Genomic DNA, 132988 nt, shown 5'->3' on the forward strand with positions numbered 1-132988 from the left:
GGTGGCGCTGGGGGGAAGGGGTGCTGCGGAGGGAAGCATCAAGGATGAGGCCCAGGGCTCTTTCTGGAGGGGCCGCCCTTGGAGGAGCAGCAGGTCTAGAATTTGGGACTCGGAGAGTGTTAGGGGCCCAGGGGTCACTCAGGGCTGAAGGTGGGGCTTCATGAACCCTCAGGATGCCCAGGTGTGGGTCTCACGGCAGAGGTTAGGGAGTGGGTGTCACCAGCACAGACAGGAAACAGACCATAAGAGCAGGAAAGATGGCCCAGGGGGTGGGAGGAGAGAAGAGCTCCCAACACGTAAGGGACTGGTGAAATCAGAGGAACTTCTTGCAAAGCAACAAGACAGAGGAGAAAAATCAGGGGACAGCAGCGCCACAGAAAGTGAGGGGAGAGTGTCCTTCGAGAAGGACATCTTATTGTGCCAAGACGGCCAATAAGATGAGCACTAGAAGGTGCCCACTGAGCCAGGTTCTCGTTGTCAGATAAAGGAGTTCTAAAGAAAGCAAGGTGGGGAGGCAGGAGCGAACCCTCCAGGGCTAGACCGGAGTCAGAGATGGCAGGGTGGACTCGTCAGCGTGGCCACAGACACCTATCTACACACACACACACACACACACACACACACACACACACACTCAGAAATGTCCACACCGGTGTGTCCACAGACATATTTCCGAGCTCTGTGAGCTGAGAGGGACTAGAAGCAGGGACACCCCAGCGATGAGCACGCACAGGGTGCAGACTTGGTTTCCGCTACCATTCTCCAGTAAAACGAACCAGGGCTCCCCGGGGGGAACAGCCGACTCTAGGGCTGGGGCTTCTTACGGTGCCAGGGAGTAAGGAGGTGCTTGAGGGGGAAAAAAAAGGAGTCAAGAACACAGGAGCCAACCTGACAGGGCCTCTATGGCCAAACCTGTAACAACGTGAGTGAAAACATTAATTATGATAATATTGGGTTATACGGAAAGAATACGATATATACCCACGAGTCCGTACTGATACAAATTAATGACTGTACAAATAAAATATATTTTAGTATATGTGCTGCCGAAGCGAGCACTGTACAAATAAAATAAATGGGGTAGGTAGAAGAATTCCAAATAAAAATACGCGGAAGAACTGAGGGAAAGAGAAAAGCATCACTAGAACAGCACAGGAGGGGCGCCTGGCTCGCTCAGCCGGTAGAGCAAGTGACTCTTGATCTCAGGGTCAGGAGTTCAAGCCCCGTGTTGGGGGTAGAGCCAATTAAAACAAACAAACAAACAAACAAACAAACAAAAAACCCAGCACCATAATAACCGTCCCAGGCAAGACCCACTGATGGATGCCAAAATCGGGGGGAGGAACTCTGAGGAGAGACAGGACATTTGCACAGCCTCGAAGTACCTTCCCATATTCATCAATTACTGTGGTGGTTTTCATATGTGAAGACAAAGTCTTTGACATTTTTCCCTCCAGGAACCGAAATTGAATTCTCCTCCCTTTGAGTGTGGGCTGGATCCCGTGACTTGCTCCTGGCACACACAGTTAAGGAAAGGGCAGAACCCTGGTGGACGCCACCTTCAAGAAACGAACTCCCCCGCGTCTGAGTGGGATTCTTCCCCGAGCCTATGATCCCAGTCTAACTGGGAGAACCAACGGTAGACAAATCCAGACTGAGGGACATGCTACAAAATACCTGACCAGTACTCCTCAAAACTGCCAAGGTCATGAAAGACCAGGAAAGACTGAGAAACCGTCACAGACTGGAGGCATGACGGACAAATGCAACGGGGTATCCTGGATTGGATCCTGGAACAGAAAAAGAACGTTAGTGGCAAAGTGGGTGGGATATGAACAAAGTCCGGAGTTTTGTCAGTACAACGCTAACCAACGTTCACCTCTTGGTTTTGATGGATGTACGGCTGCTGTTCTATAAGATGTTAACATGAAGGGGAGCTGGGTGTAGGGTATATGGGAAGTCTCTGTACTATCTTGGCAATTTTTCTGTAAATCCAAAATTATCAAATAAAACAATTTTAAAGTATCTTTTTCTGCTGACTTGGTGCTAAGTCCCCACAGCGGAGTCCCTAGCTCCCTTCATCTGGCTCGTCAGATCTCACCTCATGCCTTCTCTGCTCCGGGAAGTCCTTCCCGTTACCTTAGACTGGGTCACGTGCTTCCTCTGGCCTCCCGCCACCCCGTGTCTCTCTCCAGGAGGGGCGATGAGTGTCTCCCTGACTGCTCTGGGAACGCTGACGGTGGCAGAAGCTGCACTGGATCCCCATCACTTCTCCCAGCCCGACCCTGGCCCTTCTGAGACCCGTGCCGGCCAGACCCCCCCTTCCTGGTCTCCCCTGCCGCATTCACCCAAGGCAGGGAGCATCTGACAAATGGCCTGTGCCCCCTACCTACCAAAAAAGGCCAAATCATTCCCTCTGCTCACACACCTGCCCTCCACACACCAGCTGTCAGAAACGCTTTGTAACTGTGAAAACTGCAAGGGACCGCCCAGTCCCCAGCTCCTCCCGGCACACAGACCTCACTGTGGGAACGCTCCAGCTACAGCAGGCTGAGCAGGGATGGACGCTGGACCCCAATCCACTTCTCATCTGCGGAATATGGAACGGGGACTGAGGGGCTGCAGGGGCCACAGGGCCCGGGAGAAGGACGACAGCAGAGTCCCTGCCCCATGTTCTGACTCTATCCCGCTCTCACGAGGCCCCAGTCCGCTCCTTTCCATCATCACCTGCGACCAATCTACTGTGGGCTCTGTCTTCAAAATGTCTCCGGCGCACTGCTCAGTCCCACCTCTGCCCTGGTTCAGGCCACTGTGGTCTCTCACCCAGATTCCTGCAGCAACGCCCCGTGGACACCCCCCTCTGCTCCCAGATCCCATCTCCACCTCCACTCTCCCTTAGTAACCTCGTTCTGGGGCTCAATGCCATGAAGATGGCAGTGACTCCCCCACGTCTTTATCTCTAGCCCAGATCTGGCCCCTGAATGCTAGACTCGTATATACCACGTGCTCAGCGAATCCACGGGGACGCTGAACAGACCCACAGCCTCTCTGGGTCTTCCCCACACCGTTCCTGGCACTCTCTCCTCCCTCTGCACAGGCTAAAAACCTTAGAGTTGTTGACTCCTCTTCCTCACCCCACACCTGTACCCCAATCCTGCCCACTCTTTCTTCAAATTATATCTTAAATTTGACCCCACCTCTGGCCAAGCCACCACAATCTCTCAGCAGGACTAGTGCAGTAGCCTCCACGGCGGAGCCCTGCTTCCATCCTGGTGCCCACATGGCAGCCAGACGAATCCTCTGAAGATGTTAGATCACATTGCTCTTGAGCCCCAAATCCTCTGACTGCCTGCCCCCCTCACTGTGAATCGAATTCAAGTCTGCCCATCACGCCCGCATGCCCTGGGCCCCCATCCCCTTCCCACCCACTGGTTCAGCCCACTGGTTCACTCTGGTCTAGTTCACTCCTTCCTGCTCCTCCAACACACCCCACATGCCTCGGAGCCTCTGAACTTGCTCTTTTGTTTTACTTGGAATGTCCTTAGCAAAACATACGCACAGCTGGCTTCCTCCCTTTTGGGGAGGTCTCTCCTCCATTAACGTTTTGTCAGATAGCTGGTCACTCTCTATCCCTCCGGCTACCAACCTCCCTAGCTCTGATCATCAACACTGATTTCCTTAACCATCCACCTGCCCCATGAGAACGGAAGTTCCAAGGACCGGGCTTTCAAGGCTCTTGTTTACTATTCTGATACCAGCACCTGAAACAGTGCTTGGAATGCAGTAAGTGTTCAGTGTCTGATGAATCAACAAATAAATGAATAAAACCCAAGAATCAGTTAGGATGTTGGTTCCAAGCAATAGAAAGCCCAATGCAACTTAGTGTAAATGACAGAGAGACTTACTGGTTTCCTTAATGAAAAAGTCCAGAAGTAACTCACTCAGCTCTCTCCGGGTGAGGCCTGACCCAGCACTTCAACCGTATCCCCAAGGACCTGTCTGTCTCTCCACTAGAACTTCCAAGAAATCGGCTTCACCCCTGTGGTCCTCAGGTCACTGACTACGAGAACCCTGGCTGTGTGCTTCACAGTAATTATCCCTGCATATGTTAGGCACCTGCTCTGGCAGAGCCTGAGACAAATGTTGTTAGAATCTCCATTCTACAACGATGACACAGAGCCTTGGAGAGATGAAGTCATTCATCTAAAATCACAGCACGAGGGAGTGGGTTAATGACGCTCACGTTCATCTCACCGCCCCTTCCTTACCGATTACGGGCATTTTCACGCTGAGGAATAATAGCTGTTACATGCTCGGTACTTAACTCCGTGCCGGGCAGCTTGCTAGGACTCTGTTAACTTCTCTGTGACCTCGTTTCCTCCTCTGTGTGACGGGAATAACTGTATGCCCACATGGGGCGACTGTGGGGCTTAAATGAGCCCATATGTAAAACGGTGAGGATCTCAGAGAGCTTGTTTCAGGGAGCTGCTGCTGAGTAACACATCATCCCAAATCACAGTGGCTTAAAATCGCAACAACCATTTATTCGCTCGTGATTCTGTACTTTGAGCAAAGTGGAGAGGGCAAGGTGAATCTCCATTCTACGGGGTGGCAGCTGGGAGCTGGGCGAGACTATCCAAGATGGCATCACTCATGTCTGGCTCGTCAGCTAACACAGTGGAGCCGCTGGGGGCTGGCTGGGCCTCTCTCTGTCCACATCTGTCTCCACATCTCTTTCCAGCAAAGTAGCTGGACTTCTTTGTACAGCAGCCCAGGGTCCCAAGAGAGGGAAAGCAGAAGCTGCTGGCCTCTTAAGGCCCCCAACCAGCACAGCATCACTTCCACGGCACTCTACAGGTCAAAACAAATTACAAGCCACTCTTAAAGACGGGGAAGTCTTTTCTACCGACGGGAGAAAGAGCAAAGAATGTGTGGCCTTCTGTAGAAGCAGCTTTTTAAATCGCAGGAGAACAGCCTTGTCACTGGTCTCGCTACTTCAATACTTAACCCCCTATCGTCAGTTCCCCCACACGACAGCCAGAGGGATCGTCTGACATACAAAACTGACCGAGCCTCCTTTCACGGCTTAAAGTCCTTCTGTGACTTCCCACTACACATGGGGTAAGAATCCGAACTCCTTACAGGGGCTACATGACCCGGCCTCTTCCTCCCTCCCCCCCCCGCCCCAGCCTCTAGGTTCCATCCAACACACACACACCTCTCTCCCTCACCTCTTTATCTTTTAAAAGATTTATTTATGAGAGAGAGTGTGGCGGGGGGGGGAGGGTGGGCACAGGGAGAGGGACAAGCAGACTCTGTGCTGAGCGCAGAGCCCCATGTGGGGCTCGATCTCAGGACCCTGAGACCATGACCTGAGCTGAAATCAAGAGTCGGACACTTAACTGACTGAGCCACCCAGGCGGCCCCACACTCTTACCTCTTAATGGAGCGCCTTAATGCCTATACCTTCATCACTTCAACCCCACTTCCTAGGGTCCAGATTAAATTTCTGGCCAAGTGCTCTTATGGCCCTCTCTACCTTTCTTTGTAATTTCATATCTGTGTGATTAGCTGAGGATTTGAGCTCCCACCCCTGAGACTGTGAACCCTCTCAGGACAGGGAAACTGTTCTGTTCTCTACTGTGTTCCCGATGCTGAGCATGGGGCAGAGGCAAGATGAAATACTTGCTGAATGCCTGAGACCTCAGAAAACTTTAAGGCAGTCCTCCAAAGTTCTGTGGAAAAGGCATCGGCAGAATCCCTAGGATGTTGGATCAGGATCTATGTCCTGAAAGCACCCACTGACCCATCCATTCAGTAAATAGTTATTGAGCCCTATGTGCCAGGAGTGCTTCTAGATGCTAAAGATAAAACATGAAGTAGACAAAAGCCCCTGTCCTCATGAAGCTTATGGTCTGCTGTGGGTGCAGAGGAGAGACAGACAATGAACACGATAAATAACCTATACAGTGAGTTAAAGAGTGATGTGATTAATGCTAAGGAACAGTTAAGAGAAGTTAATAAACAAATGTTAGTGATATAATTCTAGAATGGTGGCCAGGGAAGTTCTCAAGGAGAAGATGGTATCTGAGTAAAGACCTAAAGGAGACGAAGGTGAGCCTTTACTATCTGGAGAAGCGTGTTCCAGGTAAAGAGAGTAAGTGCAAAGGCCCTGGGGTGAGTGTGGCTGCAGTAGGGTGAAAGGAGCAGGCAGAGGTGTAACATGGACAGATCATGCAGGGCCTTGCAAAGGCCACGGAAAGAACACTGGTGATTACTGTGAGACAGAGCTACAAGACAGTACTGGGCATAAGAGAAATGTGACCTGATACAGGTATTCAGTGTCTCCCTGGCTGTGTATGAGAACAGACTGTGGGGAGCACAAAGACCACTGAGGAGACTGCCGTGATAGTGTAGGCAGGCCATGAGTGGACAGGAAGAGGGTGACAGGAGTGGAGGTGGGAAGAAATGGTCAGGTTCTGAACATACTTTGCCGATGGACTAGACATGAATCTAAGACAATGAAGGAGGCAGCACTCACTGAGAATGTGGGAAGAACAGGTTTTGGGGGAAAGACTGGAGTTCAGTTTGGTCAAGATAGGTCTCTGGATGATTACAGGTATTTTGAGAGAAGATATATCATGTGGGTTGTCAGTCAGCAGGTCAGGGAGAGGTTCTGGGCTGGAAACAGAAATGTGGGACATACATTTCCATGCTTATCCTAAATTCCTTAAGGGACCTACATGATTTGGACCCTGCTGATTTCTCGAAGCTTATCTTGCACCTTTCCAGGTTAATGGTTCTCTCTCTCTCTCTCTCTCTCTCTCTCTCTCTCACACACACACACACACACACACACACACAATCCTGGGCCTTCCACTTGCTAGCTATGTGATCCTGGGTAAGTTATTGAACTTATCTGCCCTCAGTATCCTCCTTTACAAAAGGGAGATCATAATAATAGCATCTGCCTCCTAGGACTGTTCATTCAAAAAAAATTTTTTTTAATTAAGTATCTACAATATGCCACGTGCTGTTCTACCTGCTGGAGATACCTTTTTCCCTGCCCCTCTCTGCCTTCCCTTTCCCCGCAGCTTGTAAGCCATACACCCTGTCAACGCAGCCTTCTGAACGTCTCTCCTACCCACACCCTTTCTTCTGTCCCAACCGAGACTCCTGCCCTGGTTCATTCCCAACACCTCTTGCCCAGGATCGTGCCACAAACACCACCCTGGGCTCCCAGGCCCTAGAATCTTTCCCATCAGTCTATTCCTGGATGGCAGCAAATTGGGACATGCCCCTTGCCTTCCTGAAATCCTCTCGTGGCTCCTCGATGCCCTTAGGACAAAGTCCAAGCTCCCTGAATGTCCGACAAAATCTTCCACGACCGAATTCATACAGAAGTTTCAATTAGATCTCCAACACCACATCTCCCGCAATTCACATTCACACATCAGGCTGTTTCTCATCGCCGCCTGTACGCAAACCACCGCACCACGGCCACCGCGAACATCCTGTCTCCAGGTCTCAACTCCGACAGCTCCCGCTCCTCCCGGAATGTTTCCCGACCCGTGCCTCGCCTGGGTTCCCTCCACGTTCCACCCTGCCCCCCTTCCCGAACATCCGCAGGTCCGTAAAACGGCGTCTTCGCCAGTCTCTCCTACCGACCGGGGCTTCCTGCGAGCTAAGCCAGACACCGCGGCTCGCGATGCTCCGCGCGATGGGGCCAATTCGGGCCTCAGAGCTTACCTCTTGCTCTGTGACCACAGACACCTAACTGCACGGTCTCGGGGAGCAGCACAAGTGGCCCACCGGCCACACGCCTGAAAGAATCAACACCCGCGCACATCCTTGCCGACGCCACCCAATCACGGCCTTCTCCTCCTCCACAGCCCGCCTCCAGCATCCGGGCCCCCGTCCATCTCTGACTGCCTACTGGCTGCCCGGGAGCCCGTCCCCAACTCGCGAGCGAAAAGAATCCTGGTCTTTGTAGTCCCCTGACGAAAAACGGGAAAAAGGACTGACAACATAGAACTCCACTTCCCAGGAAGCGCCGCGCCCCAGTGGCGGGAGAGGGTAGGTACTTTTGAATCAGGAGGTTCTTTTTGGCCAGTTGGGAGACAAAGGTTTCCAAATTGCTATGGAAACAGACCCACTTACCTGGAACCCCGCGAATATATTTCTGCCCGGGAATCCCAAAATGCTTTGCTCCGTCATGGCTCCACAGGGTGAGACCAGACGTGGGGGGTAAATTCTGTACACGCTGCCTGCCTGCCATCTCCCAGATGGCACCAATAAGGCCTGCTACATGCATTCAGCACCTACTAGATGCCTGCCTGGCATAAGGAGCCACTCCTGTGCAGACTCTGTGGAAGCCCTGGCTTATTAGGGCAGATCCTGATGTTTTCCAGAGACAGGCCAGAGCTGGGCCTTTCTTCTTTCAGGGTCTCTGTTTACCATGGAAAAGACAAATGTGGGCTACGATCCTATCCAGATCTCTGTCTAGGATTCTGTAGCCCCAGACCTCCTGCAGCCCCATGTCTGCACCAATAGCCGTAACTTCCCCAGGGACGCATCCCACGACAAAGCTCTTCTGGTACCCCCTCCCCAAACACTGTGCCCCACCACGCCTCTGAGGGCCAGGTGAGGTGAGCCGAGGTCCTGCAAACGCTCAGGCAGGCATGTGAGAAAGCTCTTTACTGGGGGGTACAGCAAGGAGGAGCAAGGCCATCTCCCCCTACCTGCCCCCACCCCCTCCTAGGGCCCGACGGTGAAGGGGGTCTCCCCCGCAGACACCGGACCACCACTGTCTTTGGTACAATAAATAGAAAACAAGGGGGGGAGAGGGGCCAAGGGTCCAGTCCTTGGGGGGGGGGTGCGCCTAGACCCCTCTCCTTGACCCCCTGCCCCAGGCCCCAGTCAGTGCAGGCCTCACCCACCCCAGCTGGGTAGCAGCAATTCCAGTCAAGGGGAGAGATGAGGATGGGAGCCCAGGGCCCCCAGATGGGGGGGGTATGGCTTCAGGAGGGGCCCCAGGGAGGGGGCTGGGTCATGAGCTGGCTGCCGTGCTCTGGGGTACACCACGGAGGCCCAAGCGAGGCCCCAGAGTGGCAGGGTTATCAGGGGGTGGGAGGGGTGGACGACCTCCTGTCATCCGAGTCCGGAGGGCTGAGGCAGCCGGGTGCTGGGGGGCAGGCGCTGGGTGAGGTGGGGAGCAGTCTGGAGGGCCGCCCGCCAGGCTCACATCCATCAGCTCTGGGGGTGGTGGTGAGGTTGGTGATGGGGGACGGCCAAGGCATCGGGGTTGAGGGGGTAACTGGGCCCCGGCCCCCGGCAGTGACGAGGCGGAGGCAGGGGCCTGATGTGTCTTGTGGGGCACATCACCCCCTGCCCAGGGGCGCAGCGGCTGGGAGGGTGGGACCTAAAGGAGCAAAGGAACAGTGGGTGATGGAGACCCAGGTCCTGAAGTCTCAGATACCCCACTACCCACCGCCCAAGGCCCCAAGGCCCCAGTACCTGGGGGCTGTTCATCTCACAGTCAGTGACGGGGGGCCCAGGGCCCCCACAATATCGGTTGCTGTATCGGTAGGTCCGGTTGTCACTGGAGGAGCCGCTGGAGCCTCCTGGAAGTGCCAGGGGAGAAAATAAGGAGAAGCCTTAAGTGAGGAGAGGTGATGGCTGGGCTTCTGGGTGGCTGAGTCTGGTTCGTGACCCAGGCCCAGGCCTGGGCCTTGGGACTAGAGCCTATTTGAAGGATGGGGCCCAATTTTGAGATTACAGGTCAGAGTTCAGTTTTGGGTACCAGAGTCAGAAGCAGTTTTAGAAGCGTGAGCCCAAGCTGTTTCAGAGATCAGGTCACGACCGGTCAAAACTCTCTTTGCCCCACCCATTCTGGAGTTCAGGATGGCACAGCTTCATAGCTCTAGGTGAAGGCCCAGTGGGGCAAGGTCCCCCAGGTCAGGCCGAAGCAGAGCTGCCCGCTCCCACCCCGTTCGACCCCACCTGGCACTGGGCACCCACCAGAGCTGGAGATGGAGCTGGCGGTGCTGGAGGAGGGACAGGTGTCAAGGGGTGCGGGCGAGGTGGAGGCACTGCTGCCTGCCGGGCCCGTGTTGGTGGCCTCATCAGCCGTGCGGCGGAAGAAGCTGTGCTGCAGAGCCCCCAGTGGGCTGATGCGGGCGGCGGGCTCATACTCCAGCATGCGCAGCACCAGGTCCTGGAAGCGGAGGTAGTCGGCGGGGCTGTGGCCCGGCTCCCCCGCCCGCCGGCCCCCGGGCCCGCCCGTCTGCACGCCCAGCACCTCCTGCAGCCGCCGTGTCCCGGGGCCCTGGTAATCCTGGCAGGGAGGGGGTGGGAGGGGGGGCAAGAGAGTGGCCGTCAGTGGGCAGGAGGGGCAGGGAGACACACACGGGGAAACAGAGGCACGAGAGAAAAAGTGGAAGGAGAGAAGCTAAGAAGAGTTGTGGGGTGGGTAGGAGAGATGGGGTGGGCCAGGACAAAGGAAAGGACAGACAAGGGGGAGAGGAAGTAAGGGAAAGACACAAGGGAGAGGAGGCAGGGAGAAAGGAAGCCCCAAGTGTGAGAGAGTGAGGGGCCACCAGGGTGGGAGGAGCGGCATGGGGCAGGGGCCGCACCTTCCTGAGTTCCTTTGTCCTTCGTAGGGTCCAGCCACCCCCAGGCAGCCGTTCAAAGTACTTGCGAGCCTTGGGCGCCTGGTCCAGCATGGGGGCTGGTGGGATACCCAGCACCTCCACAATCCGGTTCATCTGGTCCACCTGTGAGCAGGTGGGCAGTCAGGGTCAGCAGGCCCGCCAGGCCTCCGCCCCCTCCAGCACACCCCCTCCCTGGGAGCACACCTCATTGGAGCCACTGAAGAGGGGCTCTCCGGTGTGCATCTCCACCAGGATGCAGCCCAGGGACCACATGTCAATGGCCAAGTCGTAGGGTGTGCCCAGGAGCACCTCAGGTGACCGGTAGAAGCGGCTCTGGATGTACTGATAGATCTGGGGATGGAGCGGGGGAGAGAGCAACAGTCAGAGGTCGCAGGCTCCCCGAGCGGTGCCGCTGACATACCCAAAACCAAGACAAGCTTCCTGCCACGAAAATGGAGCATGGGGGTTCCAAACCTTGAGGTTATCAGCACCCACTTTCCAGGAGCCACTACCATCATTTTATTCATCAGCCTCAGAAGTCTCTGCTGGCCTAGTCTGACCCTCATCTCCAACCCGAAGCCTGACTCTGGACCTCTCTTGGTCATCAGAGGTTGGCAGGCTGTGAGCCCAGGCCCTTCCCACCCACCCGATCCAGACCCTTCTCAAGCCATCTCAAATGCCTGCTCACACGAAGCTGCAAAACTAAAGCACCCGGCCCCCCACTCCCTCCTCAGTTTAAAGAGCACAGGGCAACCAAAACTTAGCCAAGTGCCACTCCTGGCTCAAAGCCAACCCAACTCCACCCTGCCCACCTCTGACAGTCTCAAAACTGGCCCTGCCTCCCCAGCTTCACTCTTCCTTTCCTACTGGGTACTATACCCTGCGGCCCTCTCCTTTACCTCCCCCATCCACCGGCCTTACAACTCTGTGCCACCAATGCCCCATCCCAACACTACCCTTCGGGCACCGGCCACCTCGGGCGGCACCCTACAACCCCAACCCCAGCCCCGCCCCGCCCCTCCGGCGCCAGCCAGCAGCTGGCCCCGCCCCCGCCACACCCACACCGCGAGCCCCGCCCCCGGGCCGGGCCGCGCCGCACCCGCTGGCCAAGCTGGCAGGAGCTGCCGAAGTCCACGATCTTGATGGCGCTGCGCTTGGGGTTGCAGAGCAGGATGTTCTCGGGCTTGAGGTCGCAGTGAATGATGCTGAGCTCGGGCGTGGCCAGGAAGAGCAGCGCCGTGCAGAGCTGCTGCGCCAGCTTCCGCGTCAGGTTCAGTGAGACGCCGCGGAAGTGTGTGTTGCGCAAGAGGTCGTACAGGTTGTAGGAAAGCAGCTCGAACACCAGGCACAGGTGGTTCCGGAACATGAAGTGCCGCTTCAGGTGCACTGCGGGTAAAGGGATGGAAAGGGGCCGACAGAGAAGGTGAGGCTCAGAGAGGGCCAGTGGCGGCCTTATTACTGTGTACTAAGAAGAGCGGTCGCAAGCCGATCGGGGACTCTGCTTCTGCAGCGCTGGCCAAATTGTGGGGTGCCCACGGGAAGCGGCTGCTAGTCAGGGTGTTTTCTTTGTTTGTTTTTAAAGATTTTATTTATTTATTTGACAGAGACACAGCGAGAGAGGGAACACAAGCAGGGGGAGTGGGAGAGTGAGAAGCAGGCTTCCCGCTGAGCAGGGAGCCCGATGTGGGGCTCGATCCCAGGACTCTAGGATCACAACCCGAGCCGAAGGCAGACGCCCAACGACTGAGCCACCCAGGCGCCCTAGTCAGGGTGTTTTTATATGGTCTAGAACTTGATTCACATCAAGAGAATGATTTCCTTGATTAAGAGAAGTTCATTCTCTTCAAGGCTCTGTCAAACTTTCTGATAAAGAGAACGTTTCCCTTTGGTGCTGATGGGTCTTTAATGCCCTTCTACATTTCCTCATTTAATTTTGTAACTTTTAGTCTCAGTTCTGCTTATTTTTGTGGCAGCGGACACTCGTTTTCCATTTAGGGTAAGGATGTGTATTTAAAGAAACACACTCTTTCTGTCCACTTGCTTTTTGTAAGAGGAATCGGTATAAGAGGAAAAAGACTGACATAGCCGTTGAGAGTACAAGCATTGGAGCCCCGTGCCTGGTGAGATCATAGCCCCCCCACCCCCACCCCCGAGTGCAAAGCTGTGCCCTTATGCAAGTGATAGCACCTGAATGCTTCTGTCTTCTCCAAGCTGTGGGCCAAGATACCCCTTCCCCCCAGGGCTGTGGTCAGACTGAAACCAGTTGATTCATGTCAAGTGCTTACATTGGGGCCTGACCCTTAGCAAGCACCCAATAAACTCCGACCAGCACCATCATGGGAATAGCGCAAAAGTTATGAACATAGGCAGCAGAAGAATCACTGATGTCAGGGAATTCCAGACTGGCCCCTGCCCGGAAGCTGCCAGCCCCACCCTGTCCTGGGTGTACCGCGGCCCCTGGCCTCACCTATGTAGTACTTCATCTCTGTGTCGTGCTGGTTCATCAGCTCCAGCAGCCGCAGCTCAATCTGGGCCTGGTTCAGGAAGGCCTTTTTGTTCTTGATGATCTTGATGGCCACCAGCTCCTGGGTCTGATGGTCATAAGCTTTCACCACCTGCCGGGGCGGGGCGTGTCACAAAGTGAGGAAATGGGGGGGAGCGGGGCGCCACTTTCTTGTGGGCCAACGTCAGCGGGTCCCCGTGCCCTCTGAGTCCGGGGTCAGGGTGGAGGGGGCCGCCCACACCTGGCCAAAGGAGCCCTTGCCGATGAGCGAGTCAATCTCGTAGCGCTCCAGCCAGCGCTCGCCGCTGCGCACAATGTAGTCGTGGTTGTCATCGTCATAACCATGGTTCAGGACCTTCTTCTCCTTCTTGGTGCTCGGGTCCTGGGGCGGCGCTTGCTGGGCCCGCCGCTTCTTCTTCGCATAGTACACCTGCCCGGCGGGTCAGCCAGAAAGTGAGGACGGCTGCATGACCTGTGCCAGCAGGCAGGGCGCCCCCCCCACCAGGCCCCCAGCCGGGCCCCCGGCCCCGCCCCCCGCCCCCGCCCACCTCATTGATGTGCTTGTAGGTCTTGATGAGGTCCACGGAGAGCTTGCGCAGCGGGGCTGAGGTCGCATCCCGGAAGGCCAGGGGCAGCCTCCGTGGCAACAGCCGCACATCAGGCAATACCTGCGGGGTCGGGACGGGGGGTGGGCACTGAGGAGAGGCCTTCACCTCCGACCACAGAACCCTCTGGGCGGCTGGGTCATTGTTACCACACACAGATCTACTTGGTTACTGGGTGACAACCCCACTGGGATAGAAATTCCCCAAGGGCAGGGACTGTCTGGTTCTTGCTCTATCTGCAGTGCCTGGAGCAGGGCCTGGCACATAGTGGGTGGTCATCAGAGATTTGCTGAGTGAATGAATGGTCAACTGTTTACCCCTGACCTTTCATCCCACACCTTTACTCCTTTCTGAACCTCTGTGGGAGAGATCAGATAGAAAACGTGGGGTCTGTCCTTCCCAATCCTTTGCCTGAGACCATCCATTCTGGGTGTCCCATCTTGAGGGCTGCCATCATGCTTTACCCTCATCCCGTGGGGTCTTCCCATCCCTCACCCCCAACTCTGCACATTTTTGCCCAGTCTTTCGGGATCCAGCACCCTGGACCTCCTACTCCATCCTGCGTCAAGCCCTACAGTTCAGAGCCTTGACAGTCTCCACCCCTGAATATCTTTACTCTGTACCCTAAGATGCTGCTGGCTCCAAGATCCTTTGGGCTCAAACTTCACCCCCTTTCACCCCACCCGCCCATCTCTCACTATGGACCTTTCTTCCTTTGTGAACATTTATTGAGTGTTTCCTAGGCGCCAGGCACTGTTCTCAGCATTTTACATGCATTTCATTAACTTGTTTAACCTCACAGCAACCCTGCAAGGTAGGTATCATTCTTGGTTCCATTTTACAGAACAGAAAACTGAAGCAGGGAGAACCTGAGTCATTTAACCACCATGTCAGGATTTGAACCCAGGCTCTCCAAACAGCAACTCCTCTATTATCTTCTACTCCAGATGGGCCCTTCTGCCCCCAGGAGACTGCTCTGGGCAGCCTATCTTTCACTCCCAAGACCCTTCTATCCCCAGCCTCCCCCTGCCCCAGGCATGTGAGGAGCCAGCTGAATGCATACCTGCGTGTGCTCCTGGGGCCCCGGGAAGCCAGAGAAGGGACCATGGCCTGGTGGGACGGCCATGGTGGGCTCAGAGGGCCGCAGGGGAGCGAGGCCTGGAGCGGGAGCCCGGCCGGGGGGCGCCTTCTCGCATCCTGCACCTCGGCTGCCACCGCCGCTGAGACCTGAGAGCAGGCGGGAGGCAGGGGAACAACATGGCACAAGCGGATGTGGGGGGACGGGGCCAGGCGGAAAGAGGTGGACATCAGAGAGAGAAGGCAAGGCACAGGGGCAGGAGAAAAAGGACAACAGGTGGCAATGAAGAAAGGGGACAGAGAGAAGTGGTAGGGCAGGGGGGCGGTGGTGGCACAGCGAAGTCCCTCAACAAATGATTACCAAATAAATGAAGTAGGTGGCCCAAAGAGGGGAACATGTGAAAGGGGATGATTGGAAGCCAGGCAGGGGGTAGGCCATGACAGGAAAGGACAGAAAGACACCAATAATGGGGGGAGGAAGAGAAGAAAAAGAAACCACAGACAGTAGAGGGAGGAGGCTTCAACTCTTTGCTTCCCATTTCTGCTTGTGGCCCTCCCCAGCACCCCCTCACACAAGATCCTGCCCTCCTGCAGTCTCCCCTGATTGTCAGGATCTCCTGTCTTATCACAGCAAGGTCCCTGCACTTCAAGATCTACCCTTCCCAGTAAATCCCTCAATCCAGAGAACTCTAGGATCCCCCCAAACCACATGAGAGAACTCTGGGCCCCCTCCAAACCCAAAGCAGAGTCCTCTGCAGGCCCCTAAAACCACATCAGGGTCCTGGGACCACACCAAGGCTATCTGGTTATATAGGGTTGTCCCTATATGAAAGAGTCCTACCCTATGACATTCTCATCCATCAGGGCACTCTCTTCCCAGGGGACCCTCCCCCTATCGTGCCAAGCCCTCATCCCTATTCCCTTTCCTCCCATATTAGGGACTCCCCCCGCCCCCCGCAGGTACTTTCTCTTGCCACATCAGGGATCTTCCCCATATTCGCCCCGGTCCCCCTCCCAATCAAGGCTCACTTTTCCTGATGGGAGCAAAGAGGAGGCGTCGTCTCTTCGCTCGCCCTTCTCTCTCCTACGCTGTATCTTCCCCTCCTCCCCCCATCCAATATTCCTACCAGGGCCCTTTCTCCAGTTACTCCTTTCTACATCAGGGTCAATCCACAACTGTGCCCATTCCTAGAAGGCCCCCAGAACCAAATACCCCAAATATCACAGAGAGTTCTCCCCTCCCAGAGTACCTGCCACACCAAAATCCTCTCCCCACAGGCCTTCTCCCATGTCAGTCCCTTTCTCCTATGCCAAGCCTTGCCACTCCACGATCCCTCCTCTCTCTTGGAACTCCCCCGCCCCTCACCCGAAACAACCTCTTCCCTGGGGCCCTCCCACAGCAGGACCGACTCTCCCAGCACCCACCCCCTACCCGGGTCAGGGCTGGCGCGGGGCCCACGGGGGGCTGGGGCGCGGTGGAGCCCCCAGTGGGGTGGGCGAGCGGCCAGCATGGCGGCGGTGGCGGCAGAGAGGAGACGACCGCCTGTCCCGGCCCGGCCGGCCCGGCAAGCCCCGCGGCGGGGAGGGCAAGCGGGACAGGCGGCCCGGTGGGTGACAACAGCAGCCGCCGCCGCCGCCGCCGGGGGCGGAGAGAGGAGGGAACGAGGGTCAGCCCGGGGCACGCGGGGGAAGGGGAAAGCAGGTGGACGGGGGAGGGGCGGGTTAACCCTCGCCCCGCCGGCCCCGCCCCGCACAGCCACCCGCCCCTGGGGACCTAGGCGTCCCGCCCCCCACCCTGGAGACCCGCCCCGGTCGGCGGAGCCCCGGCGGGCGGGGCCGGACAGAGCTTGGCAGTCCGCACCTGCCATGGCAACAACCGTGCCATTGGCCGATGCTTCCAAGAGCTCAGCCAATCGCAGTTCAGAACAGCTGTTGCTAGGCGACGACGATGCAGCCAGAGGAGCCGAGCCCAAACAAAGGGCGGGAGCGGGGCCCCGCTACCCCCTCCCAGCCTCCCTCCCAAGACTGCTCCCTCGGGCTCGGCCCCGTCCAAGAATCCGACTATGAATAGCTAGGCACGGCCTGCACCTGCCCGCCGCCCCCCTGCTCTCCTCCCTCGGCCTCGTGCTAAGTCTGGCGGCGACGCGGGCAGGGCGGGTCCGTACTGCCCCCTCCCCGCGAGCTCGTGCAGCCCCACCTGTAGCCGCGTTGTTACCTGAGGGCGCGGGCAAGGGGACTCAAGCTGCTCGGGAAGCCCGAGCTCAGACCTGCCCACTGGCTGAAGGTATCCGGCGGACGCGGCGAGCCAGGGCCCCGATTACCCAGTAATGCAACCAGCAAAATGGCGACCACAACAAACCGGCCCCCCCACCCCAGGCTCCGCCCCCACCCCCCCCAATTCGCTTCCCCCACGTGACCCAGGGTAACACTTCGCGCCTGCGCCCAGCCGAGCTTACCGGCAGACATACACAGTAAGCTACCAACCCCGCCCAGGCGCCGGAACCCGGGTTACGGCTGCGCAAAAGGCAGCCAAGAAAGGAGCATGCGCACGACTGACCGGATGAGCTTGCCCATCCCCACCACCGGGCCAGTTGACGAATGGCGCATGCGCTCTGTGGAACGGTGGTCGCTGAGCGATCAGGCCCCAGGAGTGGTGGATGAAATTTTTGTTTTTAGGTAGGCCGGGCTTGAACTCACAACCCTGAGATCAAGACCTGCTCTGAGATCAAGAGGTCCACGCTTAAGGGACTGTGCCACCCAGGTGCCCCTGGATGAGTCTTTTAATAGAAAAACACACGTGAAACAGTAGCAACACAATCTCCTGGCAATCCAGATGGTGCGGGGCTTCAGTTCTTCACCTTGGGAGGTGGCCTGTGAGAGGAAGGAGAGAGGGGATTCAGAGCTTATCGCCATCTGGGGCACTCCTACCAAGTGCTGACCCGCAGGGCTTTGTCTGGGTGGGCTGCCCGCCCCTGCTCACCTGTACACACCCACCACCACTGCGTGGTCTCTTTCATACGGCTCTAAGGTCAACTGCTCCTGGGGCTTCATGTTCTCCTGCTGCATCTTCTTCACTTCAGAGGCAAACACAGCCTCAGCAGAGGCCGTGGAGTCAATGCAGTTGGCCTGCAGAAGAGAGAATTTGAAGCTTGCAGCAAGGCTTTGGGCTGTTTTCCCTTTTTTCTGCTCTTTAAACCACAAGTTGTTTTCATTGGAAACTCAGTGAAACTCAGGTTTTGGAAATGTAGGGAAAGACTTCATTAGAGAAGTTTTCAATTTGGTTTGGATTTGGAACAGGAAGACTTCAACAGAGACCTATTTATCTTAAAGCCAGTGTTTCAATTTTACACCCGGTTCCCGCCCACTTCCTCTTCTTTAACAATGTAATAACGCTGAGAATACTAAAACAAATGCAGCAAAAGGCTAACAAATGGTGAATCTGGCTGAAAATCTTTATTTCAAAATAAAACGTTTTTCGAAATGCATCTAGCACTCATCTAAAATTTATTTTGTACCAGACTTTACTCTATAAACACTACTTATTGATAAATTTAATGCTTACATCAACACTAAAAGAGATATGACTAATATTTCTACTTGACAAGTGAAACAAGCACACAGGTTAGGTAACTTGCTGAGTCACAGAGCAAGCTGGAATTCAAACTCAAATGGTCAACTCAGCAATCATGCACTCGACCACTACTGATCATTCTATCGCCTATTTAAACCCGAAGTCTTTTTAGTTTTGTAGACATTTTTCATCATGTGCTATTTGACTAGGGGTTGGGGGGCAGGGATAGAGGCTGGGAATAGACTACCTGGATTAGGGAGGATGGAGGCCCCCTTGTTTTTGACTAGCTGCTTGGCAGTTACAAAGAAGGTACTACCATCCCATCTTAGACTCCTCTAAGCCCCGCACCTTAATAGAAATCACAAAGTGTCCTCCGTTACGAAGGAAAGTGTGGGCATTCAGGGCTACGATCCGGGTCTGGTCTGGCTGGGCCACATCGGCAAAGATCACATCCACCATTGCTAGGGAGAAAGAAGTGGCAGTTACAAGCTGGATCCACCCCATCTTCCCAGCTCCTCCCATGAGGCCTGTGCCCCATCACCATGTTTCTGGCAGTCTTCCCTGCTTCCAGTCTCCCTTCCCCCATTGATTCCCTCCCTCCACAGTGCCCCCAGGATGGGTCCAAAACCCAATCACACCATCCATTCATTCCTCTTGTAAACCATGATTGCCACCTCCTCTGTGGCCAGCCCTGGGCCGGGTGTGGGGGACAGAGACAAGTCAGACCCGGACCCTGCCCCCGAAACGCTCCCAGGTCTGGGAGGAGACAGACACGTCATCAATAAAGCAAGTAAAGATGAGCACTTACAGGCAAGAGTGTCTGCGGGATTGTCAAAGGAAAATAAGTTGGAGGACAAAAGGGTATGGTATGAATGCATGGGAAAAAAAAAAAACCCTCAAAATCAGCGGAATGTGAGGTATTATTTTTAAGCCAGTGTGACTGAATAAAACAAACAAAAACATGACATAATGAAAATTGACTTTTTTAAGCTGGGAGAAGCAGACATGAAATTGCTCATACTGGTTACCTCTGAGGGTGGTTTATAATGGTTTTACATTATACATCCAAAAAAAATTTTTTTTAAAAAACAGTAATATTCATAATGGGCCCCTCTGGGCCAGACCACACTCAGTTTGTGCTTTCTGGGTTATGATCACCCCAGATGATGAGGAGGAGGACCTCTGAAGGGGGCTGTCATACGTAAGCCAGCGGCAGCATAAAAAGTACCATGTTTTAGAGGGAGGCAGGACGTATGGGAGTACCCAGGGAGAGGGGCAGGAGAGGTCGAAGGAAAGGAGGTCAGCCTCTCAAGGGGTGCCAGACACCCAAGCTCCACAGCCTCACCTGGCTCCCCTCACCCTCTTCATTCCTACAGACTCAGGAGGCCTGCTCATCTACTGTGATTCCATTCCAGTCAGGGCTCTGGCTACCTCTTCCAGAAAACCTGGAGTGGCCTGGCCTACACCACCTGAGCCAACCCCTAGACCCCTCACCGATGAGCATGCGGTATTTGTGTGGGTGCCGAGCATCTTCAATAACAGGAATAATGTTGGTCCTCTTCTTGGCTAAGTTAATGAGGTCACGGCCAGAGCGGTGGGAGAACTCAACTGCATAGACTAGACCGTCCTAAAAGAAATCAAATAATAAAAACACCGATACCAGTTCTTAGATGGAACACCACTTTGGGCCCAAACACTACATGTAGCATCTATTCAAATCCCCGAATCAAAACCCTTTTGTTTGACAACTATTGTTGCCAAGGGTTATTCAGTCCCTCTGCACTTGATCTGAGAGCCCAGTCCCCCAATACAGTCTTCAAACCAGGAAGCCAGGGCACAGCGATGAAGTCCTAACAGCTAAGAATATTTACAATCGGCCAGGCACTGCTCTGAGTACTTTACAGGAATTCACTCGTTTCTCTTCACAGCAACCTGATTTTCCAGGGTGGTAAACTGAGGCTCAGAGAGTTTAAGTAACTTGCCAAAAGCCACCTCACTGTTAAATGCCCGCACCAGAGCCTGGGATTTGTAACCACTAAATGACACAGCCTACAGTCATGCGGAGGAGCTGGGGGTCCTGAAGTGAGATGTGGGGGGGCCCGCTAACCAGGGAGCCTGCACAGCGACACAGAAATGCAGGCCCAGAAACTGACATCTGTTTTTTTCAGAGAAACCAGAAGACCAGATTTGGAGGCATACATTTTAAAAAATTCTTTTTTTAAATATTTTATTTATTTATTCATGAGGGACAGAGGGAGAGAGAGAGGGAGAGAAGCAGAGGGAGAAGTAGGCTCCCAAGGAGCAGGGAGCCCGATGCAGGACTCGATCCCAGGACCCTGGGATCATGACCTGAGCCGAAGGCAGACGCTTAACGACTGAGCCACCCAGGCACCCTGGAGGCATACATTTTTAAAGAGGGCAACCAAATCCAACAGTCTCCACCCTAGGCCCCTCTAACTGCACTTACCCCAACACACGTCTCTTCCCTCCAGACCAAGAACTCAGGAGTGAGACTAAATGAGGCTTTGGAGACCAGATGCTTGAAGCTGCTCCTTCTACCACAAGCACTCTGAAGGAAGGGCCTAGCCCCAAGCCACACAGTGCAGGGAAGCAGCCAGGGCCAATGACTCCAGGCTGGCTGAGAGGCAGCCTCTCCCCTCCCTTCCACCGCACCACCTGCCCTTACTCGCCCCTCCTTACCCCTCCATCCACTCACCGCGCCTACGATGTCAGAGACGTGGGAGACAGTGGTGCCTGATGCAGCCCCAAGGTAGAGCACCTTGGCCCCTGGCTTGATATGGATCTGGTCCACGCCGCCCAGGATTGCTGCTGCCAGCTTGGAGCGGAAGGGGTTCCAGGCACGGTACTCGATTTTGTCGTCTCCCTCCTGGGCCGGGAGGGATTGGGGGGGGGGAGTCAGTGCCAGGCTTTTCTGCTTGACCCTACTGCCCTTAGCCCTAGGGCCCTGGGCGCTCGTTCATTGTTCAAGAAATGAACATAGGTGGACGTCGGTGACCATGACAGATGCAGTACCCGCCCTCTCATGGAAGTTACTGACTCAGGTAGAAGGGGCAGGGACAGACAATAAACACAGAGATAAAAGATCATACCCGTTACCAGCAAGACCTGTGCGTTCATTCACCAAACATTCGCTGTGCAGCATATACTGTGGGTCAGACCCTATGCCAGGCACTAGGGACGCACAGTGTATGAGACCAAGACCCTTGTCCTCAGGGATAAGTATACACTGAACTAACACATACAGTACCGTAGCCAGTGACAGCTGCTAAGGCAAAGATCAAGGAAGGAGGACATGAAGTAGGAGGAATGGGCTGAGGAACATGGGAAAATGAGACAGGGTAGCCAGGGAAGAGCCCAGAAGGAGACATTTGCAGTAGAAGGAGGTGGGGGCCAAGCAAGTTACCTGGGGAAGCACATTTGAGGCAGTAGGAAAGGCAGCAGAAAGCCCCAAGCAAGAGTGTGCTTGGCCGTAAAGAAAATGACACGGGATAGTAGGGCAGAGTGTGGGCAGGAGGGCTGCTTTTGACAGACTGGGTGGCGCAGGCGGCCTTGTGAGGAAGGGAACGAGCCACACACAGCCGGGAAAGCAGTGTTCACGGCAGAGGGAAGAGCAGGAGGTCTGTAGAGCTGGAAGACACTAGGCCAGGGGGTGGGCAGCGGGAACTGGAGTGTGCAGGGTCTCCTGGGCCACATTGAGGACCTGAAGGCAATGGGGATCTGACTTATGTATTAAGATGACCCCCCAGCCCCGCGGCTGGCATGTGCAGGACACGTGGTGGGGGCGGGGAGACCAGACCGCGGGCTACCCTGTTAGCTGGGGCCCTGGGCTCACCGCAATTGAGACTCTCTTCTCTCCATAAACCGATTCTCCAGGGACCAGATTTTTGGTGACAAGTGCATCTTCCTTCCCTCGACAAATGAAGACACCTAAGCGAGGAGACCAGCACAGGGTGAAGACTCCGGGGTGCACCCCACCCCACCCCACCCTCAGCAGCTCCCGGCCCTCCTCACTCACCTTCATGCCGATGAGGTTCCACCATCACATTCTTCCCCGACTGGTTTCCTCTTTTCCCTCCCCGACCACGACCCCGGTTGCCACCAGACTGGAAACCTCCACCTACAAGGCAGAGAGGCAGTGAGAGAGGGAGATCCCATGATCTCTTCCCTCCCCGAGCCCCAAGCCCAGGCAAAGCCTCCTGATCATTTCCCCTCCACGCCCCAACGTCACTCACCACCTCGTCCTCCGCCTCCTCGGCCTCGGCCCCTAAAGCCGCCACCACGACCTCTGCCCCCGCCAAAGCCTCCTCGGCCTCCACCACGACCACCACGGTCACCAAAGCCCCCTCGGCCACCGAAGCCGCCCCCACGGGGGCTGAAACCTGTAGTGGCCACAGAAAGGGGAATCAGAGAAATGAGGTTGGAGAAGTTATGTCTCATAATCGCACCGGGCGGCGTCCACGATATCCACAACAGCAGAAAAAGCAGGACTAACCCAGACGTCCATCGGCAGAATGGGCAGAATAAGCAACAATGACAAGGATCTACAGTTACACACAATAGAAAAATAGATCTTAGGGTCATAATGTTAAGTGAAAAAGTAAGTTGAAGAAAACCACATCCAACACAGTATCTTTTATAAAGCTCAGCAACAACTAAAATTAAACAATGTCATGCTATAACCCACCTGCTATGCCGCTCCCCCCAGAGGCCAAGGGGATGATAAGGCAAAACTCACAGTACTGGGGATTTGGGTGGGGGGGAATACCTAGGTAGATGTAGGTTACTGGCAATGTTCTGCTTTTGTTGGTCAGACAGTAGATTTGCAGAATCCACTCTATTTTCAGTGTTAGTGTGAAGAGGCGAAAATACCACGCGTGTGCGCACATCATGGCAGTAGGGTCCCCCAGACCCTGGACACATTTCCATGCCCTCCCACTCCTGAACTTGGGTCTGGAAGCAAAGGGCCAATCCCCAAACAGAGGAGAGGTGGGCATGATGTCTTTCCTGCTACCCGATCTCCCTGCTCGCAAACTTGCATAAGTCTCTCCTAGCTCAGGGAGGAAAAAAACAAGAATAAAAAACCAAATTGTCCTTTATGGATGAATGACAGTGCATAAGCAATTTAGGGCTTGTCAATGGGACTGAAAGTTGAAGGAGAAAAAAAAGATCCAAGGAGACGATTTTCATCACCTTAAGTCAGAGCAAACCTGTTCACTGAGCACATAACAATGGCGGAAGTAGATGGAATTCTGGTGCCAACAGATTCAGTATCTGACTTTTCTGTACCAGTGTCCTAAGCTCCGCAGTACTTTCAGCAAAACACGAGTTATAAAACAACAGTGTGAAAATTAGTGATGCTTTAAAATGATCTCACATGATGTCAACTATTTAATAGTAAACTTGCCACAGTTTGTTTGTTTTTTAAAAGATTTTATTTATTTATTTGACAGAGAGAGAGAGACAGCGAGAGGGAACACAAGCAGGGGGAGTGGGAGAGGGAGAAGCAGGTTTCCCGCTGAGCAGGGACCAGGATGCGGGGCTCAATCCCAGGACCCCAGGATCATGACCTGAGCCGAAGGGCAGATGCTTAACGACTGAGCCACCCAGGCACCCCCAGAGTTACTGTAAAGGTGCGTTATTATATTCATGTGCTATGAAAGCTTCATGCATTGCAATGGCGTTAAAAGATGAAAATGTAGCGGCGCCTGGGTGGCTCAGTGGGTTAAGTGGCTGTCTTCAGCTTGGGTCATGATCTTGGGGTCCTGGGATCAAGCCCCGTATCAGACTCCCTGCTTGGAGGGGAGTCTGCTTCTCCCTCTGCCTCTGTTCCCGACCCCACCCCAGCTCTTGTGCACTCTCTCTCAAATAAATAAAATCTTTAAAAAAATTTTTTTTAAACGATAAAAATGTAGAACTTTTCACCATTATTACTAATTTAAGTGTTATAAATTAAGTTTCAGAACTCCTGAGAGTTGTCTACCTTAACTCCCTTACTCCCTCTACAGTCTCCTGTCCACACGGCAGCTAGTGATTGACCTTTTCCAAACCACAAAACTGGATCTCTTCATCCCCCTGCTAAATCCTTTCAGTGGTTTTCCATCACATTGAAAATGCAACCAAAACTCCTTTCTCTGGCTTCCAAAGCTCGAAATCAGTGGCTCTCACCTTTGACTAATCCCTGGAGCCTAGAGATCCTGATTTAGGTGTCAGGTCTAGTAGGGGCCTGAGCATAGGGCTTTTTAAAGTTGCCCAGGCGATTCTAAATGTGCAGCCTGAAGTAAGAACCACCATCACACGGCTCTGGTTTCCACTGACTTTTATGACCTCACTCTCTCTATGCCAGGCCTCATGCTCTTCCTCCTCAAACTCCCTCTCCAGCTTCTAAACCTTTTTATACCTGCTGTTCCCACTGTGTGGCTTGAGACATTTACTGGGCTCACCCACTTCCTCACTGCACTCAGGTCTCGGATGAAACATTTCTTCTTCAGAAGGGCCTTTGGGCTCCCTACCCTTCACCTGGCTTTCTTGTTTTTCCTATCAGTCAACACACGTGGCACATTTTATTTTATTACTGCCTGATTCCAGCACCAGATTCAAGGCCCCAAGGGACCTGGATGTGTTTCAGTTTTTCAAGATTTTATTTATTTATTTGACAGAGGGAGAGAGAGGGAACACAGCAGGAGAGTAGGAGAGGGAGAAGCAGGCTTCCCGCCGAGCAGGGAGCCTGATGCGGGGCTCGATCCCAGGACCCTGGGATCATGACCTGAGCCGAAGGCAGACGCTTAAGGACTGAGCCACCCAGGCGCCCCAGGGACCGGGATGTTTTAATTGTTTTGGTCACACTGCATCCCAGCACCATGCACAACACTTGGCACAAGTGTGGGCTCAATAAATATTAAGTGAGCTGAGCTGTCTGCTGATGACTCTTAAACCTCTGGGTTCTGCCTCAGGGGGAAAAAAGCACCCTCTCTGTTCATTCAGGAAGCAGGCGATGACATGGTGACCAGAGCCGTAGTCCCCTCCCCTCAAGCAGTTCATGTGTCCCATACAGGATGATGGAGATGCCACTCCTGACCCTAGAGAGTAGGGAAGGTTCATGGGAATCTTGCAAAACTTTATCTGTAAGACAGAGATATGGTGATAACACAGTGCCCACCAAACAGAGCTGGAAAGAATAAATGACTTAATACACACAAAGCACTTCCCTCAACACACTTCCTGGCACACAGTTTGAATATGAGTATTCAAATGAGGGGACGGAGAGTCCCCCTGCCCTCCCTCTTAGGGAAGACACCACTAGGCCTAAGAGACTCTCAACCCAGGCCTGATGGAACAGAGATCCGAGAAGTGTGGCCATGGCAGGGGGCACCGGGGGCATGAGTGTAAACTTTCAGGCCCAGGTACTCAAAACGTATCTTAATTCATTTCAGGTCCTGGGGAGCTTCCAACAATGTACTAAAAGTACCCACTCCTCAGGGAAACTACATGTTCACACACAGTTTTCCAGAAGTTTTGGGAGGAGGTTCCATGGACCCCCTGGTTTAAACCTTGCTCTCCTCCCACAATCTTCCCCATCTCAAAAACTGGACACTATCCTTCCAGTTACACAAGCCCAAACCCTGAGGGATCCTTGACCCCTCTCTTATACCCACATACAAGCTGCTGGCTCTATCTTCAAAATACATTTCCAAACCATGACAATGTGTCAGGCGGGTCCACTGCTACCACCCCGGTCCAAGCCACATCACCTCCTCCCAGATCACAGCAACAAGCTTCCCACTGATGCACCTGCTTCCACTTCTACTCCCCTGAAGTCCTTTACACACACAAGCCAGAAGGATCCTTTTAAATGCATCCATCAAGGGCGCCTGCATGGCTCAGTCATTGGGCGTCTGCCTTCTGCTCAGGTTGTGACCCCGGGGTCCTGGGATGGAGCCCCGTATTGGGCTCCCTGCTCGGCGGGAAGCCTGCTTCTCCCTCTCCCACTCCCCCTGCTTGTGTTCCTGCTCTCGCTATCTCTGTCAAATAAATAAATAAAACCTTTGAAAAAAATATTAAAAAATAAAAAGTAAAAAAAATAAATGTGTCCATCAGACTCCATCATGTACCTGCTCACAATCTCCCCAAGTCTTCTTCTCTCAGACTCAAATCCTTAGGGGAGAGCTGACTCTTTTAACAACTTCTGCAACTTTATATCCTAACACAATGAGGGAAGGGTTGGGAGGAAGGTGTATCCTCCATTTCTGGGGGAATCAGATTATAGGGTGCCTGCCGGCATGCCAGGGTCTGATGGAGATACACAGTCCAGCACCACGCCCCCCCATTTCAACAGATCTCCAAATGCTGAAGAAAAAGGGAGTTTGGGAGCGGATACGTGGATCCACAAACCCAGCCGCCCCCCCACCCCCACCAGATGACCCCATCTCTCCACACATGGAGGGAAAAGAAAAGGGAAGAAAAACGAAGACCTGCACTAAGAAACAGACTTTATGGGTCATAGTGGGAAGATTTCCCCAAACGCTAGCGGAGCAAGTTGTGGGGAGGGGCACGACCTGATGGCCTGATTTAGAAAGACCTGAGACACCAGGGAGAAAGACCCTAATTTTGTTCCTCTTGAGAACCATAAAGCTAACAATTAGAGACAATACTATTATGTTGTATTTCCCTGTGCTTTTCCCCCCAGTTTTCTTGAGATATAACTGACACATAACATCGTGTAAGGCTACTGTGTACAACCTGTTGATTTGTACATTTAAATACCACAAAAAGATTACCACAATATACTATTTTTTCTTAACACGATCTTACTAAATCAGGAGCCATTTTACTGATAAGAAAACAGACTCAGAGGGTAAAGCCACTTGCCCAGGTCACACAGTAGCTTAAGAAGCAAAGCTAGTACTGAAACTTTGAACTAAGACCTTTCTGCTGTCAAAGCCAGGACTCTCATCAATCTGCCACGAGGGAGGTGGGGGTGGGCTCATCAGAATCTCGGGGAAAATCAAATGAATAAAATCACTCATGTCCTGTGACTATCTCCCTCCCCCACCCCATGCTAAGCCTATCTTGGGCTTGTGAAGGTTCATTTCAGCGCGACTTGAGAATCACGATCACTCAAATCTCAGAGACCCGCCTCTCCGGAGAGTAGAGAGCGGGAAAGTGGGACAGAGAAGGCCACACACTATCAAACCGGGAGTCCTAATTCACTTGGGCCCTCTCTGAGAAGCCTGGTCTGGGAGCTGAGGGAACGGTCATTGTGGCGGTGATACGGGAGGCAAACGGGGGTCCTCTCCGACCCCAAATCGGGACTCTTCACCTGTGAACCAGGACATTATCCCCAAATCCCACGGCCTGAGATCCAAGCCCCCAGATGCCTGGATCCAGACTCTGGGTCAATGCTCCCGAATGCCACCCCCAGCCCAATAACCAAGATCCCTAATCACGGTCTCAATGAGATGAATCCTAGTTCAGGAACCCCCCATTCCAGGCCCAAGACCCTCGACTCACGACCGCAACCTCCGAAGCCGGCCACAGACCTCCAGACCAGGAACCCGAACCCCCGGCTCAGCATCCATCACAGGGCGGAACCAAGCCCGCCTTTCCACAGGAGACAGGAACCAGGACCCCGACCCCACAAGGGACCGGATCTCCTGCCCCTAGGCCCCGCCCCCCCGACTCCGGTCTGGCACCCCGATTCCCGCCAGCCCCAGTCCCTGACCCCGGACCCCAACCCCGGCCTGCACCTGGCTTCATGGCGAGAGCTCAGCTCCCCGGCTCCGGACTCTGCGGCGTCCCAGACTACACGAGTTCTGTGCTTTCGCACGTGGAAAGGAGCGCACGCGCGGCGACGTACGGCGCGTGACGCAACTTCGCAACCCCGCCCCTCGGAGCCCCGGCTGCGCCCGCGGCCCAGCGCGCGCGCTGTAGGCGGGGTTTCGCAAGCCTCTCGGGGCCCCACCCCCCTCGGCCGCTTTGGCGCTGTCTTTACGCGCTGCTCGCGCAGAGATCGCTAAGGTGATCGCGCTTCCCGCTGCCACTTCGCGCGTGCAAGCCTCCCGGTAATCAGGGTTCGTCAGCAGGCCTTCGCACGCCCTGTGCCCTCTTCCCGTCTTCTCTATTTCTTTCTTTCTTTTTTTTTTTAAGATTTTATTTATTTACTTGACAGAGAAAGCACAAGCGGGGGGAGCGGCAGAGGGAGAAGGAGAAGCAGGCTCCCGGCTGAGCAGGGAGCCCGATGTGGGGCTTGGTCCCAGGACCCTGGGAACATGAGCTGAACCACCCAGGCACCGCATCTCTTCACTATTTCTAATTAACTTCCTAAGGTCCCCTCTACACCCAAAAGCTTTCCCTGATCCATTTCCTCCCTAAGAACAGGGAAGACTCTGGGCTCGCATTCATGCACTTGATAAGCATTTATGCACCGAGCACTGTTCTATGCGCTGAGAATATAGCAATGAACAACACATGCAAATCCCCACCCTTCCGGAGTTCATCTTCTAGTGGGAGAAACAGATACCAACCAAGATATTAGAAGGCAATAAAAGTGCTTTGGAGGAAATAGCAGGGAAGGAAGATAGGACTGTTGGAGGAGGGGTGACATTTCTTAATCCGTGGTCAAAGAATGTATCAGGTAACTTGAGCAGAACTAAAAGAGGTAAGGAGTGAGGTATGCACCTATCTGGGGAAAGAAAGTTCTAGGTAGTGAGGATTGTATGTGCAAAGGGCCTGGGGCAGGGAAAGTATGGAGGGTCGAGAAGCAGTGAGGGGTGTGGTTGGGGCAGAGTTAGCAGGCAGAATGGAAGGAGATGAGAGCAGGGAAAATTGTGTGGGGCCTTGTGTGCCACGGGGAGGACTTTGGCTTTTACTTCTGAATGAGCTGGAGCTATGGAAGGTTCTTGAAGAGAGAAGAGCTGTGATCTGGCATGGGAGCACTCTGTCTGTAGGTGGGAAACAGAGTGTGGGAGTGGCGGTGAGAGCAGGAAGACCAAGAAGGAGGCTGGTGCAGTGAATCAGGTAGCAGACAAGGATGGACAAGATCAGGGTGCAGGCAGAGCAAGGAGGGAGCAGTGAGCAGATTCTGCATAAGTATTGGGAATTTTGTGCCTTGTAGTTTTATAATATTAATATTTAGCTTCATATTCATTCCACAAAGCAAAACAAGTGCTACTCTGAGAAATTACTAAAAACCTCCAGGAGAATGCACTGGTCTGTTCCATTCATTGCTGTATCACCCAGTACCTAGAACAAGGCCTGGCCCAGAGTGAGTGCTTCATTTGGTTGTTCTCTCTCTCTCTCTGTCTTTCTCTCTCTCATACACACACACTGGCCAAGAATTTTCAGAGATTATGATTTTATTCATTTTAAAACTTTTTTTTAAAGTACGACATGCTTACAGAAAAGTGCATGCAACTGTACAGCTTTACGAGTTATCACAAAGGAAAGGACCCATACTACCACCACCCAACCCACAAACAGAACATTACCAGTACTCTAAAAGCCCCCCTGTGACCCTTACGTCTCTTTCATTATGTACCCTGTTCCCACTTTGCTTTCTTCACTAAACATATCCTGGAGATCAGCACAGTACAGTGTATACAAATACGCCTTATTTTACCTTCATCTGCAGAGTTGTCCATCATGTAGATCAACTAGTCCCCTACTGATGGACATCTGAATTGTCTTTTTTTTTTTTTAATTGCAGGGTTGTTGTGAAGCTCAGAAATACTATAGATGAATACCCTGACATATTGAATTATTCAACAATGTACATTTCTTTTTCTGTCAATTGCCTGTGTATATCCTCCACTCATTTTTTTTTCCTAATCAGACTTATTGATTTGAAGGAGCTCTCTACATATTGTGGATATAACTCTTTACTAGGTATGTTGCAAATCTTTCCTCCAGGTTAATCATTGGCCATTTATTCATTCAACAAATATGTACTGAGCATCTACTATGTGCTACGTGCTGGGAATAAAGTGGTGAATGAGGCAGATGTAGTCTCTGCCTTTGAGTTACTTCTAATTGGGCAGAAATTCAAATAAAAGTTATCTTAAAGTGTAATAAATGCTAGGAAGGAAAGAAGCAAGCAGGCAAGCGTCTGGGACAGAGGGTAACAGAGGGAATCCACTTTAAGTGAGGTGGCTGTGGAAGGCCTCTCTAAGGTAATAACATGTAAGCTGACATTTGAAGGATGAGAAGCAGCTAGTCATGTGGCAAGTGGAAAGAACAGCATATCGCAAAGGAGAGAAGTGGGAAAATTTGTCATGTTCAGTACATTGAAAGATCAGGTTCCCGAATCATAATTGGCAAGGACAGCGATTGGAAATGAGTCAGAAGAGGTGGACAGGGGACTTATAGGATGAGGTGAAGAATTTGATTTTATTGCAAGAGAAATTTATAGCCAATGGTCCCCCTTATACATAAGAAGAGTCGAGTAACGGTGAGAATGTATTACAAAAGGGGAAGAGCAGATAGGAGGCTGTTGGCATTGTTAGCATGAATGAGGGTGATGGTTGCACCAGGTGGGTATAAGAAAGGCAGAATTCAGGTATGCTTTGATACAACCCAACAGGATTTGTTGATGAACTGCGTGGGGGGCAACGGGAGGGAAGAATCAAGAACGATCCCTATTTTCTGACTGCTACAGTGAGTATTGGCAGTGCTATTCACGGAGGTGGGGAAGGCCATCATGGGAAGGGTGGGGGACAGGGTTGGAAAGTTCAAATTTTGACTTGTGGATTGGATGGACACATTAAATCCTCACTCCAACTCTCTGAGGTATGTACTTTCATGAACTCTGCTTTAAATATGATGCTGTTGGGGCACCTGGGTGGCTCAGTCGGTTAAGCGTCTGAATACTTAAGCATCTGAATGCAAACCCTTGGTTTGGCTCAGGTCATGATCTCAAGATCTTGAGATGGGAGCCCCAAATCATGCTCTGTGCTCAACAGGGAGTCTGCTTGAGATTCTCTCCTCCCTTTCCCTCTCCCACTGCCCCTTCCCCTGATCACATGCTTTCTCTTAAATAGATACATACATACATACATACATACATACATACATACATACATACATACATGAGATGGTTTTGAGCGAATGTTTGAGTTCCTTCAAAATTCTTATGTTGGAACCTAATCCCCAATGTGACAGTATTTGGAGGTGGGGCCTTAGAGAGGTGATTGGGTCATGAGGGTGGAGCCCTCATGAATGAAATTAGTGCCTTTATAAAAAGGTCCCAAAGGAGCCCCCTTGCCCCTCTGCAATGTGAGGACACAAGAGAAGACAGCCAACTATGAACCAGGGAGAGGGCTCTCGCCAGGCACCGAGTCCACTGGTGCCTTGATCTTGGACTTTTCAGCCTCCAGAACTGAGAAATAAATTTCTGCTGTTTATGTCATCCATTCTATGGTATTTTGTTATAACAGCTGCACAGACTAAGACATAGGAGGAAACTGAGTGACAGCGAAATTAACTTGTTGGATTATAAATGATAAAGCTAGAATGTATTCATCCCTCTTTCCATTTTTGACTCCTTCCCTCCATCCAATTGTTTTCCTTCTCTTCATCTACTCTTTTAATTACCCCGTCCTTATCTTCCCATTTCTCCACCCCATCCACCCATCCATGTCTCCTTCCTCCCTCCCTCCCTTTACTCTCCCTTCTACCCACCCATAATCCATCCACCCATCCATCCATCCATCCATCCACACACCCACCCATCCATCCGTCCATCCACCCACCATAATCCATCCACCCATCCATCCATCCATCCACCCACCCACCCATCCATCCATCCACACACCCACCCATCCGTCCATCCATCCATCCACCCACCCATCATCCATCCATCCATCCATCCACCCACCATAATCCATCCATCCACCCATCCATCCATCCATCATCCATCCATCCATCCATCCATCCATTCATCCACCCACCCACCCATCCATCCATCCATCCATCCACCCACCCACCCATCCATCCATCCATCCACCCACCATAATCCATCCATCCATCCATCCACCCACCCACCCATCCATCCATCCATCCATCCACCCACCATAATCCATCCATCCATCCACCATAATCCATCCATCCATCCATCCATCCACCCACCCATAATCCATCCACCCATCCATCCATCCATCCACCCACCCATAATCCATCCATCCATCCATCCATCCACCCACCCATAATCCATCCATCCATCCATCCATCCATCTTTTCACCCCCCAATAAATATTTCTTGTGTGCCAGACGCCCCAGGCATATCTGGTAGCTGCTGTGCAAGAAAGAAAATCAGGGAGGAGTAGGCATAAGACAGACACACTGGCATGCAGCTTAGCCTAAGATATTTATTCAGTGCTCTCACAGTTGGCCTCAGTGGCTCCTCAAAGGGGTAGAACAGTGTAGGGGCACACAGGGACACTGTGCAACCTCCAATTATTGCAATCTCCAGGAGGGTCAGGTCGTGAAGTCCTCATTCCTGGTAGATGACTGATCAGCTGTCACTGTAAGAGACAGACTCTTAGCACTTCCTCTTACAGACTGAGTACTTACCCCGACTGCCCCCTTCCCATGAGGACCCAGGTGCCCCTGCCCCAAGTGGCCTGGCTTCCATGCTATATCCCTCACCATGGGGAGAAGTCCTGCGCTCTCCAGCTCTGTCATCATCTTCCAGAGTCATCCCCATCATTGGTCTGGTCCCCGTCAAAGTTTCCGCAGACCCCACACAGCTTCCCGGCATGGTCTTCGCTGACCATCACAGCCAGCTGCCCTTTGCCGCCAAGCCACACCTGGACCCCTGCCTTCTGATTAACGCTCACGGAGCCATCGGGATTCTTATATATGGACACAGACGCTGATAACTCAACTGGGAGAGACACATGGAGACCATTCACCTGGTGGTGGTAGGGGAAAACAGAGGTGAGGCTAGAGCCACAAAAATACTGGAGGGTTACCGGGATGGAGACTCCAAGGAAGACGACAAGTTCAAGGAGCAAAAGCAGAGACGCAGGTGCCAAAAGAGACAAAGATATGGATGGAGGCACTGTATGGAGAGAGACATACATAAGCTAGCTGGTGATCTGGACAGATGATTGAAAGGACAGATGGGTTGACAGAGAGATGGGTCAATGGATAAGTAAGGATGCACAAAACATTCCAAGGGCAGCTGGGGTGGGGAGGAGCACTTTGTACCAGACAGATAAACACACAATCCAACCCCAGCATCATCCTTTCTGGTTCTGCTTTTCAAAATAAAAAAACATTTGTTTGTGTTCTGTAAGTTACTGGTTCCCTAACAAAAGCAACTTCATGCCTTATTTTTTCAGTGCTGATGTCTAAAGACAATTAATGACCTAGAAAGTATCATAATCATGTGAGAAAATTAATGTTTCTCTGTCATAAGCTGTGGACTCAGTAACCTTGGGAATCATATGAGCTTTTTCCTTTAAATAACTGTTGTTTATTTTCATTGATGAGTTAATCCTTCTTGAGCTAGACTTCCTAGAGAACCTTCTTTGAAATAAAAGTTCTTTTTTTCTAAATGATTTCTGTCTGAGTCTTCCTCTGCCAGTTGATTGGAAAGATAGATAGATATTATCTGGATGGATGGATGGATGGATGGATGGATGGACTGGTGGGTGGATGGATGGATGGATGGATTTGTGGGTGAATGGATGGATGGATGATGGGTAGGTGGATGCATGGATGGATGGATGGATGGACTGGTGGGTGGATGGATGGATTGGTGGTGGATGGGTGGATGTGTGGTCGGATTGTTGGGTGGATGGACAGCAGGAAAGAAGGAATAGTGGAAGGGAAAATGGAGGGAAGGAGAGGGGGAAAGGGGAAACAGAGGTAGAAGAATAGATGGCTGGAAGGAAGGAAAGAGAGATAGATGTAGCGAAGGATAGTTGGAGGGGTGGATGCAAAGTTTCACCAGGCCTCAAGCTTTGGAAGTAAAAGACCTGGGTCGGAATCATCTGTGTCACTCAGCGCATGGTCTGCTGTTGTAGTGGGAACAGAGCTGAATGTATTCACAAAAACAACCTTTTCCTGGGAATCCTCTTTGGGTGGCCAGGCCCCATTCTGGGTACTGGGGACAAAGTGACAATTAAGATGGACAGGACCACTGCCCACTTGAGTATTATATTCTAGGGATGGTGAAAGGCAACAAACACAAACAAATAATGGATGACTTCAGAGAGTGAGAAGTGTCTTGAAGGAAATCAAAGAGAGCGATAGCATGGAGACTGGGATGGAGAGGAGGAACTTCTGTAGGTGGTCAGGAAAGGCCTTTCTGAAGAAGCAGTGCTGGAACCGAGACCTGGAGGACAAGAAGGTGTCAACTCAGACCACCTGGGAGAAGAGCCTTGCAGCAGTGGGAACAGCACACGTGAAGGCCCGAGGTGGGGACAAGCTTGGTTTGCTGAAAGGTCAGCCTGGCCTATCATTAGTATAGCTAACAGAGGATGGAGTTACTGGAAATGGGGTTGGAGGCCAGCAGGAGTCAGATCACACAAAGCCTCGTCCTTAGGCCAAGGAAGGGAGGTGGCTTGAGTTTGGAACGCTGCTCTAGGAAGCCACCATAGAGTTTTCCATCTGATCTGATTCCCAGTTCTAGAGCATCTGTCAGCTCTGTAGAGAACTGTTTCTCTCGATAGAGGGGCAAGGGGAGGTCAAGAGAAAGTGTGTTAACCTGAATTATGGATCAAGGAGATGGCTTGAGAAAAGGAATGAGTGGTCCAGATTACCCGAAAGAGAGAATGCAAGCCTCCCTGTTTCCAGCAGGGCTGTGTCTCGGCCCATCTCCATGCGCTGGTGGGGGGATGCAGACCATCCACTGAGGGGGGTGTGTGTGGAGCACCAGCTGTCTCTCTCCACTGAACCCAGAAGACCCCAGTGGATGTCTCTGCAATCAATAAACAGGTCATAAAAATAGGGATATGCTCCTCTAGGAACTTCAGTGTGGACTGACGTCCGTGTTTGGGTCTGGGACTCTCCCATGCGGGCCATGAATGACTGGACCGTAAGTCAGCCATCGGTCCTCAGTTTGGCCAAACAGATTCTGTGTCAGAAATCTGGAATGGGGGTGGTGAGAACCATGGGGTTTGGCAAATGCAAATGTACATGAGAGGAAGTCAAGGGACAAAGAGAGGGGGCACCAGGGCTGGAACAGACTCTTGGAGGCAGACAATGATAGGCCGAGGGGGTCCCAAAGAGAAAGCTGAGGGACAGGAAGAGGGAAGGATCAGTGGCCCAGCATTATCAGAGTCCAGGAGAAGTTCCTACTGAACACTGCACTTGGACACGATCGTGGCCCCTTGTATCCACAGTTATCCCCAGCACTGTGTTCCCACCAACATGGTTGGGAACTGAGTCTGGTGCTGGTGGGTTCAAAGCCTGGATCTCTCCCAGGCACTGTCTGAATGCCTTGAATGAATGATTTCACCTTCTTGGGCCCTTGTTTATCCTCTGTGTAAAATGGAGATAATAGTCCCTGTCTTTGTGGGGAACCACAAAGAATGAAACTGATTTGATGAATATGAAGTCCAAAAGATAGAGGTACAAATCTAGATAATACCGCCAGGGCACCTGGATCCAGCTACGCCTGAGGCTCTACCCCTGGATTTTCTAGTTCTGGGGGGCCAAGAAGTTCCTTTTTGCTCAAGGCAATCTGAATTCGGGTTTCTGTTGCTTACAACCAAAAGAGTTTAGATTGACACTATGACCAAAACGACTAATTGACTTGAGCGTGTTTTCGCTCCTCAAGAACTCAGCCGGAACAGAGAGACTAAGTTTGAAATACTGAGACAAATACCAATCCAGAGACTAAACTACAGAGATCTGGATAAAGAAAGCACAAGGCAGATGGGCAGCCAGTATTGTAGGGGCACGGCAGCAGGAAGGACAAAAGCCCAGGGGAGACGTGCCCCCATGCCCAGGCTTACCCACACTCCGTTCTCTGAGCTCAGAATCACCAGCCCATCCTTGAAGAAGATGTGAACCTGGTTCACAGGTCCAATTTTGCCTTGGCAGGCCTGGACAACAGCCACCACGCGGAACCAGGGAATGGTGTCTGGTAGCCCCGCGCAGCGGGAAGACAGTTCGTAGATGCCCTGGGAGTGGAAAACTCCATGGGACCCATCGAAGGTGGTGAGGTTGGCATCCACAGAGAGGGAACAGAGACCCTGGGGGGCCCAGCAGTTCTGGGCCCCAGCCCGGACCTCACAGACCCGGTCTGGCCCACAGCTGGCTGCCTTGCACGTCAGGCTGGTGCTTGGGGAGCAGGAACAGTGCTGGCGGCAGTCTGAGCTCAGCAGTGAGGAGTTCACCTGTGCACAGAGAGAGGGGCCAGGTGGCCGGGGTGTGGCAGATGGCATCCATGGCCACAATCTCCCAAACCCTCTGCATCTACATAGAGTGACTTGGCACCAACTTCCACTGAACCATGGTGTTTACTTCCCCTTTCCCCAGGAATCTGGGTTCACCTTAACGCCATGCTTGGCTTGTTATAAGGCAGAAGCAGCAACATCGCCCCAGGTTCAAGGTTGGACCTCATGGGACCACACAGCTTTTTCTCCTTCTCTTTCTCCCTCCCTCCCTCCCTTCTTCTCTCTCTCTTTCTTGGAACCCTGCCCATAAGAACAAGCGTGGGCTAGCCTGCTGGAGGATGAGACTCCACGGAACAGAGACAATGATCCCAGCTGTCACATTGTATGCCAGGCAGCACTCAGCGGACCCGCCGCAGGGCTAGAGATGTATGAGTGAGCCCCCGAACAGCGGAGGAACCACCCAGCTGAGTCTAGCCCAAAGAGCAGACTCCCAGAATCATGACCTCAACAAATAGTTGTTTTAAGCCACTATGTTTTGGGGTAGTTTGTAACCCAGTAAAAGCCAACTGATACCAGGTAGGACAGAGAGCCCAGAGTCTTGACACCCACAGCCCAGACCATGGGGCCCCGGGAACCCAACTCTGGGAAATAATTTTTTTTCTCTGACTGGCTACTCTCTCTTCACTGCATTCTCAAGTTCGTCCTCATCTCCCAGATCCTTAACTGCTACTTTGCTCAGGGCGCAGTCCTTAGACCTTTTCCTTCTCCCTCTGTGTTCACTACCTGGTGATCTCATCAAATCTAATCAAAAAGCAGCGTCTGATCCTCATTTGGACTCTGGCTCGGGGGGGTGGGTGATTGTCCTAGAGGACATTATTGGGACCACCGATGAAATTCAAATGGAATCTTTATAATATTGATTCAGTGTTCATTTCCCAATTTTGAAATTAATCACATCATAATCATGTAAATGAATTTCTTTATTCTTAGGAAATGCTAAAGCACTGAGGGGTAAAGGGGCACTATGTCAGCATCACTCTCAAATAGTACATAAAAAATGTGCATATATACTTATATAGAGAGGATGATAAAGCAAACGTGTCGGGGCACCTGGGTGGCTCAGTCAGTTAAACATCTGCCTTTGGCTCAGGTCATGATTTCAGTGTCCTGGAATCGAGTCCCATATTGGGCTCCCTGCTTAGCAGGGAGTCTACTTCTCCCTCTCCTTCTGCCCCTCTGCCCCCTTGCTCGTTCTCTCTCTCTCTCTCAGATAAATAAATAAAATCTTAAAAAAAAAAGCAAACTTGTTGAAAGGTCAACAAGAACCTAAAGGAAAGGTATACAGGAGTTCTTTGTATGATTCCTGCACGTTTCCTTAAGTTTGAATTCTTTAAAAATAAAAGTCTGAATAGAGAACCCAGAAATTAACCCTCAACTCTGTGGTCAACTAATCTTTGACAAAGCAGGAAAGAATGTCCAATGGAAAAAAAGACAGTCTCTTCAACAAATGGTGTTAGGAAAACTGGACAGCTACATGCAGAAGAATGAAACTGGATCATTTCCTTATACCATACACAAAAATAGACTCAAAGTGGACAAAAGACCTAAATATGAGACAGGAATCCATCAAAATCCTAGAGGAGAACACAGGCAGCAACCTCTTCAACCTTGGCCACAACAACTTCTTGCTAGACATGTCTCCAAAGGCAAGGGACACAAAGGCAAAAATGAACTATTGGGACTTCATCAAGATAAAAAGCTTTTGCACAACAAAGGAAACAGTCGACAAAACCAAAAGACAACCGAGAGAATGGGAGAAGATATTTGCAAATGATGTATTAGATGAAGGGCTAGTATCCAAAATCTATAAAGAACTTATCAAACAACACCCAAAGAACAAATAATCCAATTAAGAAATGGGTAGAAGACATGAACAGACATTTCTCCAAAGAAGACATCCAAATGGCCAGCAGACACATGAAAAAATGCTCAACATCACTCGGCATCAGGGAAATACAAATCAAAACCTTAATGAGATACCACCCCACACCAGTCAGAATGGCTAAAATTAACAAGTCAGGAAACGACAGATGTTGGTGAGGATGCGGAGAAAGGGGAACCCTCCTACACTGTTGGTGGGAATGCAAGATGGTGCAGCTACTCTGGAAAACAGTATGGAGGTTCCTCAAAAAGTTGAAAATTGAGCTACCCTATGACCCAGCAATTGCACTACTAGGTATTTATCCCAAAGATACAAATGTAGTAATCCAAAGGGGTGCTTGCACCCCAATGTTTATAGCAGCAATGTCCACAATAGCCAAATGATGGAAAGAGCCCAGATGTCCATCAACAGATGAATGGATAAAGAAGATGTGTGTACACACACACACACACACACACACACACACACACACACACACACAATGGAATATTACACAGCCATCAAAAAATGAAATCTTGCCATTTGCTACAACGTGGCTGGAACTAGAGGGTTTTATGCTAAGCGAAATAAGTTAATCAGAGAAAGACACAATTATCATATGATCTCACTCGTATGTGGAATTTAAGAAACAAAACAGAGGATCATCGGGGAAGAGAGGAAAGAATGAAACAAGATGAAACCAGAGAGGGAGATACTTAATCATAGGAGACTCTTAACCATAGGAAACACACTGAGGGTTGCTGGAGGGGAGGGGGGTGGAGGGATGGGGTAACTGGGTGAGGGACCTGAGGGAGGGCATGTGCTGTAATGAGCACTGGGTATTATGACCTGTACTCCCGAAACAAATAATACATTATATGTTAATTTAAAAAATAAAATTGAAGTCTGAAAACATTAAAGGAAATGAATGAATGGAACAAAAGAGCTAAATACCATCTCTATACAGATGGCTTGCTCATCTGTATCTCTAGCCCAGACTTCTCTGGTGAATGCCAGACTCATAAATCCAAGAAACCTTCTAGCACAGGCAGAGTGGTCAGGGCTGGGATGGAGGAAGCACTGGGGTAATACCTAACCCAGCCTAGGGGATCAGGGAGAGCTTCTTGTAGGCAGTGACCCCCCAGAGGAAGGAGAAGTTTGGCATTTCCTTCCCCGGAAGTCTTGCACTTCCAGGTCTTCTAGCCTAGCTTTCTGACATTAATAAAATGATGTGGATAAATGAGGATAGAATGTGGTCATTCATCTTTCCTTTACTTGATAAATATGCTTCTGAGCAGGTAGGATGCCTAGTCATTCAGGGGTGGGTCCGGGCTGCTGGGGTGTGAATCCCAGCATCACCACTTGCTGGGTCAGTTCTGGGCTGACTTCTCCTTGTCACAACGGTGCCCGTCTCACAGGGTTGTTATGATCACTAAATGAATTAACACCTGTAACAAACTTGGGGCATCGCAAGAGCACAGAAAACATCAAGCACAAAAATAAATCCAATTCACTTTCAATCTCCATCGGGAGACAATTGCCAAGTTCACCACCTACTGTGCTATTGTAAATTGCTGGTATTTTTACTGTATGATGGAGACAGAGGGTGAGGCCCAGTGCCCAGTGGGTGCCCTTCAGGCACAATGGCACCCAATCCTCAGACACCTATAGTGCCAGGATGATGATTAACCCCATAAAGAAAATGGGGCTCAGAGAGGGGACTGTAGGAGGCCAAATAATGGTCCCCCAAATATATCCACCCCCAATTCCTGGAACTAGTCAATGTTACCTTATACAGAAAAAGGGTGTTTGCAGATGTGATGAATTAGGGATCTTGAGATGGAGAGCCTGTCCTGGATTATCTGGGTACAACTTAAATGCAGTCACGTGTATCCTTACAAGAGGGAGGCATAGGGAGGTTTTATGACACACACACGGGAGGAGGGGAAATGTGACACAGGAAGAGGGGAAACGTGACCCAGAAGCAGAAATCGGAGGTGGCCACAAGCCAAGGAATGCCTGCAGCCACCAAAAACTGGGGCAGAGAGCAGGGCAAGGAATGGATTCTCCCCTGGAGCCTCTGAAGAGTGTGCCATCCTGCCTACACCTCGATTTTGCCCCAGGAACCCTGATTTCCGACACCGGCCTTCAGAACTCTGGAAAAATAGATTTCTCTGGTGTGAAGCCACCAAGTTTGAGGTCGTTTGTCTCAGCAGCCTCAGGAAACTCATACCAGGACTTTACGGGCAGAGTCCCCGAGCTGGGAAATGGAGGTGGCCCCTCTGTCCCCATCCTTGAAGAGGTCGGTAAAGAAGCCCCAAGTCTCCCTCGAACTCCTCCACCCTCCCTGCCCGCCGCCAGCCCGCCCTCACCGGCAAGTATTGGCCGTTATGGGCGCAGCCACAGTTCTGTACGGGGACGCAGGTGCCATGCGAGAGCAGGAAGCGGTCGTCACACTCACAGCCCTCGAAGCAGCGGCTGGTGCAGCCCGTGAGGCCCGAGAGGGCGGCGCAGGAGCCCTGGCAGGAGCGCATGCAGGTGGAGTAGTGGCTGTGGGCGGGGCACTGGAGGGCTGCAGAGGGAGGAGGCGGGGCGGGTCAGGCCTGCGCCCCGACACTGACCCTGGCCTCCCAGCACACCAGGATCTCGATTGGCAGTGCTGGGGATGCCAGCTAGGAAGACAGCCTCCCTGTGGAGCTCATGTCAGTGGGACCGATAGTGACGGCTCAGCGTGGTCAGGGCTGCATTGGGGAAGCAGAGGCAGAGGGGTCCAGGGCCAGGAGGGGGGCACAAACAGGGAGTTGTAAGGACCCAGGGGAAGCCTCCAGGGTGAGGCCCTGGGCTCTGGCTGAGCAATTGGCAGGTGGCGTGCCTGCCCCAAGATGAGGACTGGGATCAGGGGATGGGGTAAATGCTGATGTCATATGGGAACACAGCAGGTGTGAGGGACCCTAAGGACACCCAAGGGCAAGTGTCCAGGAAGCCGCTGGACCCTCGAGACTGGCAGTCAGGAGAGAGATTGGGGCTGAAGACAGATAGTGTCCACTGTCAGCACTGAGGACAAATCAAGAGCCATAAGGGGGTGGATAATGGCTCTGGACATAGGTGCTGTCCTGAGGAGAATGAACAAGACATGGCCCTACCCTGGGAGCGTGAAAGAAACATACCCCTAACTGGGAGTATCTGAGAGGTACAGTCCCGGCCTGGGGATCTGAGGGGATATGGTCCCATCCCGGGCGGTCCAGATGAGCCAGACTCAGGTTTTCTCATGTGAGCTGCGGGCCTGCCTGACCAGCCCTCCCAGATCCCCACAGAAAGGGCTCAGGATGAGCCTTGAGGAAGAACTGTGTCTGCGATTTCAGGACAGTGGGCCCCTGAAAGGAGTCTGAGAAGGACCAATCAGGGGGAAGGAGGGAGGCCAGCAGGGTGTGCTGCGGGAGAAGCTGGGTTGCCTGGGCGGGGGGGGGCCTGCCAGAGGGAGGGACTGCTCCTGAGATGCAGACGGGACAGGAGCAGGTCAGGGGTTGTCCCTGAGCCAGGTCTGGAGTCTTCCAAGGGCCCTCCCGGACACTCACGGCAGAAGCTGTCTGTCCTCCAGGACTTCACAGTCCCACCGACCGCCTGGCAGCCCGCTGTGTAGGCTGCCAGGCTGCGGCAGAGGAAGGCGGTGTTGCCTTTGTGGAAACACAGGTCGTACACGCATTGGCGGAAGTACTCAGAGGGGTTCAGCACCGCGTGGCAGGCTGCAAAAGGGCCCTGGGGGTCCCGGATCTGACCGCAGGCCTGGTTGCTCTCATACGGTGCCGTCTCCTGGGCCAAGCACACGGGGCAGCCGCTGGCCCCACAGCCCTCGCCACAGCCCTGGGAGGAGCTGGGGGCCCGCCACGTGGCCCCAAAGGCATCCACGCTGGGGGCCTCGGCGCCGCTGGGCAGGACAAGGTCGTCGGTCCAGTTGCCGTTGAAGTTCCCACAGAGGCCACAGACCCGGCCACGGAAGGGGCTGGGGATGGATATGAGGACATGGGCATCGCCATCAAAGAGAAGCCGCAGTGCTTTGGTGGTCTGCAGAATCACATTCCGGCCCTCGGCAGTCACTCGCACGCGACCCACAGCCACAGGCAGGGCCACAGCCTTGTCGTCCATGGTGACCTGGGTGGAAAGGCCAGGGCGGTCAGGGACTCACAGAACCACAGGTGAGGCAGTCCCCTCAGACTCCTGGGGTGGAGCTATGTCCCTCGCAGCCCTTTGGGGTCAGACCATGTCCCTCAGACTGCCCGAGGGTGGGACTGTGTCCCATTCAGACCCTCAGATCTCTGTCCCCCTCACTCGCCTTGGGGCGGGGTCACAGCTCCCTCAGAACCCTCAGGGTGGGCCCTATCCCACTCAGCCCCCCAGGGTAAGGCCACGTCCACTCACCTTTGGCCCCCGAGCCAGTCTCACAACCTGGCTAGCCACAGTCACCACCAGCTGTTGGAGATTGCCGGTGGCATCCTTCTCAAGCACGATACTGAAGTCCTCGTCCTCAGGCTGTGGGTGGCAGACTTTGGCCAGGACATAGGAGCAGGAACCGTGCAGGTCATAGACACGCCCATCGAGGGTAATGTAGTGGAGGCCCCCACTGGCCACGCAGCGGCCACAGCCTGTAGGGTGGCAGGCCTGGACTCCATCCTCTACTCGGCACTCCTCGTAGGGCCTGCAGGCCGGGCCCTCCTGGCAAGTGACTTGGCCGCCCGGCCCACACTCACAGCGCTGCTCACACTCAGGGCCTGGGTAGAAGGACTCGCCCAGCGGGTAGTAGCGGCCCTCGTGCAGGCAACCGCACTGGCCCACGGGCACACAGGTGTCGCCGCTGAGCACGAAGCCGGCATCACAGACGCAGCCCTCCCGGCAGCTCTGCACGCAGCCCTCGGGCGCAGAGAGGCTCGGGCAGCTTACAGGGCAGGAGTCCCCGCAGAGCTTGTAGTGGCTGTTGGCAGGGCACAGGAGAGCTGTGGGGACCGAGAGGGAATGAGCCAGGCGGGTGCAAGGGAGCAGCACAGGGGAGGCACAGAGCGGGAGAACCTGCCCAGGTGAGTGTGAATGGGGTGTGGGGACAAAAGTATCTGTGTCTCCAAGAGGAAGCCACCTGAGTCTACCCGGCCGGCGGATGTCTGACCTGGAGCCTCTGACAAGGTTGGTGTCAGCCTGATTCTGACCATGTGTATCTGATTGGATGAAGCTGACAGGATAAATTTGACCAAGGCAATGTGTCTGAGGGGAACTGCCCTGGATGATCCCACCATGAGCCGGTATATATCTACCTGGGGCTACGTCAGGGTCATGATTCTACCTGGGGGTCTCTGCCCAAGTGCTAACCAGGAGAGTCCCTGTCTGAGGTTATCAGACTAATTCTATCTGACCTTGTGTATTTCAGTGTTTGAAACAGTATAGGTGCATGGGACTAACTCTCTAGGTCTCTTTCACCAGGGGTATCTGAGAGAATCTACCTGACCAGGTGTACCTTGCTGTGTAGCTTTCGCAGGCTCAACCACCCCAGTCTATCTAAGTGGGATATCAACACATGAATCCCTGAGAGGATACTGGACCTGGGGTTTCTGACCAGGTGTATCTGAGTCTCTCCCATTGGAGTAGGTGACCTGGTGCATTTCAGTGTGTGAATGCCAACGTGGTTTTCTGGACAGGAGCTATCTGGCTCAGGGGAGGCAAGGTGGTGCCTAACCCCATGATGGAGGAGAAACTCTTGTCTTAGAGCCGCGAAAAGGGGGAGGAGGGGAGAGCCCCATTATGTGGACCAGGCATGCATCAGTACTCACGACAGAAGTCCGGCCGCCTCCACTCGCCGAGCTGGGCCCCCGCGGCCTGGCAGACTGTCACGTAGGCCGCCACGGCAGGGCAGAGGCCTCCCGGATGGCCCTGGGCCTGGCAGGCGTCCAGCAAGCAGGCCTGGAAGTACTGCTCTGGTGGCACAAGGCCGTGGCAGGGCGCCAGCGGGCCGTCGGCGGCGGAGATCACGCCACAGGCGTCCCGGCCGGCGAAGGCCCCCTGCTGCTCGGTTGTGCACTGCGGCGGGCACGGCCCGGGCACGCACTCCCCGCAGCCCGCCTCGCCGCCCACCTGCCAGCCGGCGGGGTTCCCGCCCACAGCCTTCAGGTCGTCGGCGGGGTCCTGGTTGTAGTTCCCGCACAGGCCACAGAGGGCGCCCGCGTACGGCGCCGGCACGCGCAGGCGCACGAAGCTGTTCCCGTCGAAAGCCAGAGAGAGCCCGGCGGCCGCGGTCACGACCACGTCGGCGCCGCTCACGTACGCGCGCAGGCGCGAGTCCAGCTGGTAGGGCAGTGCTACGAGCTTACCGTCCACCTGCGGGCACGGGGTAGGGGTGGGGGCAATGAACGGTGCGGGTACAGGTTCGAATTTTGACTCCGCTACCCACGCGGGTGGGGAGGAGGGGAGGGGAGGGGAGGGGAGGGTGGATCCATGAGCCTGTGATCTACCCTTTGTAATAATAATAATGATAGCAGCAGTAGTAGTAATAACGAGCATCTATAGACACGATGCCGCTGCTTCCTCACACTACCCTCTGAAGCAGGTACTTTCCTTAGACCCATTTTATAGTGGAATAAACTAAGGCCAAACTAGAGGAATTATCTAAGAAACGGGGAAGCCTCTGCTCCAAGCCCTCCTGCTCCAAGGCCTATACTCCGAACCCCTGCATCATGCCCCGCTAACCTGTGAAAGGTAATCAGGGGAATGGCAAACTCCTAACTGTCCCAGACAACCCCAGGGCTGGCATGTGCTCCCGTCTGGCTCCGGGCTCCTCACCTGCAGCTGACGGGGCCATTGGGCACTGAGGGTCAGGCTGTGTTTGTAGATGTGCAGGGTAACACTGCGAGTGTAGCTGACCGCCTGGCTGCCCCGGTGCTCGTTGACTACAGTGACGGTGAAGTTCTCAGCCCCCGTGGGCAGTGCATTGCAGGGCGTGCTCAGCAGGTACTCGCAATTGCCTTGGAAGTCGAATCGGTGCCCATCCAGGGTGATGTAATGGGGGTCACTCCAGGCCTGACACTCCGCTGTGCTGACAGGCTCGCAGCCATGCTGGCCCGAGGGCAGCAGGGCACATTGTTCACCTAGCCCGCACTTGGCAGGCTTGCAGACCAGCGAGCCACCCCCAGGCCCGCAGCGGCACCTCTGGGAGCAGGTGGCATCAGCCCAGAACTCGCTGCCAGCTTCGTGGTACGTGCCGTTGGCCCAGCAGCCACAGCCACCATCCAGGGGAACACAGCGGTCGGCACTCCACACGAAGCCCGAGTCACACTGGCAGCCCTCGGCACAGGGGCCGTCACATGGCTTTGGCGTCGTGGGGGGCGCAGGGGACGGGCAGCTGTCCGGGCAGGCTGGGCCACAGAGCTCGTAGTGGCTGTTCTCGGGGCAGGAGATCTCTGTGGGTGTACCGAGGAGTGGTAGGGAGAGAAAGAGAGGGAATGGTGTCAGGGGGGTAGGGTCAGAGGATTGGGAGGAGACAGAGACAGAGGGACAGACAGAGGGACTGAGGGAAACAGCAAGAGACACTGATAGCGAAGGGGACACAGAGGAAGACCCAAACAGAGAGAGAATGAGAAATGGAGAGGCAGAGAGACAAAGGGAGACACAGAGATAAGTGCCAAGAGACGGAGAGACAAAAACAGAGACCGAGAGAGCAAGAAACAAACAGAACAACTCAGAAAGACCCAAGAAAGACCCATCCAATCTGGCAGAGACAGGACCCCTCCCCTTACCCCGAGCTCCTGCTCTGCTCCCCAACACTCACCACAGCCAGCCTGCTCCCTCCAGTCCTTAATGACAATCCCTGCGGCCTGGCAGGCGGCAGCATAGGCAGCCAGAGCCTGGCAAAGGATGTCGTGGGCCCCACCGCCTAGGCAGACATCCAGAACGCAGCCCTTGAAGAAGCTGTCGGGGTCCACGTGGGCATGGCAGGCAGCAAAGGGGCCTCCTGCGCCAGGGGCCAGGGGTCCACAGAAGCCAGGGCCCTTGTACTCCTCCACCCGGTCCTCAGGGCATGTTGGACAGTTCCCCTGACATTCATCCCAGCACAGCGGGTCCCAGCCTGGAGCGCGCCAGCTGCCGCCCCAGACAGGTATGGAGGGAGCCAGCGTGCCGTTGGGGAAGGCTCGGTCGTTGCTGCTGTCACGGTCCATGTTCCCGCAGAGCCCAAATACCTCGCCATGATAGCTACTAGGCAGCGTCACCTCCACTCGCCAATCCCAGTCATAGCTGACCTGAAGCCCAAAGTCCGTTACCAGCAGCGCTTTTGACGCGCCCTGGGTCACCGAAATCCGGCCCCCGGCCACAGAGACAGGCAGCGCTGTCAGCACACCGTTCACCTGGGGGGAGAGGAAGGAGGCAAACAGAGCTCACTCGAGGTGCGGAGGCTCCAGCTCTGGCCCCCTGCCTCCCTCCCTCATCCTGCCATGGCTGGCAGGTGCCAAGGCCTCCCTTACGACTGACTGATGGTTGTAGGTCATTTGACAAGCATTGCGGACATTGCTGAAGTCCAGGCCCTGGAGAATGAAGCCTCAGTCTACTGCTTTTTCTGGGTCTCTTGCTCTCCAACTCCCTCCCTTCCTCTCCTCTCTCTCTCTCTCTGTTATCTCTCCCTCTGTCTACATCTGGACTTATTTCTCTATATCTAGGCTTATCTCTCTCTCTTTCTCTCTCTCTCTCTGGGTCTTTCTCTGTGACTCTCTCACTCAGTGATTCCCTCCCTCCCTCCTCCTCTCCTATGCATCTCTGTGTGTCTGGACATCTCTTCAAGTCACTCAACATTTATCTAGTGCCTACCCTGTTGCATACTTCTCTCTCCCCCTGTGGACTACCATTCATCTGCAACCATGGACAGGAAGGGTGGCCCATCTCCCCCCAGCCCTCGCCCCTCTCCCCATCTCCCTGAATTTCACTCCAGTTGGAGGCTTTGGGCCTCTAATTTATTCCCTCACAAACATTCACGGGCTCTCAGCCGGATCCCCGTTTCACAGATAAGGAAATCGAGGCCCACCAGAAGTCACTCGCCCAACATCACGCAGCTCACAAGGAGTCTGGATTCGAACCCAGGTCTCTAAAAAGGCAAGTGCTGAAGTCCTACATCAAGCCCTTAGCAAAGGGCCGGGCTCGTTTAATTTGCAACAGAGAGGTGACGATTGCTGTAACTATTGTTTTGCTGTCCTTTTGTTTCAGACCTCTGCCAAGACAGAGCCTTCAGCTCCTAACCGAGGCTGGCAGGACCCCTCGCCCCCACCAGGGGGCTCCAGGGGTCATGCTGCCGGACTCCAGGGGTCATGCTGCCGGACTTACCCGGACTTTGCCGATCTCGCCTTTGTGGATGGAGATATTGAAGCCGAGGGCAGACACGGTGACGAGCCTCACATAGGACACAGCAGGGTTGCCCCGGTTCTCATTCTTGGTGGTGACGGTGAAGGGGGTCAGGCCCTGGGAGCTGCCTGCTCCCTGGGAGCCAGCTGCTGCCAGCACGTAGTTGCACGTGCCTTGGAAGTCGAAGTCCCAGCCATCGAAGGAGTGGTAGTGTGGGTCGCCCCATAGCCAGCATGTGGCCTCATAGTTGGGCACGCACACAGCCTGGCCAGCTTTCTCCTGGCAGGTCTCCTGTGGCCGACACGTCACACCGTGGCATGGGTCTGGAGACAGGGAGAAAGGACATTCTGGGGCTGCCCAGCCAAAGGACAGCTGCTCCCCAACATCTGCCCCAGTCTGTCCCCCAGGCTACTGTACTGGTGGCTGAGGATGGATATCAGGGGCCTCCCAGCTGAGACCCACGCCGGGCTGTTTGCTGCCTGAGACCTTGCAGCCAAGACCCAGACTGTAAGGTCCTTACATTGGAACCCAGCCCCAAGGGCTCCCGTTATCTGCGATGCCAGCCCTGAGGGCATCCATGAGAGGGCATCCACAGCCCCAGGGTTTTCTGTGTTCCAGACCTGGGCCCCCATTTCCCCATGTGCCTGAGCTGTCAGCCTTCTGGGGGCCACCCCCTCTGAGACTCCGTCCTGGAGGTTTCTGTGCTAAACCAAGGTGCTAGAGGAACTTTCTGGTGAGAACGTAACCCCAGAGGCCCCAGCGTTTGAGATCCCGACCTGGGATTCCCTGTATCTCGTCATGGCCTGGGGACCCCTCTGTGTAAGACTGTGCCTCCCTTGGGTGGCTGCCTCTGAGACCCTGGCCTTGGGGGATCTCATTTCTAAAGCCCCGTCTCTGAGGGTCTCTTTGTCTAAAACTCCGTCCCTAGGGCCACTGTATCTGTGACCTATTTTTGAACCCCTGTGCCTAAGACTCCAGCCTTAAAACTTCCTCCGCACCACCACCCCCGCCCATTTTCAGTGTATCGCCTCTCAGTTCCAGATCCACCAATAGAGGGCTTTGTCAGGAGAAAGCGCTGGAGGGTCGAGGGAGGGGGAGCAGCTTCCGGCTGGGATTCACGGTGCTCTGCTCTCCTTGCCTGCAGGGGACGCACTCAGCCAGTCCATGGCCCCAGCTGGCCTGGAGAGTCACTTAGGCTCTGGCCCACAGCTTCCCACTGAGTTTTGGGAATTTTGAGAGCACCCCACCAGGATCTTCCTGCCTGCCCGCTCCAGCCTGCACAACCTCTAAGCCAGTAGGCTCCGGCTGCATCTTCCAGTGACATCTGTCTCTCGGCCTCCCTCCCTTCCCTGGGTGCCCTGCTTTAGCTTTAGGGGCGGGGGCTGCTCCTGACATCTGCTTTTCTTTTGTTCATTCATGTTCTTCTTACCCCCTCAGTACTTGATTACAAGTAAATTCTGTAGATTAAACTCTGCATTGAAGCTACTCTGTGGTTTCTGTCTCCTGATCCAACTCTGACTGCTATGCCCCCGACCCCTGGGAGTCCCCGTGAGTCTGCCCAGCAGCACTGAGGGCCTCCGTCAGTTTTGGAGGTCCCATTCCCTTGTCTTGGGGAATAAGGAATTATGCTCTGCCCTTCACCCTAAGAAACCAGTCCTGGGGGGTGGCTCTGTCACTTAGACTTAATCGGGGAGGGGGGGTCCCATGTCTGAGACTGTTTCCCTATAAATCCTGATCCTCCTCTTGAAGAGGGCCCTGTATTGAAGACCCCAGCCTTGGTGGGGTCTCTGCCCAAGACCCCTACCTTGAAGGGGAGATGGTGTTAGAAGCCCCGAGCCTAATCCTGCATACCAGTGGTCAGCGAACATTGGCACAGCCAGCTGCCTGTTTTTTACAAATATCAGAGTTTCGTTGGAGCCTCAGCTCCTCACTTACATAGCCTACGGCTGATTTCATGCCACGATGGCAGAGTTGGGTAGTTATGTCTGAGACTCTAAGGCCTTGCAAGTTTAAGTATTTACCATCTGGCCCTGTAGGAGAAAAGGTTGCCTGTCCTTGCTTTATGCCGAGGGTCTCTGACACTTGCCCCAGGAAACCTAGCCCTGGGGGTCCTCACAGCCTGGATTCTACCATAAGCGTCCCTGCCTCCCAGCCTGGAGGCCCTCTGCCCCTGGCCCTGGAAATCCCAGCCCAGGGGGCCCCAGGTGGAGACCTCAGTCCTTCGTCCTCTGTGCCTCCCACTGTGAAAATCAGGGTTTCCACCACCCTCCGCTCCGGGGTCCTCGTCCTCCGTTCCCAGGGCCCTGCGCCCGGCCCCAGCCCAGCACCTTTGGTGATGCAGCTCAGGACGCCTCCCGAGGGCTTGCACCCCTGTCCTGGCTTGCAGCTGTGGGCCTGGCACACCACACCTTGCCCGGCGTGGCACACACACTGCTGCTGGCAGTTGTCGACGAGCATCGTCTGGTTCGGCTGTGGGGACAGAGGGCGACGGCCATCAGGGCGGGAGCTGACACCAGCACCTCCAGTGTTCCGGGGCCAGAGGGTCCAGAGAACACGAAAAGGGCATCTTTCAGCAAGGCGGCCCCTTGTCTGTGAACCTAAGGCACCGCATGGCCTTGGGATCCAATTCATTCATTCTTTCATTCATTCACTCGTTCATTTTTCCAAAATGCCCACTCAATGTCTGCTGTATATGAGAAGCGTTGTGACATACCAATTAAGAGCAAAAGCTCTGTAATGAGCACTGGGTATTATATAAGACTGATGAATCCCTGACCTCTACCTCTGAAACCAATAATACATTATATGTTAATTAATTAAATTTAAATTAAAAAAAAAAAGAGCAAAGGCTCTGGAGCAAACTGCCTGGGTCTGAAGCCTGTTTCTGCTATTTCCAAACTGTATCACTCTGTGCGAATTACTTAACCTCAGGGAGCCTGGGTGGCTCAGTTGGTTAAGTGTCTGCCTTTGGCTCATGTCATGACCCCAGGGTCCTGGGATTGAGTCCTTCCTCGAGCTCCCTGCTCAGCAGGGAGTCTGCTTCTCCCTCTCCTGCTCCCCTTGCTTGTGCGCTCGGGCTCTCTCTCTCTCTCAAATAAATAAATAAAATCTTTAAAAAAAATTACTTAACCTCTTGATGACTCAATTTCCTCATCTATAAGCTGCTGATAATAATAGCACCTACCTGTGGTAGTATAACTTACTTAGTAATACATATGAAGTATAGGGGAAAGGAAAAGGGAGTTTCTAAAAAAATAATCCAGGCTGGAGAGGAGACAAGGTGGGAGAAAATGTGGTTATCACCAAAGTTGTGTGATGGGTCCATGGGGATTTATTTCACTGTTCTCTTGACTTTTGCATGTTTTAAAATTTTTGTAATAAAAAGTTCATCTCTATGTATAACGCACCTAAACTGTGCATGTGGCATTGAAAGCTGTAACTGGTACGAGGTAAGCACCGTCTACCTATTTGCTTTTGTTATCACTTTTTTTTTAAAGATTTTATTTATTTGACACAGAGAGAGAGATAGAGAGAGAGCATGAGCAGGGGGAGCGGCAGGCAGGCAGAGGGAGAGGGAGAAGCAGGCGTCCCGCCGAGCAGGGAGCCCGATGCGGGGCTCGATCCCAGGGCCCTGAGACCATGACCTGAGCTGAAGGCAGACGCCTAACTGACTGGGACACCCAGGCGCCCCTTGTTACCCCTTTCCTTTGTATGAGGAGAAGAGCAGAGAGGGCGCCTGCCCTCACAGAGCTCGTGGTCCTCTGAGGGAGACAGGCTTTAGACAAACACACAGGCAAATCAAAGAAAGAGGAGTAAGTGGGTTTGGGTGGGAGAGGCAAGCAGAGGGAGTTACCTGCTGTGTCAGAGAGACAGTCTAGACTTGGGGAGTCAGGGGAAGGTTTATAGTGGCAGGGCCCACGGCCATATGGAGAAGGGTCTTCCCGCTGCCGTGGCGGAAGGTGGCCCAAGGGAGCAAGAGTGAGGGCAGGGAGGCAGCAGGTGGGAGATGACAAACGGAACCACAGTGAGGCCTTGGGGAGGGCAAGGGCTGGGTGGGAGAGACGTTCAGGGGGCCAAGTGGGCCGGCTGTGGGGAGATGGGCAGTGGAACGGGGTCCCGCACCAGGCCCCGAGCTCTGCCCGCCGTGACCGGGTTCCTACCTCATAGTAGACACCGTTGTGGTAGCAGCCACATTGCTGGATGGGCACACAGGCCTGGCCGTCACTGAGGAAGCCAGGGTCGCACTGGCAGCCCTCGGCACAGCTCTCTGGGCAGTGAGGGGGGCCACTGAGTGCCGAGCAGCCCAGGGAGCAGGTGTCTGCGCAGAGCTCGTAGTGGCTGTTGGCGGGGCACTCCATCGCTGCAAAGAGGGAGGGTTGGTCAGAGCCCCCTCCCAGGGGCTCTGCGGAAGGGGCTGCAGTGTCTGCCCCTTCTGTGCCTCAGTCTCCCCTCCCTCTGCCCCTCAGTCCCCCCCGCCCTCCTCTGCCCCTTACTCACGACAGAATGACTCAGTCCTCCAGGGACCAATGTTGCCTCCGGCTGCCTGGCAAGCACTCACATAGGCTTGGATGTTGCTGCAGAGGATGCTCTCGTTCCCGCCACCCAGGCAAAGATCAGAGACACAATTTTCTAAGGGACCCTGGGGATCAACCAGCTTGTGGCAGGCGGCCAGAGACCCGGTGGGGCTGGTGAGGAGCCCACAGAACTTCCCCTGCTTGTACTTCTCCTCCAGCTCAGGGGGGCACTCGAGGTTCGGGCTGCAATCCTCCCCGGGCTTGCAGGTGGGCGGTGGCAGACACGGGGAGCCGGGCACCGCCTCCTCCCAGGAGTTACCAAACTCGTTTGAGCTGCCTGCCTGTGAGCCGTCTGGCTTCTGGAAGTCATCCTTGGCGTCGCCGTTGTAGTTCCCGCAAAGGCCACGCAGCTGCTGGTAGTAGTTGCCTGGGACGGTGACCCGCACGTTGTACGTGAGGTCGTAGGCCACACGCAGGCCGAAGTCAGTGTTGATTATGATGTCCGAGCCGTGCCGGGAGGCGCGGACCTGGCCCTGGGCCAGCACCACGGGCAGCCTCATGTCCACGCCATTCACCTGGGAGGTAGGAGATGCCACGCATCAGACGGCGCACTTTGGGAGGGCAGACCCTCGTTCGAGCCCCTGCCTGACGTTGGAGATCCACGTGACCTCCTAGTCTCTGGGCCTTAGTTCCCGCCTTTGTAAAATGGGCATAATCATTGGGTCTTGCAAGTGGGTTGAATGGTGGTCCCCAAAGGATATGTCTGCCCAAAACCCCTGAATGTGACCTTATTTGGAATAAGAGTCCTTACAGACCTACTTAGGGTCGTGATCTCAAGATCATCCTGGATTCGGGTGGGCCCTCTGCCCCGTGATGGGTTTCCTCGTATAATGATGAGAGCCAGAAAAGGAGACAGAGAGAAGAAAAGAGGCCATGTGAAGACAAAGACAGGGGGGAAGCCTGGGTGGCACAGTCGGTTGAGCGACTGACTCTTGTTTCAGCTCCGGTCGTGAGATCGAGCCCTGCGTCAGGCTCTGGGCTCAGCGTGTAGTCTGCTTGAGATTCTCTCTCCCTCTCCCTCTGCCCCTCCTGCTCGTGCACTCTCTCTGTCTCTCTAAAATAAATAAAATCTTAAAAAAAAAAAAAAAGACAAGACTGGGATGGGAGTGTTGTGGCCGTGAGCCAAGGAACACCTGGAAAACACCAGAATTCTCTGGAAGAGGCGAGGAAGGAGCCTCCGCGGGAGCTTTCGGAAGGAGGGTGGCTCTTGCCAACACCTTGAGTTTGGACTTCTGGCCTCCACGTGGTGAGAAAACAAATTCCTGTTGTTTTAGGCCACCATGTGTGTGGTCACTTGTGCCGGCCCGGCGGCCACAGAAAGCTGATACAGGGCCTCGATGGAGTAACAAGCTTGCCAGCCACCCTTCCTTCACCCCTTGCAGATCGATAATGCAGAGACGGACTCCGGAGCCACTTGCTTGGGTTCCAACACAGCTCTGCCCCTTCCCCTTCCTGCGACTCTGCCCGTGAGGCACCTCTCTGTGTCTGTTTCCTCGCCTACCGAGTGGGATCCACATGGTTACTGTCAGGATTATTTAAATTGACATCTGGGAAGTGCTGAGAAATGTGTCTGGCACGGAATGGGTGTTCCGGGAGCATTTGCTAGCATCCTGAGCTCTGATTGGGAGTTTTTCTTTTGACAAGTAAGTGGGTGCTAAGGTTTTTCGCTTTAAGCATCGTGGGTGGAGCGTTAGGCTAATGGGAAATGAACTTCAAACCCCTGAGCCAAGAACCAGTGGTTTCAAGTGGAAGGCTACTGGGCGTCCAACGAAGCCTTAGAAGCCCGCCCCTGATTAACACGCTCACTCATCATTCCTGAATGCAGAGGCGCTGAGCATCAGAGGAGAAGGCAGGAGGAAGACATGCTCCTCAGAACATAGTCACCTGCCATACTTCCCAAGCAGGGATCTCTGTGCCTCAGTTTCCTCATCTGTAAAGTGTGGGATATAATAGTTTCCACCTCATGGAGAAGCTGGTGGCTTCAGTGAGATGCAAATGACAAGAACACCAACCACACCTGTATTCAGAGCCAACTATATGTGAGGCGCTCTCCTAGGAGCGTAAGCAAGCATCTAACGCATGGCCGGTGCATAGTGACCCCTGAAGAAGTCAGCTCTTTATCAGTAACCTCATCATCAATCCTGCCTGAGTGCAATGGTCATGTGCCTGCATTTTAGTGGGATCCGTGGGGAGATCCTTCCACTTTCCATAGGAGACCAAATCCTTCTCAGAAAAGCACCATGGTGACCCAGGGTCCAGTGCGCTGTCTCCTGGCATGTCATCCTGGGTTCAAGTCGTGCCTTTGCTGGGGCACTTTGGGCCAGTGATGGGACCTCCCCCTCTAAAGAATAAAGCAAATCATGGTACTTCCAGCTGCAAGGATGAAATGATACTGTGAATGTGAAGTGTTTAGCGCCCAAAAAAATCAGAGGTCAGCCGTGTAAAAACCGGAGCTGCTGTTACTGTGGTTGTTATGGTTGGTGAGGGGTGATGGGGTCACCCCCAGATCGTCCTCTGTCCTTGAACCTTTCCCATCCCTGAACTTGCCCAGCCTCTGACTGCTTCATGTTGCTGGCCAGGGGACCAGGGAGGTGGCTGGGGCAGGGACCAAGTGCAGGGAAGGTGCAGGGAAAGGGAGGAGGGGGTGAGCAGAGATGTTCAGAGGGGATAGGCAGGAGCAGGGAGAGGGGAGCCTGAGGAGCAGACAGAGGGGGAAACTGAGTCACGTGGGAGCAGGTCCCAGGTCCCCAAGGCCTCCTGACTCCTCGGCTCCCCACTCGGGGCTCTGACCGGCACCTCCCCCCACCTTGGGGACCCCGTGCCTCCCACATCCACTCAGAGCTCTGAGCCCCCTGCCTCTGGGCTGAGTGCTTTGTGTGTCCCACCCACAGAGCACCCTCTATCCCAGGCCCCCTCCCCTTCCTGTTCCGCTGCTGCTTCTCACCGTGACCTTCCACTGTTTCTGCTCCAGCCGCAGGGTGAAGTTAGCCACCTGGACGGTGATCACACTGACTTTCCCATTGCCCCAGGCCACGTTCTCCTGCAGGACACTAAACTGCTGCAGCCCAGGCCGGGTCTTGTAGGTCCGAGACAGCACGTACACACAGGTACCCATGAAGTCGAAGCGGCGGCCGTCAAAGGTGGTGTAATGGGGGTCTCCCAAGGCTTGGCAGGTGGCAGAGCCCATGACCACGCAGCCCAGGAGGCCACCGGATGGCTTGCAGGCCTCCTGCGGGCCACAGGCGGAGGGCTCGCAGGACACCAGGCCCCCCTCCTGGCACTGGCAAAGGGAATCACACCCAGGTCCAGGGTAGAAGGTCTGGCCTGGCGGGTGGTAGATGCCTTGGTATGCGCAGCCGCAGGAGGGCAGGGGCACGCAGGACTCACCACTGAGCGCGAAGCCCTCGTCACACACACAGCCCTCGTAGCAGTCAGAGCCACAGCCCCCGGGCACTGGGAGGTCCCCACAGGACAGCGGACAGCCACGGGAACACGCCTCGTAGTGGCTGTGGGGCGGGCAGCTCAGAGCTGTAGGGAAAGCAGCAGTGAGCGCGTGAGCATCAAGAATCTCCACTCCCAGGTGACGCACGCGCAGGCACACCCTCACTCACACACTCACATGTAAGCCATCCGGCGGCAAGGAGCCCCTCCGTTCAGTGGGGCCTGGGGCACAGATTACATCACAATTAATCTGGGCCTAATTAAGATTCTATTCCAATTTAACTGAAGTTTGTGGTTATCTGTAACGTCTTTAATGACATGTCTTTTTTTTTTTTTAAGATTTTATTGATTTATTTGACAGAAAGAGACACAGCCAGAGAGGGAACACAAGCAGGGGGAGTGGGAGAGGGAGAAGCAGGCTTCCCGCCGAGCAGGAAGCCCGATGCGGGGCTCGATCCCAGGACCCCGGGATCATGACCTGAGCCGAAGGCAGACGCTTAACAACTGAGCCACCCAGGCACCCCTTTAATGACATGTCTTAAACATATAAGTGCATATACAGTGTGTGTGTGATCTGTGCAATGCATTTGTGAACACAGTGGTTTTAGCTTCTTCATTCTATAGTGATATAGTAGTAGGAGGAGTAATTCTGTAGTAAATTGAAATCTTTGGCCATGTGAAGAAGAGGAAAAAATAATTCCTGTTCCTCTCTCTGAACTCCAGTCACTCCAGATTATAAGACAGGCGGTTTCCTTGAAACAAAACGAAACAAAAACCCTAAGACTGAGCCTAGTAAAGCCTCTGTCTGTGCCGAGATAATAACCACATGTGGCCATTTAAATCTAAGTTAATTGAAGTTCAATAAAATAGAAGATTTACTTCCTTGGTCACACTAGCCCATTTCAAGTGCTCAGTATGTGACTGGTGGTGACCACACAGGACAGCTCAGGGACAGAACATTGCCAACATCACCAAAGTTCCATTGGACGGTGCTGTTCTAGATCTTATAGCCAGCTTACGAGAGAATCCAGGGACAGAGGAACAAGTTAAATAACACTATGCAGAAGCAACTAGCCAAATCCAGAAAGTAGGAAATTCTGCAGGACAAATGACTTGATTTTTTTCCCCAATAAGCAATGGCCCAAACAAAATGGATAGAGGGGCAGAAATGAGATAAAACAAGTACAGCCAAATGTAGACTGTAGAATGTAGATGGTAAGTGTATGGGTATTCACTGTAAAATACTTTCAATTTTTCTATACATTTGAAAAATTTCATAATAATCTGTAGGGCAAAAAGGAAAGGGGCTATTGCAGGATGAAAATAATTGGAGCAAAATCAACCCAATGCTATGTGTGGATCTGGTCTGGATTCAGATTCAAACAAACTGGAAAAAAAAAAAAACAACCACTATTTTTAGACAATTGGGGAAATTTGAACCTAGGTTGAGTTTAGATGATGTCAGTGTTATTTTTGTTCCTAGTAACAACAGCATTGTGGTCATGTTTCTTAAAAGTTCTATCTGCTGGGGATGTTTACTGAAGTATTTATGGGAAAATTCATAGTTCTAGAATTTGCTTTAAAATATTTCAGCAAAATTGGGGCACCCAGGTGGCTCAGTCAGTTAAGCATCTGCCTTTGGCTCAGGTCATGATCCCAGGGTCCTGGGATCGAGCCCCGTGTCTAGCTCCCTGCTCACTGGGGAGTCTGCCTCTCCCTCTGCCCCTCCCCCCAACTCGTGTGCTCTCTCTCTCTCTCAAATAAATAAAATCTTTAAAAAATAAAATATTTCAGCAAAATTAAAAAACAAACAAACAATAAAACCAAAGGGGTGTTGGAGGAACCAAGAATGGCACAATACCCACAGTCATCAAAGCTGGGGCTGGGGTAAGGCCCCACCCTAGGCCCCCCTCTGCCTGATGTCTGCATCCTCACAACCCAATCTTCTAGAACTGCCCCAAGGGGTACAAAGGCAAGAGTAGTCTTAAGGAAATAAGAGATCCTCAGTTTCCACAAAGGCCACAGAATGAAGCAATTAATGGTACAAGTTCAGGAGCCAACCTGCCTGGATGCAGGTCATGGTGCCTTGCTATGTGACCTCAGGCAGATGATTTGATATCTCTGTGGCTCCAATTGCTCACTTTATAAAGTAGGAATAGGAACGATCCCACCTCACAGGGTGGTGGGGAGGAGGAAATGAGAAGAACCCTTAGAAACCCTCAGGATGGGAACTGCGCCATGGGAAGTGTGCCTCACGAGCACCGCCCATAGTGATAGGGACCCTTCCTAAGATGACTGGCCTGAGAACATCTTCTTTCCCACTGCCCCTTCGGTGAGTGTGCTTCTCCCACTTTACAGAAGACAACTGTACACTCCCCACCCATCCCAAATCAACACGGTGTGCTGCCCGGGGCTGTGGAAACCTCTGGGGACACAAAGGGACACTTCCAAATACTGCTGTGAAGTGTGGGGACAATGCATGATGAAACCTCCCTGGGTAAGGAATCAGGACCAATGTCGCTCCCAGCAAGATGGAAGGAGGGTCTGATAGAGCCGGCTGCTCAGAGGACAGGAATAGTTAAGTTTTACTGTGTCTCTCTGTGTGCCTGACTTCCCTACAACTCAAAAGGATTTCAGAGTGGAGCGACATTGCTGGGCCAGAACCCCTTCCACCCACTTATTAGTATCCTATATATGAAAATCAAAAGCAGAATTGATGTTGAACCTGGTCTTGCTCAACAGCAGACATGAACTTTTGGGGGGAAGCTGCATCCATCTCACTAAGAGATGCCTTTCCAGTACATTCTACTCTTTACGTTGAATATTTTTATCAGTTGTGTACTAATGATACTTGCAATGATAATTCACTCCACCCTTTTTTTTTTTTTAACATTTAGAGTCTGATGGTCTCAGGAATTTCTGATGATAATGAAATGTTCTTCACAGGTGTCTATATTTGTGGCGAAGTGTGATGGGGATTGGGAAAGACTGATGATGGCCACGCCTTCTTCTGGGCTTGGCCATGGTCCTGGCTTTGGCTCATGGGATGACAGCAAATGGGACACCAAGCAGAGGCCTGAAGTGTGCTTGCCTAGTGGGGCTCACCCACGCTTGCCACTCTTTGGAACCTTCAGACCACTGTGTGAAGCAGCCTGCACCAGCCAGCTAGAAGATGAGACCGAGTCAGCAGGGACAAGCAGTCCCGGCTAAGGTCCCCCCAGACCAACCAGCCTGACAACCACCAGATGTGTAAAGTCAGGCCATTGTAGACCATCCGGCCCCTGCAGAACCACCAGCAAGACTGCAGAGATAAACCACGCTGCCCCAGACTAGGAGATCAGCCCAGGAGCCCGTAGAATCATGAGAAATAATAACTACTTGTTGTTTTAATCCACTTTTCACTTTGGGAATGTTTGTTACACAGCAAGAACTAACTGATGCAGTGATCTAAAAAGAGACTTTCATGTATTTCAGTATATTATGCTAGGTTAAATTCTGCTGGAACTAAAAATCTCTAGAAGGTCAGTTCAGGAGAGTGAGAATTTTTTTTTTCCTGTTTTCTCCCCCATTATATCCTCAGTGTTGGGAACACCAGTAGGTGTTCAATAAATATTTGTTGAATGAATGAATGAATAGAAGTTGAAGGAGAAAAAGAAATTATGTGACATGCATGTATATATCATGTATATTTCAACGGACAGTGATGTGCGCCATCCAGGCAGATGCTGTAAATGAGTGAGGTGGGCCAGATGGTGACCAAAAACACTGGAGAGGGACCAGGCTTCTTCTAAAGGCAGCCCTGCTACTCGTCTCTGAATGACAGCTGCCATATAGGAAATAGACCCGGGGCCACCAGATATTTTTGGTCATCTTACAAATATTTCCTGCATCTGTGACTTCCCAGGCATGTAACCAAATCCTCTTAAGCCTCTGTTTCCTCACCTGTTAAATGGGTGCAGCCACAGTCCCTACCTCAGAATACCCCTCTGAGAGTTACATGAGTTAATGCTATGTATACATTAATGAATATTCATAAGGCCGAGCCCCCCAGCTGTCACTCCCGGTACTCACGGCAAAGCTTCTCACTCCTCCAGGGGTGCACAGTGGCCCCGATGGCCTGGCACGCAGCGGCATAGGTGGCCAATGCCTCACATAGCGGCGCAGACTGGCCTGGCAGCAGGCAGCGGTCATAGACACAGTCGTGCAGGGCACCCTGTGGGTCCAGCTTGCCGTGGCACTCACGGAAGGGCCCCGTGGGGTCCGCAAGGATCCCACACTCCTTCTTGCTCTGCAGCTGCTGGGCCACCAGGGAGTCCAGGTTGGGACACTCCCCTGGCTCAGTTGCCCCACAGCCTGGCCTTGTCTCCTCCTGCCAGCTGTTCCCAAAGGCCAGGGCATTGCCAGCTTGGCCTCCACCCCGCAGAGCCAGGTCATCATTGGGGTTCCCATTGAAGTTTCCGCAGAGCCCACATAGGGCCCCAGCATAGCTGCTGGGCACCTTGACAATCACACGATTGTTCCAGTTGTAGGTGACAGTCAGGCCAAAGTCTGTGCGCACAACTGCATCTTGGCCCTGGCGGAAGACCTGCACCTGCCCATCTGCTGCCTGGAGGGGCAGGTGATGAAGGATGCCGTCCACCTGGACAGAGATGAAGGAGGTCCAAGGGGTTAGGGTATTCATGGCTGGGTGTCCCGCCCTTCACTCACTTGGCTCCAACTATTCTGAACTCCTTGCTGTTCTCTTGAGCACACGATGCTTGGTTCTACCTCAGGACCTTTGCACTTGCTCTTCCCTCTGTCTGGCATGCCACCTACCTGTCTTCAACCTGCGGCTATCAGCTTAAATCCAAATCCCTAACCCATGGCCTTCAGAGCCTATAGGGTCTGTCTCCCCATTACCTCCCCGACCTTACCATCTCCCACTCCCCCTGCCTCACTCAGTCTGCTCCAGCCACACTGGCTTTCTTGTTATTCCTCTACTTCTCTCAGTTTAGTCCAACTCTAGGGCCTTTTCACTTTGCCAAGAACATTACCCAACACTTGCCTCCTGGCTGCTTCCCCTTCAGCCTTCAGGACTTGGCGCAAAGCCAAGCCCCTTCCCTACAAGGTCTCGTTTCACTGCGACTCTGTCTACCTCTGTGCCTGCATCACCTGCCACATCGCTCACTCAGCCTCCTTGCTGTCTCCCTGAACACACCAAGAGTACTCCCACCTCGGGTGCCTGGGTGGCTCAGATGGTTAAGCATCTGCCTTCGGCTCAGGTCATGATCCCAGGGTCCTGGGATCGAGTCCCTCATCGGGCTCCCTGCTCCTTGGGAGCCTGCTTCTCCCTCTGCTTCTCTCTCTCTCTCTCTCTCCCTCTCCCTCTCTCCTCCTCTGTCTCTCATGAATAAATAAATAAATAAATCTTAAAAAAAAAAAAAGAGTACTCCCACCTCATGGCCTTTGCACTTGCCCTGATAGCTTTGATCCAAATCCCTTACAATGGCCTAAAAGGCCCTAGATGATCTGAGCCTCACTGCTCTCCAATTTCGTTCTCCGGTACTGCCCATCCCCACCCCTGCAACTCCAGCCAGGCATTCTCATCTTCTCCTGGACTCCACGAGCTCAGTCCGGCCTCAGGGCCTTCACTGCGCCTTCTGCTTGTGACATTCCTACCCTCTTCCACGTCCCTATTCTTTGCCTGGTTGCTTCCCCATCATCCTTTATGTCTCAGCTTAAAATAGAACCCCTCTCCCCACCAGGCCCTGCTCGTCCCCACTTTTCTGACCTCGTCTCCTACCAATCTCTCTATCCCATCCGCCCAACCTCACTCTCAAGTACAGCCGCACCGGCTCTGTGCTGCTCTCCTGTACTCTTCAAGCTTGGTTCAGCCCAGCCTTTGCACCTGCTGTTCCCTGCACCTAGGAGCCACCGCTCTTCACCTGGTGGTCTCTGCCTTGTCCTTCAGGTTCTGGCTGAAATCAAGACCTCCATCATAGCCATCCCCTCCATCATCCCCTCCCACCATTCCAGCCCCGTGGGCCTCCAGACTGTTCCTCTGCCCTCTTGTTTGTTCCTGCCTCAGGGCCTTTGCACTTGCTGTTCCTTCTGCCTGGAATACTATTCCATCCACTTCTGTCCCTGCCTGTTCCATCTCTCTTCTCAAGAGGGGCAATAGGATGTAGTGGTTAAGAAAGTATAGGCTCTGGAGCCAAACAGCCTGGCTTCAAATTGTGGCTCTGTCACTCATTAGCTGTGTGACCATGAATAGATAACTTAGCCTTTCTGCGCCCCAGTTTCTCATCTAACAAGATTAGCTATTTCACAGAGTGTTGTAGAGATTGAGTTACTATATGTCAAGCATTTAACGTGTAGAAATAACTTAGTATGTATTGGCTATGATTATTCCAGACTCAGTTTAAGTGTCATCTCAGAGAGGTGGGAACATAAATATGAATCATTATGCCCTCTGTTTATCTAGAAGTTTCTCTATGCCAGACACTCAGCTTTATGGGCAAAATTTCCTTTACTCCGAGGTCATTCTGAGGATTCTGACCTAAGGCCTGTAAAGGGTTTAGTGGTGGTGCTTGGCACATGGAAATTTCCTTAGTTTTCCATTTCCAATCCATCTTCCTCCCCAGGACATGGGCCACTGTCCCAAACTGCTCAGTAATAATTATTTACTAGAGCTGTGAATCTTACAACCTCACCCACGATTTTTATCTTTTTTTAAAAGAGAAAAATCTGTGGTTCTTGACTTCTGCTGGGTGGTGGACCCAGAGGACAAAACGAAAGCCTTGAGAGACAATCACACAGCCAAGGGAGAGGCAGCACCGCCCGGTTTGGGGTCCCGGGCCTTAAGCACTGGCCACAAGGTCTTCTTCTAACAGACCCCCGGCCCCACCAGGGGTTCAGAGCCCCTTCTCCTTAGGGGGGATTTCCTCCCTCTCTGCCCCCTCCCCACCTCCCCTGGCCCCGAGTCACTCACCAGCACTTGCCCAGGGGATTCCCGGCGCACAGCCACTTTCACGCCACGGGCCTCCACGCGCACGGCGCGCGTGTAGCTTACGGTCTGGCTGCCCCGGTGCTCATTTTCCACCAGCACCCGGAAGGCGGGCAGCGCTGCCGCCTGGTCGCACGAGCCGACCAGCAGGTACGTGCACGTGCCCATGAAGTCGAAGCGCCGGCCGTCGAAGCTCACGTAGTGCGGATCGCCGGACGCCTGGCAGCTCCCGAAGCGGTCGGGGTAGCAACCCAGGAGGCCGTTCTGGACGCGGCAGCGCTCGCCGGTCGGGCAGCCCTGCGTGTCCTTGCAGGTCACCTGCTGGGTGGCGCCGTTGCAAGTGCAGAGCCGCTGGCACCGGTCGTCCGCCCACACCTGCTGGCCGGGCGCGAGCGGGCGGCCCTCGAAGATGCAGCCGCACGACGAGGCCTCCACGCAGGCGCCGCCGCTGGCCACGAAGCCCGGGAGGCACACGCAGCCCTCCACGCACCCGCGCCCGGAGCAGTTGGCCGGCATCGCCTGGGAGTTGCAGGTGGCGGGGCAGGCGGGGCCGCACTGCTCATAGCGGCTGTTGGCGGGGCAGTTCAGGGCTGTGGGGGGGGGGGCGGGGGAGGGGGCGAGAGAGAGACGGGGAGGGGGGTCAGGCCAGCGCGACGGGCCTGGTGGGGTGTCTGTCCGAAGGGCTTAACAGGACTTCCCTCCCCACACCCTGCTCCTGCCCCCGGAGCTCCCCATGGCGCTTCCATCCCTCCCGGTGCTGGGGCCCCAAACCTCAGAGACATAGTTGACTCCTTTCTTCCTTCATTTTCACGGACAGCCAATCTGTCAGTAAATCCTGTGAGCTCCATAGTCAAAATCTCTCCTGAATCTGCCCCTTTCTCTCACCATCGTCCCCAGCCTGGTCCCGTCTCCTCTCCCCCAAGCAGCCTTTTGCCTGGTCCCCCCCCCCCATAACCGCCATTCAGCCCTCACAGGCTGTTCCTCACAAGCGGCCAGAGGGGCCCTGTGAACACCAGTGAGGTCCCTCTCCTGCTCAGAGCCCTCTTGTGGTGCCATCTCAGGGGAAAGCGGGGATCCTCCTGGTGGTCCACGGAGCTCCCCATTATCTGCACCCATCGCCTGTCTCCTCATCTCCTCTCATTCTCCCTTTGGTTCGCTCTGTCCCAGCCACAGAGGCTTCCTCATATGTCCTCACACTCCCACCTCAGGGCCTTTGCTGTTCCCAGGGTCTGTACTGGCCGTTCCTCAGGAGGCAGGGCGGCATGTGGTTAAGAGAAAGCTACTGGAGCCCAGACAGCCTGGGTTCAAAGCCCAGCCTCCCCTTTTAAGCTGTGTGATTGTGAGCAAATGACTCCAATCACCCCGTGCCTCAGTTTCCTCATCAGGAACATGAGATAATAATAGTACTGACCTCACAGGGTTCTGAGGAGTCAATGAGTTCATCTGTGCAGAGACAGCCCATAGTGTCTTTACTACTTAGCTGACTCCAGTGTCTTACCCTGCTCTCGGTTCCACTGTCACCTCCCCAGAAAGGCCGTCCCTGACCACCCTCTTCGTCAGCCTCTCATCACATGAACTTCCTTTCTTTTGTTCTTTAAAGATACTCCATGGTTTGCGGCTTACCGGCTGTCTCCCCAGCTAGGATATAAATTCTGTGAGGGTGGGGGTCTGGTCAGCCTCAATCCCTCACTGAACCGCCAGCACCAAGGACAGGATGTGGCCCGCAGGAGATGCTCATTCATTGAGAAATGAATGAGTGGATGGATCCACCAATTCCTCCTTTGCACCGGGCATTGGGGGAACTTGGGAGGGTGGGTGTTTACTGGGCAGTGAGGATAGAAGAGTGACCGAGACAAGCCCCACGTGGCCTCAGTGTCTCCCCCAGACTTACTCCCCCTCTGGAGTCCCCGTCTCAAGCCCGAGGCCCGGGCCTGGACACCTCCTCTTCCCTGGGCACTTGACTTTCTGTCTCCTGAAAATTTCTTTGGGAGCCTCTCCAGGGCAGGGGCAGGTGTGTGCTGGCCCCCATGGCACCCATCACCAGCAGAGGAATGGGGCCATATAGGGCCTCAGGGAATGATTGTGGATTGAATGAATAAATGGGCGAATGAATGATTAAGTGGATGGGCACCTGACTAAGGAGCTTGGACTTTATCCAGAGGGCATCGGGGAGTCACGGAAGGGCTGTGAACGAAGGGACGTTTACATTTCTGCTTTGGGACTCGGAGTACTACCTGTCACGCCAGCTCCTCTCTCGGCCTGGCACCCATGTCCTGCTCCCCCTTTTACTGTCTCGTTCCAGTTTCTCCTACAAGTTAGGGATTGGGCATCCCTTTCTCTAGGAAATCCTCCTCGATCCCTCCCCCCACCCAGGCTGAGTTGAGAAGCTTTCCTGGTCGCCCATAGCCCCCTGGACGTCCCCCCTCCTGGCCCTGTCCACTCTGCCCGTGCCTGGCAGAGCCTAGCAGGGACCACCCTCGTGGTGGTCCCTGCCTCGGCATGTGTCTGGCCCAAACTTAGGCTCGCTGTGGGCACGGCGTGGCCATCTCGGCCATCCCTGCGTCCCTGGCACGGTCCAGCTTCAGGCTGCACCACAAGAAGTGCTCAGATATGGAGCAGGTGCAAGGAGTCCCCTGCCTCCCACCACGCGCACCCCCAGCCCCGCACCGAGGGCGTCACTCACGACAGTGGGCCAGCAACCTCCAGTTCCCGACAGAGATGCCAAGCTCCAGGCAGGCCTGGGCGTAGGCGCTGAGGCTGCGGCACAGGCTGGACCGGTCCCCCTGGAGCACGCACAGGTCGTACACGCACTCCTCCAGGAAGGGCCGGGGGGGCAGCGCGCCGTGGCACACGGCGAACGGGCCGCCGGCCTGGGTCAGCATGCCGCAGAGGCGGTTGCCCTCGTAGTGCTGGGCCTGGCCTGGGGTGCAGGAGGGACAGTTGTTCTGGCAACCGTCCTCACACAGGTAGTCCTCGTCGTCCAGCTTCCAGCTGTTGGCAAACTCCACGGGGTCAGCTGCCAGCTCCGAGTCGTAGGTAAGGAAATCGTCATCGGGGTTGTGGTTGTAGTTGCCACACAGTCCGCACACCTGGCTCTGGAAGCGCTCGGGCAGGCTCAGGGCCAGCTGGCTGTCCCAGTTGTAGGTGACCACCAGCCCGAAGTCCAGCTCCACTACGGCCTGGGTCCCACTCTGGTACACGCGCAGGCGGCCCTTGACCAGGGAGACGGGCAGGCGCGAGCGCTGGTTGTCAATCTGCGGGGGGTGGGAGTGGGGGGGGGCAGCGGGCGGTCAGATCCTGTGTGGTCTGGCCCTCACCCCTCGAACCCTCCCCACTCGCCGCCCCCTGCCCTGGCTGCCCTGGGATTCCTTCTTGCTGTTGCTGCCACCGACCAAGCCTTGGGGTCTTTGCCCTCGCCTCCCTGTGGCCTGAAATGTTCTTCCCCTAGATGCACCCGTGGCTCACTCCCTGACCTCTGACCTCTTACAAAAGCTTTGCTCCACCGTCACCATGGCAGTGAGGCCATTCCTGACCACTCTATTTTATGTGGCAACCCCTCCCTACTCCCTATGCCCTTTCCTTGCTCTATTTTTTTTTTCCCTATAGCTTCTAACATATCATTTGCAAATTTCTCATGTTTATCATCTGCCTAACTCCGTAGACTGTCAGTCCCACAAAGACAGAGCTTTGTGTCTGCTCTGCTCGCGGCTTCCTCTCCTTCGCCTAGAACGGTGCCTGGTAGGATCGCAAGTGCTCAATGAGTGAATGAAGACGATGCTGTGTTAGATAAACATTCACCGGGCACTGCCTCTGGGCCTGGCCCTGGCTGGGCGATCCGGGGAGTGATGACCGAAGACAACACACACCCTGCTCTCCTGGGGCTCCCAGTCCAGTGAGGGAGGCAGACTGGTCACTAGATCAGAGTGACAGATCAGAGGGATCAGGGCTGGGATGGTGGGAGCGCTAAACCTCTGTCAAGTCACTGACCTCTGTAAGGATCTGACAAAAGTAACAGGGCTCTCTCTCTGAAAAACTGCACAGCAGATGCAAAATTCCACACATAATTTCGGGGATTTTGAAGTCCCTCTGAGCTTGTGCTCAGTCCCTCCAGATTTCTAGAACACCTACTTTAATCCACTTGCTTATTAATCTCACAGATCCACCTGCACACCCACACAGCGAGGTGGGTACAAGAATGCTCAGTTCTGCGATATTTGCCATCGTGAACAAAACATCCATCGGTGGGAGACTGAGTTACCCAAATGACGGGGCATCCATCCAATGCAGAACAGTGCAGGTGTAAAGAACAACAACAAAAGAAAGCCGAGGCTCCCTTGATGTTGATACGGAAACAGCTCCAGAAGCTACCGTGCAGTGTAAAAAACAAAGTGCAGAACAGAGCAGACGGTACAGTACTCTTCGCTAAGAAAGGGGAGACGGAAGAATGTAGGTTTGCCTTGCTTGTATTGGCATAAAGAAACCCTAGGTGAAACCTCAAGAAATCAGTAAAACTGGGGAGTGGGGGAGGGAAGGGAGAGAAAGCAGATGAAGACAGGAGTGACAGCCAGACCTTCCACAACATGCCCTGTTTGTTTTGAGCTATGCTGATGCTTTACCTCTTAAAAAAAAAAAAAAAAAAAAAAGAATCGCAGCAACACAGAAGAAATTCACAAGTACTGTGCTGAGCAAAAGAATCTTCCCGCAAATGGCTTCTTCCACTGTGTGATTCCATTAATATGAAGTTCTTGAACAGGCGAAAACTAATCATTGGTGGGAAAAAAAATCAGAACTATGGTCGCCTCTAGGAGCAGGTTGGGATTGTCTGGGAAGGGGCATGAGAGAATGTTCCAGAATGATGAATAGATTCTATATCTTAATGGAGGTTGGGGATGCACATTTGTCAAAACTCCATGAACTTAAGATATATGGATTTTTATTATGTGTACATTTGATATCCAAAGTAAACAAAACTGGGACAGCCAGCTGGCCCTGAGCCTGCCCGAGCGCTTCCAGAGCCAGGTGTGAGGACTGTGTGGCAACTGCAACCACAACCACAACCCCGACCCACAGCCCATACCATAAAAATATGGTATGAGGCAGAATGGCAAAGAGGTTAAGAATAGGCTCAGGAGGCACCCTGCCTGTGTTCCCAGCTCCATCTCTTACTGGCTCGGAGCCCTTGGGAAGTCGCTCATCTCTCTGGACCTCAGTCTCCTCACCTACAAGTGTTAATAATAATGCCTCCCCCCACAGATTGCTGTGAGCATTCCATGCATTAATACATGGAAAGCACTAAGAAACAAATCCAGCACATAGCAGGTGCTCCTTGAATTTAGTGTTTGGTCACTGAAGACATTCCCCATTGTTGGACAGCTTGTTTCTTTTCTTTTCTTTTCTTTTCTTTTCTTTTCTTTTGCTACCCCAAACCACGTTGGCATAAACTTTTCTTCCACCATATCTCTGAGTACCTTAAAATTTCTAGAAGTGGAATTGCTGGACGAAAGGTATTTCAGGCTCTGATTTTCAAATTCCCCCTCCCCAGCCCCCACTGCTCCCTCCTCTGTACTCCCCACCCCACAGCGGAAGGCTTGGGTTTGGGGCCTGACACCCAGGCTTTGCTTCCTCCTTCTGACTGGAGGCTCATAGGTATTAAACCTGAACCCTTTGGACACTTACCCGAGCGAAGCCAACTTCCCCTCGGACCAGAGATACTGTGTGGCTGTAGGCGCGCACGTTGACCAAGCCCACGTAGGAGACCCGGCGGCTGCCCCGGTGCTCATTCTTGGCCTCCACACTGAAAGCCTGCAGGGTCTGGTCGTTGCTGCACAGCTCTGCCATCGAGTAAAGGCACGTGCCCATCATGTCATAGCGCCGGCCGTCGAAGGTGGTGTAATGGGGGTCACCTTGGGCGCGGCAGGTGGCCACGGGGACCGCCACGCACTTGGCCTGCTGATCCACCACCTGGCATTTCTGCTGGGGACTGCACTGCACGTCTTCGCAGGAGGGTTTCTGGGACAGCACGGCTGGGGAGGGGAGGAAGGGAGTGGCAAAGAATAAAGAGTCAGGGGTATCCTGCTGTGCAGAGTTCGGGCAGTGGGCTCACAACTACCCGTGGAAGAAGTGGGGAAACTGAGGTCTGGAGGCCCCCTGGGGAGATGGCTGCCCAGGCATGACCCAACAACCCCAGGTATTCTAATTCCCTAGTTTGACAAGGCTCAGCCCAGAAGAACTGAAAGGTAGTGAAGAAGGATGGGCAGGGATCATCATGGAAATGTCTATTTGTGGTTTTTCTCTCCCCATGTCCCCCTTCCTGTGCATTCCCACTCGGGTCAGAAGGCTAAGGAATCTTTTATAAGGACAGAAAATGGAAGTCTCTGCCTTCCTGGATCAGGCTGCCTAGGTTAGAATCCTGGCTCTGCTGGTCGGGCGGCACTGGAGAAGTAATTTTAAACTCTCTATGCCTCAGTTTCCCCATTTGCAAAAAGGGGGTGATAACAGCACATTCTTCACAGGGATATTTGGGGAGGCTTAAAGAAGCTAAAATATAAGTAGGGTTTGGCCAAAGTGGTGAGTGTTACCTGTTATAATGAATCACCTACCCCTCTCCTATTTGACTGTTCAAGCCCAAAGTGGCTCTTTGAAGGTGGGTAGCTTGCACGCCTGTGGTTGGAGGGGGCATTTTTTGCCAGTCCTGGGAACTCTAATGTCTAGAGTCCTAGCTTGAAGCAGGAGGTCCACATAGGAAGAAATAGCCCTTCCTCCCCTGCCTCCCAGTGTTCAAAATTTCTTGCTTTCTGTCTGCTCATAATAACTTGCCAGATACCCCCTGAGAGCTTTACAGATGTTAACTCATTACTCCCTCACTCCAATCCTGTGAGGGGGTACAACTATTAACCCTATTTTACAGACAGGGAGACTGAGGCCCACATAGACGAGGTCACATGCCCAAGGTCACACAAGCAGAGGTGGGATTTGAACCTGGGAAGTCTGGCTTTAGCATCTGTGTCCTCAGACACCACATTGCACTGCCTGGGGACAGTTCCTCAAATGCTCTGAGCGTAAGGTTACACATAGGGCCAGGTCCTAGGGATTAACTATGTTAACACACACAGGACATCCAGAATGGTCTCCGGTATATTGAGAGAGAACTCCCCCCGCCCCACGGTAGCCATTGTTATTTATCATACTTTTAGACCTCCTGCATTGGGGTGTAAACATTCCTATAGGAGGTGGGGGAGTGGTAGTTAACCACTGGTATAGTTGCTAAAATAGCAACACATTAAAAATAAATAAATAAGGGCGCCTGGGTGGCTCAGTTGGTTAAGCGACTGCCTTCGGCCCAGGTCATGATCCTGGAGTCCCGGGATCGAGTCCCACATCGGGCTCCCTGCTCAGCAGGAAGCCTGCTTCTCCCTCTGACCCTCTTCCCTCTCGTGCTATCTCTCATTCTCTCTCTCTCAAATAAATAAATAAAATCTTTAAAAAATAAATAAATAAATAAATAAATAAATAAATAAATAAATAAAAGATCAAAATACTTCCAGACTGTTTGATAAGAAGCTGCTGACCTGAGCCCACTCCTCCCCACAAAGATCCCTCCCTCTAGGCACCTTGGCTCTTTCCTAGGACTCTATCCCTAACCCCCGTCCCCCTGCAAAAAGCAACTGACAAAGGGCTGAGGCCAGACACCTGTCAGACACCGTGGAGGCTTATATATAGGACCCTGCTGCCGTGCTCTGGCGGGCACTGCTTCTGACTAGTGGGGACCTTGGATCGCACTGGTGGCTAAATATTTAGCGGTTCCTTGAGGGGCTTGGGTAGGGAGGAGCTGGGAAGCCTTAGGGAAGGGGAGGATGGCAGAGAGGATGGAGGTGAGGTGGGGACAGCCCCAGGGGAGCAGGTGGGTGGGGAAAAAGGAGAGGGTGAGAGAGCCAGCCAAGGGGTCACGGGTTGGACAGGGCCGGGGGCGCATTTCCCATCACTCACTTCGGCCGCAGGCACCTGCTGTCCCATAGCTTATGGCCTTGAGCAGCCCGAAGGTGAGCAGCCCGAAGTTAGTAGTGGCCTCAATCATGTGGATCTCGTCACTGGTGCCAAGGTCCACCTCGGCATAGGAGAACTCACTGCCGGGCACAGCTGTCCAGGAGAGCTTGGCCCCCATCCTCTGCCCGTCCATGGTCAGCTCGTTAACCGCCTTTGTCTGTGTTACTACCAGAGCCACACCCTCAGTGCCTGGCACGCTCTTCACCACATAGGCCGGGCAGTAGGCTGCCACATCTGGGACCAAGGCCAGGTGGGGGTCATAGGTTATTTGGCCCCTTGTGGCACCTGTGCCAAACTGCAGGACCTGGATGCCCACGTCTGCAGACAGGTAGAGCGGCTGGGACGGCCGGATCTCAAACTCTAACACATCGCCCTCCTGGAGCCCGCGGGAGCCAGCGGTGCCCCCCTGATTGTAGCTCAGCTTTGTGGTCTGGCTGGCCATGACATAGACCAGGTCGTAGTGGGCCTGGGAGGACAGAGAGGGCACCACGTAGCGGGTGCCCCAGGCGAACGTGGGGAGTAGCTGCTCCACCACGTGGTTGCAGTTTGTGTGTTTCTGGGCACAGCTGTGGCCAGAGAACACAGCCACTGGACCATTGGCTGTGATCTTCGACCCCGAGAGCTCAGCTGTGCTCTGTACCTGGGCCACCTGGTAGGGCTGCAGAGTCAAGGTCACAACACTGCCCGCTGGGTAGAACTTGCCCTGGAATGTCGCAGACCCCTTCAGCTGCATGGTGACTGAGGCCCCCGCTGCTCCCACCACCACGGCAAACTCCTTGACATTCTTGGACGAGACGCCGGGAGGTGTGAGCGCAAAGTACTCAGTGCCCAGAACCCGAACAGGCCACAGTCGCGTCAGCTCTGCTGTGTCGGGCTTCGTGTTTACAGCCTGCGCAGAGATCTCACGATCAGAGTGGACCGTCACTGCGTGCTGGAAGACCTTGCTGCCGACCATCTCAGCCTTGGAACTGATGTTGACCATGACTGACTGCCCCGGGTTCACTGTGACATTCTGCCTGGTACCATCTGCGTGGCAGTGAATGGAGACCGAGGCAGGGCGGTCCGACAGACTGGAGAGAAGGAGTTGGAGAGAGGCCCTGTGGTAGCTAGGCAGATAGTTCTGCAGGAAGGCTGCAAGGAAGTCCACGGAGGTCCCCTGGGTCAACCCTGGGGGTTGGGGGGAGAGAACACAGTTGCACGTCTGCTCACCCAGTCCTCTGAGAAGGAAGGCTTTGCATTGCGCCTAGATACCACATTGAAATATCAACTCGAGCTTTTTCTCCCCTCGCTTTCCCTTCTTATTTGCCTACCAGCCTTTCTGGCTTTTGTTTTCTAAAAACCTGAACGGGGGCGCCTGGGAGGCTCCGTTCCTTAAGCGTCTGCTCTCGGCATGGGTCATGATCTCAGGGTTGTGGGATCAAGCCCCACATCGGGCTCCCTGCTCAGTGGGGAGTCTGCGTCCCCCCCCTCCTCTGTGCACTCCGTCTCTCTAAATAAGTAAGTAAGTAAGTAAGTAAATAAATAAATAAATAAATAAAATAAAAGCCTGAACACTTTGGACCTGATGGGCCAGGCAAGTAATGCAAATGTGGGAAACCATCTGGATGGCCAGTGTGCAAATCAGAGAATTCATACGCCAAGGAAAGCGGGTAGGGTTAGCCTATTATCATGACGATTTATGGGCTCCTCCCCCCCACTTTTTTTTTTATGCCAGACCTTACCATTTTTCAGGAGAAACTGGCTATTTGAATTTCCATGTGAAATCTCCAACCCCAAATTGTTTTAAGTGCTATGGGCCTCAAACTGGCTGGATTCAGGTGCCGGTTTATGACTTCCGTCTTAATGAAACATGGGGGGTGTAAAGGGGGTTAAGGGAAGAAGGAGATTATGGCAATGTGGACAATATGTCTCCTAGAAAGAGGGAGGAGTGGGTGCTTTTCAACACCCCCAACTAGGGAGAGATTCTCCAGGGCTGGGAAGAGAGGGAGGGAGAGGGGAAGGGGGAGGGAGAGGGAGATGGAGAAAGAGAGAGGGCAGGGGAGGACATCTACAAGATCTTGGAGAGAGTATGGGGCTATAGAAGGACTCTCTGCTGAATTAGGGGAGCCTTGAAAGATGTCCCAGTGTCCCACGGGGCCAGGGCATCAGGGACAATGAAGGCTTCAGAAGTGACCTAAGCAGATGCTGACTGATGACTAGACAGCTCTGAGGCCCCATCCTTCTCCGGTACTCTGACTTCACCTGAGACTCCAGTCCTGGGCATAACCCTGGGGAATCGGGCACCAAGCCCTCCAAGAACGACTTGGGTGAAATTTTCCATCACCTCAGCAGCAGGAGGCTCAGAGTCAGAGTTTTAGTTGAGTTACAGAAAACTGAGAAAGTGGTACTTCTTGAAGACTTAAACCGGGGGACCGCGGATTTTATCTGCTTCTTTCTAGGACAGAGAGAGAACGGGAGGATCCCACCACAGCTCTCTACAGAACGTAAGGGGCCTCGCGCCCACCTCAGCTAGCCTGGTGTGGCGCTGGGAGATGGGGTTGTGGAGGGCATCCAGATGGAGGGTGCTGACCGTGGCAGGCAGAGTCCCCCAGACGAGAACAAGGATCTCAGTCCAACTTACCACACAGGAGGCTTGCTCCTGTCCAGAGTGTCCACCAGCTCCACAGGGAACCCATGTCTGCAGAGGGGAAAGGGAGGGGGTCATGGAAGGTTAGTCTGCCCCTCTGGCTGGGCACTCTTCCAGGGAGGACGAGGGCCACCTGGGCACCAGGGAGGTGGGCCAGATCCAAGGGCCAGTGTGCGTGTGTGTATAGGGGAGTTACATGTCCAGTGGGTCTTGTGGGGGGCAGGGAGGGCAGGAGAGGGCACGGAGGGGGAGTTAGGTGTCCAGTGGGCCCAGTGGGGGTGGGATGGGGAAGCCTGGAGCCAGGGGCTAGAGTAGGGGACCTGATATCCCACTTCTCTAGGGGACCCCAGCCTCTCTCACCTGCAGGTCCCTGGAGCTGCAGGGCTAGCCCCTGGGCTGGGCTATATAGAGGAGTTTCGTGGCTCCTCAGACCACACCCTGGGTCACCTGCCAAGAAGATGGAGCCAACTTCCTGGAGGAGGCTGGTGATCCCAGGGCCAGGTGGAATGGGGACCCTGAAAGCCTGGGAAGGGTGGAGGGCAAGCCTGGACACCTGGGTCCTTAGAGGGGTGTGAGAACAGCTGGTGGCTGTGGCCTGGGAGCCTGCTGCACACTTCAGAACTGGAAGGGTGGTGTCCCTGAGGGAAACAGCTGGGGAGCAGGGTGCTGGGAGCCTGGGTCCCCGGGGGGTGGGGGAGTAGGGGCGGAACGTGGTGTTTAGTCTTGTTTGCTGGTTCGATGGTTGGATCTCTCCCTTTGCCTCCTGCCAGGAACAATAGCAAAGGACCCATATCCGGGTTCTGGCTGCTCCCTAGTCCCCACAAGCTGATGCCTCCTGGTCCCCAGCCATCCACATCCTGTATGCAGGCAGCACTGTGGTGTCTGGGGTGGGCAGGAATCTGAGCACCTGAACCTAGGTCAGTGGGACACAATACCTCCAGGACAGCAGGACCTCCTGAGAACCTTGTCTGCAAAACGTGAACATCAAAATTAGCCTCACTGGGGACTGTAGGTGGGAGGCAGGCTCTTCTGGTGGGGACCCCCGTGGAGAGCAGGGCGGGAACTGGGGGCTGGAGCTGTGTGTGAAGAAGGATGGAGGCCCCTGTTTCCTGGTTCCACGCAGACACTGGGTTCTACTTCCTGGAGAATTATTTGTTTTCTGGGAGGTCTTTTTGCCCTGAGAAGGGACTGGCTGGGGGCACCTGGGTGGTTGTCAGTTAAGCGTCTGCCTTCGGCTCAGGTCTCATGATCTCAGGTCATGATCTCAGAGTCCTGCGATCGAGCCCCACGTTGAGCTCCCTGCTCAGCGGGGAGTCTGCTTCTCCCTCTCCTTCTGCCCTCCCCACCCCCAGCTCGTGCTCACTTTCTCTCTTCTCTCAAATAAATAAAAGCGAGCGAAAGAAAGAAAGAAAAGAAAAGAAGGAAGGAAGAAAAAGAAAGAAAGAAAGAAAGAAAGAAAGAGAGAAAGAGAGAAAGAAAGAAAAGAAAGAAAGAGAGAAAGAGAGAAAGAGAGAGAAAGAGAGAAAGAAAGAAAGAAAGAAAGAAAGAAAGAAAGAAAGAAAGAAAGAAAGAAAGAAAGAAAAGAAAGAGAAAGAAAGAAAAGAAAGAGAGAGAGAGAAAGAAAGAAAGAAAGAAAAGAAAGAAAGAAAGAAAGAAAGAAAGAAAGAAAGAAAGAAAGAAAGAAAAAGAAAGAAAGAAAGAAAGAAAGAAAGAAAGAAAGAAAGAAAGAAAGAAAGAAAGAAAGAGAGAAAGAAAGAAAGAAAAAGAAAAAGAAAAGAAGGGACTGGCTAAGCAGGCTTTGGGGACCCCTGTGCCTCCCATCACCCAGAATCTACCTGGGATGGGAGCCTAGGTGTCACATGGAGAGCAGAGGAAGAAACTACCGCGAGGTGGTGTGGCCTTTGGGGTCTGTTCCTACAGAGGAGCTGGCTTGACCCATGCCCTGGTCTCCTTGAACCCACTGTTAGGACTCATTGTTTGCTAGGGAGTTTCCCCAGCAGCTGCAAAGCCTGGGCACCCTCTCGGACAACACCCCATCAACTGCTGCCCCCAGGACTCCCTCTCTTATCACCAAGGCCTGTGGGTGGCTGGGGTGGGTGGGGGCTCTGGCATCCCCCACTCAGGGCAAGTTCCCAGAGGGAGAGATAAAGACTCAGAGTTGAATGGGACCCAAAGTCAACCAGGAAAATGAAGTGAGCAAACAGGAGACTGGATGAAAGCCAGGGATGTCAAGAAACAGGTGGGGGGTGGGGGGGTGGCTCACGGGAGCAGGAGTTTCGCAGGGAGCAGTGCTTGGCTCCCTGAGGAAACGAAGGACCAGAAAGAAGGACTGGCGGGATTCATAGGAAGGAAGCAGCTTACCGCAGACCAAGGTGGCGAAGTCTTCTAAATCAGATACCCCATTGTGGTCTGAGACAGAGAAATGAGGGGCGAGGGGCAGAGAATTAGGGTGAACCTCAGGGGTGATCATGCCCCTCCAATCTCGTCTAAGCCTTGAGGTCTCCCCTTGGTTGACCCCGGAGAGAAGCCTTTGCGTCCTCAAAAATCCACTCTTGGGCGCCTGGGTGGCTCAGTGGTTAAGCGTCTGCCTTCGGCTCAGGTCACGATCCCAGAGTCCTGCGATCGAGCCCCGCGTCGGGCTCCCTGCTCTGCGGGAAGCCTGCTTCTCCCTCTCCCACTCCCACTGCTTGTGTTCCCTCTCTCGCTGTCTCTGTCTCTGTCGAATAAATAAATAAAATCTTAAAAAAAAAAATCCACTCTTGCCCTTTGCAGCCAGAGTCCCTAGAAATGGGGTGGTAGTGGGAAGTCTCATCATTTAATATATTGGATTTGACACTGCTTAGGACCTTCTTCTCACTCCTTTCAGGGCCCAAGGGGTGTGTGTGTTTGTGTGTGTGTGTCTGTGTGGACACACCCTGTGGCCTACTCTACCACATCTATTCTCAGAACACCCTTATCTATTCTTGGAAATCCCACTGGAGAGAACCTGCGCACACATTTCTTTACGGTCAGAAAAGCATGTCCGTCTTGCCCCTCGAATCCTCACTCCAAGCCCAAACAGAGGTGTTTGTGAATCTAAACCTTCTGGCCTCTCCCTGAGGCAGGATCTGCAGGGGACAGATCTGCGCTCGTCATACACTTGAGACCCCTGGGACCCTCGGGCTTGTCTGGGCTTTACAGACCAAGGGCACAGCTGGAGAGAATTTACTCTCTGCAGCTAAATGTAGATTAAAAAATTATATTTTATTTATTTATTAGAGAAAGAGAGAGAGAGAGCACAAGCAGGGGGAGCAGCAAGCAGAGGGAGAGGGAGAGGCAGGCTCTCTGGCGAGCAGGGAGCCCGATGTGGGGCTCGATCCCAGCCCCCAGGATCAGCACCTGAGCCGACTGAGCCACCCAGGCACCCTGCTAAATGCAGATGTGCTGGCAATTTCTAATATCATTCCTTCATGTCTGGGTCCCACAGGGATTCCTGCCACCACCTTGGGGAATCCCTCCATCTCGCAGAAGCTGTCACTAACCTCCCTTGACCTCATTCCCCCCCCTGCTCAATACTCTTCCATGCTGCCCTGTCCCCGTGAAGGCAAGTCCACGCGCTTGGCAGGATTATCTCCATGGTCTGCCCCTGTCACTTGGCCACCCCCGTGCCATTCCTCCTCCTCGGAGCCCCCTCCTTGATATTCTGCTTGCTGACTCTGTGTCTGGAGTCCCGACCTCGCTTTCTGCATGACTTATTTCCCAAGAACCCAAGCTAAGGCCAATCTGTTTCATTCCTCTTCTACCACACTGACTACTTGTTCCCTTGCTTAAAGGAGATCCCCTCCCCTTTTCTCCACGCTTGAAACTGAGAGTCTTACTGCATCCACAGTCCCGTGCCTCCCCACCAATCTCTCTTCCACCCGCCGTAGTCCGACCTCCATACTCACCAAAACTGTGTTTGCTGGGCCCTTATTTGCCAGTTGGTTCTAGCTCCTTCTGTTACATTTGACACGAACACTTTTCCCTTTTCTGTCTAATGCCCGGGCGCCTGGCTGTCTCAGTTGATGGAGAATGAGACTCTTGATCTCGGGCTTGTGGGTTCCAGTCCCACATGAGGCTTAAAGATTACTTAAAAATAAAATCTTTAGTGGGATGCCTAGGTGGCTTCTAACACCACAGATTATTTAGCTTGCTTTAAAATTTTACCTCAATGGAAGGACGCCTGGGTGGCTCAGTGGGTTAAGCATCTGCCTGCGGTTCAGATCATGATCCCAGGGTCCTGGGATCGAGTCTCCCATCGGGCTCCCTGCTCAGTGGGGATCCTGCTTCTCCCTCTGTCTGCCACTCCCCCTGCTTGTGCTCTCTCTCTCTGACGAATAAATAAACTGAAAAACATAAAATCTTAAAAAAAATTTCTCATGCCTCTGTTTTCAGGATATCACTTTCTTCTGGATCTTGTTACTTGGTTTTTTTCTTACAGTGATTCCTTTAACATCGGTGGTTCTCAGATTCTCCTTCTCTAACTGCGTCTTTTCTCTAGGAAATCTTAACCTGTGTCTACCCGTGCTAATAGAACTTTCTGTGATGATGAAAATGTTCCATACCTGGCAGTGTCCAATGTGGTAGGCAAGAGCTACATGCAGCTACTGAGCTCTTGAAATGTGATTAACGCCAGGCAGGGACTGAATTTTTAATTTTTTTTTTTAAGTAGGCTCCACAACCAATGTGGGGCTTGAACTCACGACCCTGAGATCAAGCCCTGATCTGAGATCAAGAGTCAGACACTTAACTGACTTAGCCACCCAGGCACCCCAATTAATTTAATTTTAATCGATTTAAATTTTAATTTAAATGGCCACCTGCAATTTGTGTCTATACGGGACAGGATAAAACTCTAGCGCTATGGCTAACACAGGCCCCATTTCATCCAGCTATCTAGCTGCCTATCCATCTGTCACTAACCTATCCACCTATTTGTTCTCTTTTATACCCACTTTCCATTCCTGTTGTCCCCTTATCAGTAACCATTCTAATGTGATTCATGGGAATAGTTTTTAATGTCTCAGTGGAATAAACTAGATGTATTAATAAGTTCCTGTTCTAAAACAAAAGGTCCATGGCTGAACTCTCAGTTTCCAAGGGGAACACTTTATTGATATTGTAAAAATCTAATAGAAACAGAAAAAAAGGGAAATCTGTGTATAGGTGAGGACAGTCATAAGCAGTAAAGGAGAAAAAGACAGTTACATCAAATCAGGTACTTAGAACATCCAACCTCATTGGCTGGGGAAGCCCCGTGGAGACAGCCAGGCTGGAGTCCTAGTGGAGAAACCTGGGTGGAGCATCCTCCCCTCAGGTGAGACCTTCCAACCGACTGTCCCCATTAGGGCCGTGTTTATAGGGCAAATGATGGGGTCTGAAGTTAAACATTTGTTCACCTAGTTAAACATTTGTTTGCCTACGTGCTATGTGGAGTGAGCTGCATTTCTATGTTATCATGTCTTTACATATTCAAGGAGGCTAGGCTAGGTGTGTTTGCCTCCCGTCCCAGCTCCCATTCTGGGGGGCCAGCCCAGCTGGAGCCAGAGGGGATACAAGGCACAATTTATAGCTCTAGGTGTCCAGGTCAGAAGGGCCACTTCTGACCTGGAGGCCCGCTAATGTCAATGAATCAGGCTCCCAAGGTCACTTATGCAGCACGAGTCTGTACATGCAGGTCAGGGTGGTGGGTTATGCAGGACAAATCACGGAAACCTCCGGCCATACAATACAGTGCACGAATCATAAACATATACAGCTCATTGAGTTATCTCAAAAAGAATACACCCTCATAACCTTTACCCAGGTCAAGAAAGAGAACATGCCTAACATGCCTAGCATCCCAGAGACCCTCTTCTTGCTTTTCCCTAACCACTGTCCACTCCCTCCTTCTCACAGAGAGCCAGTATTTTGGCTTCTAACACCACAGATTATTTAGCTTGCTTTAAAATTTTACCTCAAGGGCACCTGGGTGGCTCAGTTGGTTAAGCGACTGCCTTCGGCTCAGGTCATGATCCTGGAGTCCCTAGATCGAGTCCCGCATCGGGCTCCCTGCTTCTCCCTCTGACCCTCCCCCCATCTCATGTGCTTTCTCTCTCTCATTCTCTCTCTCTCAAATAAATAAATAAAATCTTTAAAATTTTACCTCAGTGGAAGGACACCTGGGTGGCTCAGTGGGTTAAGCATCTGCCTTCGGTTCAGGTCATGATCCCAGGGTCCTGGGATCGAGTCCCGCATCGGGCTCCTTGCTCAGCTGGGAGCCTGCTTCTCCCTCTCCCTCTGCCTGCAGCTCCCACTGCTTGTGCACTCTCTCTCTCTCTCTGTCAAATAAATAAAATATTTTTAAAAATAAAATTTTACCTAAATGGAATTATACGTCTGTGTTGCTTTGTGACTTGCTTCTTCCGCCGGGTGCTATCTTTGTGCACAAAACCATAGTTCATTTTCATTGCCATATGGAACTCCCTTGTATAAAAATTACCACATACTTACCCATTCTACTGTTGATGGACATTTGGATTGTTTCCAGTTTGGGCCAATAGATCCAATCTTTCGGTGCTCATGTGCATCATTTCTTTTGGGGTATGCTGTGGGGTTTCTAAGGGTAGAATGGCTAGATCATTGGGCTCAGCTTTAGTAGATGTCACCAAATGCACTGCAGTTTCAACTCCCATGGTCATGACCATTCTGGTGGCTCCACAGCAATATTTGATCTTGTTAGACTCTGTAACAAAGTCATGTTAGCCATGTTAGAAGTGTAGTGCTATCGAGTTCTGGTTTTATTTTGCATTTCCTGGAGATTTGTCTCTTGTCTTTCTGTTATTGATTTCTAGCTGATTCAATTATGGTCAGAGAACATACTCTGTATAATTTCAATTCTTTTCATTTTGTCATGGTTTGCGTTATTGCCCAATGTATGTTTTCTTTTGGCAAATGTTCCATGTATCGTTGGAAAGAATGTGCACACTGCTATGTTGAGTGGGGTGTTCTATAAATGTCAATTAGATCCTGTTGATTGGTGGTGTTATTCAGTTCTTCTGAATATTCTCTCTAGTAGTTCTATGAATTGACAAGAGTAAGGTTTTGAATTCCCTAATTGTGTATTTGTCTATTTTGCTTTCCAGTTCTTCTTTTTTAAGATTTTATTTGTTTGTTTATTTATTGAGAGAGAGCACTCCAAGGTTGGGGGAGAGGGAGAGGGAGAATTTCAGGCAAACTGCACTGAGCTCAGAGCCCAACGTGGGGCTCAATCTCACAACCCTGAGACCATGACCTGAGTGGAAATTCATAGTTGGCCGCTTAACTGACTGAGCCACCCAGGTGCCCCTCACCTTTATGTTCTATCAGTTTTTGCTTTGTGTATTTTGAATCTCTATTGTTTGTTGAGTATGCATTTTGGATTGCAATGTCTCTTTGTTAGAATGATCCTTTTATCATTATGTAATGTCCCTCCTTGTTCTTAGCAATTTTTCTTTGCTCTGAACTCTACTTAATTTGATATTAATATAGTAACTTTTGGCTTTTTAAAGTTAATATTTTCACATGTCTTTTCCTGTCCTTTTACCTTTATTCCACCAATATTGTTATATTTCAAGTGAGTTTTTTGGAGACAGTTATAGTTGAGTTATGTTTTTTAAATTCCCTCCACCAATCTCTGTTTTTGATTTTGTGTATTTAGATAACTTACATCTAAACTGATTATTGATGCTTGGTCTTAAGTTTGACATTTTATTACTCATTTTCTGTTTGTTCCTTTTGTTTCTCATTCCTCTATCTTTTTGTTTTTACATTTTTGTGGGTTATATGAGCATTTTTTAGAATTCCATTTTGATTTCTATTCTTTTTGAGTGTATTCCTTTGGACAATTGTCTTACCATTTGATCTAGGTATTACAGTATGAATATGTAATATATCATCTAAGTCTAACATCAGTATTTTACCACTTTGACTGAAGTGCTGAAACTTTACTTCTATGCATATCCATTTACCTCCCTCACTTAAAAAAACATAATTGTTTTAAGTATTTCCTCTGTCTACATTGACCACCATATCAGATGATGCTATAACTGTTTTGTTGTACTTAGAGAGGGGTATGGAGAAATGAGTCTCTACTGTCCTGTATGGAAACAGAAGTCACGACTTCTTATTCAAATAATTTATTTGTAGGTTCTTTTGGATTCTCTACATACATAATCACATTGTTTATGAAGAATGAGTTTAACTCCTTCCTTTCTCATCTCTATGTCTTTTCTTTAGGCTTTCCAATACATCACTGAGTAAAAGACATGATGGGGGCATCCTGGTCTTACTCCTGATCACCAAGCAAAAGCTTTCAACATTTTGCTATTAAGTATGATGCTTGCATAGGATTTTAGTAAGTACACATTATTGTGTTAAAGAAGTTTCCTTCAATTTTTAGTTTCATCACAAGTGGATGTATAGCTTTATTAAATGATTCTTCTGCACCTAGCCCAGTGATGTTAATATCCATTGTTGATCATTAACTAATCATTACCTAATTACTGATCATCCAGTTAAATCAGAATTTCAGATAAACTAAATTAATTTTCAGTGTAACTATGTTCCATACAATCTTAGTATAATTTTGTAAGTATGTCACATGCAATTTATTTGCTAAATCTGGCAAACTACCTGGAGCCATTATTTCATTAGGGCATTTGCAAAATGGGGGTTTCTAATTTATTGTCCTTTCTTCATTAATTAGCTACTATCAGAGAAACATCTGTATACTTCTGTACTATCCAGAGAAACATTCCCCACATTAATTCTTTGGGTACCCTGAGTTGCAGTTAATAGAGAAAAAGCAACTTAAATGTTTCCATTTTCAGGTTTAGATGGTTCTCTCTGAAGATAAACAAACATGGTGTATATGTATTTGACATGAATAAATAGATTTTGAACATATTTGATGTTTCAACCCATTACTGTTCTACCTTAGACCAGGAACCTCCTTAATTTATGACATGACAGGATGTTTCAGGCTCATCTTTGTACATTTCTTGACCAGATCCAGAATCAGCCATCTCTCAAAGAGACTGGATCCCTATTGATGTGATGTGGGCCAGGACGAACAGTCAAGAAAGAATTCTTAAGATGTTTTCAGTGCAAAAATTTGCTTTTATTATAGCAAGGGGACAGGACCCATGGGCAGAAAATGCTGCACTAGGGTTGTGAGGAATGGCTGATTATATACTTTGGAGTTGGGGAGATAAAGACAAAGGGAAGTTTCCAAAAGGACTTTCATAGCTGAAGAAGACTCACAGGATCCTGGAGGCCTGGCTGTTGTCAAGCTAAGGTTGTTTTTCCCTCTAGCAAGGCATTAACATTAAGGCAGTTGGGAGTTTCCTAGAGGAACATTATACTCTGCCTTCCTCAAGTATTGGTCAATGGGTTGCAGATTATAAGGAAATTTAATTTTATCTACATTTCCTTCTGCCTTTGTTCTCCACATCAATGTGGTTTGCATATTTGTTTAGAGATTTATTAATTAACCCAGCCTCAAGTGAATAATTTAACAGAGTATTATAGTCTTCATCTATTGCTATGTCGACAGTGAGAAAAGGCTTTCCATACAGTAACTCAATGGGGCTTAATCCTGTTTGTTTCAGGGCATTTCTCATTTTGAGAAGCCCTACCAGTAAAAGAGACCAGTTTTCTTGAGTCCCAATGCTTAAAAATCTAATATCTACAAAGGTGTGTTATTGAAACATACTTTCTCTATAATCACCTTCATTTTCATCAAAGGTAGCCAAGCCAAGACTAATTTATTTGAAAAATAAGTCCAATTTTAACAAACTTGGTGTAATTATTTACATAAGCTCAGCAAGAATAGTGATATATCATACAGATCTTTTAAAATCTGCTTTGCCAGAACTTTTTACAAGGAATCTTTCGATTGAACTTTTAGTAGCCCCAAGACCAGAAGCCAAGCCAAATATTTGCCAACAGACATGCCTGCAATATCTGCAGATTTATGCAAGTTCCTCTTTTCAAGGTCCCCAAAATATCCTGAGGTTCCTGCACCTGCCAGAAATGACATTCTTTATTCAGCTGGTGAGGCTATTGGGAACTCTATAAGCAAGGTATAGGCCAACATTTCCAAGGGGCTTTATGACTCCATGTTTCATAAAGTCAACTTTAGTTCCTTAAAGCTGTTTGGTCATATCTGAGTCCATGCATGTCTCTCTCAAATATGATATTCCAGTCAAAGCCTTGGTAAAATAATCAATGTTTCCAATGGTGTCCTATTACAAGAAGAACAGATTGTTATTGAACTCATGCAAATGACTATGATTGCCATGGAAGAAAGAATACTTATGGATACCTTTTGAATTTCAGAGGGTTCAGGTAGTCAGAAAAGTTAAAGGCTTCAATTTGTTCACTAAGGACTATTTTATCACATTTCTGTGAATCAGAGAAAGTTTCCTTAATCTGGAAGAGCAAGCATTAGAGAACTAGCAATGTTTCAAACAAGAGTCACAAAAACTATAATCATCTTCTTCAGTTCATTTAGTCCCATGTTACTAATTCTTGTTCAGTTTGAATGCAGCTTTTTAAAGTTAGTTTCAGAAATTTTTATCCATTTTAGTTTTATGATTTTAAAGATATCAGATTGATGAAGGAGCAGAAGGCCAGCTAAAGACAAAACATAAGCTGACACTCTACAACCTGCCCCCCACCCCGACTACTGGTTGGGTTATGTGTGACATTCTTCCAGGAAGCTCCCAACTGTCTTAATGAAGGAAATGGGAAATGAATGAGGGAGAAGCCCCCACATACAACAAGAAGAACCTGGGTCTACTAGGAGGAGGAACAGTAAGAGAGAGTTAGTGTCCCCCTTTGTCAGGGATGGCCTGTGTTTCCTCCAGCAACTTGCATGTATTAGGAGGAGACCTACTTAGATAATCATCATCCAATATGGTGGGAGTGGGTTTATTAGCCTGGTTAGTGGCCAAACACATTCTGCAAGAGGCCCTTAGGTCAGGGTCCTGATTTAGGGCCATGCAGGCCTGGACATGGGGTACCACTGTCCATTTACCCTGTTTCCTGCAGAAGAGATCTGATAGATCATACTGAAGCTTAATGGCCCATTAATGGCCCATTTGTCCTTGTCTCAGAAGGAGTACTGAGGCCATGCATTGTTACAGAAGATCAATCTTTTTTTCTCCCTGAAATCTTGCAATCTGAATTGTTTTCAGTGGGTTAAAAGGCATTCCAAGGGAGAATCCTTGGGAACTGAAGAGGATCCCATGCTCCTAGAAAAGTAGAGAATGTCCATTACCAAGAAATCCCCTCCCCAACTCCTGGGTGGCATTCCATGGAGGGTATATCAGAGGTTCCTGGTGTCAAAGCAACCGGAGGCATCCCTCAAATGAAATCGCTATGATTACCTCCTTGCTCTGCCCTGTAAGAGGGATGCCAGCATCCCCCCAAGTCCCCATTGCATCCTAGGCTACAAATGGGTGCCAGTGAATGAACGAAAATACCGTGCCATGCTGTGAAGGCTCTGAAGAACCTACCGTTTTTAACCCATAGAAAACACCAGAAAAATTTTATAAGGGGAAATTACCCAATTTTGTAATTTAAGTAGTTAGTAGGGGATATTGATGGAAAACAGTAAAGATAGAAATTCATCATGATCTAAGTGACGTGCCAACACATGTAGTCCTTACAGCTGACTTCCCTAGGAAACTGTCCAGGTTGAGTTTTAATTCAATTGGGTACTGGTTTTGGCTAGCTTCAAGCAGAGGTCTACCTGGCCAGAAGCAGCTAGACCAGAGATATGGAAGGGATCACATTAGGCCAACGAGGAGGAAACCTCACACGGGAGTCTTAAAGTTGGCAGCTGTCCTAGTGACTTAGGTGGCAGTCCCATACCCAAGACAGACAATTCTGTGTAAGAATAGGAATAAAGAGAGGGCATCAAGTTTCTGGGTCTTATTACCATTAGTGCCAGGGTACTAACTTCCAGCCAAAAGGCAGACCTTCTCCTCCCCATTGAGTAGTCATGAGCTAGAGGATTGCAGCCTGAGCAATCGACATGAAAGTATTTCAGTAAGACCGTACTCCTTGAAAAGCCCTTGAAATGAAAGTAAAAGAAGAGAAGAGGAAGTATTCACCACGTTTGCACTGAGGTTCGGTGTCCAGATGATAAGACTCAGGCCCCATGTTGGGTGCCAAAATGATGTGAAGGGGCTGGAAGCGACAGTCAAGGAAGAATTCTTGACTTGAGATCTCAAAACATCTTGAGATGTTTTCAAGTGCAAAAAGGTGTTTTTAGGAAGAGGTGAGCTGGGGTTGTGAGGAGTGATTGATTATATACTTTGGAGTTGGGGGTGGGTTAGAAATAAAGGAAGTTTCCAAAAGGATTTTCATCTGTTAAAGAAGACTTAAAGGATCCTGGAGTTCTGGCTATTACCAAACTAAGGTTGCTTTTTTTTTCTAGCAAAGTATCAACATTAAGGCAGTTGTGAACTCCTTGAGGATTGTCATACTCTGCCTGTCTCAAGTATTTGTCAGTGGGCTGCAAGTTGTAAGGAAATTTAATTTTATCTACATTTCTTTTGCTTTCATTCTCCTCATTAAAATGTGTCAGGCTTTTCTTGTGCTACTTCTATGTTTTGAATCAGAGTTAACACAATTTTGCTCGCTTCAAGGTTATAAAGGAATTTATGTTTCTTTTAGTAATTGTACAGTTTTCACTTTTAAAAAATTTAGATCTCCAGCCCGTTTAAAATTTATCCTGGGGGCGCCTGGGTGGCTCAGTCGGTTAAGCGTCTGCCTTCAGCCCAGCTCATGATCCCAGGGTCCTGGGATCGAACCCCACATCAGGCTCCCTGCTCCACAGGAAGCCTGCTTCTCCCTCTCCTGCTCCCCCTGCTTGTGTTCCCTCTCTCGCTGTGTCTCTGTCAAGTAAATAAATAAAATCTTTAAAAAAAATAAAATTTATCCTGATGTGTGTTGTGAGGAACAGATCTAATTTGAACTTTTTCCGCAGAGCTATCCACTTACTCCAGTACCACTTATTTAAAAAAGAAATCCTTCTTTTCTACAATGGTTTGAGATGCAACCCTCAACGTATACCAAATTTCTATATGCATTTGGGTCTCTTCCTGGATTTTCTATTCTGCTCCTTTGGTCTATCCATGCATGTGCTAATACCACATTGTTGTAATTATAGGAGTTTTATCATATGTTTTAATATCTGATAGAACTAATCATGCCCTCCTACCATGGTCTTTCTCAGAGTTTTCCTGGCTGTTCTTATCTGTGTATTCTTTTAAATAAGTTTCATAATCAACCTTTTTCTAATTTCTGATAAAAGCTTGATGGCACTTTTGGGGAAGATTGTACTGCATTTGTAAATTAACTTTGAAAGAATTGATATCTTTTCTTTTTTAGGCAGACGCTTAATGACTGAGCCACCCAGGCACCCCGAAAGAATTGATATCTTTATTATGGGAGTCTTCTGTCCAAAAACGTTGCCCTTCCATTTGTTCGTGTTTACTTTTGTGTCTTTCAGGAGTATTTATAGTTTTCCTCTTATACATTTGGCACATTGCTTGTCAAGCTTATGCCTAGGTATTTTATTATTACTATCTGCTCTTAGGCATAAGGTCTGCCTTTCTGTTCTTTCTTCTAATTGGACACTGTTGAAGACCACCGATTTCTGTATATTCATTTTATGTCATGATATTTAACTAAATTCTTTTATTTGTAGTTGCTTTTCCATTGATTCTTGAATATATTATCATCAAATAGAGATAGTTTCCAATTCTCATGTCTCTAACTGGTGTTGGCTCATGGATCCAACATAAAGTGAAAGAGACTGAAGATAGGGGCATCCCCATCAGAATACTATTCTTCTCAGTACAGTCCCTATCTTCAGCTTTCTTTCCACATCCTTCCCCCACTGCAGTCTAGCTTCTACCCCACCACTGTTCTGAGTTGAAGCCAACCAAGGCTGCCAATAACCTCCTTGCAATTAAGTCCTGAGAACGTTTCCTGCTCTCAGAGAATATGCACCTCTTTTTTTTTTTTAAAGATTTTATTTATTTGACAGAAAGAGAGAGACAGTGAGAGAGGGAACACAAGCAGGGGGAGTGGGAGAGGGAGAAGCAGGCTTCCTGCCAAGCAGGGAGCCTGATGCAGGGCTCGATCCCAGGACCCTGGGATCATGACCTGAGCCGAAGGCAGATGCTTAACGACTGAGCCACCCAGGTACCCCTGCACCTCTTTTTTGAATGTTTTCCCTCCGTTGGCTTTTCTGGCATCACATACTGATGTCCACACCACAAACACACACACACACACACGCACGCACCCCCCCACACACACACACCCTTGGTCTCCCACCAACCCCTCCAGTTGCAACTTTCAAGCTCCTTATCCTCTGTCACTTCTCATTTTCAAGCCTCTTCTGACATTCTACAGTCTTCCTAAGCCTTCTCAAACCCTTTTCTGGATACCACTGACTCATGGTGACTCAGGCCCCATGATGGTTCTAAGTGACCTCCTGGCTTTGTTATATTGTTTTTTTTTTTTTAAGATTTTATTTATTTATTTGAGGTAGAGAGAGAGAGAAAGTGCATGAGTGGGGTGAAGGGCTGAGGGAGAAGCAGACTGCCCGCTGAGCGGGGAGTCTGATGTGGGGCTTGATCCCGGGACTCCAGGATCATGACCTGAGCCAAAGGCAGATGCCCAACCGACTGAGCCACCCAGGTGCCCCTGCCTTTGTTATATTGTAAACAAGACATCCCCCTGCCCCATGCACACAAACAGAAGTTATCAAAATCATTATTTACCATCATGTAATGGTTGAGATGAAAGGATTAAGTCGGCTGGTGCTAGGCAATGTAAACAACAGTGATAGGAAACATGAAGTGGTGACTCTTGATAATTCATGTAGAAGTCCTATACCAAGTGAGGAATTTGGTAATTTTAAGAACAGACACAGCTCTCCTTTGAGTTCCATATCTCACTGCCTCCTTGATACCCACTGAATGTCTCAAAGTCGCCTCAAACTCAGTATATCCCAAACCTCATTGTCTCCCACCACCTAGCCCAGAGAGTAATCTGCCTATTTTATTTTTTAAATCAACACACAGTACAACTGATGTGTGTGGATTTCTGTTACCACTACCACAATCAGGATACAGAATAGTTCCATCATCCAAAACCCTCCCTCACGCTATCCTCTTCAGTCACACCTTCCCTCTCCCCCTAGCCCCTGGCAACCACTGATATATCTGTTCTATGTTCCCGTAGTTTTGTCTTTTTCAAGAATGTCTTATAAATGGAATCAGTCCCATGTATCCATCTGACTATGGGATATTTCTACCGGAAATGTCTCACAGGCACCTTAACCCAACATCATGACCCTCCTTCTAAATCTGCCCCTCCTCCTATGTCTTCTCAGGGTATATGCCATCGCCCAGCAGCCCAAGCTAGGAGAGTCATACTTGGTTCTTCTCTCTTTCATCCTCACTTCTAATTAGTCACTTAATCTTATTACTTATACTTCATTTATGTCTATCCAATTAATCTATTTATTTCCAACCCACTGTTCTTTTACCAATGGATTCAGGCAGCCATCTCTCACCTGGTCTATTTCAACAGTTTTCTGGGATTTTTTTGCTCAAAAGTCTTACTGCCTTTGAGTCCACATCTACACTGCAGTAGGAGTGATCATCCTAACAAGCACAAAATCTTGTCAAGTCATCGCCCTGCTTAAAATCCTTCAGTGGTTGTCCTTTACCCTTAAGATCAATTTTAAACTCCTTAGATGACATTCGATAGTTTCCATAATATGCTTCCAGCCCTATCTCAACCCATTGCTCCTGGTCTCAGCCTACATGTCTCCCACACATATACTCTCACTTGCCCTGCTTCTTCTTTTAGTCTGGAGTGCCCTTTTCCTTCCCTAATTCAACTAATTCCTACTGTTCTTCATGTCTCTTTGGTTATAATCTCCTGGCTGGGCTAAGTGCCATTATTTTTATTTCTGTAGGAGAACCCTGAACTCTTCTCTAATACTTACCCCTGGTAGAGTAGTTCTCAAAGTGGATCTGCATGTCCCTGAGGTCAAAATTATTTTCATAATGAAACTAAGATGCAACCTTAGATACAACTAAAAGTATTCAGATTTTTCACTGTGTTGAAATTTGCACTGATGGTGCAAAAACAATGGAGGATAAAACTGCTGGCCCTTGTCCCAAATCAAGGCAGTGGCACCAAATGTCTAGAAGTTGTTGTATTCTCCACAACCACTCATTCACAGCAAAAAACCCAAAACAAAACAGACCAAAAAAAAAAAACCCTGAAAACAACAAAAACGAGTTTCACTTAACAATGTCCTCGATGAAACAGTAAAAATTATTAATTTCATTAAATCTCTATCCTTGAGTACATGTCATTTTAATATTCTGTGTAACAAAATGCAAGGTATATGCATAAAGCTGCATATTGATATATGATGAATTGTCTCAAGAAAAAGTATTTGATCATTTGAATTATGAACGGTATTAGTAGCTTTTGTCATAGTACAACTTTTTTTTTTTACAGAAAAAACAAAAAACTATGGTTATACAGATTTGAGTATCTGGCAGATATTTTCTAAAACATGAACAGAGCTTGCCCATTTAAGGAAAATAACTAATGAATTTATTACAAATGATAAAATCTGAGCCTTTCAGGGGAAAAAAACCATATCTGAGCTTAATAGTGTTCCAAACACTTACAGCTTTTCTGGGGAAATCAATATGGATATTTATGACTATGACTTTTTTGATATTATATAATAAAATATGTCAACATATGGAAAGCTGAATAACTTAGTAAGCCAGTATTTTCCAAATGCCTGATGCATGTTGTTATAAAAGTATGAATAGGTAAAAGATCCATTCAAAGTTCAAGATAGACTGATGGATTCCTAAGTTTGTTGATAGAGTTTCAGACTCTACATTGCAATGAATCTTTAAGAAAAAACCATTTGTAGTTTTGATGTAGTATTAAAGAAGATTCACATTTATCTGAAAAGATTATTAAATACACCTCTAAATCAAAATTACTTCTATGTGTGAGGCCAGATTTTCTTCATGTACTTCCAATGAAACAACATATTACAATACATTGAATGCAGAAGCAGATATCAGAATCTAGTTGTTTTCTATTAAGCTGGACATTAACGAGATTTGCAAAAACAATGTCACTCTTATCAAAAGACTTTTGTGTGTTTGTACTTATGCTTCTCATTAAGATTGTTTGAGCCTAAAAAAAAAAGATTGGTTAAGCCTACTATATGTAATCTTTCACTGATTACAACTGAAAGCTCTGGCCAGAATACATAAAGCAACTACCTGAGGACACTGAAAAGTAATTGAGAGTAGACAGATAGTAAAGGGAAGTCAAAATTTGAAAAATGACTGATATTATGGTGAGGTTTCTGTGGGTACTTTTTTTCCTCCGGTACCTCCCTACTTTAACCAGAGAGTGATCCAAATCCCAGACCTGGGCAGCAGATACAGACAGAAAAAATCTGAGAAATACTCTCTTACTGGTCAGAGAACTGGGAGGGATCACATATAAACAGAAAGTATGTGGGGACAAAGTAGGGAGCTAATGGGAATATTAAATGAAAAAAAAAATTCAAATCCAAAAGAAGGCAGAAAGGGGGAAAGAGAGGAAAAAACACAAAGAGAACAAACAAAACAATAAAATATAGGCCTAAATCTCATTTATCAAAAATTATATTACATGTAAATGATCTAAGTATACCAAATAAAAGACAGAGGTTGTCAGATTAGATTTAAACTACATGCTGTCTACAAGAAATTCTATTTTTTTAAAAGATTTTATTTATTTATTTGAGAGAGAGAGAGAGAGAGAGAGAGAGCATGAGTTGGGGGGAGGGGCAGAGGGAGAGGGAGAAGCAGACTCCCTTCTGTGCAGGGAGCCCAATACAGGGCTCCATCCCAGGACCCTGAGATCATGACCTGAGCAGAAGGTAGATGCTTAACTGACTGAACTGCCCAGGTACCCTAAGAAACTCACTTTAATATAATGCTGTAGGGACGCCTGGGTGGCTCAGTGGGTTAAGCATCTGCCTTTGGCTCAGGTCATGATCCTAGGGTCCTGGGATCAAGTCCCACATCGGACTCCTTGCTCAGTAAGGAGCCTGGTTCTCCCTCTGCCTGCTGCTCCCCCTGCTTCTGCTTGCTCTCTCTCTGACAAATAAATAAAATCTTTAAAAAATATATAATGATGTAGACAGGTTAAAAGCAAAAGGATGGAAAAAGATATACTACTCAAAAACTAGCCAAAATAAAGCAAGAATCATTCTATTAATGTCAGAAAAAAGTATAATCAGAACAAGAAAAATTGTCAGGATCATTATATAATGATACAAAAGTAAATTCACCAAGAAGATTTAACAACCCTAAATGTGCCTGCACCTAACAACAGTGCTTCAAAATACATCAAGGAAAAAACTGATAGAACTAAAATCAGAAGTAGATAAATCTCCAATTATAATTGGAGATTTCAACACTCCTCTCTCAGGAATCAATAGTACAAATGGACAGGAAATCAGCAAGAATAGAGAAGATTTAAACAATACTATCAACCAACTTGACCTAATTTATATTTCCAAAACATTACACCTAACAATAACAGAAAACACATTCTTTTCAAGTGCATATAAAACATTCACCAAGATAGATCATATCCATGTCATAAAATGAACACTTTAACAAATTTTTAAAAATTTGTTTTAAAATGTTTTTCAATTTTTAAGAATTGAAATCATATAAAATACGCCTATACAAAGTATGTCCTCTGGCCACAATGAAATTGAAGTAGAAATCAATAATAGTAAGATATCTGGGATACCCCAAATATTTAGAAATTAATCACACACTTCTAAATAATCCATGAGTCAAAGAAGTAGTGTTAAGGGGAAATAGAAAATATAAAATATTTTTAATGGAATTAAAAAAAGTATCAAAATTTGTGGGAGCAATTGAAGCAATTTTTAGGGGTAAATTTATAGTAGTAAACACATATATTATGAAAGAAGTTCTTTTTTTAAAGATTTATTTATTTATTTGACAGAGAGAGACACAGTGAGAGAGGGAACACAAGCAGAGGGAGTGGGAGAGGGAGAAGCCGGCTTCCTGCTGTGCAGGGAGCCTGATGAGGGGCTCGATCCCAGGACCCTGGGATCATGACCTGAGCCGAAGGCAGCCGCTTAATGACTGAGCCGCCCAGGTGCCCATGAAAGAAGTTCTTAAATCTAAGTCTCTACCTTAAGATTGCAGAGAAAGAAGAGCAAATGAAACCCAGAGCACTGAAGGAAAAAAATAGCAAAGACCAGAAATCAATGAAGTTGAAAAAAATAGAAAAAAAATATCAATGAAACTAAAAGCTGTCTCTGATAGATCAATACAGTCAATAAACCTCTGGCCAGACTGACCAAGAGAAAAAGAGGGTAAAAAAAATTACCTATATTGAGACTGAAAGAGGAGATATCACTACAGAACATATATGAATTAAAAAGCTAATTAGTGGGGCACCTGGGTGGCTCAGTTGGTTAAGTGTCTGCCTTCGGCTTGGGTCATGATCTCAGGTCCTGGGATCCAGCCTCACATTCGGCCCCCTGCTCAGCAGGGAGTCTGCTTCTTCTCTCTCTGCCCCTCCCTCCCCCGACTCATTCGCTCTCTCTCAAATAAATAAACAAATAAATAAACAAATAAATAAAATATTTTTTAAAAAGGCAATCAATGAAAGTCATCATATTGACGAACTAAAGATAAACACTGTGTGATCATCTCAATAGATAAAAAACATTCAACAAAATTGAACATCCAGTCATAGTAAAAAACAAAACAAAACTCAGCAACCAAGGAATAGAAAGAATCTTAGAAACTTCTTTAACTTGCCAAAGTGCATTTAGAAAGATAACGTTAAAAGTCTGAATACTGGGGCACCTGGGTGGCTCAGTCGTTAAGCGTCTGCCTTCGGCTCAGGTCATGATCCCAGGGTCCTGGGATCGAGCCCTGCATCAGGCTCCCTGTTCAGCAGGAAGCCTGCTTCTCCCTCTCCCACTCCCCCTGCTTGTGTTCCCTCTCTCACTATGTCTCTCTCTGACAAATAAATAAAATCTTAAAAAAAAAAAAAGTCTGAATACTTGGGCACCTGGGTGGCTCATTCGGTTAAGCTTCTGCCTTCTGCTCAGGTCATGATCCTGGAGTCCCGGGACTGAGCCCCATCTCGGCCTCCCTGCTCAGTGGGGAATCCGCTTCTCCCTCTCCCCCTCCCCTGCTCTTGCTGTCTCTCTCAAATAAATAAATAAAATCTTTAAAAAAAGAACAACTCCGAATACTTTCCACTTAAGATTGGGAGCGAGAAAAAGAATGTTTGCTTTCACCACCTCCTATTCAATATTGTACTTAGTTCTGGCCAGTGCAAGCAAGCAAGGAAAAGAAATAGATCCACATATGCATAGTTAGTTGAATTTTGACATATTTGCAAGACAATTCAGTGGGAAAAGATAGCATTTTCAACAAATGATGCTGGAATAACTGGGTATCCATAGGCAAAAAAGATGAACTTTTTTTTTAAAGATGAACTTTGATCAATACTTTGTACCATATAAAAAAACAAAACAAAACAAAACAAAAACCTCCCAAAACTTCAAAGTGAATTCTAGATCTAAATGTAAAATATGAAATTACAAAACTTTTATTTTATTTATTTTTTTAAAGATTTTATTTATTTATTTGAGAGAGAGAGAGAATGAGAGAGAGAGAGCATGAGAGGGGGGAGGGTCAGAGGGAGGAGCAGACTCCCTGATCAGCAGGGAGCCCGATGTGGGACTCGATCCTGGGACTCCAGGATCATGACCTGAGCCGAAGGCAGTCGCTTAACCAACTGAGCCACCCAGGCGCCCGAAATTACAAAACTTTTAAAATAAAATGTGAATTTCCATTATTCAAAGAATTTTTAGATAACAACACTGACAGAATGATCCATTTTTTAAAACTTGATAAATTTGACTTGAAATAAAGACTTTTTCCTCTTAAAAGACACCAACCATTAAGAGAATGAAAAGGCAAGCCACATATTGGGAAGGTATTTGTAAATAACATATCTGATAAAGGACTTGTGTAAGTCTTATGGACTGAATGTGTCCCCCCAAAATTCATAGGTTGATACCCTAACCCCCACTGTTACTGTATCTGTGAGAAGGTGGTAGAGGTTTAATGAGTTCCTAAGCATGGGGTCCTAATCCTATAGACATGGTACACTTACTACAAGAGGAAAAGATGTCAGAGGTCTCTTTCTCTGTTATGTAAGGACACAATAAAAAGTCATCTATAAGCTAGGAAGAGAGCCCTCATCAAGATCCAAAACAGCTAGCACCTTGATCTTGAACTTCCCAGCCTTCAGAACTGTGGGAAATAGATTTCTTTTGTTTGAGCGGCTCAGCCCGTGGTATTTGTTATGGTAGCGCAAGCAGATTAAGACACCAGAATAAATAAATAACTGTTGAAACTCAGCAATGAGAAAACAACACAATTAAAAACAGGCAAAAGATTTAAACAGACACCCTACCCAAGAAAATATGTGGACGGTAAATAACCACATGATAAACAGTTCAACACTATTAGTCATTAGGTAAATTCAGGTTAAAATCACACGTATTAGAATGTCTGAAATGGAAAGACTGATTTCAAAGTCCAGGAGCATTTGGTGAGGATATGGAGCAGCTAGAACTCATATCGCTGATGGGGATGTGAAATGGTAAAACCACACTGGGAATCAGTGTGGTGGTTTTTTAAAAAGTTAAATATACACCTACCCTAGGACCCAGCCATTCTACTCCTAGGTATTTATCCAAGAGAAATAAAAATACATGTCCAACTTGTACATTCATAGCAACGGTGCTTGTAATAGCCGAAGTCTTTTACTCAATACAGTGGAATACTCAGCAATGCAAAGGAGGGAAATGTGACACACACAATAACATGCATAACTCTGAGAATATGTATATGGAATGAAAAAGTATGTGCTGATTCCATTTACATAAAATTCTAAAAAAATGCAAACAAATTAGAGTTTTCTGGGATGGAGGCAAGGAGAATAGAAAAAAGGACCTGAAAGAACTTTTGAGGGTAATAGATGGGTTCATCATCTTGATTCTGAAGATGGTTTTGTGTGTGTGTGTGTATACATGTACCCAAACTTATCAAGTTGTATACTTTAAATATGTGCAATTTATTACATATCAATTATACCTGTTTTTATAAAGATACTATTTTATTTTTATTATTTATTTTTTAAAGATTTTATATATTTATTTGACACAGAGAAGGAGAGAGCACAAGCAGGTGGAGCAGCAGAGGGAGAGGGAGAAGCAGACTCCCCACTGAGCAGGGAGCCTGATGCGGGGCTCGATCCCAGGACCCTGAGATCATGACCCGAGCTGAAGGCAGACGCTTAACCGACTGAGCCACCCAGATGCCCCGCAATACTATTTTAAATAGCTTGAAAAAATGAAATAGGTTTGCTTTATTGTTCTTGGCAAATACTGTGATTTTACAAATTGAAGATTTTGGGCAACCCTGCACTGAACAAGTCCATAGGCACCGTTCTCCCAAAACACTTGCTCACTTCATGTTTCTGTGTCACATTTTGGTAATTCTTACAATATTTAAAAACTTTTCATTATTATATCTGTTATGCTGATCTCCAATCAGTGATCTTTGTTGTTACTAGTAAAATTGTTCCGGGGCTGGGGCGCCTGGGTGGCTCAGTCGTTAAGCGTCTGCCTTCAGCTCAGGTCATGATCCCAGGATTGTGGGATCGAGCCCCGCATCGGGCTCCCTGCTCTGCGGGAAGCCAGCTTCTCCTACTCCCCCTGCTTGTGTCCCTTCTCTCACTGTGTCTCTCTCTGTCAAATAAATGGATAAAATCTTTAAAAAAAATTGTTTCAGGGTGCCTGGGTGGCTCAGTCGGTTAAGTGGTTGCCTTTGGCTCAGGTCATGGTCCCACAGTCCTGGGATGGAGCCCCGCGTCCGTCTGTCCTCTGTCAGGCTCCCTGCTTAGTGGAGAGCCTGCTTCTCCCTCTCCCTCTGCTTGCCGCTCTGCCTACTTGTGCTCTCTCTGTCTCTCTGTCAAATAAATAAATAAAATCTTTAAAAAAATAAAAATAAATAAAATTGTTTGGGGTCACCATGAACCCTGCCCACATAGGACAGTGACCCATCCTACAGTAGCCCCTAAATGTTCAAGTGAAAGGAAGAGTCACGCATCTCTCACTTTAAATGAAAAGCTGAAATAATTAAGCTATTGAGGAAGGCATGTTGAAAACCAACATAGGCCGAAAGCTCAGTCTCTTGGGCCAAACAGCCAAGTTGTAAATGCAAAGGAAAAGTTCTTGAGGAAAATTAAAAGTGCCACTCCAAATAAAAGATAAAAAAACAAAACAGCCTTGTTGTTGATATGGAGGAAGTCTTACTGGTCTGGATAGAAGCTCAAACCAGCCACAACATTCCCTTAAGCCAAAGCCTAATCCAGAGCAAGGCCCTGACTCTCTTCAGGTCTATGAAGGCTGAGTGAGGTAGGGAAGCTGCAGAAGAGAAGTTTGAAACTAGCAGAGGCTGGTTCATGAGGTTTAAGGAAAGAAGCCATCTCCATGACATAAAAGTGCCAGGTGAAGCAGCAAGTGCTGATGTAGAAGCTGCAGCTAATTATCCAGATCTACCAAAAATAATTAATGAAGATGCCTGTCATAAACAAATTTTCAATGTAGACAAAACAGCCTTTTATTGGAAGAAGATGCCATTTAGGATTTTCATGGGTAGAGAGGAGAAGTCAATGCCTGGCTTTCAAGCTTTGAAGGACAGGCTGACTCTCTTGGTAGGGGTAATGCAGCTGGTGACTTTAGGTTGAAGCCAGTGCTCATGGACCATTCTGAAGATCCCAAGGCCCTGAAGAATTATGCTACATAAATGGAATAACAAAGCCTGGATGGCAGCACATCTGTTTACAACATGGTCTGCAGAATATTTTAAGCCCACTGCTGAGACCTACTGCTTAGAAAGACATCCTTTCAAAACACCACTGCTCATGGACAATGCACCCAGTCACCCAAGAGCTCTGATGGAGATGGACAATGAGATTCATGTTTTCATGCCTGCTGACACAACATACATTCTGCAGCCCATGGATCAAGGAGTCATTTGTCTTTCAAGTCTTATTAATTAAGAAATACATTTCTTATAAGGCTATCGCTACCATAGTGATTTCTCTGGTGGGTCTGGGAAAAGCAAGTTGAAAACCTTCTGGAAAGGATTCATCTTTCTAGATGCCATCAGGAACATCTGTGATTCCTGGGAAGAAGTAAAAATATCAACACGAACAGGAGTTTGCAAGAATTTGATTCTAATCCTTATGGATGAATTTGAGAAATCCAAGACTTCAGTGGAGGAAGTCGCTGCAGATGTTGTAGAAACAGCAAGAGAACTAAAATTAGAAGTGGATCCTGGGGCGCCTGGGTGGCTCAGTCGGTTAAGCATCTGCCTTCAGCTCAGGTCATGATCCCAGGGTCCTGGGATCGAGCCCCACATCGGGCTCCTGGCTCAGCGAGGAGCCTGCTTCTCCCACTCCCTCTCTCCCTGCTCATGCTCTCTCTCTCTCTCTATCTCTGCATCTCAGATGAATAAGTAAAATCTTTAAAAAAAAAAAAAAGGAAGTGAATCCTGAGGATGGGACTGGATTGCTACCATCTCATGATCAAAGTTTAACAGATGAGGAGTTGCTTCTTGTGAATGAGAAAAGAAAATGGTTTCTTGAGATGGAATCTATTCTTGGTGATGATAGTGTGAAGATTGTTGAAATGACAGGATTTAGGATATTACACAAACGTAGTTGATAAAGTACCAGCAGAATCTGAGAGGACTGACTTCAGTTTTAAAAGTTCTACTGCGGGTAAATGCTATCAAACAGCCTCACATGCTAGAGTGAAACTGTTCATGAAAGAAAGAGTCAATTGATGCAGCAAACTTCATTGCTGTCTTATTTAAAAATTGCCACAGACACCCAAACCTTTAGCAACCACCACCCTGATTGGTCAGCAGCCCTCAACATCAAGGCAAGACCCTCCACCAGCAAAAAAGATTATGACTAACTGAAAGCTCAGATGATGGTTAACATTTTTCAGCAATAAAGTATTTTTAAATTAAGGTATGTACATTTTTAAGACATACTGCTATTGCACACATAATAGACTACATTATAATGTAAACATAACTTTTATATGCACTGGGAAACCAAAAACTTAATTCGATTCACATTATTGTAATATTTGTTTTACTGCGATGATCTGGAATCAAACTTGAAATATCTCCAAGGTATGCCTGTATAAATCGCCAAATATGTGCAGAATCTGTATGCTGCAAGGGACAAAACACCAATGAAGGAAATCAAAGAACTAAATAAATGGAGAGACATACTATATTCATGGATGCAAAGACTCATTATTGTTAACATGTCAGTTCTCCCCAAATTGATCTATAAATTTAATGCAATCCAAATAAAAATTCCATTTGTTGTTTTTAAAATACATGTGTGTGGGGCGCCTGGGTGGCTCATCGGTTAAGTGGCTGCCTTCGGCCCGGGGCGTGATCCCAGGGTCCTGGGATTGAGCCCCACATCGGGCTCCCTGCTCAGTGGGGAGTCTGCTTCTCCCTCTCCCTCCCGCTCTGCCTACTGTGCTATCTCTCTGTCAAATAAATAAATAAAATCTTAAAAAAAACACGTGTGTGTATGTATGGCAAGATATATGTGTAATATGTATGTGTATTATACACACACATATATAAGAATGCATATATGGGAAAAAGGATGCATATATAGAGAAAAAGACAATGATAAAGCATTTTTAAGATGATAACATTTGGGGAATCTGGGCAAAGAGTATGTACCATTCTTATAAGTTTTCTGTAACTGAAATAACAAAACAAAAAGATTTTATTTATTTATTTGAGCGATAGAGCAGGTAAGAGAGCAAGAGAGCACAAGCAGGGAGAGCGGCAGAGGGAGAGGGAGAAGCAGGCTCCCCGCTGAGCAGGGAGCCCGACGTGGGGCTCGATCCCAGGACCCTGAGATCATGACCTGAGCTGAAGGCAGATGCTCAACCAACTGAGCTACCCAGTGCCCCCAAAATAAAAAGATTTTTAAAGGGGTTATACTTATTGCTTTGTCATCTCTTTTTTTCTTTCAGGTGTTACATATTTTGTGAACACACGGCACACTGTTAAATTTTCTACACCACTTTTAAAAACCAAGTCATAGTCTATAATAAAAGATAGTTCAGTTTCTTTAACAAATCAGCTATTGTTAGATACTTACATTTGCTTTTCCCTGAGTTTCATCCTTATTCATCCTTTACCTCATATTCTTACTGCCTTCTCAATGTTTCAGACCCTTCCCTCCACTTCCACCCTGGGACTGAGTAAAGCTTTTCATTCCTGGGCCTTTGATGGCAGTGCTGGGGATAGAATGAGTTTAGATCAGGGGTCATCTATCCGTTGTATGAAGCCCACTTTGTTTGGCCTGCATGGTGCGTGTTTTTTGCTTGTTTGTTTGTTTTTAAGTAGGCTCCACACCCAGCATGGAGCCCAACGTGGGGCTTGAACTCATGAGATCAAGACCTGAGCTGAGATCAAAGGTTGGACACTTAACCAATCAAGCCACCCAGGCGCCCTGTGGCATGGTGTTTTTAAGTGTTTGAAGTTATTGTCAAGATTTAAAAATTAGAAGATTTCACTTGAAAATCTCGATTCTTGACTCTCTTGAAACATCAGATCTGGCAACAGTGGGGCCCACATTCCAGCATGGCTCTCATGGCTGGAGTTCAGCTGCTCTCTGTAGAGGAGGAATAGGTTCTCTGCCAGCCCAGCTGTCTTTTCTTACTTATCTGCTGGCTCCCGTATGCACCCAGCCTCACGCAGGGCTCTGAAGACCCAGATCTGGAAACGCCCTCACTCAACACAAGAGCTGCTCAGGACTTGTCTCAGAAAGCAGGGTCGTTTAGAGGAAGAAAGCCCTGGACTATGAGCCAGGAGGGAGAAATTTTAGTCAGCTGGCCTGATCCTCCTGGTTCTAGTCTGCTCATCTGTTAAATGATCTAGATGGGTGGTTCTTAACTGGAAGATGGGAGGAAGGGTCATAATGTTAAAATAAGGTAAAGGTGGGTCTAGCTTTGCTCCCTCAATAAAGTGATGTCCTCCTGCTTGAGGATGACTATCTTACTTGTTGCAGATCATCTGCAAATCCAAACGATAACTATCACATGAGGTTAAGAGAGCCCAGGTTCTGGGTTTGAATACCAGCTCTACCATTTTCGTGCTGTGTGATGTTGGCCAAGCGACTTCGCCTCTCTGAGCCTGGTATCTTATGTCAGACCTGAGAAAGTAGGAAGTAAGATGTTTTATCTATCTATCTAAAGGGGGATTTCAAATCCCCCTTTAATAGATTAAATCAGATGATGTGTATGAAACACTTATGAGTCCCTGGCAGAAGGTAAAGATTCTGTATAAATGTTGGTTACTTTCACTACCTGCTTCATAAGGTTGTTGTGAGGATTGAAAGATAATACAATAAAGTGTTTTAGCAAAGAACCAGGTACACAGTCAGTATTCAGGAAATGGTTACTTATAATTATTATGCATAAAAACTCCAAAGCAACTCATTGATTTATCATTGCCGAAGATGACAGAGAGAGCTCGGTGATGGTTTGATGGGACTTGGGGGAGTAAAGGAAAGGCTATCACATAGGTTTGAGTCTGAAGTCTAGAAACTGGGAAGCTAGGGAACAAGAAGCAAGAAAGGGGATGATGAGTCCCTGTTTGAAGAGATAGATTCTAAGACTTAAGTAGAAATTGGGATGCCTTTTGGGGGAGACAGAGATATGGAAGACAGAACTAAGGGTTGTCAATGCAGAGAAAGAAGAGAAGATTGGCAGTCATCGTTGTTTCCCTTTTTTTGCGGACATAAAAGTCCCAGGACTTGAAACAAAGAAGGCAGGGGCCAGATCTGATTGATTTCTGGGTCCCCCTAGCACAGGACTGTCACCGAGCAGGAGCCACTAATTCTCTCTGTGACTTAGTGGAAGTGACTTTCCCCTGTCTGAGCCGTTGCCTCATCTGTAAAATGAGGAAAAGCAAATCTACCTCTGAGGGTGTTGTAAGGATCCTGAGTTTGGAAAGTGCCCGGCAAAAAGTAAGTGCACAAATGGTGTCTGGTGTGACAACCCACAGCACACCCACCAGAATGGAAAAAAAAAAATTTAAAAGAGACAACATCAAGCGTGTGCATGAGTGGTGGGAGTGTAAGTTAGTAGAGCCTGACAGTGTCTACTAAAGCCAAACACACACCTGCCTTTTGGCCAGCAATTCCACTCTTTGGGGTATACCCAGATGTCTATCGAAGAAATGGACGAGAACTTTCATAGCACCAGAATAACCCCAAGCTGGAAAATATCCATTTTGAGGCATATTCACACAATGGAAAGCAGACAGAAATGAAAATGAAGGAACTATTCCTCTGTGCAATGTGGATGTCACAAATGTGATGTCAAGTAAAAAGAAGGCAAATACACAGTACGCACTACGTGGATTGAAAGAGACAAAGGTAATCCAGGCTGCTGGAGATCAGAAAAGGGAAAACTTTCAGAGGGGATGGCATGGCAGGAAAAGAGCCTGTGGGGGGCACCTAATGTTTGGTGTCTTGATCTGAGTACTGGTTATACTGGTGTGTTCACTTTGTGTAAAGCCATTGAATGTCGCTAATGATTTGTAGACTTCTCTGTATTTATACTAAAATAAAATGTTTACTCAACAAACACTGAGCAGTGTATCCCTGGGGCCAGAAGCAGGGGCTGTGGGGACAGACAGATCCGGGGCTCCACACTCTGACCCTTGTGACAGGCAAGCAGCTTCAAAGCTCTGAGCCTGTGTCCTTCTCTGTAAAAGGGTAACATACTGTCTACCAAGATTCAGTGAATTGAGGCACCTATGACTTAGGCAGGGCCTGGCATAGATAGGTCTGCAGGTCTCCCTCGGGCCCAACGCCTGGCACGGCTGCCTCATTTTCTCCAGCCCTGACCCTGGTTTCTACCTGATTCACTGCTAACCAGTAACGCAGGCTTGGGGCTCCTCAACCCTGATGGGCGAAAAAGAAACCAGGCCACACTTCGCTGAGGCTCGCTGAGGCTCGCATTCCCGGGGCTGGAATTCCTGAGGCTTACAGACTGTTACACTCCTACAGCTCTCAAGGACTTCCTCCGTTGCTTTTACCACCATAGCTTTCCTCTTGTTAGTGTCACTTTCTCTGATCGCTATAAACACACCCCAAGATATATTTGCAACGACCTCCAGAGCATATGGCCCATTGATACACATCTGAAGAGCCTCAAGACTGATGTTTTACTAGGTATTAGTAAATAATCTTATCTTAGCAGCAGCTAGCCCCTCAAGGTCCTGAAAGCTTTACTTCCAAATTCCTTAGACTTACTCTATCCTTAGCACCGTCCCCCCCAAACTAGAAGGTATTTGATCATTCACTCCTCACAAACACAAGTGCAGCTTTTCCTGCCCAGGGGTCCTGTCCCCCAGATATAATAAAGCACCTTCTTCCACCAAAAACGTCTCAAGAATTCTTTCTCCAGCCTTCGCTCCTGGCCCACAGCATATCAAACCCCCAGGCTGGAGCCCGGTGCTTCCCGCCCCCACGCGGGGGACAATCCTCGGGCGCTGCCCACATTTAGATCTCCTAAAGGAACACCTCTGGGGAACCCCGTCCAAAGCATCTCCTGCCCCGCCACTAAATGAGCGCCACCAGCACTTGGCCACCAAGCTCTCCCGGACGGATCGGTTCCTCAACTGAAAAAGCAAGGAAGCAGCGCCGCCTACTGGCGAGAAAAACCGCGCGCGGGCGCCGCTCGAGATGGTGCCACCACGCATTACTGCGCACGCGCACCGCCCCCAGCCCAGGTAAGGAGGGTGCCTAAGCTTGTCTTGGGGGCGGAGCCCAGGACGAAGACTTCCCTTCCCTCCATCTTTCGCGGCCCAGCCAGCCCTCCCTAGCGAAGTGTTAAACTACGTTTCCCAGAATGCACTGAGGTCCTAGTCTTCCGGTAGCGTCGGCGGAAGCGGTGACTGGATCTGGCTGGGCCACACAGAGGCCGGCTTGGTCACTATGGAGGAAATAGGCATCTTAGTGGAGAAAGCTCAGGTCCGGTGCGGCCGGGCTCGCGGGGAGAGGGCGAGGCCGACCTGCGTGGGGTGCTGAGTGGCTGGGGGATTTCCGGCCTGGGTCTGGCTGGTTCTGGAGGCCTCGGTGGAGAGCTCTATGCCGCCCCGAGGCCTGGCTCGCTGGCTGAATGATGTTAGGAGGGCAGTAAGGCTCAGAACGCGCGGCGGCAGGAATGAGTGACGTTACAGGTTCTTTGGCACGGAATGATTTCGGGGGCTAGCTAGGAGTGCTTGGTGATATCGGTGGCCCGGCGGGGCTGCGGATGTGTCGGGGTGTGAGTGATAGGGGACTTGGCCGTGGGCAGAATGATGTCTCAAGGGGGCCGGGGAGCTGACTGACGTTCGGGGCTTGGCTGGTGTTGGGGGGCTTCGTAGTATCTGTGGTCTCGCCGAGTGATGTTTGCGGCCGACCTAGGGAACTGGATGACATAAGGACCTAATTTGAGTTCGGGTTCTGTGACATGAGGGATCTTTTGAGGAAAACTGGGTAATGTTAGAATGTTCGAAGGTGACTTTAAGAGCCTATAAGGAGATAGTCGTGTGATACTAGGAACTTGTTGAGGGGGGCTAAGAGACATTGGAGTCCGGTAAGGAGTTGATGTGACCTTTAGGCCCTCGTTGGGAGTCAGGTTGATATTGGGGATATGTTACAAGGGGCGTGTGATAGTAAAATACTGTTTGGGGAGCTAGTTGACAAAGGGGCCCTCTTAGAGGCTAGGTGATATCAGGAGCCTATTTAGGGGACTGAGAGGCTTGTAGAGTCTCTTTAGAGGGGCTGAATGATGTCAGGAGCCTGTTAGGGGCCAAGTGGTTCATGGTGGAGTGGGGAGGGTGCTCTAGATTCTTTCATGAGGGGACGCTCTTTTTCCAACCTGAGTTTTCTCCCTTGTTCTAGGATGAGATCCCAGCACTGTCTGTGTCACGGCCCCAGACTGGCCTTTCCTTCCTGGGGCCTGAGCCCGAGGACCTGGAGGACCTGTACAGCCGCTACAAGGTACAGTCAACCGCAGTCTGGACCCTGCACAGGGCCCAGCATGCCGTACTCCCCCCACCTTCCACTGCTGCCTGGCTCAGCAGGACCGGAGACAACCGTCTGCCTTACCCCTCTCCGCTCACAGAAGCTGCAGCAAGAGCTGGAGTTCCTCGAGGTGCAGGAGGAATACATCAAGGATGAGCAGAAGAACCTGAAGAAGGAATTCCTCCATGCCCAAGAGGAGGTGAAGCGAATCCAGAGCATCCCACTGGTCATCGGACAGTTTCTGGAGGCTGTGGATCAGAATACAGCCATTGTGGGCTCCACCACAGGTGCGTGGGTGGGTGCATAGCAGAGCACCTCATTCACTCATCTGTTCATTAAACATCGGTTAACTCTTTTCCTGTCACGGACCAGGAAGTGTGCTGGGGTCTTAGGAGAACAAACAAAGCAAGGCAATGTAATGGTATTTTTCTAACTTTGATACAAAAGTAGACATATATTTTACATTCTCTCTCTACACGTGTATGTGTGTGTTTTGTGTGTGTTCGTGTATATATATATATATATGTATCTAGGTGTACAGTTGACCTTTGAACAACACAGGTTTGAACTGTACGGGTCTTCTTATACATGGATTTTTTTGGATAAATACAGTACAGTACTGTAAACGTATTTCCTCTTCCTTACGATTTGCTCGATATTTTTTTAGCTTACTTCACTGTAAGGTTATAGCATATAATACGTAAAACATACAAAACGTGTTAATTGACTCTTTTTGGTATTGGTAAGGCTTCTGGTCAACAGTGGGCTATTGGTAGTTGAGTTTTTGGGGAGTCAAGTTATATGTGGATTTTCAGTTCCCTGGGGGGTCGGCGCTGCTAACCCCTGCATTGTTCAAGGGTCAACTACATACATATCCATATATAAAAACTAAATACATATTGAAAGTTTCATCAAATCATATTTAGCCTTACTATGTGTCACATACTCTGATGTTTTTTATTCTGTTCTAGCCTGTTTTTGTCTTAGACACTGTTCTGGATGTGACCCTCTAAGTTGATTTCATGACTGTTACTGGGTTGGGACCGGCAATTTGAAACCATGGGTGAAGTGTGAAGAGCTTGGGCTCTGGTAGGACTCAGTATGTGGTAGCTGCTGTTGTTAACACGGGTTTAGGCCCTGCCCTTATGGTGGTTGTCGTCTCTGTATGTTATCTGTCATTTCCTGCTTCTGGCCTCTGCTCTTTTGGAGGACCAAGCCATATTCTTGTAAAGGTGGGGAATGGAATGTAACTGGGCCTGGAATTGGACTGCTAGGCCGGAGGTGAGGTGGTCAAGGGAGGGAGATCCCCAGAATGAGGCTTGTGTCTTGGACCTGTAGGACTTGGGACAGTGGGGCTATCCCTGAGATGCCAACATGGGCAGAAGAGTAGGTCTGGAGGGAGACAGTGCAGGCAGCCGAGGACTTCACAGGGAGGGGTCCGCGAGGCTGCTAGACAGCCAGGTCTGAAGGTCAGGAGAGAGACTGATGCTGGACAGAGGTGAGCATCACCACCATAAGAGTAGAAGGTGGATGGAAGCCGTGGGCCTGGAGGCTGGGCGAGCAGGGAGGAGTCTGGTGCAGAGACCTAGGTGGGAGCAGAAGGCTGAATCAGGTGGGGTCTGTGGGGAAGGAGAGGAGTTTGGAGACATTCAGGAGGCTGGGTGGAAGAGCATAGGGACCGATGGGCTGTGGAGGGCAGGGGAGAAAGGTCCAGCATGAGGCTTGGCACTCTAGCTGGTGACTAGGGACCACGGGCCTCCCTGAGACAGGGACCCAAGAGGAGCAGCACAGTGAGTGAGGGAGACCCTGGGGACATGCGGGGGGGACACATTCCAGGAGGCTGCTGCTCACCTAGGGCTGGAGCTTGAGAGACCGTCGGGGCTGGAGATGGACAAGGAAGCTGTCGTCATGAATGTGGGGATGGACTGGAGGAGGCAGGACTAGAGGCCAGGAGAGCCGTTTGGGGTCTGAATGAAAGATACTGGTGGCCTGGAGGCTACGACCGTAAGATTTGGGGGAAGAGACAGTTTTGAGGTTCTCGGCACTTCTGACTTTCCCTGCTCCCTTCCTGTCTCCCAAAGGCTCCAACTACTATGTGCGCATCCTGAGCACCATTGACCGGGAGCTGCTCAAGCCTAATGCCTCAGTGGCCCTCCACAAGCACAGCAATGCCCTGGTGGACGTGCTGCCTCCCGAGGCAGACAGCAGCATCATGATGCTCACCTCAGGTGAGAGGGGGAGCCCAGGGCCGGGGAAGCCTGAGGGGACCCTGTGGGCCCGGTTGGGAGCCCCTGCTCTGCTCTCCCACCAGACCAGAAGCCAGACGTGATGTATGCAGACATCGGGGGCATGGACATCCAGAAGCAAGAGGTGCGGGAGGCTGTGGAGCTCCCGCTTACACACTTTGAGCTCTATAAGCAGGTGAGGGGCTGGAAGTGCCAGGGAAGGGACAGCCCCCCACCCCCTCCCGCCCCGTCTCGAGTTGGTGGTGGGACTCCCTGGCTCATTCTTCTTTACCTCTGCATTTCAGATCGGCATCGACCCTCCCCGAGGCGTCCTCATGTACGGCCCACCTGGCTGCGGGAAGACCATGTTGGCAAAGGCCGTGGCTCATCACACGACAGGTGAGCCGCCGGGCCCTTCCCTGGAGCTCTGACCTTCTGGGTTCTTGGGACCTCGCTCCCTGCTTTCTCATCTTCCCCAGGAAGTGGCAAGGTGTGGCGATTAAGAACGGGGGCTGTGGGGTCAAAGCCCCAGACTGCCTCTCACTGGCTGTGCCGTCCTGGGGAGGTGGCTTCACTGCCTCATGCCTCAGTCCCCTTGTCTAACAGAAGACTCGCTTCACAGTGGGATGTCACCCATTAGTAACCATGAGTTCAAATTCATGGGTTGCAACCAGCATGTAAAAAAATGAAACTGGAAACATCAGCATCCATCCCACATAGTAAGAGCTTGTATTACTTCGTGAAACCTTTTGTGCACACATGTACACTTGTGGTTGTTTATACACGTATTTCTTATAGGTTCCAGACAAAAGCGTCTGAAAGTCGCTCTATTACTGTTTGTAAAGCCTGAGATTCGGGTTCGGCACATCTTAAAATCTTAACATGTGTGAGCCAGGGGCAATAGAAGGCAGTGGTTAAGCAGTGGGTTTTCTGGGCCAGGCTGAGTGGGTTTGAAATCTGGCTCCCCTATGTAAGCTAGTGTATGTCACTACTTAATAAGTTAGTCTCTCTGTGACTCCCGTTTCTTATCTGTCTGGGTTATTCGGAGGATTAAATCAATATAAAGCTTCTAGAACCATACCTGGCACGTAGAGAGTGGACAAGAAATGCCAGCCATTGTCCTGAACATTCATTTGCTTAGTGGTTCATTGGACTTCTGCTCTCTCAGGCCCTGAGCTGAGCTCAGACGTGTCCCGTGTTGGAGAACCTCGCAGTGTGGCTGGGGAAAAAGAAAAACACATAGAACTCATTCAGTTACTATTTATTGAGTACCTAATGTGGGCCAAGCCACGCTCTCGGTGCAGGAGACACGGCAGTGAACAGAACAAAGTCTCCTTTCTTCGTGGAGGTGATGTCTTAGTTGGGGAAGTCCTTGGACAGATAAACAGGTGAACAGATTATAGGTCACGTGGTGCTGAATGCATGATGAGAGGAAGCAGGACAAAGGGCTGCCACTTTGTATGGCAGAACTGGGGGGTGGTCAGGGAAGACTTTTATGAGGTGATGTTCACATAAAGAGATGAGGGAATGAGTCACATGGATGTCTGGGGGAGGCATGTATCAGGTGGCCAGACTATCTGGTGTGGTGGGAATGTGCTTAGTGTTCCAGGAATAACAAGGAGGCCCCTGCAGCTGAAGTGAGTGAGCGAGAGGGCTCACAGTTGGGAGGGGAGGTTGAGTGGGAGCAGTCTGCAGAGCAGTGATGCCCCGGGGAAGCAGGGAGAGAAGTGGGGTCGCCCTCACGGGAGGGCGCGTTGGTCCATTCTGGCTGTGCCTCTCAGGGCTTCCCAGAGGAAGCGAGGCATGAGTGATTTGTCAGGCACACAATTGGGAGGGAGCATCCCAGAATAGTATGTGCAAAGGCCCGGTGTGGGAAAGAACTTTTTATTGAGTTGTGAGTAGACCATGATGAAACTCCACAAGGGTAGGACCTTGTACATTCATTCTTTCCTGCGTTTCCTGCACCTGCCCAGTAACGCACTGTGGTACTTGCTCGGCCGATGTTGGTGGGCTGGCTGAAGGAGGGCTGTGCTTGGCAGGTTCCCCAGGGGTGAGGCTGGAGAGCTCAGAAGGGGTGTGAATATAGTCTTAGCACGAATCTCAGGGATTTTGCACGTTGTCCTGGGAGCAGGGTGGTTTTAGACAGGCAGGGGACAATAGAAGTACAATGCAAGCCGCATATAGAATTTAAGGATTTTAAGTGCCCACTAAAAGAAATAAGTACGAGAAGTAGGTGAACTTGATATATTTTATTTAACAAGTATACTCAAAGTACTATTATTTTAACATGTAGCAGATATAAAATCGGAGATTTTTTCTATTATTTTTTTACTATAGTAAAATATATATAACAAAGAAGTGTTTTAACCAATTTTTAAGTGTACAATTCAGTGGCATTAAGAACATTCACAGTGCTGCACAGCCTCCACCCCTGTCCCATTTCCAGAACTTGGGACAGAACCATGGTCCCAGACTAAAACTCCAGACCCATTAGACACTAACTGAGTTCTCCACATCCCCTCGCCCCCAAACCCGATAACCTCTGTTCTACTTCCAGTGGCAAGGAATTTGACTGTCATACATGAGTATCTCATAGAAGTAGATGAATCCTACATTTGTGTGTTCATGACTGCCTTTTTCACTTAGCCTGTTGTCTTCAGGGCTCATCCTTGCTGGAGCAGGTGTCAAAATAGAATTCCTTTTTAAGACCGAATAATATTCCACTGTATATATATACCGTGTTTTCTTTATCTGGACGTTGGTTGGTGGACATTTGTTGAGATATTTTACACTAGTTTGTACTAAGTCTCTGAAGTCTGGTGACTATTTCACAGTGACAGCCTATCTCATTTTGGACCAGCCACATTTCTGTTCCCCAGCAGCCACATGTGGCCAGTGGCTACCCCATTAGAGAAGTGGTATGATTAGATAAGATTTTTTTTATGTTATGTTATGTTAATCACCATACATTACATCTTAGATAAGCTTTTTGAAAGATTATTCTGGCAGCTGGAAGTGAACTGGAGGAAGGAGAAATCTGACAGCCAGTTAGAAGACTTTGGCGTGATCTGGAGGACTGACTGTTGTAGCCTTGGGCAGAGGCCTTGGGGGTAGGGGTTGAAGAGAGAAGGTAGAATCAGGGGGTAGAAGTGACAGGATTTACTGACTGACTAGAGGGGGTTGGCAAGTGGGAGGAGTCAGGAGCAACTTCCACTTTCTGCCTGGGGCCATGGGGGCCGGGTAATGGTGACCCTCACAGGACTGGCGTTGGGGGAAGACGGGTTGAGTGCGGGACGTGCTGTAATTCAGTGACCAGGAGATTTTCACTGAAACACAGTACAAGAGATTGGGAGGACGGGGAAAGGGAAGTGGGGGGGCGGGGCGGGGGACAGGGCACTGCAGCAGTGGAGTGTGGGGAAGGCAGACAGACCGAGGCTCGAGTCAGATAACGGAGTTCAGAAGTTGGGATTTCACAGGTAACAGTGTGGACACCTGCAGAGCGGTCACGTAAATATGTGGCCGAAGCAAACACTGGGATGTGTTTAGATAGCCTGAGGTTTGCCGTTGAGCAAGCCCCCAGGTGATGTAGGTATGGGAGAGGAGGAACACCTTGAGCTGGGTGTGGATTCTGGATGTTAGGGCGTGCGGAGCAGGCCTGCCACATGCACAGCTATTGGTTAGGACAGAAAACCTCCAGGGCTGCATCATGGACAGCGTGGCTCCCTTCCCTGTGGTAGCTGAAAGGAGGGTTCTGGAGGTTGCTCCATGCCACACAGAGCCACATCTAGTCGTTAACAAATACATTAGACTTTAAGAAATAAGTTCAAAAGGAGAGGCCCAGAACCAGCCTGTCTTCAGCTACATTGCCACTTGTTGGTTATGTCAGAATATGTGCTTGGGGTCCTGGATTCGTGATTTGGGTAGCTGCTGGGTTGCTATGGGGTGCAAGCAGATGGCTGGTCCTCCCAGCAGGATCTGGGACACAGCCCCAGGGCATGAGAGAATGACCAGGCTACTTGGAGTGGGTGTTCAAAGAAGGGTGTTCAAAGAAGACTCGGGGGATTCGCAATTTCTGTAAAGCAGTACAGGCCCTGTGGGAGGCCCTTCCTCATCTAACCCTTGTCATCCTGCCATCAGCTGCGTTTATCCGGGTCGTGGGCTCAGAGTTTGTACAGAAGTACTTGGGCGAGGGCCCCCGCATGGTCCGGGACGTGTTCCGCCTGGCCAAGGAGAACGCACCTGCCATCATCTTCATAGATGAGATTGATGCCATTGCCACCAAGAGATTTGATGCCCAGACAGGGGGTGAGTGATGCCTCAAAAGGGCCTGGGGTCTTGAGCGGGCTTGTACAGGATGCCTTGGACTGACCGTGTTGCGCTCTCCAGCTGACAGGGAGGTTCAGAGAATCCTGCTGGAGCTGCTGAACCAAATGGATGGATTTGACCAGAACGTTAATGTCAAGGTTCGGGATTCAGGCTGGGCAAGGGGAGGTGTGGTATCGGAATCAGGGGAAGGTGGAGGATGGTGTGTGCAGGGGCAGGTATCATGACAGGAAAGAGGGTGTAGGGGGGACAGAGGTCTGAGCTGACCTGTCCGCAATGCCAGGTGATCATGGCCACAAACAGAGCAGACACTCTGGATCCTGCCCTGCTGCGGCCAGGACGCCTTGACCGTAAAATCGAATTTCCACTCCCTGACCGCCGCCAGAAGAGGTTGATTTTCTCCACTATCACCAGCAAGATGAATCTCTCTGAGGAGGTTGACTTGGAAGATTGTATCCTGCTCTGGAAGTGAGGGGAGGGTCCCGGTTGGGAACAGGGACTGGATCTTCATCACCATCTCCGCCTTCACTGTGACCCAACTTGTACAGGGTGGGAGACCAAGGTCCAAGGGTGGGGGTGGTGACAAAGACAGCTCGAGGATGACTTCTGGTTCCAGGCATTTACCCCCTCATGCAGGGAAAGGGGTTTCCTTAATTCAACTGCTGCAGATGTGGCCCGACCAGATAAGATTTCAGGAGCTGATATTAACTCCATCTGTCAGGAGGTGAGTGAGGGTTTCTCTCTGGATCCCGGCAGGGGGTGTATGAAGACCCTCTTTGAGACCACTCTGCCACAATCCTCATGTCCCACATTGCCTCCCTGGGGCTTGGGGCCTGGTCTCTCCCTCCACCGTCACTAGGGCTGAGGAATAGATTTTAACTCTCGTCCCTCAACAGAGCGGAATGTTGGCCGTCCGTGAGAACCGCTACATTGTTCTGGCAAAGGACTTCGAGAAAGCGTACAAGACAGTCATCAAGAAGGACGAGCAGGAGCATGAGTTTTATAAGTGACCCACCCCCTGTGGTGGGAGGGGAGGGGAGGGGACTTTTCTCACCTCCCCAACCTCTGTCCCAAAACCTAGTGTTCTTTTTTCTCTACCCAGGATTGGGTTACTCAATAAATATACAAGATTGAATCTGTTCAATTTCTTCCTAAAAGTTTCACTCCTTTGGAAAAAACTGGGCCATGAATAGGATGTTCTGTCCCCTCCTGCTCTCCTGACAGATGAATGGGTGAGGTACAGTCCTGGGTTACGGTCTGAGAGAGAAGCAAAGAATTCAAATCAAATGACTTCAGAAATTTGGGGAAAAGAAGCAGAAATCGAACCTCAGACCACAGCCCTTGACCACAAATAAAGCCCCTGCACATTCCCCTGCCCACATTTCCTAGAGTAGGTAGAAGACCGTTTGAGTCTTTGGTGATTCCTGCCTTCCTCACACTCAGACGGAATATCAAGGAGATAGCCCCGCAGAGTCCCCAAGAGTAGGGCTGACGGTCAGAGTCCCCAAGAGTAGGGCTGACGGTCAGAGTCCCCAAGAGTAGGGCTGAGGGTTGCGGGGAGGAGGTGGGATGGCTGGGTTTTGTGACTGTCCTTGGCTCTTCTCCCTATGGTCTTGTTGGGGCACAAATGTGTGTGGTTGGACCAATTCCCATTCTCTCTTGAGGTCTCCAGTGAGACACCTCTCCCTCTGGGTAGCCTTTCCTGATGCCCCAACTTGGGAAGGAACCCTTCTATGCTCCACTGGCACCATGTCCATGCTCTGCTTGGCACTTATGCCCCCTTAGACTTCCTCACTGCTTGCCTGTCCCTCCTCTGAACTGGAAGCTCCTATAGGCAAGGAACTGTGGCCTGATCACAGTTCAAGTCCCAGTGCCTACACATGGTAGACATTCACTTAACTATTTCTTGAACAAATACACAAATGTCACTATGTATTTGGAGGTGAGATAGGAAGAAAGTATAAGGAAAAACAGTAGTCACAGGTCCTTGAGGAGATGGGGGTGATTCCTCTGTAGAGGAGCATGGCAGGTTGAGTGGAGGTTACCCTTTCCTCCTCCCTGGAACCTCGCTAAAATGAGAGAAGAGAGCAAGGTGTACATTCACAAGGACACAGGAAGAGAGAGGACGCAGTAGCAACGCAGTTTTGGGGAGAGGCAGATAACTGCTCATCTACCCAACTGAGCCTGAAGTAAAGGGGAGCCCAGAACAGATTCGCACTCGGAGATCATCAGAAGGGGAGGGCTGGAAACACGGACTACCTGAAAGGCTACACAAAAATCAGAATTCATACACCAAGTGGGACTCAAACCTGGCCTGCAGTGAAGGAACGAGTTGTTATTCCAGGCCCCAAACCCTTCTCCAGCCTGGTTGGACGTTTACTCCAGGAAAGGCTGGACCCCAGGTCTCTGGGCTGGCAGGCCTGAAGCAGGGATGAGAGAGGGCATGCGTGCGGAAGACAAGGTTAAGTGAGAGCCCCGGGCAGGCAACTCAAGGATTCCTTCTGAGGAAACCAAGCAGCACAAGAGAAAAGAGGAAAATACATTGTTCATACACCTTAAGCCCTCATCTTTCACACTCACTAGCAGCTAATATCTAAAACTGATGAATTAACAAAAGCATAGACTTCAGAAATATGGAAGTGAATTCAAAACAAGAGGATGGGAAGTAGTCTACTCTTGGAAGTAGGGAAATAGGGGGTGAGGGTGCCATGGGAATGCTTTTGTTTTGTTATACACTTTATACATATTACAGGACAGTGTTGAATGGAAGAACCTTGTTTTTGACCTTAGGGGAAAAACATTAAATATTTTATCATAAAGTGTATGTTAGCTGTTCATTTTCATACATAATCCCTTATCAAACTGGGAAAGTTTTGTTTTATTTGTAGCTTATTGAGAGTCCTCATGAATGGTATTGAGTTTTGTCAAATACATAAAAAGCAACTATTGACACAATCTTTTGGTTTCTTTCCTTCTTAAGACGGTGGATTACTTTGATTCATTTTAGAATGTCATACCAGCCTTGCATTCCTAGGTTAGGCCCCAACTGGTCGTGATGTATTATCCTTTATATATATTGCTGAATTCCATTTGCTAATTGTGGGTTTGTGGGGTTTTTTTTTCTTTTTGGTTTTTTTGGAGATTTTTGTGTGTATGCATATTACTGATTTTGGTCTACAATTTTTTTCCTCATGATATCTTTCTTAGGTTTTAGTATCAGTGTTGAGATGGGAAATGTTCCTTCTTTCTCTATTTTCTGAAAGAGATATTAATGTATTATTTCTTTCTTAAATCGTGGGTACAGTTGACATTAAAGTCATCTGAACCTGGAGTTTTCTTTGTGAGAAAGATTTATATTTTCAAAGACAATATATGCCCCCAATTTGAATTTTTATATTACAGCAGATAAATTAAAATGAAATTTAAAAGAGAAAAGTTCCATTTTTAGAGAATATAAAATACTTAGGAATAAATTTAACAAAACACATACCTGAAAATTACACAATTTTGTTGTGAGAAGCTAGAGAATACCTAACTAAATGGAATGATGTGCCATAATCATGGCTGAGAAGACCCAAAAATGTTTAGAAGTCAGTTTTCCTCAAGTTGAACTATACACTCAATGGTGAATCAAAATCCCAACAGGCACTTCTGCAGAAATTGCTGTTGATTGTAAGCATGTGGAAATGCAAAGGACTTAGAATACTTAAGGGTATTTTAAAGGAAGAATAAAGCTGGGGGATTTACACTACCTGAACTCAAGATTTACTATGAAGCTAAAATCAAGGCCATGTGGTCTTGGTATAATGATAAATTGATAAGTGGAACAAAATAGAGGATCGAGAAATAGATTATATTCATACAGTCATTTGATTGTCCTAAAAAACTCCAAGGCAGTTCAATGCAGGAAAGGATAGTTCTTTCAAAAAATCGTGCTGGAACAACTGGATAAACTTGGGAAAATTAACCTCAACCTATATCTAACACCATACCCCCAAATTAAATTGAGGTGGATCAAAGATATAAAGAACTATGAAGTTTCTAGAATAAAATATGGTAGAATATCATCATGACTTTGGACTAAGAAAAAGCCCTAACCTTAAAAAGAAAAAATAAATAAATTGAACTTCAATAAAACTAAAAATTTCTCATCAAAAGATACCATTAGGGCAATGAAAATGAAGTTATGGGCTGACATGAAATATTTATAATACATATATCCAAAAAGGGCTTCTCTTTAGCATATCTAAAGAACTCATACAACTTAATAGGATGAAAATAAAAGACAAAAAATGGGCAAAAGATGTGAACAGACACTTCACAAAAGATAGACAAATGGACAATAAGAACAACAACAACAAAAAAGTCCACAGCATGAGTGTTTTAACCATATTACTTTGGGTAAGGTATGGTGATGCAGATGAAGAGAGAGAAAGTGGAGAATTTTACAATTTATTATACTCACAGTTCCCAGGGGAGAACACAGCATGCCATGTGGGGTCGCTTTGTGGAAGTGCGAGGATCGTACACAAGGCCACGGGAGAGAAGAGAACTGTGGGCAAGCACCTTTATTGCTGTTTCTGTGGGAAGGAACGATGGAGGCAAGGTAAGCAGGCTTAGGACTGCTACTTTGAATAATTTCAGCAGACTCTGAGGAAGAGGGTCTGTCCCTGGTTGTCCAGTACCTGGTCCTGGGACAATTAAGGCAGATGTATAGTGTTCCGGAGTGTGAGCCCCAATGAGAGAGGTAGTTAGGGTGTGCACTTAACCAGCAGCTCAAGAAGAGCAACTGATTGGCCTCTAGCCAAGGTCTAAAAACATTTGGAGATAACCTATTTGTAAAAACGGTATTAGAATGGGTCCTCAAGTCACCACGAAAAACACAAAGCCACCACAATAGCAAGTAAAACATATCTACTAGAATGGTTAAAATGTGAAAGACAGACAATGTCAAACGTTAACAAGGCTGTGGAGAAACTGGAACTGTTACGTATTGCTCATGAGAGTATAAGCTGGCACAACTACTATGAAAAGCAATTTGGCATTTCTTGTAAAAATTAACCATAGATCTACACTATGATCTAGTAATTTCACTCCTGGGTATCTGTGCAAGAGAATTAGAAATATGTACCTACAGGAAACTTGTTCAAGAATGTTTATAGCAATTTTACACATAACCACAACTCTGTAATAAAAAGACCACTCCCCCCACCCCACCCCCAGTCCTTGAAGCCATAAGCAACCACTAATCTACTTTCATCACTGGATTTCCCTATCCTGGAATTTCATCTGAATGTGATCATAGAACGTGTGGTCTTTTGTGACTGGGTAAGTGTTGTTTTTTTTCCACTTGGCAGAATGTTTTTCAAGGTTCATCCCAGTTATAGTGTATATCACTACTTCATTCCTTTTTATGGCTGCATGATAGTCCATTGTGTGGATATGCCACTGTATTTGTTTGCAAGGGCTGCCGTGACAAAGTACCACAGAGTGGTGGCTTCAACAACAGAAATGCATTTTCTCATAATTGTACAGGTTCAATGTCCAACATGAATGTGTCACCAGGGTTGTTTCTTCTCCCTATGTCTTAACATGGTCTTCCTTCTGTATGGACAAGCCTGTGTCCTAATCTCTCTTTATAAAGACACTAGTCATTGCGTTAGGGCCCACCTTCATGCCCTCACTAAACTTGAATTACCTCTTTCAAGACCCGATCTCCAAATACCATCACCTTCTGAGGTACTAGGTGCTAGGACCTCAATATATAAATTTTTGGGGGACAAATTCATCCCACAACAGCCACATTTTGTTTATCCTTCTGTTGGTGGACATTATTTCCACATTTTGCTATTGTGGATAATGCTGTTATAAAAATCCATTTACATGTTTGATTATCTCTCTCTCTTTTTTTTTTTTTTAACAATGCGAACTCTAGTTTGATTGGTCTGGCTTGTTCACAGGTAAGTCTCCTGCTCAGACAAAGAAAGGGCCAGCTAATGGTAAGGGAAGGCATTGTTTTCAGCCTTCCAGAGTCATGGGTCTGCAGGGCTCCCCCAGCCCAGTGCAATTCTCTGCCCTTGCGCCTAGGAGGAAAGAAGGGAAGAGCTCTTTGGGTGGGGGAGTGGGAGGCAGCTACAGGGTAATTTTAGTGCAGAGCCCAGGGTCTGTTCTTCACAGCAGGAGGTAGTAATCACATAAAGTTTTATTTCAAACTTAAAATAAATGAGAGAATTGTATATTATTCTCACTTGTTGATTTTTTTTCTTAAATTTTCTTTTTTACAAAAAAAAAGTGGGGGGACAGCAGGAAAGAAAAACACAGGAGGCAAATGAGGCATACCTGGGTTCAGATTAGAAGAAATCAGGGAGATGAGAACTAAGCTGTTACTGCTGGAACAGTAACACTGTGGCTGGCCCCAGGGCTCTCTCCAGGCATCCTGGGGGAATGGCAACAAGCCCTAGAAGGAGAGACAAATGTGGGAAGATAGCTGTCCCCAGACCAGCAGCAGTACCATTCTTCTGGTGGCCACCTTGGGCAGTCAACTGGGTTGAAAATATTTGAGGCTCCCATGTTTGGAGGCTGGGTCTCCAAAGCATGGGCCCATGGGGTCAGAGAAAAGGGAAGAGGTGTGAAGGGATGGCACAGAAGGGCTGTGTGTTCCATCACAGTCCTTCCCTGGGATCATGGGGATCCAGGGGGGCAAGGGGAATCAGGACTCTTCCCTGTTTGTCAGCCAATCAGCTTCTTCAGGAAGCCTTCCTGATGGTCCCTGATACCTACAAACTTGCCCATCATGTCCCATTCTTGATGGCCAGCACATTGGGGAACAGCTGACATCTTACACTCATAATGTGTGGTCATTAATATCCACCTTGGTCATTACCACCTTTCCGTGCTGTTTGGACACCATCTTCTCTAGTCTTTGCCCCAGAGGAAAAAAACCTGCAGGGGCCACACCACTGTGCATGGAAATCCACAAGCACTGGTGTCTCACTGTTGACAACTCAGTCTTGAAAGTCAGGTCCACCCTGGATGTTAAAGGTCACTGTAGAGACTCTGGTGGTGTGTATACTGATTAGGCTGAACTAGGTGTTCCTGTCAGGCCACCAGGACTGTACTGTGGGGTCTGCAGAGCCCTGGAGTTAAGGGGTGCCCACCTCTTCAGAAGTCTCTGAGCCATCTTCCTACAGTATGGGTAGAGAGTTGCACAGCTTGGCCCTCACCACCCATCAAAGGTACTCCTCCATTTACGAGTTTTTGTGTGGACATATTTTTTATTTCTCTTGGGTATATACCCAGAAGTGGAATTGCTGGGTGATATGAGAACACTATGTTTAATTATTTAAGGAACCGCTAGTCTGTTATCCCAAGTAACTGCACCATTTTACACTCCCACCAGCAGTGTATGAGAATTCCAGTTTGTCTATATCTTCACCAACATCTATTATCTCTCTTTTTTTTAATTCTAGTCACCCTAATGGGTACAAAATGGTAACTCAGTGTGATTTTGATTTGTATTTCCCTGCAGGCTAAAAGATGTTGACCATCTTTCCATGTGCTTGCTGACCATTTGTGTATTGTCCTTGGCAGAACATTCATTCAGAATCTTTGCCAATTTTTAAATTGGGTTATTTATATTTTGATTTTTGAATTATAAGCATTTTTTCTATATTCTAGATACAAATTATTTATCAGATATATGATTTGCAAATGTTTTCTCCCATTCTGTGAGTCGTCCTTCACTTGTTTCCAAGTTTGGGGGATTATGAACAGAGCTTCTATGAACATTACCCTACAGGTTTTGGTGTGAACATAAGTTTTCTTTTTTTTTTTTTTAAAGATTTTATTTATTTATTTGAGAGAGAGAGAATGAGAGAGAGAGAGCGCACATCAGAGGGGATAGGGTCAGAGGGAGAGGCAGACTCCCTGCCGAGCAGGGAGCCCGATGCGGGACTCGATCCTGGGACTCCAGGATCATGACCCGAGCCGAAGGCAGTCGCTTAACCAACTGAGCCACCCAGGCGCCCCTGAACATAAGTTTTCATTTCTCTAGGGTAAATACCTCAGAGTGGAATTTCTAAGTCATATGGTGTACGTTTAACCCTATAAGAAGCTGCCAAGAAGGGACTTCTGGAATGGTGCAGTAAGGATCTCAGTAAATCTTCTCCCTTCACAGATTAAAAAAAAAAAAAACAAAAAATTTACCATTTTAGAACACTATAAATGAACTGAACTTAAAGGCATTTATTGAAGAAACACTACTGAACCTCAATAAGAACAGTGGGATTTGTGACATTCTACCTTGGGTAACTCTCAATCATTCTCAACCAACACCAGAAACGGCAGAAACTGAGTCTGGCAGTCATCAGAGGGGACTCACCTGATTTGAAACTCTGTAAAAGGTCTATCCTCAGGGCATTATTGAAAACAATAGCAAGAGGTGTCACTCTTTGAAGGTCAGCATCACATCCGCCTAGGGCTGTGAAACGGGTTAGAAGAACTGGAAAATAAGACAGTGACAGGGGACTTTGAAAAGTTCTGACAGGGATGCCTGGATGGTGCAGTAGGGGGTTGGGCCTCCAACTCTTGGTTTCATCTCAGATCATGATCTCAGGGTTGTGAGATCAAGCCGTGATGTCGGGGTCCATCCTGGGAGTGGAGCCTGCTTAATATTCTCTCCCTCTCCCTTTGCCCCTCCCCCTTCTCTAATATATCCACTGGAATTTTTTTTATTTTCTTATTATTTTTAAAGATTTTATTTCTTTATTTGACACACAGAGAGAAAACAAGAGCAGGAACACAAGCAGGGGGTGTGGGAGTCGAGAGGGAGAGGCAGGCTTCCCACTGATCGGGGAGCCCAACGTGGGGCTCGATCCCAGGACCCTGGGATCATGACCTGAGCTGAAGGCAGATGCTTAATGACTGAGCCACCCAGGAGCCCCAAAATTTTTTTAAAAAGCATCTGTATACCAAACTCATAAACAAGTATATAAGCCCTAGATCTTCCTTGCAGATGCTGAATAACATTGTTCCTCAACAAATACAAGTTAGATATAAAAAAAAACCAAACCAACCACATGAGGCATACAGAAAAATAGCAAAATAGCAGACATAAATTGAACCATATCAATAGACAGGAATAGGCTGAAAAAAAAATGGAAAAAGATACACCATACAGAGTGGCCAGAAGAGAGAAGGGATGGTCACATTAATATCAGACAAAATATGCTTTAAAAAAGTTACTGGAGAAAAATAAGGACATTCTTTAATAATAAAAGAGTAATTTCCTCAAAAAATATAACAGTTATGAACATATCTGCCCCTAACAGAACCCACAGTTACATGAAATAAAAACTGACATAATTGAAGGGAGACATAGACAATTCAGTCATAGAAGTTGGAAAGTTAAACAATACACTCTCAATAATTGATATAACAACCAGGCAGAAAATCAGCAGGAATACAGAAAACTTCAGTAATACTAGCAACCAATTTGATGGAGCTGATATTTATTGAACACTCTACCAATAGAATAATACACACTCTTTTCAAGGCAGCATGCCCTATTATTCTCTCCAGCCTAAATAATATGCTAGACCATAAAGCATCTTAATAAATTTTAAAAAATGAAATCATGCTAAGTATGTTCTCTGACTACAATGGAAATAAACTAGAAATCAACAACTAAAGAAATTTGGGGTTCAAAAGTATTTTAATCAATACATTTCTAAATACTCTAGGAATCATCAAAAAATTATGAGAAATTAGAAAAGTATTTTGAACTGAATGAAAATAAAAACAAAACCTATCAAAATGTATCAAATGCAGTTAAGGATGTTTTTAGTGGGAAATTTGTATCTTTACATACATGCCTATGGTACCATAAAAGAATTAAGATCTAAAATCATTTGGAAGAATTCACCAGTGAGGCTGTTTGGTCCTAAGCTTTTCTTTGTTCGAAGGTATTGGATTGCTGATTCAATCTCCTTTCTAGTTGTAAGTATATTTAGATTTTCTATTTCTTCATGATTCAATCTTAGTAGGTTGTTTCTAGAAATTTGTCCATTTCATCTAGATTATCCAGTTTGCTGGCACAAAATTGTTCATATTACTCTCTTCTGTAAAATTGGTAATTTCACCTCTTTCATTTTTTTTTTACTTTTATTTATTTTTTAAATTTAAATTTTAGGTAGTTAATATACAGTGAAATATTGGTTTCTGGAGAATTTGGTAGTTCATTACTTAGATACAACACCCAGTGCTCATCAAAACAAGTGCTCATCACCCATCTAGCCCATCCCCCACTCACCTCCCCTCCATCAACCCTCAGTCTGTTCTCTACCGTAGTCTCTTTTTTTTTTTTTAAAGATTTTTATTTATTTATTGTGAGAGAGAGATAGAGAGCATGAGAGGGAAGAGGGTCAGAGCGAGAAGCAGACTCCCTGCTAAGCAGGGAGCCCGATGCGGGACTCGATCCAGGGACTCCAGGATCATGACCTGAGCGGAAGGCAGTCCCTTAAACAACTGAGCCACCCAGGCACCCTCTACCGTAGTCTCTTATGGCTTGTTTCTCTCTCTCCTTTTTTTTCTTTCCCCCCTTCCCATATATTCATCTGTTTTCTTTAAGTTCCACATATGAGTGAGATCATATGGTATTTGTCTTTCTCTGACTTATTTCACTTAGCATTATACTCTCTAGCTCCATCCATATAGTTGCAAATGGCAAGATTTCATTCTTTTTTTTTTTTAAAGGTCATGGGTTTTTATTTATTTAATTTTATCATGTTGTTAGTCACCATTCATTACATCATTAGCTTTTGATAAATTTCATTCTTTTTGATGGCTGAGTAATTATTCCATTGCATGTATGTGTACACACACACACACATACCATATCGTCTTTATCCATTCATCAGTCAGTGTGCACTTGGGCTCTCCCCATAGTTTGGTTATTGTTGATAATGCTGCTGTAAACATCAGGGTGCATGTATCCCTTCGAATCTGTTTTTTTTTTTAAATTTCAGATAAACAATGAATAAGTCATCCTTATTAAATATTGAAAATTTTTATAGTATACTACAAAATTATTTTTTTAATTATGTTCAGCTAGCCAACATATAGTACATCATTAGTTTTTGATGTAGTGTTCAACGATTCCTTAGTTGCATGTAACACCCAGTGCTCATCACATCACGTGCCCTCAATACCCATCACCTGATTACCCCATCCCCCCACCCACCTCCCTCCCCTCTGTAACCCTGTTTATTTCCCAGAGTCGAGAGTCTCTCATGGTTTGTCTCCCTCTCTGATTTCTTCCCACTCAGCTTTCCCTCCCTTCCCCTGTGGTCCTCTGTGCTGTTCCTTATATTCCACATATAAGTGAAACCATATGATAATTGTCTTTCTCTGCTTATTTCACTTAGCATAATCCCCTCCTGTTCCATCCATGTCAATGCAAATGGTAGGTATTCATCCTTTCTGATGGCTGAGTATTATTCCATTGTATATATGAACCACATCTTTATCCACTCATCCGTTGAAGGACATGTTGGCTCCTTCCAAGTTTGGCTATTGTGGACATTGCTGCTAGGAATACTGGGGTCCATGTGCCTTCTTTTCACTACAGCTGTATCTTTGGGGTAAATACTCAGTAGTGCAATTGTTTGGTCACAGGATAACTCTATTTTTAATGTCTTGAGGAACTTCCATACTGTTTTCCAAAGTTCTATTTTTAACATTTTGAGGAAACTTCATCTCTTTCATTTCTAATGTAGTTATTTGAGTCTTCTCTCCTTTTAGTCAGCCTAGCTAATGATTTGTTAATATGTTATTTTTTTGGAGAAACAACTCTTGGTTTCATTAATTTCCTCTACTATTTCATTAATTGTCCCTGCTGTTATTCTATCTTCTATTTTATTTCTCTACTCTGATTTTGATTATTTCTTTCCTTCTAGCACCTATGGGTTTAGTTTTTCTCTTCTAGTTCTTTCAGGAGTAGAGTTCAGTTGTTGATTTGAAATCTTTTTAATATAGACATTTACTGCTATAAATTTCCCTCTAGTACTACTTCTGTTGCATCTCACAAGTTTTGGTAGTTTGTGTTTTTGTTTTCATTTGTCTCAAGATATTTTCTAATTTCCCTTGTGATTTCTTCTTTAACTCATTAGTTAAGAGTGTATTAATTTTCACATATTTGTTGATTTTCCAGTTTTCCTTATGCTACTGAATTCGTTTCAATCTTTAAAAAATTTTTAGTACTTGTTCCGTGGCTTAACAAGTATTAACTAGTTCTATGGTCTATCCTGAGGTGCCTGGGTGGCTCAGTCAGTTAAGCATCTGCCTTCGGCTCAGGTCATGATCCCAGGGTCCTGTGATCGAGCCCCACATTGGACTCCTTGCACAGCATGGAGCCTGCTTCTCCCTCTCCTTCTGCCTACTTGCTCTCTGTCAAATAAATAAATAAAATCTTAAAAATAAACATATAGTCTATCCTGAAGAATACTCTACATGCACTTGACACAAATGTATTCTATTGTTGGGTGGAGTGTTCTGTATATCTGTCAGGCCCAACTGGTCTGTAGTATTGCTCAAGTCTTCTATTTTCTTATTGATCACCTGTCTGGTTGTTCTATATATTATTGAAAGTAGCGTGCTGAAGTCTCTCCCTCTCTGTCAACATTTGCTTCATATACTTCAGAGCTCTGATGTTTGCCACATATATGTTTGTAATTGATAGATCTTCTTGGTATATCGACCTTGTTATCAATATATTATATAATGTCCTTCTTTGTCTCTTGTAACAGTTTTTAGTCTATTTTGTGTATTAGTATAGCCAATTCCTGCTCTATCTTGGTAATTATTTGCACTATCTTTCCCAAGCATTTCATTTTTAACCCATTGTGTCTTGGATCTAAAGTGAGTCTCTTGTAGACAGCTTATAGTTGGATTCTGTTTTGTTTTATATCCATTCTGCCAACCTAAGTCTTTTGGTTGGGAGTTTAATCCCTTTACATTTAAAGCAATTGCTGATAATGACTTACTTTGCTATTTTGTTGTTTCCTATATCTTATAGCTTTATTGTCCCTCATTTTCTCCATTATTGCCTTCCTTTGTGTTTAGTTGATTTTTTTATAGTGACACATTTTGATTCTCTTCTCATTCACTATATATATATTTTTTCAAGTTTTTACTTAAATTCCAGTTAACATACAGTGTAATATTAGTTTCAGGTGTAGAATTTAGTGATTCATCACTTACATACAACACCTGGTACTCATCACAAGTGTCCTATTAACCCATCAGCTATTTAACCCAGCCCCCCACACCTACCTTCCCTCCAATAACCCTGTTTGTTCTCTATAGTTAAAAAATATAGAATGCTTCATGAATTTGTGTCATCTTTGCACAGGGGCCATGCTAATCTTCTCTGTATTTTTCCAATTTTAGAATATGTGCTGCTGAAGCAAGCACTCATTCACTACTTTTAAAGTTACTTTCTTAATAGATTCTTTAAAGCATACCATATATATCTTTAAAAAAGATTTTTATTTATTTGAGAGAGAGCAAGCACGAATGGGGGGGCGGGAAGCAAAGGCAGAGAGAGAAGCAGACTCCCTACTGAGCAGGAAGCCTGATGTGGGGCTTGATCCCAGAACCCTGAGATCATGACCTGAGCTGAAGGCAGATGCTTAACTGACTGAGCCACCCAGGTGCCCTACATACCATATACATCTTAATGTAGAATTAACTTCAGAGTTATAGCAACTTAATTCCACGGACTTATATAAATGTTACTCCTATATAGTTCCATTCCATCCTCTCACTTTCTGTGCTTTTATTTTTATACATATCTATATATGCTACAAATCCTGAGATCAAAACACACCTCAGAGATTGACCTTAAAAACTAGTCCTTCCAGAATTAAATTGGATCAGACTACTGAGCAATTTACACCTCCAAGAAATTGTTGGAAACAGCAGAGCAATCAGCAGGAAATCAGTGGAGCCTAATGAGCTGGAAATAGTACCAAATAAGTCAGATTGCTTCACAAAGAGATCAAGGGAAAGGACAGTTGGAGACTCCTGTCATCCTAGGTGACTGAGAACACACCCAAGCACAACACTGAATGCTTCACATTGCAAAGGGAAATGGATTTCACTAAAATAGCCTAGTCAAAACAAAACAAATTAAGCAAAAAACAATAAAAGCAAGTCTGGGGGTGGGAGGAGGGATTGGTATTCAGAACTGCTACGATATGTTACCTAATATATCCATTTTTTGGCAAGAAAAAGGGACAAGAACAAAGGAAGATGTGAAGACAAGGTTTCATCAAGTAGAGAATATCAATAAAGAGATAGAAATAATAAAAAGAACAAAATGGCAATTCTGGAGTTGAAGAATGCCATAACTAATATAAAAAAAAAAAATCACAAGAGCTAACCAGTAGATTTGAGTTGGCAGAAGAATCAGAAAACTTGAAGATAGATAAATAGATATACAATCTGAAGAACAGAGAAAACAGAATGAAGGAAACTGAACAGAGACTCAGATAAATTTGGAACATCTTTAGATGCATCAACATATATTTAATGAGAAAACCAGGAGGAGAGAAAAAAGAAATGAGGAGGAAAAATATTTAAAGAAATAATGGTTAAAACCATCTCCAATTTTTAAAAAACATTTTATTTATTTATTTGACAGAGACACAGTGAGAGAGGGAACACAAGCAGGGGGAGTGGGAGAGGGAGAAGCAGGCTTCCTGCTGAGCAGGAAGCCCCAATGCAGGGCTTGATTCCAGGACCCTGGGATCATGACCTGAGCCAAAGGCAGACGCTTAACGACTGAGCCACCCAGGCACCCCCATCCCCAATTTTTTAAAGAATTTTATGAGAGAGAGAGAGAGAGGAGGGATAAGCAGACCCCACACTGAGCATGGAGCCCAACACGGGAGTTTGATCTCCGGACCCCAAGACCATGAGCCGAGCCAAAACCAAGAGTCAGACACTTAACTGAGCCACCCAGGCACCCCAAACCATCCCCAATTTTTGGACAAGCATTAATCTATACATACCAGAAGCTCAACAAACTCCCAGCAGGATGTGTGCAGACACCCACAAACAGATACATCATGGTAAAAATGCTGAAAATTAAAGACAGAGTATCTTGAAAGCAGCAAGAAGAAATCAATGTATTACTCACAAGGGTACCTCAATAAGATTAACAGCATGCTTCACCTCAGAAACAATGGAGGACATAAGGCAGTGGGATAACATATTCAAATTGCTCAAAAGGAAAAACCCTACCAACCAATCTTTTAACCAGCAAAATTATCTTTCGAAAATGATGGTGGGGCGCCTGGGTGGCTCAGCTGGTTAAGCATCCAACTCTTGTTTTTGGCTCAGGTCATGATCTCGGGGTTGTGAGATCAAGCCCTGTGTTGGGCTCCATGCTGGGTGTGGAGTCTGCTTAAGATTCTCTCCCTCTCTCTCTCTCCCTCTGCCCCTCCCCTAACCTCCTCCCTCTCAAAAAAAAAAAAAAAAAAAAGGTGGTAAAATAGATATTCCCAGGAAATAAAAAATGACAGAATTCATTCCTACCTGGCTTACCTTAAAAGAAATACTGAAGAATGTTCTTCAAGTTTAAATGAAGTAATTCTGGACAGAAATTCAAAACCAAATAAAAAGTAGTAAAAGAAATTATAATACAGTATAGCTTCATATTTCTTCCTAGGAGATTTAAGAAGTTGCATGAAAAATATTTATGTAATTGTACTGTTGGCCTTAAAATATATAGAAATTATTAGCTCATTCCCCAGGTGTGTATGATAAAATAGCTAACCTATGGTTTTGGTTATTATTTTTAATTGAGAGGAACTATTTGCTTTAACATTGCCTTCAGCCTTGAATTATCCCATATTGTTTCAAATAAAATCAGTTCTTTCAGAGAGAGCTTCAGAGCTCTTTTCTTACAGACTGCTACCCCCTCTGGGCAAAATCTCTGAACCACTATTCTGGGCATTGTGCTTGGTAGTAGCCTCTTCTCATCCTGCCTCTCTTGGTGTGGAATCTGTCCTAAATGTAAGCTGAGATGAGGACAATCAGGGTCCCAGTATTCTGGGCTCCCTATGCCTGAGTAGAGTATCCCTCTATGTAGGGTAGGGGCTGGTGGAGGAAGTCCCAAACTACTCAACCATACTCATCAGTCATTTAGCCTCTTCAACTGAGTTGGTAAGGATGAGAAACACTTGCAGCCTCCCTCTCCCTCTAAGATATGGTAACCCTTGATTGGGAGCTGGAAGGAGAGGGAGCTCCATCTTCTTGGTCACACCTACCTAAAATGAAGCTTCTTTCAAGGAAAACTGCAGAGTGGAGGAGGGAACAGGTCATATTTTAAATGCTAGATTCTCACTGTTCTAAGTTTCAGTAAATTTTTTGATAAATATTTCACTTGCTGTATGCCCTTAGGATATGTTTCAAACTTTAAATGTTTAGTTGTTGTGGGATTTTAAATTTTACTTTCCAGCTTTACTTCTTTTACTTGAGAATGGGTCTGCAGAGATACTTTTTTACTCTATGATCTGGAAGTGGAACATAAGGTCTTAGATCTTTTCTGATCTAAACTTCAAACTTATCCTTGGAACAGAGATGGCCTACAACAATCAAAAACCAACACCAAAACCAAAAACCAGAAATAAACAAATAACCTCCAAAACAAAACAAAACAGCAAACCCTGGGGAAGGGAGAGAATCTGATTTCCAGAGTTACCACATTTATTAGATTCAAATGGCCAGTTTAAACAGTATCAAAATCAAAAGGCATTCAAAGAAAATACAAATTAATCAACAGAAATTATCCCTGAAAAATAACTAATGGCAGATATACTAGACAAAGACTTTAAAACAACTGCCTTAAAGATGCTCAAAGAACTAAAGGAAAATGTGGAGAAAGTCAAGAAAATAATGTGGGAACAAAATGGAATATCAATAGGGTGCCTGGGTGGCTCAGTCGTTAAGCATCTGCCTTCGGCTCAGGTCGTGATCCCAGGGTCCTGGGATCGAGTCCCACATCGGGCTCCCTGCTCAGCAGGAGGCCTGCTTCTCCCTCTCCCACTGCTTGTGTTCCCTCTCTTGCTATCTCTCTGTCAAATAAATAAATAAAAATCTTTAAAAAAATGGAATATCAATAAAGAGATGGAAATCTAAAAAAGACAAAAGAAACTCTGGAGCTGAAAAGTACTGAAATGAAAAGTTCACTAGAGGGATCCAAAGGCAGACTTGAGCAAGCAGAAGAAAGCCTCAGAGAACTTGAATATAGAACAATGAAAATTACTGAGTATGAGGAACAGAAAGAAAAAAATATTAAGGAAAAGCAAACAACCTAAAGGACCTCTGGGATACCATCAAGTGGACCAACATATGCATCATGGGAGTCCAAGAAAGAGAAGAGAGGGAGGGAAAAAGGCAGAAGAAATCTGAAGAAATTATTTGAAGAAATAATGCTGAAAACTTCCCAAATTTGACTAAAGACATAAAATAAACATCCAAGAAGCACAACAAACTCCATATAAAATTAAGTCAAAGAGATCCATACCTGTGTCAACTATACTTCAATTTAAAAAATAATTGATAAAAAGAGATCCACAAGACACATTACAAACTTTCAAAAGACAAAGAGAACCACGAACCTTGGATGAGAGAAGTGAATCATTACATACAAGGGATACTCAATAAGATTATCAGATTTCTCAGCAGAAATTTTGGAGGTCAGAAGACAGTGGATCAATATATGCAAAATGCCAAAGGAAAAAAACTTTCAACCAAGAATCCTATATCCAGAAAAACCTGCCCTTCAAATTGACAGAGAAAGTAAGACATTCCCAGGTCAACAAAAGCCAAAGGACTTGGTGCTCACTAGACCTAGCCTGCAAGAAATGTTCAAGGGAGTCTTGCAAAGGTGAAATGAAGACACCAGACAGTAACACAAGCTATATAGAGAAATAAAAATCTCAATAAAGGTAAATACATGAGCAATTAGACAAACTAGTAAACAATGGTTTGTAGTTGTACTTTTTGCTTTTTATGTGATTTAAAAGCTTAATACATTTAAAGAGAAAACAATTCGTGTAAAAGCTAGCATAGTAATAAGTGCTGACATTAAGTTTTTTGGTAATAGTGTAAGTACCTGATATTAATATTTTGGTCACTGAGGCATCCATTTCAAAAGAAATCCATCTTGAATAGACATATTGCCAACTGTTTGACACAACTACTAGCAAAACAACCAGAGAAGGAATTAGGTCACCCTCACTCATGAAGCTCCTTGTTTCAGAAAGCCCTGGGTAACCTAGATAACTGATCACTTGAGTAACCTTGCTTCTCCCTTCCAGTACCTTAATTCCCACTCAGGCTTTAAATTAACCAATAAGGAGTGAAAAGTGAAACCCCAGACACCCCACCCTCAGTTCCTAATAAAGGCAGAGCCCCAGGTCTGCACTCTCCCTATACCTGCAACCTCACTGTGCAGCCCTTGGATGCACCATGTGTCTTAGAGGATCTGTAATAATGCCCGTTCTTCAAAGTTCTCTGATGGTCATTTCTGAGGTATATCTTGAAGTCATAAGAACCATGGGGGCTGATCCAGCCACAACTTTGGTCCCAGTGGGGGAAATGTCTGTGAGGGCTTGCTACAAGGACTATGGGCTTGAGCAAGTGTCTCAGGCATTCCTTTTTTTTTTTCCCCTGAGAGAGAGAGAGATAGAGAGAGAGAGAGAGAACAAGCAGGGAGGGATGGAGGGAGAGGGAGAGAGAGAATCTTAAGTAGGCTCCATGCCCAGTGCACAGCCTGATTCGGGGCTCAATCTCACAACCCTGAGATCATGACCTGAGCCAAAATCAGGAGTTGAACACCAAACCAACTAAGCCACCCAGGTGCCCTGTGCCTCAGGCATTCTTAGCCAACATCATCATTATCAATAGGCTGGAAGTAACGGGACATCTAATATTACTGTAACTTTGGTTTGTTACTCTAAATCTTGTTTTCTATATTTAGAAACAAATTAGTCTCTTTTAGAGACTAATGCATTTAAAAGATTATTAGCTTGTTTTGGGACACACAATGTATGAAGACATAATTATGTGACATTAACAACCAAAAGAGGTGGATACAGAGCTGTAAAGGTGCAGTTTTTGTATGTTATTGAAATTAAGCTGGTATAAATTCAAATTAGGATGTCAAATATAATCCACATGGTAACTACAAAGAAAATATACACAAAGGGAAATGAGAAAAGAACTTAAACATTTCCATATCAAAAAAACCCCCAAAAAACCAAAAAAAACCTAAACACAAAAGACAGTAATGTAGGAAGTGAGGGATGAAAAAAAATCCATAAAGCATATAGAAAGCAAATAACACAATGATAGAAGTCCCTCCTTATCAATAATTACTTTAAGTGTAAATGGATTAAACTCTTCCAGTCAAAAGACAGTGATTGGCAGAACGGATAAAAACACATGATCCATCTTAATAAGATCCAAAGACACAAACAGGTTGAAAGTATCGGGGGAAAAAAAAATTCCATGCAAAAAGTACCAAAAGAGCAAGTGTGACTATACTAATATCAGACAAAATAGACTTTAAACCAAAAGACTTGGACGAGCCAAAGCCATCCTGACACAGAAGAACAAGGCTAGAGACATTTCCCCATTTCAAACCATATTACAAAGCTTTAGGAATCAAAAGAGTAGGGTATCAGCATAAAACCAGACACATAGATCAATGGGACAGAATTGAGAGCCCAGAAATAAACCTATACATTCATGGTCAATTAATATTTGAAAAGAGAGCCAAGAATGCTCAATAAAGACAGTCTCTTCAATAAATGGTACTGGGGAACTGGATATTCATATGCAAAAGAATAAAACTAGACTCCTCTCTTATACTACTCATAACAATTAGCTCAAAATGGATTAAAGACTTAAATAAATGTAAGACATGAAAACATAAGACTCCCAGAAGAAAACACAGGCAAAAAGTTCTGGCAATGATTTTCTTTTCTTTTTTTTTTTTTGCATGACACACAGAGTACCAGTAACAAAAGCAAAAATAAATAACTGGGACTATATCAAACTAAAAACTTCTGCACAGTAAAATAAATGAGATAAAAAAATGAAAAGGCAACCTATGGAGAGAGAAAATATTTACAAGCCACATACTGGATAAAAGGTTGATATGAAATCATAAAACTCAATAGCAAAACAAACAACCCCCAGATAATCTAATTTAAAAACTGGTAAAGAACCCGAAGACATTTTCCCACAGATATTCAAATGGCCAACAGGTACATGAAAAGGTATCACTATCACTAATCATCAGGGAAATGCATATCGAAACCACAGTGAGATACCACCTCACACCTATTAGAATGGCTGTAATCAGAAAGACAAGAAATAACAAGAGCTGGTAAGGAGGTAGAGAAAAGGGTACCCTTGTACACAATTGGTGGGAATATAAATTAGTGCAGCCACTGTGGAAAACAGTATGGAGGGTCTTCAAAAAATTAAAAATACCACTGCCGGGCGCCTGGGTGGCTCAGTTGGTTAAGTGACTGCCTTCGGCTCAGGTCATGATCCCGGAGTCCCGGGATCGAGTCCCACATCGGGCTCCCTGCTCAGCAGGGAGCCTGCTTCTCCCTCTGACCCTCCCCCCTCTCATGTACTCTCTCTCTCTCATTCTCTCTCTCTCAAATAAATAAATAAATCTTTAAAAAAAAAAATACCACTGCCATATAACCCATATACCTAATGGAGCCCCACTTCTGGCTATACGTCCAAAAAATAAAAAATGAAATCACTATCTTTAAGAGATATCAGCACCCTCATGTGCATTGCAGCATTATTTACAATAGCCAAGAAATGGAAATAATCTAAGCATCCATCAACAGATGAAGGGATAAGGAAAATGTGGTGTGTATTTTATATTGGAATATTTATATGGAATATTATATATAATATGGAATATTGTTCAGCCATAAAAAATAAGATAAAATCAAATAAAGGGCTAGTATCCAAAATCTAAACCAGCTCTTGTTATCAAGAAGTTATCAAACTCAGGGGCGCCTGGGTGGTTCAGCCAGTTAAGCGTCTGCCTTCGGCTCAGGTCATCATCCCAGGGTCCTGGGATCAAATCCTGCATCAGGCTCCCTGCTCGGAGGGGAGCCTGCTTCTTCCTCTGCCTCTCCCCCTGCTTGTGCTTGGTTCTGTCATATAAATAAATAAAATCTTAACAGCAACAAAAAAGTTACCAAACTCAACACCCAAAAAAACAAAAAATCCAGTCAAGAAA

At 48.7% G+C, this 132988-nt stretch overlaps 4 protein-coding genes and 1 non-coding gene across 8 annotated transcripts; 1 reads left to right on the top strand and 4 right to left on the bottom strand.

The window, feature by feature from the left end:
• Window positions 1–8682: 8682 nt before the first annotated feature.
• On the bottom strand, window positions 8683–17196 carry DYRK1B (dual specificity tyrosine phosphorylation regulated kinase 1B). Of its 4 annotated transcripts, XM_028090616.2 has the most exons (12): window positions 16270–16590; window positions 14824–14987; window positions 13704–13823; window positions 13397–13585; window positions 13120–13267; window positions 11752–12038; window positions 10857–11003; window positions 10635–10775; window positions 10301–10336; window positions 10021–10216; window positions 9517–9623; window positions 8683–9421 (listed from the first exon to the last, which is right to left on the bottom strand). In XM_028090616.2, the coding sequence occupies exons 1-12, from the start codon at window positions 16346–16348 to the stop codon at window positions 9050–9052; spliced, it is 1986 nt and encodes a 661-aa protein (XP_027946417.1). In that variant the 5' UTR covers window positions 16349–16590; the 3' UTR covers window positions 8683–9049. The 4 variants fall into 4 exon arrangements, with proteins under 4 accessions (XP_027946417.1, XP_027946418.1, XP_087883728.1 ...); XM_028090617.2 differs by lacking the exon at window positions 16270–16590 and adding an exon at window positions 17053–17196 and having other exon boundaries at window positions 10021–10336; XM_088027602.1 differs by having other exon boundaries at window positions 10021–10336.
• Window positions 17197–17577: 381 nt separating this feature from the next.
• Window positions 17578–28279, bottom strand: FBL (fibrillarin rRNA 2'-O-methyltransferase). The gene is made up of 9 exons (XM_028090736.2): window positions 28173–28279; window positions 22662–22808; window positions 22445–22546; window positions 22262–22356; window positions 21125–21295; window positions 19903–20035; window positions 18757–18869; window positions 17818–17963; window positions 17578–17708 (listed from the first exon to the last, which is right to left on the bottom strand). Exons 1-9 carry the CDS (start codon window positions 28180–28182, stop codon window positions 17684–17686), a joined length of 942 nt encoding a protein of 313 aa, XP_027946537.1. The 5' UTR covers window positions 28183–28279; the 3' UTR covers window positions 17578–17683.
• A 4487-nt stretch (window positions 28280–32766) lies between these two features.
• FCGBP (Fc gamma binding protein) lies at window positions 32767–73772 on the bottom strand. Its single transcript, XM_028090637.2, has 20 exons — window positions 73718–73772; window positions 71041–72264; window positions 68731–69077; window positions 65738–66308; window positions 63040–63644; window positions 60141–60708; window positions 55573–56156; window positions 52552–53143; window positions 52215–52414; window positions 50382–50523; window positions 48037–48377; window positions 46496–47069; window positions 45511–46127; window positions 44505–45048; window positions 43108–43679; window positions 42267–42840; window positions 41064–41263; window positions 36387–36770; window positions 33067–33332; window positions 32767–32942 (listed from the first exon to the last, which is right to left on the bottom strand). Exons 1-19 carry the CDS (start codon window positions 73770–73772, stop codon window positions 33102–33104), a joined length of 8925 nt encoding a protein of 2974 aa, XP_027946438.2. The 3' UTR covers window positions 32767–32942; window positions 33067–33101.
• A 30179-nt stretch (window positions 73773–103951) lies between these two features.
• On the top strand, window positions 103952–112780 carry PSMC4 (proteasome 26S subunit, ATPase 4). Its single transcript, XM_028090732.2, has 11 exons — window positions 103952–104059; window positions 104975–105073; window positions 105198–105384; window positions 107179–107325; window positions 107409–107518; window positions 107628–107721; window positions 111460–111627; window positions 111709–111785; window positions 111929–112097; window positions 112314–112369; window positions 112542–112780. Exons 1-11 carry the CDS (start codon window positions 104024–104026, stop codon window positions 112653–112655), a joined length of 1257 nt encoding a protein of 418 aa, XP_027946533.1. The 5' UTR covers window positions 103952–104023; the 3' UTR covers window positions 112656–112780.
• Window positions 112781–125010: 12230 nt separating this feature from the next.
• Window positions 125011–125115, bottom strand: LOC114199008 (U6 spliceosomal RNA). The gene has a single exon (XR_003607222.1). It is a non-coding gene; the product is annotated as a U6 spliceosomal RNA (small nuclear RNA).
• Window positions 125116–132988: the final 7873 nt, after the last annotated feature.

Source organism: Eumetopias jubatus, unplaced genomic scaffold, assembly GCF_037043125.1.
Source record: "Eumetopias jubatus isolate StellerSeaLion01/CBP00866 unplaced genomic scaffold, mEumJub1_p1.0 scaffold_10, whole genome shotgun sequence".
Classification (NCBI taxonomy): Eukaryota; Metazoa; Chordata; class Mammalia; order Carnivora; family Otariidae; genus Eumetopias; species Eumetopias jubatus.

Excerpts from the sequence above, each read along its gene's own strand:
- DYRK1B (XM_088027602.1), bottom strand. The coding sequence starts at position 16,348 with ATGCTGGCCGCTCGCCCACCCCACTGGGGGCTCCACCGCGCCCCAGCC. Across the intron at positions 13,586-13,703 it reads CCTACAAGCACATCAATGAG|GTGTACTATGCGAAGAAGAA; the intron begins GTGGGCGGGGGC and ends CCCGCCGGGCAG. Across the intron at positions 10,337-10,634 it reads GGACAAAGGAACTCAGGAAG|GATTACCAGGGCCCCGGGAC; the intron begins GTGCGGCCCCTG and ends CCTCCCTGCCAG.
- FBL (XM_028090736.2), bottom strand. Across the intron at positions 22,357-22,444 it reads GGAACCTCATCGGCATGAAG|GTGTCTTCATTTGTCGAGGG; the intron begins GTGAGTGAGGAG and ends CTCCTCGCTTAG. Across the intron at positions 21,296-22,261 it reads AGAAGAGAGTCTCAATTGCG|GAGGGAGACGACAAAATCGA; the intron begins GTGAGCCCAGGG and ends CTCCCGGCCCAG.
- FCGBP (XM_028090637.2), bottom strand. The coding sequence starts at position 73,772 with ATGGGTTCCCTGTGGAGCTGGTGGACACTCTGGACAGGAGCAAGCCTC. Across the intron at positions 52,415-52,551 it reads GAGGACTGAGTCATTCTGTC|CGATGGAGTGCCCCGCCAAC; the intron begins GTGAGTAAGGGG and ends CCCTCTTTGCAG. Across the intron at positions 46,128-46,495 it reads GAGGGAGCAGGCTGGCTGTG|AGATCTCCTGCCCCGAGAAC; the intron begins GTGAGTGTTGGG and ends GTACACCCACAG.
- PSMC4 (XM_028090732.2), top strand. The coding sequence starts at position 104,024 with ATGGAGGAAATAGGCATCTTAGTGGAGAAAGCTCAG. Across the intron at positions 107,519-107,627 it reads ACTTTGAGCTCTATAAGCAG|ATCGGCATCGACCCTCCCCG; the intron begins GTGAGGGGCTGG and ends TCTGCATTTCAG. Across the intron at positions 111,786-111,928 it reads ACCAGAACGTTAATGTCAAG|GTGATCATGGCCACAAACAG; the intron begins GTTCGGGATTCA and ends CCGCAATGCCAG.